The sequence below is a fragment of the Monodelphis domestica genome, chromosome 5, assembly GCF_027887165.1.
Source record: "Monodelphis domestica isolate mMonDom1 chromosome 5, mMonDom1.pri, whole genome shotgun sequence".
NCBI lineage: Eukaryota > Metazoa > Chordata > Mammalia > Didelphimorphia > Didelphidae > Monodelphis > Monodelphis domestica.
The window spans coordinates 304,056,362-304,200,540 of NC_077231.1; the positions used below are offsets into that span (position 1 = coordinate 304,056,362).

The following is a 144,179-nucleotide window of genomic DNA, read 5'->3' on the forward strand; positions in this document are numbered from 1 at the left end:
TATTCTGGTCCCTTAGAAGAGTGGGGATTTGACCAATATGAGCATCCCCTTCCATTATGTATATCTCAAATCATCCATGTCTGTTCTTATTGGGATTCTTGTCTCTAAGTCTTCTCAGAAAACAATAGCTAAGCTGACCTTTATATAGTACCCACGATGTGCCAGGAACTGCCCTAAACTTGTTGCTATTATCTCATTTGACCCTCACAACAATCTTGGGAGGTAGATTCTATTATTACCCCCATTTTATAGTTGGGAAATTAAGATAAATAGAGGTTATGTGACTTGCGCAGGTTCACAGTTAGGTCTAAGTGTCTAATGCTGGACTTGAACTCTCATCTTCCTGACTTCATTCCTAGCACTCTAACTACTATGGCACCACCTAGCTGGCCCCTGATCACCACAAGAAGCTCACCTAATATGCTGGAGGCCTCTCTTTTTCCAGACATCTCAAGGATCCTAGTGGAGCACATGGGTAGACTATCCATGAATAGCCTCACCAAGGGAAAAATAATCAGTAAAACAATACCTAACAACAACAATTATCCAAAAATCTAATGGACTCCCTTGGGAGACAGTGGGTTCCCCAAGACTGAATGTTTTCAAGCAAAGGCTGGACAACCAACAGGCCTCCTGCTGGATAGGATTCATTGTGTATGGAGTTTTTGTTTGGATACAGGTTAGATGAGATTTAGGGTTTCCTAGGTTCCTTCCAAATCTGAAAGTCTATGAAGTATTTTTCATAATAATAATAATTATTATTATTATTCAGATGGTATTTTAAGGTTTTCATGGGCATATGACCCTATGAGAAAGGCACTGTAGTTATTATTCCCATTTTTACAGATGGGAAAAGTGAGGATTAGGTAAAGATTAATTGAATTACCTGTGTTTATGTAGCTTGGAATCTACTATGTCTCTCAACTCTGAGTTCAATGGAGTCTCATAGAAATAAGGCTTACACACATAAATTGATCAAGCTAACAGCCTTAGGACTGGGGAGGTTATCAAGAATTGGTACAGTGAGGGGGCAGCTGGGTAGCACAGTGGATTGAGAACCAGTCCTAGAGACGGGAGGTCCTAGGTTCAAATCTGGCCTCAGCCACTTCCCAGCTGTGTGACCCTGGGCAAGTCACTTGACCCCCATTGCCTAGCCCTTACCACTCTTCTGCCTTGGAGCCAATACACAGTATTGACTCCAAGACAGAAGGTAAGGGTTAATAAAAAAAAAAAGAATTGGTACAGTGAATCTGCCTCATAGCCATATCCTTGAAAGGGGCAAGGAGAGCCACCTTACACACACACACACACACACACACACACACACAAAAGTGCATTCTTAGAGAAGAAGGTCAAATCAGACAGTCTACTTACTCTCTTTGGAATATGACTTCAAATCCTGCCTTGGACATTTTCTAGCTCTGTAACTGAGCACCTCTTCTTTAGTTTATCTGTAAAAATGTGAACATAATACATTTTTATATTTCTGAATTTCTCTAAATTTTGAAATTTTAAAATAGTGCATCTTTTATATTTTGGCAACCCTGGGAAGTTCACAGGTTACCCTCCCTTAGTTATTGTTCTGAGATAAAGCACATTGCTTCAGAAGAAGTGTTCATTTCTACTCTGACCAGCACTGCTGACCAAGGGACTTGTTTCCAGGCAACTCAGACTCAGCATTTGACGCTTCCTAAATCTTCTATGCCAACTCTCTAGCAAACCCAGGCAAAAAAAAAATGTTAACATTAGACTGGAAAAATATCTTAGAGATCATAAAAGGGACAGAAACATGATCTAGTTTAAGTTCCTCATTTTACAAAAAAGGAAACCAAGGCACCAAAAGAGGAAATGACTTGTTCAGGGTCACAATTAAGTTTATGCAAAAGAGTGAACCCTCAAAACATCAATTCCCAGGCATGAGGGTAAAAGTAGTTAAATTAGAAAAGCCCAGCCCTCCTCCAGACCTGAACAGAACTCAAGTAGACTAGCAGGCAAGAGATTCTGCTTGCCTCAAGATATTAGGAGCATTCTGAGGCAGCAGATCAAATCTAATCTGGGGCCAGAACTCCACCATGGAAACCAGACCCACAATTCCTGCTTTGTAGTGGCACCAAAGACACATTCACGAGAAGCTGATGCAACATTTGAGCCGCATACACCCCCAACTCAGGCTCAGGGAATAAAATAGAAATGTGTAGGATGGATGAAAAAAAACCAAGGAAGATGCTTAGAAGGCAAATACACACCAAAATGTTTTTTGGCCCTGGGTGTTTGACCCCCTGTTTTACAAATAAATACATTGAAAGAGACAAAAAGTCTATCTATAGGAGAATACAGACATTAAGAGAGATGGGTGAAGAGAGGAGGAGGAAGAAAAGAAGAAGAAAAGAAGAAGAAGAAGAAGAAGAAGAAGAAGAAGAAGAAGAAGAAGAAGAAGAAGAAGAAGAAGAAGAAGAAGAAGAAGAAGAAGAAGAAGAAGAAGAAGAAGAAGAAGAAGAAGAAGAAGAAGAAGAAGAAGAAGAAGAAGAAGAAGAAGAAGAAGAAGAAGAAGAAGAAGAAGAAGAAGAAGAAGAAGAAGAAGAAGAAGAAGAAGAAGAAGAAGAAGAAGAAGAAGAAGAAAGAAGAAGAAGAAGAAGAAGAAGAAGAAGAAGAAAGAAGAAGAAGAAGAAAGAAGAAGAAGAAAGAAGAAAGAAGAAAGAAGAAAGAAGAAGAAGAAGAAGAAGAAGAAGAAGAAGAAGAAGAAGAAGAAGAAGAAGAAGAAGAAGAGGAGGAGGAGGAAGAGGAGGAGGAGGAGGAGGAGGAGGAGGAGGAAAAAGAAAAGGAAGAAGGAAGAGGGTGACAACAATGTAGAAAAATCAGGAGCGAGAGGACAAAGAGAAAGGAGGAAACACAACATAGTGACTAGACAGACATGGAGTTTAGGAAGAATCTAGGAATCAGTTCCTGCCCCTCTTGGCTGAGTAACCCTGAGTAAGCTTTAACTCCTCATTACCCCAGGACTATAAGGTATGGTCCAGTTGCCTGATGGCATCACTGAAGGAAACTTTCTACACTGAGAGCTCCCAACACTGATAATGTCAGAAATCTGAAGCAAAAAAATAAATGCAATATAAAATCTGAGGTGGAATGGAAGGGATAAGCGAGATGGAGATATAATTCCCATCAATAAAGTAACACAGGGCAAAGATCTCAGAGAGAAGATACCCCAAATTAAAAGGCAACAAGGTTAGGGAGCAGCTAGGTGGCTCAGTAGATAGAGAATCAGAACTGGAGATAGGTCTTGGGTTCAAATCCAGACTCAGACACTTCCTAGCTATGATCCTGGGCAAGTCATTTAACCTCCATTGCCTAGCCCTTTACTGCTTTTCCACATTGGATTTAATATCAATTCTGACAGAAATTAAGGTTTATTGTATCTGTATTACATAGATGTACATTTATGCACACAATTTGAAGCTTCCGTAGCTAAAACTAAGTTTAAGAGTTTAAAGTAATTTGAGCTTTAATGGCTTAAGATTGCCCTAAGACTTTTGGTACACTCCACATACATACATACACACATACATACATGTATGTATGTGTGTATGTATAGAAAAGATAAGACAATTTTGTCCAGAAATAGAATCTATAAAGTGAGAGTAGCTGTATTCGTGCTTTCTATCTCTCTGGGTTGCCACGAGCTTCACAAACCAGAAAGTTACACAAATGTGAATTATTCGGATCATCTTCATTTCAGAGAAGAGAACTCTGAGGTTCTGAGATGTCGTTTGCCCAAGGGCACGCAGCTGACTAGGAGCAGGGGCTGGACTTGTATTCAAGTTTGTGTCTCTACATCCACCTTCTCTCTCCTCCAACCTGTTCCTCATTCTACCCACCCCCACCCAAACCCTTTTTCAAAAATGAGGCCAGGACTTGTCAGGACTTTGCAGAGGAAGAAGCCAGCCAACATATGCATACAACACACACATATGTATAACAACATGCATATACACATATACTATGACCATACAACAAACATGTTATAGACATATGTATACTGTATATATGTGTGTATATATATTCCTTCTCATTGTGTGACTAATATAGATATAGAAAACATATTTACAGCTATATCTAGGTACACAGAAAGACAGAAAGGGAGAGAGAGAGACAGAGAGGGAGGGAGGAGATGGATAGACAGACAGACAGTCAAGTAGGTGGGTAGACAGATGAATGCACAGATGGACAGGTAGATAGATGGACAGATGGATGGACAGGCAGATAGATAGATAGATAGATAGATAGATAGATAGATAGATAGATAGACAGACGGATGGACGGATGGATGGATGGATAGATGGATGGATGGATGGACACACAGCTACATAGATGGATGGACGGATGGATGGACAGACAGACAGACAGACAGAGAGACATAGGTAGATAGACAGATGGATGGATGGCTAGATGGATGGATGGATGGACAGATGGATAGACAGAGATAGATAGAGAGATAGAGGTATATATAGAAGGATAGATGGATGGATGGGTAGATGGACAGATAATTCCAAAGTAACACAGAAAATAGTAACAGAATTTGTTTCTGGATATTGGATTCCAGTACTACATCAGCAGCTCTCAAACATTCAACAAGTATTTATTAAGCACCTACTCTATGCCAGGTCCAACCCCAGGTTCTAGGGCTCATGAGACCCTGACATCATGACTGTTATTATCGCCATTTTAGATGAGGAAGTTGGGCCTTAAAGCAGTTAAGCAACCTTGTCCCAGGTTATACTACTACAAAGTACCCAAGGCAGGATTTGAACTTGTGTCTTTACTTTTACTTCTTCCTTATCTAAAAAATTACATTTTTTCATAAGAAGTACGACTCTAAAGATTAGCTTTTAGCAGGATAATCCTACTCCTGTGGCAAAGGGTGATTTCCTGGGCTTGTGATGCCCTTCGTCTCCTCGAAGGTGTGCCTGCAGAATCCTCAGGGTAGAAAGGGCTTTCCCTGAGTTCTTTCCTAGAAGCAGGCGGGGACTTAATGAATACAGCTCTACTCAGTGTTTAGTGTCCCTCTTAAGGACAGCATGATTAGAAACTGGACTTCAGAGAGATTTCTCTCAAAGTGCCTACTTCAGCTGATCTGACTTTTTCAGTATTCCCGATGGCCTGGTGGCTTAGTAAGCAAACAGAGGTGGTTCAGCCTAATCAAAAAGAGAAGCTCACTTTGATATGATGCCTTGTAGTTTGCAAAGCTCTTTCTTCACAGCCACCCTGACAAGTAGATGATGAAAGAATGCTTTTCCCTATATCACAAGTGAGGAAACTGAGTCTCAGAGACATTTAAACAACCAGTCAACCCGCTGGTAAGTGGCAAATACAAGAATCCTGAATCCAAGTCAAATCAAGACAATGCACAATTATACAGTATCTATTATGTGCCAAGCACTGTGATAAATGTACAAAAATACAGAGGAAGGCAAAGACGGTCCCTGACCTCAAGAAGCTCTCAGTTTACAGGGGAGACAACATGTGAACAGCTGAGTACAAATAAGGTACACACAGGCTAAAAAGTCCAGTGGTCTATCTATTGCCTGAAATGTATCTGTTGATACGCTCCAGGATGGCTACTTTTGTCCAGGCTACAAGAGGGGACAGAATATGCCCAAGGCATGGTCCTTCCTTCTGAAGAGCTCATAGTCTGATTGATGAGGAGATCATCTTTATCCATAACAAGCAATGGAATATAACAGGCACCCTACTGAACTCGGGAGTCATTTATAGCGATGGTATGATGTATGGGAGCAAAAAGACTGTGTCCAGTTCTTTTTCTATTCATAGAACAGAAATCAGATAGCAAAGCATTTAATTAAGACAGAATAGTAAAGTAAATAGCAAAGCAAAGATCATGGGACAGGACTATTCTCTGACCCCCATACACAAATAAACAGAATGTCCCACAGACCCATAGGACGGAGGAGAAGAGGGAAAATCCCCACTAAATTCATGCTCTGAAATGAAGTAGAATTTTGAATCCAGTGCTGGATGCTTCAAATCACAGAGAAAGCTTCCGTTCCTGCCCAGATTCTCAGGGCTCTGCCTTCTTAGCAACCAGCTGAGCCTTACTGCTATTGGCTCAGCCCCACCTACACATACAGAAGATAGAGAGTTGCCTAGAGCTGGCATTAGGTTGCCAGGAAAGCGCAGGTTGGAGCACTTGAGATTTTGTCTATTGGACATTCTCCAGCTTAAAGAGCCCAAAATAGAACTCGTGATCTTCTACCCCAACCCTGCCCTCTTCTCAAGTTCTCATTTCTCCCTTTTCCCACTGAGAGAGCCACTCTCCTTCAGGTCTCCAGGCTCACAGCCCCGATGTTGTCCTTGTCCTCTTATGCACGCTCATGTCACACATCCAAATAATTGTGAAATCTTGCAGTTTCTGCCTCACAATTCTTGCAACCGACCCTTCTCACACACAGCTGCCACCTTGGTTCGGGGGTTTGGCCCCTCTTGCTCAGACTATAGCTACAACCTCAGAATAGAGCCCTTGCTTCCAATCTCTCCCTACACCAGTCCAACTTCCGCACAGCTACCAGTGAGATTTTCCTTAAGTGTGGGTTTGACTGTGTCATTTCCCTATCCAGTAAACTCCAGCATCTCCGATTGTCTCTAGGATCCAATAGAAACTCTTCTGTTTGGCTTTTAATGGCCACTTTAATGGCCACCTGGCTACTTCCTACATTTCCAGGCTCATTCAATTTCATTCTCCTTGTCCCCGATTGGCCAAGCTTAACTGACCTTCCCGCTCTCACTCACACACCAGATTCCATCTCCCACCTTGGGACTTTGCACTAGCTGTCCCTCATGGCAGGAAGGCATTCCCTCCTTGCCTCTTCCATGCAGAATGGCCCACTGACTGGGGCTCCTCCCTGCATTGGAGGAGCAGCTAGAGATGGCAGTGGGGATAGAGTACCAGATTTGGGGTCAACGAAGATGTGAGTGGGAATCCAGCCTCAGAAGTCTTGGGCAAATCACTTCACAAATCACATGTGAAGTGGGGATAACAGCATCTACTTCCCCCACCCCAATGTTATGAGCACTACATGAGATTGATTTATATATGTATTATATATAATACTTCTCTAAAATTGTCCTATCAATGCTTAGTGATCATTATTGTTTTTATGAACATGTATGTATTCTCTCCCCAAAAATGAATTCCTTAAGAGTAGGGACAGTTAGGCAGCTAGATGGCTCAGTAGACAGAGTGCCAGGTCTGGAGTCAAGAGGATCTAGGTTCAAATCTAGCTTCAGACACTTCCAAGCTTTGTGACCCTGGGCAAGTCACGTAATCTCAATTGCCCAATTCTTACCACTCTTCTGCCTTGGAACAGATACTTGTATCAGTTCTAATATAGAAGGTAAGGGTTGTTTGTTTGTTTGATGAAGAACATCAATGAAAACATTTGGAGGCAGCAAGGTGACTCAGTGGATTGAGAGCCAGACCTAGACAGGGAGGTCCTGGGTTCAAATTTAACCTCAGACAATTCCTAGCTGTGTGACTCTGGGCAAGTCACTTAACCTCAAATTCCTAACCCTTGTCATTCTTCTGCCTTGGAATCAAAACACAGCCTTGATTCTAAGATGGCAGGTAAGGATTTAGGGGGGAAAAAAGAATAGGGGCAGTTTTATTCTCATCTTTGGGTCAATGCCTGGCACATAGTAGGTTTTTAATGAATGTTTGTCGATTGAATTTAAATGTTGATGGAGTGATTGACAGTTTTATTCTTATCTTTGGGCCATTGCCTGGCACATAGTAGGTTTTTAATGAATGTTTTTTGAATGAATTTAAATGTTGATGGAGGGATTGATAAGGTGCTGGCAAGAATTCTCTGTGAAAAGCCCTTGTCGAATCAGTTTGTATGGGGCCACCATGGAGAGAGCACTGTGGGTGGAAGCGGAAGAATAGAAGTAGTGATGTGATGACTTCTGGGCCTCCAGTCAAGCAGCAATGATTCCTGCCTTCTCATGATTAGCAGCTTCGAAAGCGAACACAAAGGGAAGTCTCGCTTTGGGGTGATCTTGGAACAGCCCCTAGCTAGACATTTCACAGAAATCTGGGTTATGAAAGAACACCTGAATTATGCCCTTGAGGAAACCGCTGAAGTCTGCCACTCTGGCTAGAGAACAGGCCATCTCCAATGGGGTGTGATGTCACTTTAATAAATTACCAAGGACATGGAACTAAATGGAGCTCCCAGCATATCGAGAAAAATGTGCAGTTCGTGTTGGCTAATAAAATTGTCTCTATCAGCCTAAGAGATCTGATGCCACGGCCCCACAAGGGCTCAGTAAGAGACACCGAACCAGCAGGGCTCTGGGCAGCGGCTCTCAGAAAAAGGTTCTCAGTTGGGCTCGTTGCCAATTCTCCTTTAGATGGAGCCCAGTCGTCAGACAGGCAGTATTAGCAGCCCCAACAGAGGTAAAAATGTGGGCTTCTAGAGGACAGAGACTGTCTGCATCCCAGCATCCCCTGCATCCTCTTGCCTTGTCAACCGATACTTAATGATCCAGCCAGGTCATTTTGTAGGATTCATAGCTCCCTTCAAGGCTCAGCTTGGGCATCATTTCCTACCTGACACCTTCCCTGATTCCTTCCACTTGCTGGTGCCTCACCTGCCCCAAGCCTTGTTACTTTGTTCTGACTTAATCTGCGTGATTGGGCCCCAAAGAACATAAGCTCATTCAGGGCAGGGGCTGCTTTATGTTGGATCTTTGTATTCCCAGTTCAGGACACCTAGTTGGTGCTTCTCAGGTGCTTTGAGATCTCTTATCTTAAATGTACTTTCCTTCTGATTTTCATGTTTTCTCCCTCTGTAGACAGTGAACTCCTTGAGAAAAGGGAGAGTATGTTGGCCTTTCTCGGTATCCCCAGTATATAACCCAATACCTGGCACATAATAGGTACTTAGTAAATATTTATTGACTGACTATACAGTGCTTACCTAGCATATTGTAGGAATTGAACAAGTGCTCCTTGAATTAAAATTAACACAACCAAACTGAATTGAACTGAGTTGGGGGGAGAGTCACAAAAACATTGGCCTTGGAGACAGAAGACCAGATTTCTTCTATTCCTGGTTCTGCCATTAACTATATGCATGACCTTGGACAAGTGCTTTGGTCTCTTTATGGTTCAATTTCCTCATCTCTAAAATCAGGATACTGAACTATATATATGGCTGCTGTGAGCCGCAACCACTTTCCCTGCCTGGCATCATCACCCACTCTTCTAGGAATCTATCAATTTCCAATCATTCCTCCACTTCATTCCATCTTTCTTTTCTCATCAGGGTACAATAGCTTTAAAGCAACATCTAATGCAAAGGAGATTTGGGTGTGAGGAGTCGGGGGTAGAATATCACCCATTTAAAATAACTGTAGACAGAATAAAATGCCTAGGAATATGATTGCCCAAACAACCTCAGAAACTAATATAAACATAATTACAAAACACTTTTTATACAAATAAAGTCACATTTAAATAATTGGAGGAATATTCATTGTTCATGGTTGGACAGAGCTAATATAATTAAAATGATAATCCTATCTGCACTAATTTAATAACGCTAGCCCAGTTAAAATACCCCCCCCAAAATTTTTTTTCTTGAACTAGAAAAACAAATAACAAAATTGAACTATTTTCCAAAATTCAAAATTCATCTGGAAAGCAAAAAGTCAAGACTGTCAGAAGACCACATCACAGATCTTGAGCTAGAAGGTACCAGCAGCATCACGTCTGGCTCTGAACCAGATAGCTTCTCTTAGTCCAAACAAATTCATGTGTTTACAGCTGAGATGATCTGCTGCTCACATCTGGCCTGGCCACTTTGAACAGAGTCAGAGCAGAGCTGAACTGGGCTTCTGACCTTTGAGTTCAGGTAGAATCTCCAAGGGACCCAGCAGAAAGAGGAGAGGGCTTTCGGGAAAGAAGAAGATTCAGTGATGGATTAAACAGTTGCCACGTGCCAAGAACAAATGGTGGTAAGAGATGGATTAAATGCCTACTATGTGCCAGGCACTCACTTGACACTGCTTTGATTAAGCTCCTACTGTGTGCCAGGCATGCTATTGGTTGCTGGGGATACAGAGATAAAAATGAAACCTTTTTGGAGCTGCTGTTTTGTGGGGAGGAAGAAACAACAAATGTTACAGCTATACAAGGTAATTTGAGGGGGGAGAGATTACTCACAACTGGTCAAAATTAGGGGAGGCTTTCCTGAGGAAGCAAATATGAGCCAGAGATCCAGCCCTCATTTATCACCGCTTGGCAGGCTCGCAGTCCCATAACCTCCATCTTGTTTCAGTGCTTTGGACAAAAGAAAGCCTATGAATTCCAGCAAAGCCTTCTCAGTACCAGATTGCTTTGACATGGTCAATTCCAGCATCCCCCTGGAGGATTTCTATTGCATTTATTTCATGGAAAAATGGTTCCATCCAGCGTATGTGGGTTTCCAGTATTTCCCCCAAGTCAGGGCGTCCCTGCTGATCAGTTGGGGATGGGGAGAGAGCTGCCCCTCAATGGAGCTCAGGCTTAGTTTAAAGCAAATCCCCAAAGCCCCAGTGGCCACTCAAGGCTCAGGAAGCTGTGAGCAGGCAGCCCAGCAGATTCCCCTTTGAAGCCTGTGCTTGGCCACTGTCAGTTGACCATATATTTCCCCATATCTGGGAAGAACCGCTGAATCAATAAGCTACCCAAAGGTTGCTGACAAATCAGACACTATTCTATAAAAAGCCGGGCACCATTGCCAGGAGGTGACATATGACCTAAAGAAATATTTGAAAGGAAAAGGCCATCTCTACCCGGGGAGCCGATCTATAATCTGTCATCAGCTGCTACCCAGCTCAGCCTGGAGGAGAAGCAGCTCAGCTCTGGAGACTGCAGCCCTGGTTCTGGGAAAAGAGTCCTGGCTTTGCAGTCAAAGGATCTGGGTGCCAATTCTGCCTCTCTCACTTTTCGCCATACAACTTGGGGCAATCCACTTTATTTCCTGCGGACTCACTTTCTTCATCTCTAAAATGAAGGCCCTCTGAGGTCCCTTCTAGGATTCGATGAAAATATCTGAATCTGGATGGAAGCCATGGATTTCAGGGGCTCCCTGCATTTAGATGGGAAAAAGAATTCTACCTTTATTTTCTTTAACCTCTAAGTAAAATTTAGTATATCTTTAAACCCTTCCTTTCTCTTTTAGTAACAACTGTAAGACAGAAGGTGAAGGGCAAGGCAAACAGGGTTAAGTGACTTGCCCAGGGTCACACAGCCAGGAAGTGTCTAAGGCTAGATTTTCATCCAGGTCCTCAGGACTCCTAGAACTCTATCTCCTGTGCTGTCTAGTTGTCCCAAAGTGTCTTTCAATTATGATTTTTTAAAAAAACCAAGAGCATGATTTTAAGGAGAGGTCCATAACTTTCACCAACCTGCCAAAGGGTCCATGGCACAAGAGACATTAAGGGCACCCACTTTAAAATGAAGCCCTCATACTTCCCCTCCTCATCGCTGCCTCCTGATGCCCTTCAAGACTGCATTGAAATTCCCCCTTCTGTTGGAGGTATATCTCTACCCACCCCATCCCCAGCTCCATTCCTTCTACCTGAGATCACCTCCCACTTACACTGTCTGTATCTTGGTTTTTCTTCGCATATTAGAAGGTGAACTTTCAGAGAAGGACAGATAACCTGTTTGCCTTTCATTGTATCCCCAGTCCTTAGCATGGGGCCTGGCCATGTAGTCGTAAGGACTTGGTAAATATTTCTGGACAATTGACTGACTGACTGACTGACTGACTGACTGACTCATTCCCCGGTCATTGCTGTTCATCCTCTGTTCTCGAAGAGGACCAAGATAGCACAGGCTAACACCTCGACTTGTGCATGCGTTGGATTTAAGTAAAGCAGAGTTGAGCGATCAGCCTCAGTCTCTTCTCTGGAGTCATTGGAGTCCAGTGGCAAGACAAAAGTCTGGATGGCTGGTGATGGCCTGGGGTGCAGGGGATGACGTGGGTGTCCTCAATGTCTCACCAAGCTCAGGGTGCTCCCCAGTCCCTGCTTCAGCTGCCTTCAGGGCCTTTGGAACAGGTTGTTCTCATCCTCCCATTCTGCCCGGGGATGCCTCAGTAGATGCCTCCTTAATGTACCTATGGGCTACCCTCCACCTGGTCCAATCCTTCTGCCTGAGATACTTTCCTGGGACGTGGCTGCTACCTACGCCACAGCTTCTTGGAACCACAGGTGAGAGTTGAGTGCCTTGTAGACCCTAAGGACCTTCAAAAAGGGCTTGGAAAGCCCCCACACCAGAAGTATTAATCCTCCTTGAACACCTCATCCAGGGTAATAATAATAATATTATAAATAGCACTTACTAGACACTAGGCGCTGAGCTAAGCCATTCACAACAAATATCTCATTTCATCTTCATAAACATCCTGGAAGGTAGGTGCTACTATCACTCCCATTTTATAGATGAGGAAACTGAGGCAGACAGACAGACAGAAGTTAAGTGACTTGCCCAGGATCACATAGTAAGTGTCTGAGGCTTGATTGGTACTCAGCTCTTCCTGACTCCAGATCTAGCCCTCCAACCACTGCGCTACTTAGCCATCTTAGGATCTCAAAGTTTCCTTCTCACTCTAACTCTAGAAGCCTATGATTTCCTCTGCTCAGGGTGTGGAAAATGTGCAAGTGGGCCAAGTGGTTGGTGGGCCTCCATTCAGTTCAGTTCTACTTGATGTGAATTGTTCTAGGAATACAGAGACCAAAACCAAAGACCCAAATCCAGTCCTGGCTTCAAGGAGCTGCCATTTCTTCCCAAGGAAGAAAATCTCATTTCCACTTGCAAGAATACATTTCAAGTGCCAAGAATGAGGCGATCAGCAAAGGGCCTGTTCAGGAAGTGGCCCCTTAAGCCAAGCCTTGAATGGAGTCATGGATTCTATGAGACAAGAAGGAGGAATGTTGCAGGTTCAGGTCTGGGCAAAGGCATGGCTGGGGGAGATGAAATCTCCTGTGTAGGAAGCAATTGAAATGGTTAGTTTGACTGCAACTTAGAATGGGGCATGGGAGAGCATAATTAATCTGAAAAGAAGACTGGAGTCAGACTGTGAAGGACTTTTAAATGCTCGGCAGCAGATTTCTTTATTCTTAGAGGAATAAAGAATAAAGAAAATAAATTAGGGAGCCACTGGGGATTCTTGAGCAGGTGAGTAACATGAACAGACGTATAGGTACAGAGGCTAAATTGGAGAGAGGAGGGACTCTTCCTCACACACTTTCTGATTAGGTTTTCAAATTCTCTCCTGAACCTGCCAAGGACTAAGCTGCCCTTCCCCAGCCTTCCAAGATGCTCAGTGGTACTTTGCAGCAGTTATGAAGCGGTTCACATAATCTGCTCCAGGGATCAGCTCTTTGGCCCTCTTCAGCAGTCAGACTAATGAGATTATGGTGGTAGCTGGCAGGGGATCTGACACTCAGGGGTTCTGGGGGAAAGTCACTAATTAAGTCTATAAGGCTGTCTGCTCTCCCTTGTAAAGTGATGGGAAGTTAACTTACCTACCACACGTGCGTGGCAAGCCATCTGGGCATCTCCAAACCTTCGCCATTCTATTGCTGCCCTGCAATTGGCCATTGACTTCCCGCTGACAGCTCTCTTAATGCTGGCTCCAACAATTATTAAACCCTTTAGCTTTTAAAGAAATTCACATGTGTGCATTTTAATTTCTCCACTTCAAAGGTCAGGGACTATCCCTTCTGGCTTAGTAAAATGCCCTATTAGGAAAAAGAACCCTTCTTAGAATTAGGAGACAAGCTTCAGGTCTCATCCCTGCTGCGTCTGACCCGCGTGACCTTAGACAAGTCACTCCTCACCCTTCATAAATTGCAGGATTCTCTTCTAGAAAGGGACAGGCTGGGCATAGGAAAGAATGTTCCAGATCACAAGTAAATAAGAGAAATGGACATCAAAACAACTCTGAGGTTTCATCTCGAATCTAGAAAATTGGCAGAGATACAAAAGATGGGAAGTCAGCGTCCAAGGACTGGGGAAAAGAGGCCATTAATGCCTTATGGGTGGTGCTCTGAATTGGGAAGAAACCATTCTGGGAAGCAATTTGGAATGATGGCAAATAAAGTGACTGAAATGTTTGTGAGCAGCTAGGTGGCATAGTGGATAGAGTACCTCACCTGAAAACACCAAGACTTCTCTTCTGGAGGTCAATTCTGGTCTCAGGCACTTACTAGCTATGTGATCCTGGGCAAGTCACTTAACACTGTTGGCCTCAGTTTCCTCATCTGTAAAATGAGCTGGAGAAGGAAATGGCAAATAATTCCTCATCTTTGCCAAAAAAACCCTTCAAGGGGTCATGAAGAACTGGAAACAACAGATAAACAAAGCTCAGTTGATGAAACTCACCTATGTGGGAAAGGGGTAGGGAGGATAGAAAAAGGAATAAGCATTTATTAAGCACCTACTATGTACCATATTCTTTTAAAAAAATCCTTACCTTTTGTCTTAGAATCAATACTGTGTGTTGGTTCCAAGGCAGAAGAGTAATAAGGGCTAGGCAATGAGGGTTAAGTGACTTGCCTAGAGTCTCACAGCTAGGAAATATCTAAGGCCAGATTTGAATACAGGACCTCCCGTCTCTCGGTCTGGCTCTCAATCCACTGTGCCAATTAGCTTCCTCTTCCCATATCCTTTTGACCCAGAGATTCCTCTGCTGAGCATGTATTTCAAAGAATTCATAAACAAAGAGAACCCAAAATATTTTTAGCAGCACTTTTTGTGGTAGCAAAGAAGTGGGCATAAAGTAAATACCTGTCGATTAGGGGATGGCTAAGAAAATTGTAGCACCCTAGTGTGAAAGAGTATTAGAAAGACAAATGTGGGGAACAGAGAAGTATGGAAAGATTTGTATGAACTGATGGAAAGTGAAGTGAGTAGAACCAGGAACACAATATACAGAATGATTGCAACAAAGTAAGCAGAAAGAAGGCCCACCACCACAGCAAAACAATGAAAATGAATACTGCAAAAATGATAATGACCAAACTTGGACTCCAAGAAGAGATATGAGAAGACCCACCCCCCAACTTCTTTCCAAAGGTGGAGCACTGTATATTACAGCAGGCATTGTTGATGTTAGCTTTGCTGACCCCTTTTCTTCTTCTTTTCAATTATAGTATAAAAGATGGATCTCTGGGAAGAGCTAGAAAGAGGAAGATAGAAAAAAGTGTGCATGGTATCAAAAAAAAGAGGGAGCAACAAAAGTTTATTTTTTTAATTATTTTTTAAACCTTTATCTTTTGTCTTGGAGTCAATACAGCATATTGATTCCAAGGCAGAAGAGAGGTAAGAGCTAAGCAACAGTGGTCAAATGACTTGCCCAGGGTCACACAGCTGAGGAATATCTGAGGACAAATTTGAACCCAGGACCTCCTGTCTCTAGGCCTGACTCTCAATACACTGACCCACCCAGCTGCCCCCCAAGTTTATTTTTAAAAGAACAAGAAGGTTCAAGAGGTGAACTCCAAGGCCCTTTCCAACTTTCAACCTTTTTACCTTTGCTAGACTTACTTGACTTACTTGCTCCATCCTCAAAAAGTTATCTCCCTTCTTTGAATCAGTTTCCTCATCAATGAAATGAGGAGGTTGTCCTAGATGACATCAACAGTCTCCATTCTAAATCCTATGAGAAACTTCTAGTTGCTATTCCTTGGGCAAATCCCTTAACCTAAGCCTTGGTTTTCTCGTTTATAAAATGAGGATAATGATTCTCGTACCTCCTACCTCATGAACCTTCTATTTTAAAAATTGAGAGGAGTGATCTGTAAGGCTTAATCTCTGCTACATCACTGGCACGAGAAGTCTCTCCATCTGGACAGACCACAATTCCTCCAGGGACTTCCCATCCTCCCTGTCTTCCCTCATCGTTCCTCCATATTGGGTCTGCTCAATGCTTACTCTGTCCTGGAGGTCAGTGGAGTTCTTTTCTCTTCCTTTCACTCCATGGCCAGCCATCTTCTCTTCCAGTCTCCCAACTGCCTCCTGGTTACTTTTGGTCACTGTTGGGAGATTGGCATAGAAGCATGTTCAGGGGCTTCTCCATGGGCTTACTGTGCTCATCACAAAAGCTCGGTATGGACGGATTCAGTAAGTCCAGGCACCACCTTTGGGATAAGGAGAAGAGTGGTTTGGTTACAGAAAACTGGAGAAATCCAGGGTCAGGAAGTCAAAAAACGGGGCAATAGAAGCATCTGCCCTTGTGATCTAGCACAGGGATGAAAAAGTATGGAGTACTAGACAGAATGCAAGACTGGAAAGTCTTGGATTCAAATCCTACCTCTGATATTTACTGGCTGTGTGGCCTTGGATAAGTCATTTAAACTCTTTGTGCCTCAGATACTTCGTCTATAAAAGGGGAAAATATTATGTGTGTCTTATGAGGCTCAAATGGGATAGTGTAGGTAAAGAGAATGATATGCAAACTTTAAAGCATCAAACAAATGGCTGCCATTATTATGAGAACTAGACTTCTTTCTTATTGACTTTAGTCCCAGGAAAATGGCAAGAAGTGGAAGTGAATGAGGACGTTTCCTGTAGAAGAGAAAAATCAAAAGCATCATAGGGGTAATATCTGACCCCCAAACAATGATTCACTAAGTATAACAGCATGCAGAGAGCAATAGATTTGAAGCTGGACATCAGTTCAGATCCCACCTTTGATGCTAGTTATGTGACAACAGGCAAGGGACTTCCTCTCCCTAAGCCTCAGCCTGCTCATCTGCAAAAAGGAAACATAGAGCATGGACTAGAGGGCACTGGACTAGAAGTCAGGAAGACCTGGGTTCAAAACTTGCCTCTAACATGTACTAGCTTTGTGGCATTGAGCATATCCTTTCACACATAACAGCCTCAATTATCTCATTTAGAAATGTCAGGGGGCAGCTGGATGGTTCAGTAGACTGAAAGCCAGGCCCAGAGATGGGAGGTCCTGGGTTCAAATCTGGCCTCAGACACTTCCCAGCTGTATGACCCTGGGCAAGTCACTTAACCCCCATTGCCTAGCCCTTACCACTCTTCTGCCTTGGAACCAATACACAGTATTGGGTTTAAAATTTTAAAAAAAGAAATGTCTGAGATAGGATTTTTTTAAACCCTTATCTTCCATCTTGCACTCAATATGGTGCCACCATCTCCAGACCCCCTTATAACTTCTACCCGTCACCCACTGTTTATAATGAAAACCATCAATCTCATTCACTCTAAAATGTTTAAGACTTACGGTAGGCACCGTGTGTTTGTTCCTGGGATGAATTGCTTTTGGGAGGACCTTATTAATCCAAAGGAATAAATCTCTAATGGCAGGTCCTCAAAATATACCGACAGGCTCGTGATGGTGGGAATGGTAGAGGCAGTAGGAGATGGTGATAAAATAAAAGTCATTAATTATTTTTAAATACTCTTTAAAGTTGGAAAAGCATACCTTTATGGCATTCCTATGAGGTGGATGATGTAAATATTATCACTAACAGCCACTATATGATAGATGAATAAACTGAGGTTCAGAGAGGGAAATGAGTTGCCCAAAGTGACTTACTTAACCAGTAAATGTCAGAGGTGAGATTTGAACCCTTCCTAGTTCTAATGGAAAGGATGTAGGATTGGAAACATTAGACTCTAAGCTCTTTAAGAGTTAAGACTGTTTGGGCATTTCTCTGTCCCCTCAGAATAGCGCAGTGTTTGACGCAAAGTAGGCACTTAGTCAATTATTGTTGTTATTGTTGATGAGGGCAATTAACTGGTGTAGTGCATAGAGTGCCAGGCCTGGAATCAGGAAGACTCATCTCCCTGAGTTCAATCAAGCCTCAAACACTAGTTGTGTGACTCTGGGCAAGCCACTAAATCCTGTTTGCCTCAGTTTCCCCATCTATAAAACAAGTTAGAGAAGGAAATGGCAAACCACTCCAGTATCTTAGCCAAGAAAACCTCTAAAAAGGGGTGCAGTTGGACACCACTGAAAAACAGCTGAACAATGACATTGTTGATGATGATGATGATAATGGAGACAATGGACTCAGAGATCTTGGATTCGGATGCTGGCACTTCTTGCGTGACCTTGGGCAAGTCACTTAAAATCCAAGACCTTTGGTTTCCTGGTCTGCAAAGCAAGAAGAAAGACCTCTTCTAGCTCTCCATCTACTGCCTCTCCTGTGTATTGTTCCCAGATCCTTTCAGTAAAGCCACCAACATGTCTTTCTACTCCAAGGGCCAAGACCGACCTCACACACGTAGCCCCCTGCTGGCCCCCACAAGGACCCCTAAGAAGTCTCACCAGGCATCCCTTCATGGGGTGTGCCTAATGGAAATTGGTTAATGTTGCCAAAATGCTTTTAAGAGTCAAATTGCTACATAACAGCACTAGTAACCATCCTAATGATACTCTGTACTTAATAACATGCTCGAGTCAGCGACAATAACAATTATGCCATGTTGTACTTGGCCCACAAAGGGCTTTGCTCTGATCCTGCCACATAACCACTGCTTTGGGGGACTCCTGGGTTTTCTTTGTCTGTCTGAGGGAATCTCCAAAAGGATTTTCCCAAGGACTGTTTTCCAGGCACGAGATAGTCAGGAGGGCCACAAAGGGATTTGGGTTCAAATTGGCCTCTTGTTTGCATGTTGCAGCAATCTCTCTGCCAGATTCCAAACTAAAATGTCATGCAGGTTCTCCTGAGAGGCCAGTGAGGTACAGGGACAGGAAGGCAGGGAATCGACCTCCACCAGAATCTCTCCAATCATTCCTCCCATTTATATACCTTACACAGACCTAGAGAGACCTTAGTGCCTGCCAATTCTCAGAGCCCCTCATAAATACTGACCATCAGGATTGTGTCAGAGATGGTATCTTCAGCACATCTGCAAACCTGAAAGATGGAGTGGTGTAGGGACCACCAAGCCAAGAAGTCCTGTGTTCCAGTCCAGCTGTGTGAACCTGGCCAAATCAGCTAACCTGTCAATTAACGCCATGAGACAATGCCACACGTGATTTCCTCATATGGAGCTCCTTAAATTGTTAGTAACAGTGGTAATAATAATAACAACTAATAGTATATAACTAATAATAGTATAACTAATAGTACTAGTAGCAGTAGCAACAGTAATAGTAGTAGTAGAAGAAGAAATAGCAGTAGAAGTAGTAATAGTAGTAGTAATGGTGGTAGTAGCAACAATAATAGTAATAATAGTAGTAGTAGTGGTAGTACTAGTAGAAATAGTAGCAGAAGTAGTAATAATAGTAGTAGAAGTAACAGCAGTAGTAACAATAATAGTACTTAAAGTAGTAGTAACAGTAATAGTAGAAGCATTAGCAGTAATAATAATAATAGTAGTAGTAGTAGAAATGGTAATAGAAGTAGTAATAGTAGTAGTTGCAGTAGTAGTAATAATAGTAGTGATAGTTTAGTAAAAATAATAGCAGAAGTAGTAATAATAGTAGTAGAAGTAGCAGCAGTAGTAACAATAATAGTACTAGTAGTAGTAGTAGCAGTAGTAAAAATAATAGTAATAGTAGTAGCATTAGTAGCAATAGGAGTAGGAGTAGGAGTAATAATAATAGTAATAGTAGTAGAGAACTGAGTAGTAGTAGCAGTAGTAACAATAATAGTACTAATAGTAGCAGTAATAGTAGTAGTAATATTAGCAGTAATAATAATAGTAGTAGTAGAAATGATAATAGAAATAGTAATAGTAGTAGTAGTGATAGTAGTAGTTGCAGTAATAGTAGTAGTAATAGTAGTTGCAGTAGTAGTAATAATAGTAGTAGAAGTAGCAGTTAGTAAAAATAATAGTAATAGTAGTAGCAGTAATAGTAGTAGTAGCATTAGCAATAGGAGTGGGAGTAGGAGTAACAATAATAATTATCATAGTAGAGAACTGAGTAGTAGTAGCAGTAGTAACAATAATAGTAGTAGTAGTGGTAGTGGTAATAGTGGTAGTGGTAATGGTAGTAGTAGCAGCAGCAGCTAGTGCTTTAAGAGTTATGAAATATACAATATTAATATACAAATATTATCTCATTTCATCCTCACCATAGTCCTGGGAGACAAATACTATTATATTATATTATGTCCTCATTTTACAGATGAGAAAACTGAGGCACGTGGAGGTAAAGTGACTTGCCCAGGATGACACAACTTGTTAGGTGTCTGAGGCAGGATCAGAGCTCAAATCTACCCAAGCTCTAGCCACTGAGCCACCTAGCAGCCAATGGAACAAGAGTTCCAGCATCCAGCCTTGCCTTTGGTTTTTGTTTTTTCTTTGTTTGTTTTTTTACCACCATAAGGCAGCCTGCTCAGACTGCAGGAGGGAGGTTTTTCACAGGCTCATCTCCTCCAGCCGCTTGCTCCATCTCTCCTCAGCTCATTGCTCCCCATTATCCAGGGTGGTAAGAGCTACTGAGCTCCAGTTCGATTTTTATTTAGACAATTCATTTTGCCAATACTTTCTCTAACCATTGAATTTTTGCTTAAAGTGTCTCTTCATCCTCTGGAGTGGGTCAGATGACAGGAATAAAAGATTTCTGGAAAGGATTCTGCAGTGAGCACAGACTAGCCTAGGATCATGGGAGTTAGAGCTGGAAGGAACCTTAGATATTATTTAGTAATGACTCCCTCCACCTTATCTTACAGTTGAGAGAACTGAGGCATAGAGAGGGAAAGGGGTTTGCTCTTAGAGGCAGATTCAGGATTCAAATTCATCTTCTGGACCTCCAGATCCTCTGATCTCACAATCCCATCAGCTCCCAAGCCAGGGACTGTGGGGAGAGAGTGACATTTGTACATACAACCTGTCTCAATGCCCCAAATCATCCAATCCCATCCCCAGTTAGCTGATCTGGCAAGAATCTTAGCCAGGAGGAATTGCTCCCCCTAGAAAGCTCATCATTTTACAGTTGAAGAAACTGTAAGAAGAGAAGATCAGTGACTTGCCCAAAGTCACAAAGGTAGTAAAGAGCAAAGCTGAGATTCAAACTCAAATCCTGTGATTCCAAGTTCAATCCTTTGTCCCTGCTCCACCCATATCACACTTGCAGCTCTAACATCCATGATCTTCCAAAGTGGGGCCGACTCTTGGACTAAACTATCTATCTAAAACCATAGTAAGCCAGAGGAACCTCCTTTCCATCACACTCAACAAAATGGTCCTCCAGATCTTGCTGGAAGATCTCTAATAAGTGGGGAACCCACTATGGCTGGAAATCATCCTACTTTTGTCAAGAAAATCTTCCATTTTTTGCCCTTTGTTTTGCATTTTGGTTTAGGCAATACAATTCTGACGTACTGATTATCCCAGTTTCTCCATAGAATCCTAAGGAGCACAGGTTTGGAGCTGGAAGGGATCTCAGAAGTCATTGCATCAATTCTCATTTTACAGATGAGGGAAGAGGGCCAGAGCAATTCAATGACTTACCAAAGGTCACACAGCTTGTAAGCATTTGAAAGAGGGACTCAAACCTGGGTCTTCCTGCCTGTGTCCAATACTCCATCTCCTGCATTAACTGAGTTGATTTAAAGAATCTCATTAATAATGGCCTTTTAGTCATTCGACACATGGCTGTTGGAGAACTCTGGGTCTCCTGTATATACTCTATTATACCGCTCTTCTCACAGAGGTGATTATGGCTAATTCTCATTATAATTAATATTGATCATAATGATGATAAATTATTGCTTCCTTTGTAGGTACATTTAAAAGGAATCCCCTGGAACGTAAATAGAAGATGGATTTGGCCCAAGGGTAATTAGTATTTAAATAGCTCTTCATCCTCAGAACTTGTCCTGTGTTAGCTCTCTCAGCCTTACACCAGAACTAAAATGGGCCTTGGGGAAAATGAGGTGAATACAGTCTGTCCCATACCCTCCTTTCCAGTTCCTGGCATCTGTTGGCCCTGAACCAGAGGCCTGGGTCTGAACTGGGACAGATTCCAAAGAGGAGACAGAGATTCATTTCAAGGGATCAGAGGAGGCCGGCAGAAGCAGAGAGGCCAATTTCACATTTGGACCATTCTAGGATTTTGTTCATACTATCATTCCTGAGGACCAGCTTTGTATACTGTGTGTGCTCATGTTGTTTTTGCTGTTGTTGTTTAGTCATTTTAGTCATGTCTAACTCTTTGTGACCCCATTTGGGGTTTTCTTGGCAAAGATACTGGAGTGGTTGGCCATTTCCTTCTCCAACTTATTTTATAGATGAGGAAACTGAGGCAAACAGGGTTAGAAGGCTTACCCGGGATCACCCAGCTAGTAAGTGTCTGAGGTCAGATTTGAACTCAAGATGAGTCCTCCTGACTCCAGCCCTGGCACTCTCTCCACTGTATCTTCTAGCTGCCAAGTATTCAATATCTACACATAAAACCAATGTACCAAGAATGATGAAGGTGAGCATGTGTCCTGACCAGAGGAGAGAAATCTCATCCATACCCTTGTCGAAAACATGATGAAGATCTGATCTGGATGAATCCTAAAAGAGATCAATCCACCAAGAGGCAGGGAATGTCTCCCCTCACTCATTAGAGCCCACAAATCGAGAGGCTGTTGCTGACCCAGTGGGCAAATCACTCCAATATGGTACCCAATCAAAAGGATATGTGATGGTCAATTTCGAACATTATTCCCTGGTTACAAAAATCATTTTCTTTTCCTCCTGATAGTGACCAAATAAAAAAAAAAATAATAAATAAATATGGAATAAAAAGGATAAGTGATGGTCAATTTCAAACATTATTCCCTGGTTATAAAAATCATTTTCTATTCCTCCCGAAATTGACCAAATAAAAAAATAATAAATAAATAGAGGGGGGGAAAGGATACGTGATGGTCAACAATAACAAAACATGTCTTCTCTCCAGGGACCAGGGCAGAAGGCCAACCAGAAGGGGCCCAAATGTGGTATTATTCTCATTGCCTCGATCCCATTTGTTACTAACAGAAACTGGGGAGATTGGTTGATAGTGAGGGAAGAGGAAAAAGAAGGAATGGAGGAAAAGAGTGAACGGAAAGAGCATTGAATCTGGAGTCAAAGACCTTGGTGGAGCAAATCTGGTCTCTGTGGCTCTGATCTAACCTATTTGGATCCCTGTAAGGAAGCTGGGCTAGACAGTCTTTGGTATCCTTTACAGATCTCAATGTAGCAGCTAGATCTAGAGCTCAGGTTTTGTGGGCAACACTTTGGAGATCCCAGAGTACCAAGAAGACAGTTAGGAGAGGAAGGAAGAAGGGAAAGGAAGAGAGAGGGGGCCCCGAGAAAGAGAAGAGAACCTGGGAACTCGGAGGAAGAGCTCACATTTAGGTATCTCTTTAGAGTTGGCCAAGTGCTTTACATCAATGCTTGCTTTTGATCTTCACAAGTCTGTGAAGTGAATGCTAGCAGCATGATTATTCCCATTTCCCAAAGAGGTGACAGAGGCTTAGAAAGGATCAGAGATTCATCACTGGAAGGGATCTCTCAAGTCCAATCAATGCAGCCCTTTCAATTTGAAGGCTCGAGAATTAAGTGACCTGCTTCAGATATAACGGCTAGTACGTGTGAGAGGCAAAATGGAAGCCCAGGCTTCCTGACTCAAGTGCAGCACTGAATCTGTTGCTCCACACACTAAAGACTATTTGGGATTACGCACAATTTTACCTGGTGCTAAACCTGCTGAGGTCCTAAAAGCAATGAGACAAGTGTAGAGGCTAAATATGGAGCTCCCAATCCTGCTCTCAGAGGGGCTTCCATTCTAAAGGGGAAACAAGTGACTCCTGAACCTTCTTCAGTGGCAGGAAGACAGGGAGGTGAACAGTTCATCCAGCAATCTCCCTTTGATCCATTTTCCCAACTTTGGATAATCTGAACATCTCTGGATTTGAGCAGATGGGGCGCGGGCATCAGAATCCATTGTCCTGTTGGAACTCAAGAGGGAAAGAGGGGAACAAATGACGAGGGCAGGCACATGGTGGAGGGGCATTACTCTTCATTCTGCAACATGACATAATGATGTAAAATATGTCTGTCTGGGGCAGGATATTGAATGAATTCAGTTGTAAGGATAAGGCCTAGAGAGCTCGCTTCCTAGGACATCAGCTCCAAGAAACAGAGTCCCCAGGACCCGAGAAAAATGCCAAAGCTAGAAGGAGCCAGGCAGGGTAAGATGGGGAAGAGCTGATCCACAGTGTTACCACACGGTGAAGGAGACATGAGGCAACTTGTCATTTGCTAGTTTCTTGTTTTAACAAGTTATCCTTGCTAACTAGGACCCAAATTTAGTTGGTTTTCCACTGCTAGAAGAACACTAGGACTATCAATGCTCTCTTAATGCTGAGACTCTGGGACAAAGCCCAGGTTGCTCTGCCCTAATTCCAAATCCGTGCCCATCGGTTGATGTGACAGAACTCTAAAATAAAGAAGTCAACGGCCAGCAATGCCTGGGGTCCTGCAGGGCAGATATTACCAAGAGGGGAAAGGCCAGGATTTGGGCTTCAATCCTAGTGTTGCTACCTGTGTGACCTTTTGGCCAATCATTTTCTCACTTTGGACATCAATTTTCTCCTCAATAAAATGAGGACATTGAACTAGTTGGCCTCTAAAATCCCTTCCAGCTCTAGAGCCATAATCTTCTTTGTGACCTTGTATATATGTCTTAAACTTTCTAGGCCTCAGTTTCCTCATCTGCCAAAATGAGGGGGTAGACCTAGAGGAGCCTTGAGGCCCCTTCCCACTCTAAATCCTGTGCGTTTGATCAACCATAACCGACTGCCTCATCCCTCTCCCTCTTGTAGGCTCCTATGTTAGCACCTATCCTCCTGTGGCTTCTCAGGCAGGGGCCATCTCACTGTTGGGCCACCCATTGTTCTGTAGTTTTGCTTTCAGCAGTTTGGAAGGCAGAGGGACAAAGGCAGGGCATGGGCAGGGAGGCTGGACCAGGCTGATCCACTAGTATGGTCTCCCTGCCCTTATTTGTTGGGGCGGACCATGCCTCCCACCCCTCTGGTTCACCCACTAGAGAAACTGACCTAAATCCGACACGATCCTCAGTGACTCTGCGAATGGGCTTCTCCTTGACCTGGAGCTGGCTTCCTTTTGTCAGCTGCCTGGGAATCCACGTGGAGTGGAGCCGGAGCTAAAATCCACTTTGGTCTGGCTCAGGAGCTGGTGCTCCACCTTCCTCCAGCTTGCCCACGTTCACATTTCCATAGTGACCAGAGCTAGCCTTGGAATTTGCGCTTTCCAAGACCTTGGCAGGGTTCCCAGGGCACAGGTTTCCATTGCTCTCTGGTGACTTTCTTGGCTCTGCATTAATAGTAAGACTGAAAAAACCCCATTTGGCACCCTTTCCCCAAAGGTTCAGCCTGGCCCCTCACCTCATTCTTCCCTCCCACCCCCATAGAGGCACATGTTACTCCCTTCTAATAGAATGGGGTATAGTTGAAGGCAGAGATTCCTTCATTTTATCTTTTTAAGTCATGTTTTGCTTGTAGTTGACACTAGGTAACCCAGTGGATAGAGTGCTGGATCTGGAGTCAGGAAGACCTGAGTTCAAATTCATCCTCAGATGCACACTAGCTGTATGACTAGGGACAAATCACTTAATGTCTGCCTATTTTCATTTTCATTTTTAAGTTCACTTTAATTTCCTCCCCTGTAAAATGAGGATAATAATAGCCCTTAATTCTTGGGAGTCTTGTAAGGCAAAAAAGAGAAAACCTTAGAGAAGTCCTGTCTAAATCTTAAAAGACTGTGCGAATGTGAGTCTTGTTCCAGTAGTTACTTCGGAGATATTTGTTTAGCTGAACTGAATGGAACGAAACGGGCACCATCCCAAATCCTGCCACTCCTGCCATAGACATCATCAGGCCCTCTCATTTGACTGAGACATAATAGATTTTAGTGCCCCATTAGGAGTGAAGAATGGGATGAAATTCAGAGGGATAGGAAGAGATCTGTGCGAAGCAACAACACCGAGTGAAGAGAACAGAATCAGGGGGAAACTAAGAGACGAACGTGGCGATAATGGGAGTAGAAACGACTCAGAAAGAACTTAGCACTCGGTTCTAAGCAGTGACAAACATGCTCAAAAATAATAATCATAACTGGGGATGGTAAGAGTTCTCTTGGCAGAGAGATGATGGGAGAAGGGAACCTGCATTTATTAAGCACCTACTACAACCCGGCCCCATGCTAAGCACTTTGCAAATACCATCTCACTTGATTCTAGCTGATAAAGTCAGCCAGGGGTTCTGGGTCATTTTTTGACTCATGGGTCCCTTTGGCAATCAGATGAACCCTTGGGCTCCTTCTCAGAAGAATGTTTCTATGCGAATAAAAGAAAGATGCATGTGATTTCAAAGGAAACCAATTAAATTGAAATGCAGGAATCTGTTTTTTTTTTCTTTGTGAATTAAAAAAGTGCACAGACTCTGAAGTAGGAACCCCTGATCTAGAGGTACAGAGCCATAAATATACGTAAAAATATTTTTAAATTATCTTCCATCTTAGAATTAATACAGTTTATTGATTCTAAGGCAGAAGAGTGGTAAGGACTAGGCAATGGGGGTTCAGTAGCTTGCCCAGTCATACAACTAGGAAATGTCTGGGGTCATATTCAAACCCAGGACCTCCTGTCTCTGGGCTTGGCTCCCACTGAGCCTCCTAGGTAGCTGCCCCAAAAAGGTATTCTTGGACTTGGTGAATGTGTTGCTTTATTTTGCTTGAGTGTAAGAGTGTGTGTGTGTGTGTGTGTGTGTGTGTGTGTAAGACATCTATCTACCTTTCAAAACTATGAACTTCTTAAATAAGATAGAAAACCATTTGGGCTCTCGCCACAAAACTTGCAAGAATGAGGGCTATAATGGGCTCATTTCCTTTTTTGACAGGAATTCCAGTCTAGCAGATCAAAAAATTACCTGAATTTCAGCAAAGGATTTGATCAAACCTCCTGTAATTTACTTGTGAAGGAGATGGAGAAATGCAGACTGGCTGATAATAGTTAAATGGATTCCAAATTGATTCAGTGGCCACACCTATAGCGAGACAATGGCTTGGGAAATAGAGATGTTGGGAGAAGAGTTGATAAAGAGAAACACTGGGGTCAAAAGATCAGAGATTTGTAACTGAAAGGGACCTTTGGGGCTACCTAGTCCAACTCATCCTAAGCATGAGGAACCTGAGTTAGCCGTACAGGGTCAGAGAGCTAGTAAGCCTAAGAGACCAAGTTTGAACTTAGATCTTCCTGGCTCCAAGTCCAATAGGCTCCCCCAAAATGCCACGTGGCCTCTAATTAAAGGATTGGATTTCTGATTGTGGAATACATTTAATTTGATTCTGTTTATGTTAGAACTTGGCAAGAATGTGCCAAAAGACAATTGAAGGCAGTCAAGTACATAGTATAGCCATTAAATGTTTTGCCTGGAGCACCCAACGATTGAGCCTTCCTGGCAGAAATGCAGCGGTCAAACAGCAGTGAGTCACAAAGGAAAAAGAAAAAGACTGAAGAGCTCCCTCCAAACAAAAATGGAGGAGAAAAAGAAGTCTACCAGGAGCAGGAAAAGACGGCTTCTATTTCTATCTCAGCTGGATGGGGACCCAAAGTGGCTGGAGGAGCACGTCTATGTTGCCTGGGTCATGCAGAATGAAACATCCCTTGAAAGAATGGAGGATTTCAAGAGGCAGTAAGAGATTCTTAGCAGTGTGAAGCAGTTAAAAGGCACAAAAATCCACCAACTTCTGGAGAAGTCTCTCCCACCATTTCCATTGCAGAAAGGTAAAACCTTGGCATCCATTTTCCCTTCATCAACTGCCAGCTGTGGAAGAACTTTGAAGGTTTGTGCTGGCGCATAGGAAGTATTCAGTAAGAATTGCTAAATTAAATTGAATTATTGAGCACCATATGTGAAGAATACCCAATTCTCACTGACCAGATGTTATTTCCCAGAAGTTCAATTTGATTCAATCAAATCCAATCCAAGGAAGATTTATTATGTACCTACTGTGTGCCAAGTTTCAGGTTTTCAGTCATGTCTGACTCTTCCTGATCCCATTTGAAGTTTTCTTGGCAAAGATACCAGAGTGGTTTGCCATTTCCTTCTCCAGCTCATTTTACAGATGATAAAACTGAGGCAACAAGGTGAAGTGACTTGGTCAGGGTCACACAGCTGATAAGCATCTGAGGCCAGATTTGAACTCAGGAAGATGAGTCTTGCTGACTCCAGGCCCAGAACTCTATCCACTGCACCATCTATGTGCCTGTGTATGCCAGATACGGGGGGTACAAACACAAGCATTTCTATATGTGAAAGACAGGAAAAGATGCCTGCATTTAAAAGCATGAGTTGGCCATGTGTATAGCTTGCGTGTTTTTAAGTAAACAGAAATCTTAAGTAGCTGTGACCAAATGGTTCTTCTCAGTCCTTTTATAGGAAGAAAAGGTCTACAAAGCTATCCAGAGTATTAGCAGTTCTTTAGTCAACTAGACACCATTTGGAGAACATCAGAATGAACTCTTTGCCTCTTCTCCCCTCCAGGGAGCTTCTGAAACTAGTAGACACCCCCATGGATGTTTAGTGTGACAGCACCAAGGCTGGCTTGTGGGACGCCAAGCACATCTGCTCCTATTCTTCTGAATGCTTGTCTATTCCCAGTCTGGGTTGGCATGCAGTCTCTCACCTTCCAGTGGCTCATAGCTAATTTGGGCAGTAAACAGGATGGCTGCAGTAACACAATTTCATAATAGTTCACCAAGGGGTCATTGCCAATTAGCCAAATGAGTCAGAAACACATTCTTTGTGTGTCATCTGCTGGTGCCATCCAGCTCTGCTCTGTGATGTCATTAATCCAAGGCCGGAACCCGGAGCGTTGATTACTCTTTCTAGTTCACTCCAGCTCAGTGCTCCATTTTCAACTGAATCCTGCCATGCTTCACCAGAGGAACTGGAAGGGATTTCAGTGCCTGAAACACAACAGGCCAAAGGGAGAAGCCAGAGCTGACAGTTGGCAGTCAATCAGAGGGTGGCGCAGCTCTCTTCTGCTGGAATAGGAATGGAGTTTTGCAAGTTGAAGCCAGGCAGCTGTTGAGGGACCAAACACCTGGGAACTCTTGGTGGGCTTGGACATGGAATTGGCATGAGTGGACAGGTTTTTTCACTACCAGATGGTTACTTCTAGGGCTACTCTGGTGTAGGAAAGCACTGACATCTTGCGGACAACTGGGCGAGAAACATATCACTTGTGACCCTAGGAGTAGGTGTGAATAATGTCCAAATCAATGGCGTCTAATAGTAGAGCTCTCATCAAGTAACATTGCCTCTAGCATTCAATAAAACAGGAACCCGTGATTGTGTGGGTGTGTGGATCCTCCCTCCAAGAAGCAACTCCTACAGAATTTAGTGGACCATCTTTAAGAGTGAGAGTGACTGTGGCTGAAAAGTTGGTCTTCCTGTAGTCAATCTGGGACTTGGATAAGCCATTCTTCTAACACCAGTAATTGATTGACTCAAACACCAGGCCTGATGCCCAATGTTTTCCAATTCGGTAAGACTCAACTCTATCACCAATGAAACATTAGAAGACTCAGTGAAAGATTTTAATGTAAAATTAATGAGTAAAGAAAGTTTTATATAATTAAAATTAAATAACTAAATTTGCATTTAATTAAATTAACATTATGCTTTGGCTCTCCTACCTATCTCACATATCCAGTAGGTTGCCAAGCCCATCTCTAATATGTGCTAAATATGTCATCTCAAGTATTTTGATTAAGTTCTCTGGAACTTGGATTTTTCATCTATAAATGAAAGAATTAGACTAGATGGCCAGTTCCTACACATATGATTCTAACTCCAAGATACCACTTGCGTTCATTCCCTTTTCTCTATCCCCATTCCCACCATCCTTTTTATCGCTTCTAGACTATTGAGGTTCCTACCTCTAATGTCTCCTTTTTCTGATCCATCTTTCATGCTGCTACCTAAAATCATCTTCCTTCTTTTAGAGTTATAGTTAGGTCACTTCTCTATTCCAAAATGAGTAAGGAGATGGATAGATAAGTGATGGATAAATGATTGATAGATGAATAGATGATAAATGGGTAGAAGGATGGATGGGTAAAGAATTGGATGATGGATGAATGGATAGATAGACAGACAGACAGACAGACAGACAGATAGATAGATAGATAGATGATGGATGGATGGATAAATAGAGAGATAGATAGAGAGAGAGAGAGAGAGAGAGATAGATAGATAGATGGAAGGACGGATGGACAGACAGACAGACAGACAGATAGATAGATAGATAGATAGATAGATAGATAGATAGATAGATAGAACACTTAATATGCAGTTACTGTGTCCAAGACATTGTACTATGTACTGTATGTATCAATACAGACAAAGAAAGACTTTCTCTTCCCCCTCAAAGTGCTTATAGACTAATGGGGGAAGACATAACATAAAAGAAAGCTAGAAAACAAAGAAGAGTCGAGGGGAGATACCTTCATGGGTCCAAAGGGAGAGTGGAACTAGAAGGGAAGAGAAGTGATTTTGCATAGCATGCGTTCTTTTTTTAATAATGTGGGGTGCCAAGAAAGAACTCAATAACCAGAGAAGGGACAGCAGGGAAGGAATCATCTTCAGGTTGAAATGGTAATTGGCACAGAGGTAGAAAGGTCTCATGAGTCAGGAATAAAGCTGAATTAAATTCAAATGTATTCATGCCTTCCACAGGTTGGCATCACCCTCTCTTTTCATCCTTATCTCATTCATGTTATTCTCCTCCCGTGAAATGCATTCAACACTCTAACCAGACTGGACTATTCTCTGCCTCCCAAGCATGACTTGTCACTTTCTCACTTCCTTCTCTTTGATATGTTCCCTATGCTTAGATTGTCATCTTTCCTCAATTTTGTCTGTTGAATTACTATCTACCCTTTAATGTTTGACTCAAATATCACCTCCTCACTGAAGATTACCCCAATCCTAGAAGTCAAAAACGACCTTTTCCTTTATTGACTTCACATAGAAGTCAACAGACTCTAATAGATTCTCTAGTATATTTATGTAATATTTTTACTCTGGTGATTACTGTATGTGTCACATCCTCTAGGGAGACTCCAAGTTCTATAATGGCAGAGACCAAATACTTTTCCAAGATTTGAATCTCCCATAGCTCTTGATGATCTCAACTTTCCATCTTGATGCAGTGCCTAGCACTATGCTTTGAACTACATAGTCATCTAATACAAGTTGACTAAATTCAATCAACATTTTCCAATGGCTCACTAAAGAGAGTTAGTTCAAAGTAGCAATTTCCTCTGATAAATTGACAAATAATAGTTCATAGTTAGATAATGGTGATGCCAACCAGAGAGCTGGTTTTGCAAGATAATAATAAAAACATATATTGCATAGTACTTGGGGAGAAGGGAAGTGCAGACCTATGATTTCATTGGTCTGTCATTTTATTCCCCATTCTAGTAAGGAAATTACCTCATTAATATAGATCTGTACCTGATCTACAATTTTTTTTTTAAACCCTTACCTTCCATCTTGGAGTCAATACTGCTTCAAGGCAGAAGAGTGGTAAGGGCTAGGCAATGGGTGTTAAGTGACTTGCCCAGGGTCACACAGTTGGGAAGTGTCTGATGCCAGATTTGAACCTAGGACCTCCCATCTCTAGGCCTGGCTCTCAATCCATGAAGCTACCCAGCTGCCCCCCGAGCTACAATTTTTTATCTCATTTCCTGGGGCACTGAGGACTAAAGCCAAAATGTATCAGAAGCTGTATTTGAGCCTTCTTGACCAAGCCAGCTCACTAACTACTCCCCCATCCTGCCTATCGATAGTCCTTCAAGAATCTCAAAGCATTCACCTCATAGATTCCATAGAGGGGACTGAAGAAAAACATCTGTACATGGTAAGGAATGGAATCAATGAAAAAAATCTTCATCTTCATATCCCCAAATGAATGCCCTCTTCATTTCCTTTACCATGGTGGTTCCCAACACTTTCTGCTATGAGGACCCCTTTTGAAAGTTAAAAAATGCTGGCACCCCCGTATGACAATAGTATCTGTTGATTAAGAAAATGCGCAATGATAAAAAGCTCCTGTAAACTCAATACCATCTTTACGTAGAAGTATTACAATATGATTGAAGGGGTTTTAGAGAAGAAACATAGAAGGAACATATAAATATTTTGATTTTATTAAACAAGGAAGGGGAAGGTAAAAAGGGGAAGAAGGGAAAGGGAGAGATCTTAATTTATTTTACCCTCTAAATTATAAGCTATCTCACTACAACTATCTTATTTCTAAGTACATTAAAGTCAAAGTCTTTAGGGATTAGTAATCTTACAACAGTCTTTTGGTGGGCAAAGTCCAAAAATCCCAAGAGAAATATCCAAAGGTGGTCTATTCTATCTGTCCAGCAGAAGAATGAAGACTGCCTTCTTTTCCACAGCCAAAGGCATCCCCAGGCTTGTAATCTGAATGACGGTTTCTCAAGCTGCTCCAGGAAAATACTCCTCCTCCTTCATCCAGGTCCAAAGAGATTGTCAGTTGCTTAACTGTTTCTCTGGGATTCTATTCCACCAGCTCCAGGGAAAATTCTAATCCCATGCCCTGTCAATCACTCATGTCCTCAGTCTTATTTCCTATTTTAACAACTTAAACTGGAATTTTATTCATTACAATCTATCTACACGTTAGAACAGTTAATACGTTACCTGCATATTCTAGGTGGGCTGTGCATCTATTTAGGTTCTTTATACTGGGCTCTGTGGTTGCTGTGCAGTTTTCTTGGAAAGGAGATCTGGTTGAGGTACCCAGAGTCTAGAACTGTCCCCGTCTCAGTCTGAGTTTCTACACACCAAATACAAAGAATCTACTTTCACAAACCTTTGCTCTATGGGGCCCCCTTATGGGTTCTTAGCTCATGTGGGTTCTGCTCCAGTGATTTCCAGTGTTTATCCCACCCCCTTTTTTCTACTAGTAGGTTTTTCCTACTGAATGTGGACTGAATACTAAATGGATCACGGCTTTGCTCCAACTTTGGGCCAGCACTATTTTATCTAATGAGAAAGTCAGATATAATGAATGAGAGTCCTCACTGATATATGTCAAATGGCTCCTTCTTCCCATGGGGATGGCTCTCTGACCACCCTCCCTCATAGAATAGTCAGGAGAAATAGGTTTTCTTTGTATGTAAAGAAATATGTGAATCTTCAAATTCTACAGAAATGTGAGTTAACAATAATAATAATATCTTCTTCTTACAAAGCTAATTCTCCGCTTGGCATCTCAGTATTATTCTAAGAACTACTATTTTGCAACATAATGGGAGCAATTGTTGCTATGAACTCTTCTTAGTAGAAAATGGGAAAATGTCAGTTCAATCCAACAACATGTATTGAATGCCTACAGGGTACACATTACAGATGAAGAATTGCATAGGAGAAGCTGAATAAAAGATGTCATTAGAGAAATGGATGGCAGAAGAGATAGATGGATAGATAAGATAAATAGATAGATAGACAACAGACAGAACACTTATTAAGTACTTACTATGTGCCAGTGAATGTGCAAAGTTCTGGAGATACAAATACATGCAAACAATAAGCTCCCTGATCTCACCGAACTTTGACTCTAGTGGAGAAGCTAACTCCTTAGAGAGAACTGGAAGAAGGAGAACTGGCATGTGCACAATAGGCATTATGTGACGGTGGCCAAGAAACGGTGTGGAGGGAGTCCTGATTCTGGGCAAGATAAGGTGAAAGTTCACCAGTCATCTTGGGAGTTCATGGATGGAGTCCAATTGGGAAGGAGAGGGAAAGAGAGGGAGGGGCGGAAAGGGAATGAAAGAGGCAGAAATGATGACCGAAGTGCCATCAGTACGGTAAAGAATGGCTGAGGAGGGACAAGACAAAACAAAAAAGTTAGCCTGATCACAAACCAAAAAGAAGAGATAAAGGATAGCCAGGTGATACGAGTCACTGGAAGTCACATAACAAGGAGAGATCTGAAGGAAGTCTCCAAGGATTTGTTGAGGTCCTTAAGAAAGATGTAGGACAGAGGCTGGGCAGGCATGGATGAGCTACAATCTGCATCACCAGAAGGATGGACTGCCTTCAATATGGTTACAAGCTGTCAAATCATTAAAATAATCATGAGAACCAAACATTGTCAAGAGAACTAAAAGAGGGTTCCTGAGAGGAAAAGAGTCACATAGAATAGGAAGGCATTGAGGGGATAGAACCCATCCTATTGAAGAGGAGTACCTACATCAAGGGACCTTGAATCTATTCTCCCACTGCCAAATTGACATTTGAATATTTCTATATTTTAGACAAATAAAGACAATACATTTACGTATTTGTATATGTGTATGTGATCACATGTATACATGCATTATATATGTATGTATGTATGTATGTAGGGATGCATAGCCTAGACTTCTGATTTCATTGGTTTCAGGAACTCCTTGATGAGGAACCTCCCTCTACCAATGGAGATTGCCACTTTCTCTGCAAATTTTCATCTTTGAGCATTTCCAGAGGGCATTGGGAGCTTCAGTCATTTCCCAAGTCATTCAGTTAGTAGAACCTCGGTCTTATGTGTGCCTTCACCTATCTTAGCATTAAATATACTACACTACATCTCTATTAGGTTTATGCAAATGATATAGCATGAGAGAGATAGAGAGACAGACAGAGACAGAGGGAGAGATAGTATAGAGTATAATCCAGTTGAGAATACACAAGCATATACATAATTCCAAATTTAAATAAAATTACTTGAATTAAAAAAACAGTGTGACACTTAACTCAATTGTTTTTATGATTAAATTTGCTAAAACTTCAGATGTCCCTGACATGCATAATTCATGAGATAAATATCAAGTTTTATCCCTTGATGTCATAGATGAGAGAGTTCCTTGAGATTAAGTACTTGCCTAAGGTTGCACATATCACCTCGGAGATAGAATTTGAATCTAGGTTTTCCTGAATTAAAGAAGCCCAATATGCAACCTTTTGGTGGTATCAAACTCAAGCCAAGTCTATCAAACTCTGAAGTGGGACAGAACCAGATTAAAATGTAATTGGGAGATATTTAACAAAATAAATAAAAATACAACATAGATGTTCATATGTGTTTGTCTAAGCTATTAAGTGTCCCATAGGGATCCATTTCTATCTGAGTTTGAAACCACTACTCTACACACACATACACACACATGTGTATATATATATAGAGAGAGAGAGAGAGCTATACACTTCATTTACATAGATATGTTGATAAAGCATGGTGTCATGGATAGTATTATGGGCTAGTAGTAGTAGTCTCTCAGTAACCGAGGATGACAATTGTCTTTGTGCGTTTTCATCTATGATAGATGAGTGTGCACAAAGATACTTGTGCGTGAAAGAGATTTAAGTGGAAAAGCCGATGCACAGACAGTCCCACTCTCTCGACGTTGGAAGCCTGGGTCCAGTGGCACAAAAAATTATTACGTCTGGAGACTTCCTCAGCTGCATTGGATGGCCGTGTTGTCCTTTGTGCTCCAACACGCCCTGAGCACTCCACAGTGCTTTGCTGCGTCGCCAGCTCAGCCGTTGAACCTTCTTATTGGTTTCTTCCACCTGTTCTGCTGAAGCAGTCTTCACATGCTGGGTGAGCAAAGCTCTGGTTCACTGGGGGCTGATGACCCAATGGCTACTCTCACAAGGTTTAGCCGGCCTGTCGAAGCCGTTGCCTGGGGTGTGGCCGCTGCCGCATGCCAGCAGCTACTGGGAGCCACAAGTGAGAGCTGGGTGTCAGGTGGGGGTCAGAGGCTGGAGAGCTGCCCTAGGAGGGCACGACAAGCCCTCCATACCAGAGATATTACTCCTCCCTGAGCACCCCATATACCCATTACATTATGGGCTAAAGGTAAGGCAATTCCCTAGCATTCATCTGCAGTCATGATTTCATACATTTGTTTTTAATTACGTGTGTGTATATATATATATATATATATATATATATATATTTATTTAGATATACTTATAGCTATAGACATACCTGTACCTGTGTACATATATGATACAATATAGTAATAAGTATCACAAGTAATAAAACTTCAAATTTAGCTCATGTTCCCAAAGGCATTGCAGACATTATTCATTTTTATGTGGGAGGGTAAAGGTGTAAGAAAATAGATCACTTCTCCCATTCTATACATTAGGCAATGAGGCACGGGGAGTGTAATATAGGGAGAGAGAGAATGGAGTCTCCCCATACTGAGTCAGGACCAGAGTGAGATGAAGATGAAATGAAGTCAAAGGTAGAGAGAAAGGGCATAGATTGGTTTGCCCTCTTCCCTCTCCCTGGCAAACCCCACTCTGGTTGCCTTCAGGATCACACACTTCCATTCCCTCATAAACTTGTTGAAACAAAGTATAATACAGACAGCTTCTCCCTCTCTGAGGAGGAAAGAAATGTCACTTCCCTCCCCCTAAGTTCAAGTCTCCCCACTTGGATACTATGAAGCAGGCACTTGATCTTATGAACAGCTGTTTATTCTAAGGGAACAAATGAAGGGTAGGGCAACTGAATTGAGGACTGAGGTATCTGGAAAGAGGGAGTGGGAGGTCCCTAGAAATAACTGAACCCCTTATCCCCAAGTCTGGCAGGGTCAAGCTTTGCTTGCCTGGGTCAGTTGTGAAGATGTCCTGACTTTCTAGCTGCTCTAGCTATTATAACAAGTTCAAGGACCTTTGGGGGATTTAGAGGAGATCTTCTTATGGTGAGTGGCTTTGGGCAAAGTCCTATTCACTCTGCTTGTCTTCAGGAGATACTGGATCAGAAGTCACAGGAGGATGGCGCCGGCTCAGAGATCTACTCAGGTCAGCCTTTCTGGTGAGCTTCCCACAGAGAAGTCCTCTCCAACTGTCCAGATTCTCTCACTTCCCCTGTTCTTCCTTCAGAACTCTTCTCTCCTTCCTGCCTATCCCCTGCTTGAATTGGTCGCCAGTATAATGGATCTGTTTGTCTTCTTCCTCTAGCATATTCCTCTCTTACAGGAGGCTAAGAGAACCATCCAAGAAACAGACAGTGAAATTAATGATAAAGAATTCAGAACCACATGGCTTTTTCAAATGCTGCAGGGAAAGCCTTTGACAAAATACAGCATTCATTTATGCTCAGAATTAAATATCTACAAGGTTTAGGCATAAACAATATGCCATGGAGGAATCTTTTTTTTTTTAACATGATGAACAGGGGGCAGCTGGGTAGTTCAGTGGATTGAGAGCCAGACCTAGAGATGGGAGGTCCTAGGTTCAAATCTGGCCTCAGACACTTCCCAGCTGTGTGACCCTGAGTAAGTCACTTAACCCCCATTGCCTAGTCCTAACCACTCTTTTGCCCTGGAACCAATACACAGTATTGATTCTAAGACGGAAGGTAAAGGTTTTAAAAAAATATGGTGAGCAAGACTATAAAAAACCAAAATGAAGCATTATATGCAATGGGGGGAAACAAGTTATTTTGTTCATAAATACATGTATAGAGCAAGGATGTCCCCTTTCCCAAGTATTATTTGATAAATTTCTGGAACTTCTAGAAACAGCAATTAAATAAGAAGAAAAAAAAGCATAAGGATAGGCAAGAAAGAGACAAAATTATGCCTATTTTCTGATGACAAGATGGCTTACTTTGAAAATTCAATAAAATTGGCAAAAAAAAACCTAATCAAAACAATTAATAGCTTTAGCAAGTTGCAGGCTAAAACTGATAAAAGTACCATTTTTGTGTAATAAAAATACAATTCAACAGATCATGGTCCAAAGGATGTCTCATTCAAGGGAACTATAAAATTGTAAGGAATTATTGCTACAGAAAAACTTGCAAAGCAGATACAATGAATGGAAGTTTGAAGATCTATCCATCAAGGAAATTTCCAGAGAAGAATGTGGCCTAGGAGAGGCAGTTTGAATAAGTTGGCTCCGAAACTGTTTGAGTCACTTCTTCTTCTTTTCTTGGATCTGAGGAAGAAAGTACCAGAGAGAATTTTCTCTACCTGTTTGGTCATTGGCTTTTCCTTGGAAGATTTAAGTTACAGCTCTGAAGATTTCAAGATACTATCAATATCCCTTAAAGACTATTCAATCATACTTACTTAGCATTGAATATATAATAGATTAGGGAAATCCTAAACTCCCTCTCTCCCATCTAAATTCCCTTACCCTTCTTTCCTTTAAACTAAATCCCTGTTTCCAGTATTATAGAGAGTGATTTGTCTGTTAAAAGCTTCAGTCTACTTACAAATTCTGAATCCCTGCTTGAATCCAACTGAAAAGATAACAGAATTTGGTGGGGGGAGGAGAGGAAAGACTTCTGTCTTTCCTATTACCTTAGTTCTCAGTGTGTTTGCCCAGCACTTCCAGTTACCTTAAACAACCCAGTAAAAGAGCCTCCAGTACAAAAATACACAATGGTTACAAGTCCACCTAAGAACGCCCACTCAATATTTGTGCAGAATTAACTACAGAGTCCCATAGTTTAAACAAATAGCTTAAATAGCTTAAGTAATATTCCATGCTCATGCCTAGGTCATGCCAGTATCATAAAAATCTCAAAGCTAATAAAATTAACTTACAAGGTTAGTGCAATCCCAATGAAACTGTCAAAGGGATATTTTACAGAACTATACAAAATAATAATAAAATCCCTTTGGAAGAAGAAAAGATCTAAAATTTCCAGAGAAACATTGGGTCAAAGAAGGGTAAGAATGAAAGGGAAATAGCATTTCTATACCTTCCACTACATTGTGAAGCTGCAACCATTAAAACCACTTGGGATTGATTTTTAAAAATAGAAAAGCAGAATGAGCTCCAGGAATTGATGCAGAGTGAAAGGAGCAGAACCAGGAGAACATTGTACACAGAGACGGATACATTGTAGCATAATCGAATGTAATGAGCTTTTCCATTGGTGGCAATGCAATGACCCAGGACAATTCAGAGGGACTTATGAGAAAGAATATCCACATCCAAAGAAAGAACTGTGGGAGTAAAAACACAGAAGAAAAACAACTGCTTAATCACATGTGTCAATGGGGATATGATTGGGGATGGAGACTCCAAACAATCACCCTAGTGCAAATATCAATAATATGTAGGTATTGACTAAAGACACATGTAAAACCCAGTGGAATTCTGTGTTGGATATGGAGGAGGTTGGGGGGAGGGGAGGGAAAGAACATGATTTTTGTAATCCTGGAAAAATGCTTTAAATTAATCAATTAAATAAAATTTTAAAAAATGAAAAAAATAGAAAAGTAGATCATCATCATCATCATCATCATAGCTCATATAACACCTACTATGTACCAGAACTGTGCTAAGCATGTTACAATTATTATTTCATTTGATCCTCACAACAATCCTGGGAATTAGGTGTTATTTTCTCCATTTTATAGATGAGGAAATAAAGGCACATAAAGTTCACCCAGCTAGTAAGTGTCTGAAGCCAGATTTGACCTCAGGTTTTCCTAGATCCAGGTATGGTCCTCTATCCATTGTACTATCTAACTTCCCAGATTAATGAAATAGACTAGAAAAGGAAGAATTCAGAATAATTGAACTCAAAAACTCAATGTTTGGCCAGTAAATTGCTGGGGAAATTTGATGAAATCTGGGGGTAAAGCAGTTGGACATAAAGTAGGCTTAGGCCAACATCTTAGACTATATTCTGCAATAAAATCAAAAGGGATATGTCCTCTGAATATTACAGATAATACTATTAAAACTTAGAAAAAGAAGTAGATCACATCTTTCACAGCTATAGGGAAAGAGTACTTTCTTAAGAAAATAAGGGATACAGGTAAATAGGAAAGTTAAAACAGTCATTTGATTATATGAAATTGAAAATTCTTTATACAAACAAAATAAATGAATAAGAAGGGAAGTGGTTAACTGGAAAATGTTTTCTATCAAGCAGCTGATAAGGGTTTGATATTGAGGATATATAAACAACTAACAAATATATATATATATATGCATATGTGCGTGTGTCTAGACATATATATGTTATTGTCCCAATAGATAAAATGAAGGAAAATGAGCATTTCTCAAAAGAATTGAAAATTGTTAATAACCATATAAAAATTTAAAAAATACAATTATAATAAGAGGAAATAAATCCAAACAATCCTGAAGTTTTACCTAATGCCCAGAAAATTGACAGAGATGGTGATAGTCAATACTGGAGAGCGTGTGGGAAAACAGGCATGCTAGTGAATTTTTGGTGGACCTGTGAACTGGTACAGCCATTCTGGAAAGTCACGTGGAATGTATGCAAAGTAAGGGGCTAAAATGCCCATACCCTTGGACCCAGAAATTGACTACTAGGCATACACCCCAAAGAAGTCACTGACAAAAAAAAGAAAGTCAACAAGCATTTATTAATAGTAGCACTTTTATGGTAGCACTCAAGAAGTGGAAACGAAATAGATGTTCTTCCATAGGGCAATGGCTAAACACATTGTGGCACATAAATATAACAGAATATTATTATGCTGTAAAAAGAAGATGAGCATGATGAATGCATTGAGGTAGGGCAAGACTTATATGAATTCCGGCAAAGTCATGTCAGCAAAGCCAAGAAAACAATACACACAATGACCAATGACTAACAATTTAAGTGGAAAACAGACTACTCTGATAGTTGAAGAATTAGAATGCCCAAGTTGGGCCCCCAAGGAGAGTCATGTGAAGACTTCCCTTACCCCCTCTTTTCAGAATTGGGTTTCACAGGTGTAAAATACTGTATAAATTTCAGAATTTGTTGATATGTTGGTTTGTTTTGCTATTTTTCCTCTCTTTAAAAAAAAAGAAAAGATAATTTGGAAACCCGTAGCACATGCCTTGCACTCTAGGGGTGATCAATAAATGTCTGGTGTTGATGATAAGAGTCCTATTTCCTCTGGCACACATCTTCTTCCATTATTGTCCTGTCTTCCTAAAAGAAGAGATAATTTGTCTCACTCTTTTATTAGCTCCATTTCTGCATGATGAAATGTAGATATTTAGAGATATACAAAATAATCTCATTTAAGTCACTTGGCTGGCTTTATGGAAAAAATCTTTACAAGTCTTCTCTTTTCTTTTTGAATAAACGTTAAATACATTAGTGGCCTTGAAATGCACGCCTTCATGCTTTGCTAACTTTGTTCCAGAAAAGTACTGTGTTATGAAATTATGCTCCTATGCCTCTTGAAGGAAGGAGGATCGCCAATTTGATGGGAAAAGTAAGCCGGTCCATTACCCGACTGTAGTCCATATGGATTTAATAATTGATAAGGACAGCCCTTATATATTCATGCATACATACTAAATACATATATGTATACAAATATGAGGGGCACAAGACAAATTGGATGCAGGTCCTCACAAGAGTCAGAAACAATTAGATCCAAGTCTTGCTTGGCTATGTGATTCCTGCCAAGTCCCCAAGCAGCTCTATGAACCGGTCAACAAGTATTCATCAAGAATTGGGTACTGTGCACCAATAAAAACATCTGCTGCCTTTAGGAAGCTTATATGCTATTGGTATAGACAGAGAGATAGAAATAGAGATAGAGATTGTGAACAAGGAAATGGCCAAGAGCAAGGGAAACCTGAAATTTGAAGAAGATGGAGGGGCAAATGGAACACTCAGGACCAACCTGCCGGGGAGAGGAGAGTTCCATGAAGATTCAAAAAAGCTGTTGGAGCCAGAAAGATTTCTGGTCTTCTTATCTGGGTCTCTATGTATAGAATAAATATAAAGATAATAAATACAAGCAAATGTCTAATATTCAGGGCAAGAAGGAACTGACTAGACGTTGAGGAGATCAGGAAGGAAGTGAGGCATGAAGGAAGTGAGGGAATCCATGAGGCAGAGATAAAGAAGTAGTGTGTTCCAGCTATAGGGGATGATTACAGCAAAGGCCCAGAGTCTGGAGATGAGGTGCAATATGTGAGGAATAAAGAAGAAGTCAATGTGGTGTGCAGGGAGAGAAAAAATGTGGAAACAGATGAAGGCTAAGCTTGAAAGTTCTTTAAGAGACCAACAGAGGGGTTTCTATTTATCCTAGAGACAGCTTTGGGTTGGAGAGAGTTTCCCATATCGTAGAATTCCAACAGTGATGAAATCATAATTTCAGACAAAATATTAACAAAGCAAAACAAAACAAGAAACAATGAGGACAACCTTTTTCTCCCTGTTTCACCTTTATCATCTTTATCCTCCGGCCATATTGTCTGACCCCCTCCAATTCCCTTTATAGTTCTCCTATAACTCTGGGCTGTGGAAAGGGAGGAACATTTACAAGGAGAGAAAATAAATCTTCCAGCTCCCCAGCCCTGTCCTGTTGGTCTTCCCCATAAATCATGACCATCTGCAGAGCATTTTAAGTCTCTAAGAGGAAAGACTTCATGCAAATTCCAGGCACTGCCCTGGTAACAATAGACATACAAAGCATACTTTGGGTTTCTTTGTTTAAAGCCCTCAATACCCTACAAGGAAAAGTGGTGCTTGGAACTATAAACAATCTTCCTGAGATAAAAGCAGAATGAAGACTCAAATATTATAATATAGAGGTTATATGAAACATGTGAGCACAATTTTATTTCACTAAACCTCAGTTTCCTCATCTATGAAATGGGTATCATAACATCAGCATTACTTGCCTTCTGGTGCTCTGGTAAAGGAAGTGCTTTGTAAATGATATTGCATTAAATAAATCTGAGTAAATGTCACTTTTATTATTATATTCAACTCTATTCTCTTTTTAATGCAAGTGGACTCTAGGAGATATGGGAGAGACAGCTGCCTACTCCAATCCTCACACTTACGAATCTTCCTTTACACCCAGGCCTCCTTTAATATCAGGATGGAAAGGAGTCAGTTAAAAGTAGCAAAATTCACCTCTCAGAAATAACCAACAAATGGTTCAAAACAAACGGAGAATATACATAATTAAAGACTCAGTACTGGTCCTCAGGGTTAAACTCCACTTCGGAATGGATGGATGGATAGATGAATGGATGGATGGATGGACAGATGGACGGACAGACAGACGGATGGACGGATGGACAGATGGATGGATGGATGGATGGATGAATTAAAAGGTATTTATTAAATGTTTACTATATGCCAGTGCTGGAAAAACAAAAGGAAAAACCAGCCCCACAAAGAACTTACATTCTAATAGATGTAAGATGATGAAGACAATGCTATTGACAAAAATAGCAATAGAGTCTTTGACACTGAAATAATGATCCTCTTTTGTGTCTGTCCTCCTCTTCCCTAGACAGCAGCATCATAGGATTTAGTGTTGGGCAGGAACTTTAGAGATGACTTAACCCAATGCCCCTCATTTTGGAGCAGAAGAAGCTGAACCCAGAGAAGTTGGACAATGTGCTCTTGAGTCACATCTGTGGCAGCAGTCAGGATCCAAATTAAGATGTTCTGACTTGATTTAGTTATGTGTCTGCTACATCATGTCACCTCCCTAAAGTTGGTTAGAAAGAATTACCAGAAGGCTTTTTAAGCATTTCTCATAACATAACTAGGAGAAGGGACTCAAGCACCAATATCCATAAGCCTAATCCCCAGACCAAACTCCCTGTCCCTGCAATCCTAGGTCTCTAGTATTTCTACAAGCATGTCATAAATACTGGATCTGTTTCACCTTCTCAGTAATCACAGGACCCAGGAAAGTATTGGGCCTAGGTAATTATTTTTTTCCCCTCCAAGAGCTGACAAACTTCTACCTCTTACTCCCTTTGACTCTGATTCAGAGTTTGTTGAAGCCAAAATCCATTCCCCTCCTACCCTTTCTCATATTCTGACTCTATTTCCACCAGAGTTCCTATCTTTATCTGTCCCTCTTTGCCCAATTATGCCACCAGTCACAACCACCCCCTTTATCCTGGATCCTTTATCCTCATATTATTTTCATCTTGGGGTGGCACAGTGCAATTGGAAGAATGCTATATTTGAAATCAAAGGATGAGGATTCAAATCCTATCTCAGGCTCTTACTACCTTATGACCTCTATGGTCCTTAACTTCCTCATCTGTAAAACTAGAGTATTGGGCCAGATAACCTATAAGGTCCCTTTCAATTCTAACTCTCTGTCTTAATGTTGCTTACAGTAATCTGCTTTTCTCTAGAAGGCACTGTATCCCTCTGTATGGTCTACTTAGACCTGGTACTTTTTCCTCTAGGAGAACACACTAAGCCAGGATGAGGAGTTGGCCTGCTCCTTTCTCCTGGCTGCCCTTTCCAGACCCTCCTTCTACCATTACCCTCCACTCTCTCTTCCTTTGAATTCCTTTTCATCTTTCTTGTACCACCTGGTCCCAAATGTTGCCTCGATCACCTACTAGCATTCTCTTTCCTTCATCACAGAGTTAAGGAGCCCATTCAGTTTTTTTTCTCCACTCCAGTCTCTACTCTCAGAGATTTCAATGTACCCAATGATGTATCTTCAAATGCTCTGGCCTCCCCATTCATCAACCTTCTGTACTGTTATCGTCTATCTTTCAATCTACCTCAGCTACCCTCAGCAACAGTCACATCTTGGAACTCACTTTTATGGATGACCTCACAATCTTGAACTCAAAGAGTCATCACTTTGATCATGGACAGATAGACAGATAGGTGGGTAGATGGATGGATGGATGACAGAGTGGTAGATAGATGATTAATACAGAGAGGGAGAGACAGAGGGAGAGATGGGTAGATGGATGGATCAATGGATAGACAGAACATTTATTAAAAATTTACTATATGCCAGGCACTGTGTTAACCACAGGGAATTACAAATACAAGCAAACAAAATAGCTCCTATCCACAATAGTTTTCTGACTCTCTCCCTTCTGAACTTACCTCGTATCAATTTTATACTCCCATTCCTACTTCAATAGAACCTTGAGGGAAGAGATGTCAGTTTCTGTCTTTGTGTCCCCAGCACTTCACACAGGGTCTGACACATAGCAGATACTTAATGCTTACTGAATTTAACTGTTGTTGAATTGTTGAACTATTGAATAAAACTTCATTTCCAAACTCCCAGACCCTACTGGTCATCTTCCTCCAAAAGCCTGCTAAGTCGTCAACATTCCATGTTAAATGTAGTTTACGTAACTGGACATAGTACTTGACCTGCTCATAATATAAGGAAGCAATTCTTTTTGTGATCTAGACACTCACCCATATGAAAATGGCTTGGCATTATTCTTTTGAACCCATGTTCTCTTAGTGATCATTGGATACTTTTCTAAATATTTAAAACCCACTCCCCCCCATTGAAAGAATTTATCTATCAACAAGGACTTTGAGGTTATACCTCCAAGGTTATCTTCAGCTCCAGAAAAATAATTCAATTGTGTCTAGATACTTAAACTCATTAAAAATAGCTAGATATTTTCTTACTACTTCTTAAAAAAAAAAAAACAACCCTTAACTTCCATCTTGGAATCAGTACTGTGAATTGATTCCAAAGCAGAAGAACAGTAAGAACTAGGTAATGGGAAGCAAGTGACTAGATTTGAATCCATAACCTCACATCTCTAGGTGTGGCTCTCAATGACCTGGCTACCCCCCTTACTATCTCTTTATTAGCTAATATATTTTAAAGGGGACTTTATAAAACAATTCAACAATATGGAACAATGGAAAATAACATGAAAACAATTTATGTTATCAGGAAAATGTGTTGCTGATAGAACCAACATTCAGTGGAATACATTAAAAAGGGACTTATGGCATAAAACGGAAAAAAACTAGATTGGAAATCCTAAGACCAATGATCTAGGCAGGCCCAGTTCTTTTACTAGTTGTATAACCTTGAATGAGTCAATTCATAGGGAATTGGGGGAAGACAAAAAGTAAACTGGGCCTTTCCTAACAGGTGCCTTCTATGGTTATCTCCCATATATTATTGAGAATCAGAAATTTGATACTTTAAAGTACACGTCGCCTTCATTAAGATCATCATCCTTTCTGGCCCTGGATATTTAGGGGGGAGGCAGGAAGAGTCCTGCCACTGTTGATTAATTAATTGCACTCTCAATCTTGCCACAGTGAAGACATGACAAAGCTCCTAGGAGGACGGAAGATGACCAAGTTCCCATGTGTTAACAGTACAAGCAAAACCATTAGTGGCTGGCAATTGTCCCAAAGCAGGTTGGAAGATGAGAGAGATTTTAACAGAATGTAAAGCATTCATCAAAAGAGGCACAATAGATTTCTCAGTGTCTCTGTCCAATGCCTTCTCTTCACAAAAGTGGTGACACTGTCCTAGACTTCCCGAGACAGTCTTAGTTTAAAGAAAAAAAATGAACTTAAAGAGGTCTTCCAGAATGAATCGTTCTGATCAAAGCATCCACCTCAAACGCACAAATACTTGTTCAATATGGCCAACATGAAAGGACTTGCAGAGCTTTCTAGGCGAGATCCAGAATCACTTAGAAGGGTTCGTGCTCCCCATCCTTACTGGAAAACCAAACGGATGGAGAATATGAAAAACGCCCATCATCTAGGGCACCAAATGCAGTTGGATGGACAATACATATACCTCAGACAGTCAATGTTAGTGGTTGATTAACTGGACCTAGATGAGATTAGAAGGAGGTGAGATGGTTGTTGTTTGGTTATTTTTACTCATGTCCAACTCTCCATGACCCCATTTGGAGTTTTCTCATCAAAGATATTGGAGTAGTTTGCTATTTCCTTCTCCAGCTCATTTCACAGATAAAAAGGGGGTGGAGGGGTAAGTGACTTGCCTATGGTCACATCGTTGGTAAGTGTCTTGAGGCTGGATTTGAACTCCTGAAGATGAGTGACCCCTGAGCTTCTCCCTGAAACAATGAATTATCTTTTAAAATATAAGTGGTCATCTGGTGGTGCTGTATGTTGATGAAAGCATATAATAGCACAGTTGAAGTTGAGGGTCACCAAAAAGGCAATAGAGAGACTCAGAATGGACATGAGAAGGTGGTAGCACTCTCCCAACCACGTGGCAGTTAGATGATGTAGAGGACAAAGGGCTGAACTTGGGATCAGGAACTGGAGTCCAAATCCTATCCAAAGTCACAGGTCTCATACTCTCTGGCACCAAAAATTATCGATGGTTCTCTTTTGCTTCTAGGATAGAATACAAACTCCTGAGGCTGGCATTTAAGACCAGACAAAACCCATTTTCAACCAACCTTCTTGATATACTTCATATCACTATCCTTCATTCACTCAATCTTCTAATTAAATCAGACTATTCCTCCCTAAACTTGGAGAAATAATCTATCATTTCCTTTCATTTGCATGACACCTACTAGTTTTGTGACCTTGGGCAAGTCAATTAACCTCCATCTACCTTAGTTTCTTCAACTGTAAAATAGGGATAAGAATAGCACCTATTTTTCAGGGTTGTGGCAATGATCTCATAAGATGTTATTTATGAAATTGTTTAGTATACTGTCTAATACATAGTTGTTGCTGCTGTTTATCCTTCCTTTTGACTTGAATATGAATTGGATTTGAGGAAAGCAGAATTACCCAAAGTCATTGGCCTCACTCTCTCATCCAGTGGCATTGAAGTTTTGTGGCAAGGCAAAAGTTAGGATGACTGGTGATGGCCTTGAGTGTGTAAATTAAATATCTAGAAGACTACCAGATGCTGGAAGTCCTAAGTAATAGGGGTCACAAAGTTGGGTGTTCTAATTTGCCCGCATGACAGATGAGACTCCTGACCAGCACAAGTCAAGGAATGTGATATATGTTTGAATCCCTGGTCAACTGGAGGCTCTTAGGGAAAGGTTTAGACAGGGCTTAAAAAGCTAGCACATGAAGTGGCCTCTCTCACTCTGCCATTTTGGGGGCTTGGGAAAGGAATCTTCCTAGCACTTACCTATATAAGTCATCTCTGGCAAGAACCTGGGAATCTGGGACTTTGGTCCCTTTCTGGACTCAAGCCTACTCCTTGGCTGACCTTAACTTGTCTGGCCCATCCGTGTGGTTAGCTGGACCCACTGACAATCTAGGACCTGATGAAGCAGAAGTATCTGGGCAGGAGACATTTGGAAATTAGGTTGGTATGATTTTCTTCTTTCTTTTTACTAATAAATATTTATAATTTTAGTATAAAGCCTCTAAGATGAATTTTTATTCATAACAAATGTGATGGATGACTTTGGGTTCTTCAATATCTGACCATACTCTAAGTGTTCCACAGCACCTGCTTCAGCTGCCTCCATAGCCATTGGAACAAATCGGTCTTACCTGCTCACTCCATTGGGAGGTAAAGAGGTGAGTCTTCACATTCTTCAGCTTAGCTCCTACCTCTTCTGTGAGGCCTACCCAGAAGCCCCGAGACAGCAAGGATTCTCTCCCATCCTAAATTCTCTTGGAACATACTGTTGAGATCTTTCCCTTGCTGCCCATGTTCAGTCGGTATCCAATCTCTCCAGTAGAATATAAATAAAGCACCCTGAGGGCAGGCTCTGTGTGGCGTCATTGATTGATTGTGCCCCAACTGCCTAATCCAGTGAAGGGAAATTAGCATTTAATCAGTATCATTCTTCTAGTTTCTTCCTCTGGTTAGATTTAGATGAATTTGAAATTTTAATCTCTGAATGTGTACTCCAGAGGCTCTGATTTAATCAACAAACATGGATCAAGGATTTGTGAGGAAGTGAGAGGAACCTGGGTTGATCATTTGCCAATCAGCCAATAATCAGTTACTAAGTGCCTACTATGAGAAGGGCACTGTGTTAAGAGCTGGAGATACAAAGAAAGGAAAAAGACAAAACTTGCTCTTGAGAAGCTCATGGTCTGGTAGCAAAGGGGATTCTTGTTAAAGGTTTCAAATGTAGGATGTAAAAATTAAATTTAATATACAATAATTTCAAATATTATTTTTATAAGATTTATTAATAATCACTAGAAGAAACAAAATAAAACCATGTTCCCATGGCTAATTTACCTGCTCAAACAGCCCACTCCACCAATGTCTGGACCCAGAAAGCAAAGAGAGGGAGACCAGGAACCCCACCCAATTTATCTCCTATCTAAGTCAACATATAAGAAAAGGAAGTCAGAGGACTTCTGGGAATTGTAGTTTTTAGGGTAACAGATTTCTAATTATACAATGACCAAATGCAGCCCACAACACTCAGAGTCCAGTTGAGCCAAATTCAAAAATGTAATTGGGAAATGTTCAACAGCATAAATAAAAATTCAATAAAACTTAGATAATGGTAACAAGTGGTTTTCTAAGTCAATCTGCTTCCAGCAAGAATCCTTACATACAGTTTAGTGATCCCAGTTCCCATTCAAGTTTGACACCATTATTCTAGATGGTTTGTTAGATGACTCCCACCTCTGAGATTCTGGGATCTTGGGACTCGGTGACTAGGCTGATCCCAAACTAGTCAGATCTGAAGAGTTAAGCACCAGAACATACTGCCCCAGTGCATCAACCACATTTCCTGATGAGTCACTCATAGCTTCCATATGGAGGGAGTCCCATGGGTACATGAATTAATTTGCAAATCACTGAATAAATTAAAATGGAATAGGGAAGAGTTTCTCTACTAATTCCAGATTTAGCAACAGAGAGTCCAGGAAAAAAACAGATTTTGAATGTTCTCATGATAATGTTTGTAAGAGAAACTGAAAGAATCTGACCTCTATGAGAGGAAATGAAGACAGTGGCCAAGAATGGGTTAGATTTCTCCAAAGGCAGCCAAGCCCAAGATGTTCAAGGCCAGTACTGGGTTCTAAAGAAGACAATAAATCAGAAGGCCCGGGAGACCCCATTCAGTTGTTTTTTTTTTTGTTTGGTTAGTTTTTTAACTCTTACCTTCTGCCTACCACTATTGGTTCTAAGGCAGAAGATCGACAAAAGCTAGGCAATGAGGGTTAAGTGACTTGCCCAGGATCACCCAGCTGGGAAGTGTTTGAGGTCAAATTTGAACCCAGGACCTCCCATCTCTGGGTCTGGCTCTCAGTCCACTGAGTCACCCAGCTGCCCCCTTCAAGGATCCTTATATATATGAAAGATGGGACTTGTACTGGTTGGCTCCAAAGGACAGAACTAGGAGGAATAGAGAAAAGTTGGAAAGAAAGAAATGTATACTCTCTGTTCATAACTTGGAGAGACCACTGATTTTTCCCTCTCGGAGGTCTCTAAGTAAAAGCTATATGGCCAACTCTTTGTAGGCTGTTATAGCAGATATTCTTGGCCAACAAGAGTTAGATAGATGGGTCATAGAATTAGAATTAGAATTAGAATTAGAATTAGAATTAGAATTAGAATTAGAATGAGAATGAGAATGAGAATGAGAATGAGAATGAGAATGAGAATGAGAATAAGAATGAGAATGAGAATGAGAATGGCCCATACAGCCAATGGCATGGTATATAGAGTATTAGACTTGTTGTCAGGAAGGCCTGAGTTCAAATCCTACTATAGACATGCACTCCAACAGGTTCTGTGACCCTGGGGAAGTTATTTAATCTTCCTCGCTCATAAAATATTGGCGATGGACTCAAAGCTCCTCTGAGGTCCCTTCCATCTCCGAAATGCTGTCATTCTGGGTGATTCAATATCCACTCAGATAAATGGATGTTGCCAGAATGTCCAGTGGAGGGCCAGACTCACAGATGTCTTTGAAACCAGGAGACAGCTGTGTTCTCCTCTTCTGGAGAGAGTAGGCAATTCTCTCATTATGCCTGGTCACTTCCAGGCCTGCTTCCTTTCAGTTTGCTCCAAATGAACCATCCCCACTTAAACCATGCAAGGTACAGAGATACAGCCAAAAGGGGCTGATGTCCGCTTCAGTATCCTCAGCATGCTCAATGATCCCTCCATGTAAGCTCCAGCTAAGGGATCTCCCAGGAACCAAGGCTGTCACTTGGAAGTGCCCAAGATCTCAGTCAATTAGTCGGTCAAAAAGTATTTCTCTCTCTTTTTTAAAACCCTTACCTTTCACCTAGAATCAGTACTGTGTCAAGATTATTTTTAAAATAAAACCCTCACCTTCCATTTTAGAATCAATACTGTGTACTGGTTCCAAGGCAGAAGAGTGGTAAGGACTAGGCAATGGGGGTTAAGTGACTTGCCCAGGGTCACACAGCTAGGAAGTATCTGAGGTCAGATTTGAACCCAGGACCTTCCATTTCCAGGGGACTCTCAATCCACTGAGCCACCCAGCTATTCCCCACCCCAAAGTATTTCTTAAGCCTTGACTTTGTGCCAGGCACTGTGCACATTGAGAATCCAAAGAAAGGCAAAAAACTCTTTGCCTGTTCTCGAGACACTCACTTCTAATAGGAGAGAAGATGTAATAAAACAGGTACATATGTATACAGAGTAAAAACAAGGTAATCTCACAGGAAAGCACCAGCAGTTTGAGGATGGTGCAGCAGGGGGAGACCCAGAAAGGCCTCTCCTGGAAGATGGAATTAGAGCTGCCACTAAAAGGAAGCCAGGGAAAAGAAGAAGCAAATCGAGAAGGGAAGACACTGTAGACATGGCGGCAGCCAGCCAAAAGTACCATGCCCAGAGATGGGGCGTTTTGTGTTACAAAGAGCAAGCTGGCCAATAGCATGAGAAGATCTTGTAAGATAACTCCAGTGCCTGGGCTTCTGTCCTGATACAAGGTGTCTTGGACAGCCCATTGCACTGGTGCATGTGTGCATTGCACATGAACCAACTGGGCTCTCAGGCAACGAGCTCGGTCCCCAATCAATAACAGGAAAATGAACTGCTAGATTACGTTTGGGAAATTGTGCCGCACTTTTAATAATCCCCCCCCCCCCCCCAAGCCTCTCTCTGAGTCAAAACCCAACTGAGTCCTGGCATGCCACAGTCTCCAAATAATTAAAGTTGTGGGTCACTCAGAGGGTGAGGCCACACTTATACCCTAATGCTGAAAGCAGGGGCCTTGGGCTTCTTAGACTATCCAACAGGAGAGATACTGTCTCTCACTTCCCTGCCTCATCATTTCTCTGCCTCATCCTGTCTCTTTCCTTGCTGTCTCTAAAAAAGAGATTAAGGGGCAGCTAGGTGGCTCAGTGGATTGATAGCCAGGTTTATAGACAGGAGGTCCTGGGTTCAAATCCAACCTCAGACACTTACTAACTGTGTGATCCTGGGCAAGTCACTTACCCCCATTGCCTAGCCCTTACCACTCTTTGTGATATGGAAATCACATTAAAATACTTATATATATTAATTTAAGGTCGCCAAGGAATTCAGCTATGTAATTCCTAAATGAAAACTCAAGTCAGCAGTCAACATTTTATGGAGTTTTTAATTACTAACAGGAGGAAGAAAGGTGAGAGAGAGAGAGAGAGAGAAGGGAAAGAGAAAGGGGAGAGAAGGGAATAGGGCTTAAATACGCCCTCTGCTTAGGCTGGGCTAAAGGCCTAAGGCCTTAGATAGCTGAGGCAAAGAAAAGAGATCAGTCCCTATCACTCATGTGACCAAAATGGAGAAACAGTCTCAGGGCCTCCACCTCAGGCACCAGGCTCCAACAACCTCCTTTCCTCCACACAGGAAGTCCCCAGACTCCTCAGCTGTCCTCTACCTCACTTCCTGTGTCTCCCCTGTGCCAATGGTGGCTCTAGCTTAACCCAGGACCACCCAGAGGTCTGTCCCCTTTGCACATGTCTGTTGAAGGTCATATTCTCAAATAATTAAATCTTGAGCTAAATCCTGTTACCTTGAGTAGGGTGGAGATTGTAGTTTCCAAGACCTGATTCTGTCATTCCAAGTATCTCTATTGTTATTGATCAGGAAATAGCCAAATCCCATCCTCTAAAGAATGGTTTGAACAGGGTTGAGTAGTTTTGAAATTCACATCTTCTGCCTTAGAGCCAATACACAGTATCCATTCTAAGATACAAGGTAAGGATTGGGTTTGTGTTTTATTTTAAGGAGATTCATTCATTCATTCATTCAATTGACTAATTAGTCTATTAAGGAACATTTATTAAGCCCCTACTAAGTGCTAAACAATAAGTAGAGATACAGTGATAAATCTTGTCTTCAAAGAGCCTTTGTTCTTTTGGGAGGCAACAACATCTGAAATAGATAGACAGTAATTGGGAGCAGGGCAGGCACTAACAATCAAAGGGGTCAGGAAAGGCTCCCGCAAGGAAAGGGAACTTAAGCTGAATTTCAAGCATTTTGGGGGGTTTTAGATGCCAAGATAAGAAGGGGCACTCCAGGCATGCTGGACAGTAACTCATAAATGTTATAAATTTATAACACTGTTATAAATCATGTTACTATCTGGTATGCAGTTTACTGTTTAATAATAAAAGCAAACAGCTCTATAATTTTTTCCTTAAAATTGCATTTATTGTAAAATTCTATGCCATAGTTTGGGGATGCCAAGCATGTTTATGGCATGGATTTTCCAGATCACACCCCTCTCCTACAATGTGGAAGGATACCTGTATTTCTTTGAATATTGCCTCCCCATTAGATTGTAAGCTTCTTGAGGGAGGGCAAGAACTGTCTTTTGCCTCTTTCTATATCCTCAGAGCTTAGCACATTCTCTAGTACACAGTAGACACTTAATAAATGCTTTTTGAATGATTGAAGTCCAGAGCAAGTAAAGCAAAGTCAATGGTAACAAAAGTTAACTTGGAGCATCTTGTAAAAGGCCTTAAAATCCAGCAAAGGAATTTGTATTTTAATCTAAAGCAAAGTTGGGTTCACCAATCTTGCAAGAGTCTCTGGATACATTTTAGGAGGTCTGTGAACTAGGATAAGAAAAAAAGTAAATCTTTATGTTCGCTTATCTCTAACTGAAATTAAGTATTTCCTCCAATTATTTAGAAACATTTTTCTGAAGTGTCCATAGGCTTCAGCAGATTTCCAAAGAGGTCTGAAAAAGGCTAAAGAACTACTGGCCTGAGGGCTGGAGGGAATCATTGGATATCTTGAAGAGGAGAATAACTCCTTCAGACATTCCCACTCCTCGCCAAGATCAACCTCCATGAACCCTTGTTCTCCTCCAGGGTCTGGGACCATTCTCCTCCCCATTGTGTCCTCTCTAATTCATCATCTGTTCCTCTCCAGTGACTTCTTCTTAACTCCCTAAGAACAATCCCAAAAGAAACAAAGAGTCTCCTTTTGGCCCTTGCATCCCATCTTGCCCTATTGAGTTCCCATCTCCCATTTCTCCCATCCCCTTCACAATCAAATTTCACCTGATGTCTCCTCTCCCCACAACCCCTTCTTCTCAGCTTTAGAGCTGGAAGGGAACTTAGAAGCCATCAAGTCCAGCTTCCTTACTTCATAGCTGAAGAAGCTGAGGCCCAGAGGGTTTAAGTGATTCAGCTAGGGCCACACAGGTAGTAAGAGGCAGCAAGGAGATATACATTTGCATCCTGTAAAATCAGGTTCAGTGCTTTGCCATGCTCTGCGAGCCCTTGCAATCTAACTACCTCCATCACTATGGGAAGGGCTCCTTATGGTCCCTTGACCCCTCTATAGCATTTGATGCTGTTGCATAATCTTTCCATTGGCTTACCCTCTCCACTGTGGGCTCTAGAGCCACTACAGTCTCCTTATACTTCTCTAACTGCTCCCTCTCTACCTCATTCATTGGCATTTCCTCCTCTACCAGCTCCTAAAGCTTTGATCCTCAGCCGTTCCTCTTCTTCCTTTCTACTTTTTCCTGAGACAAACTCATTGATGGTTTCAAATATTACTTCTATATTGAAAATGTTCAAGTCTCTATCTCCAACTTTGATCTCTCTTCAGTTTCAGTTCCATATTTCCAACTACCCGTAAACATCTCCTCTTGGATGCTTCATTGGCTCCTCATACTTAATATGAGGCACCATGGATAGTTGAAAAGGATACTAACTGCAGAGTCATCTGGAGGCAGAGGACCTGGTTTCAAATCCCACCTTTATAAATTTCTACCTATTGAACTTGATTAAGTCTTTTATCCTCCTGGGGTCTCTGTTTCTTCATCTATAAAATGGGAAGGGGGGTTGGACTAGATGATTTCTAAGATCCCTTCCTGCCCTTGATAGATATTCTAGATAGACCTGATTATCTTTCCTTCAGAACCCATTCATTTCCTCTTCTGGTCACTGCTTCTTCTTCAGGACCACAGCCTGTCTACTTTTGCAAACTTTAACTTGACCTCATCTCCCATATTTAAACCTCATGGTCATGTGATGCTTTCCTTTCCTCTGATTCTCATAGTCAATGAATTACTGAGAACTGCCCATTTGCCTTCCTGCATCTGTCTCACATCCATCCTCTCTACACTGTTCCCACTGTCACCAACCACCCTGCTGTGGGCTCTTAGTACCAGTCCACTACACTTTTACAAAAATTTCCTACCAGTTCTTCCCCTTCTCTTCTCTCCTCAGCTCCTTCCTGCCCTTGTCTGCCCAACTAATCTCCTTTCTGCATGTATCTGAGTATGTCTCCCTTCTGCTTAAAAAAAAAAGTTAAAACAAAAATTCCTTCCATGATACCTGATTGCCTTCTGGGTAATGTAAAGATTAAAATGTAGGGAATATGGGGAGACTGAGGCATCTGAGGCAGGTAGAAATTAGTTTCTCTCTGCAAAAAGTATTATATTTTTTAGAGGTTTATTAAAGGTTAAAGATTAAAGAATATACAAGTAAGAAACATGTGCCTAGGCCAGAGGCCTAGACAAAATAATCTCACATCACGCAAGAGACGCGCCTGCTCCAAAACGGAAGTCCAAAAAGAGACCAGAGAGAGAGAGCCTTTGAATCAGCTTAAATACCTTCTTGATCTCGGCCCAGGTGAGATTACAAGGCATTCTGGGGAAGTGGAGCAAAGGCTCGTGGGGATTGTAGTCCTGTATTCAAGTCTATTTTTTACAGTAATGAATGGGATCCTTTGGGATTTGCACATGTGGAGTTTTCAAAGGCCTCAGGCTAATAAGCACGTGTAACAGAGATGGCTTTTTCCTGCTCTTTGGAAAGCTGCCCAAATGGAAAGCAGGTTCATTAGGGGAACCTCCACCAGGTCTCAGCGTTAGTAGTTGGGGTTTCAAACAATAGCCCATGCTGTGCTATGCCCAGTAAGGCACTGTCCCATTTGTGACGATTGCATTCAACACATACCTGGGGAGAGGTCATTATTGAAAGGCAGAGTGTCTGCACCCTTGTCACTATTTTAGAAACCTGCCTGACTGCCGTGAGTCTCTCCAGGGCAGGTACTGGGGCCATTGTCCATGTGGAAGGCAAATTTCAGAAGATTAGGACCAGAAGCTTCTTCTGAGAGGTAATATGGAGTATTGGGAAGGACGTTAGACTTAGGAAGATCTGTGCAATCATGGACATTGTCCCTCGGTTTCTTCATCAATAAAATGTCACTTTAAAAAATCCCACTGCATGTTGCCTGACAGGGATGTTGGGATAAACAGATGAAATGATTTATGAAAAGAGCTCCAAGAGGCACTAAAGTTCAGGGAGGAAAGGGCTGGATTTGGCATCAGAGGCCCCAAGTTCGAATCCCAGCTTTGTCACTCCCTAGGTAGCTTTGGGCAATTCCCTTATTATTCTAGGCATCAGTGGTTTATCAATAAAATAAAAGGTTCTGAGGAGATGACTCCTGAGAGTCCTTTCAGCTTGAAGGCTCAGATGCTTCTAAGCCACTTCTGAATGTCACTTATGATGACTTCCACTACTACTATTTTGTCATAGGGTCATTTAGAATTGTAATCCTCTTTTTTCTCTCCAGAATTGAACTGAAGAGATCACCCCCCTTAAATCACAGCCATAGAGAAACCTTTGAGGGGAAGTAGGACCTAGCCTTTGTCTTTATACTTGTATAGATTTAGAAAGGAACCTTAAGGATCACCTGGTCCAGTCCCTCATTTTACAGATAAGGACGATGAGGCCAAGAGAAGGGACTTGACTTGCCCAAAGAGTCACAATTATTAAGCAGCAGAGCCTGGATTTGAACTTGGGTCTTGGGTAGCTAGGTTCTATAGTTGTTAGAGCTCTGAGCCTAGAGTTAGGAAGATCTGAACTCAAATTCAGCCTTAATCACTTTCTATCTGTGTGACCCTGGATAAGTCATTGAACCCTGTTTGCTTCAATTTCCTCATCTGTCAAATAAGCTGGAGAAGGAAATGGCCAACCACTCCAGTGTCTCTGCCAAGAAAGAAGGGTGGTAAAGGCTAGGCAATGGGGGGTAAAATGACAGGGTCACACAGTTAGGAAGTGCCTGAGGCCAGATTTGAACCTAGGACCTCCCATATCTAGTCCTGACTCTCAATCCACTGAGCCATTCAGCTGTCCCCCTTAAGTAAGATTTGAATCCAGGACTTCCCTGACTCTCAAGACATTGAGTTGCCTCCCCCCCCAAAATTCAAAGGTTGTCTCAGATATTTACTAGTTATGTGACCTTGGGCAAGTCACTTAATCCTTTTTGCCTCAGTTCCTTATCTGTAAAATGAGCAAGAGAAGGACATGGCAAACCACCCTGGTATCTTTGCCAGGAAAACCCCAAATGGGATCATGAAGAGTCAGAAATGACTGAGATGACTAAACAACAGCAATGTTATTAAAGGTTGACTTGGGTCATATTGTGGACACCTTGAATGGAAAACCAGGAGTTAGGGAGTTTGAATTACAGGTAATAGGGAGACATTGCAGATATCTCAGCAGGGAAACCATATGATAGAAGCTCTTTGCAAAGACTAATCTGGCAGTGGTGAGTAGGATGGATTGAAGGTGGGAAAGACTGGCCCTCGGGGGGTGACCAGCTAATGGGCTGCTGCAATAATCCAGGCATAAGGTGATGCGAGCCTGGCAGCAGAAAGCATCAGTGGGAAGCTTCAAGCAAAGCCAGCTAATATGTGTTGGAGATTTTCCTATCCCTCTAGAGAAAATTATAAGGATTAAGCATTCAGCTCTGCGATTAACCTCCCATGAATCTGATCTGCATATTACTTACAGAAAATGGGTTTAATATACTCTTAATGGCACCCACCATGAATAATATTTTTCATAATTATTTGGAATGCGCACTGTCCCTTCTCTCCATTTATCTAAATGTTCCCACATACACTGGAAGTGTGGAGTGGTGGATTCACCCTAGAACAAGCCCCTTGATTACTCTGCCAAGCCATGACCATCCCTTCACACTTCCTCATTAAGATGGCTAACATATGCAAAAGATTCTTGGCTGGCAAATCATTCATTAATATTTAGTCCTTCTGAACATCGCAGTCAGATGATGCCTGGCAGCTCAGCTCACAGAGAAGGCACCTGGAGGGCATCGTCCATTCTTTGGCATGACTCCCCAAAGACTCACCGTTTCCCCGTTGACTATGGGTCATCCCCCTCCCCCTAGCAAGGGACAAGCTTCAGAAGGGTCTGTTGACCCAGCCATGTTACTCATGAAACTGGCAAACAATATCCCAGATAACCAGCTGTTCTCACTGGGAGAGGCCCCAGAAAGGAGGTCAGAAAGAGAGAAAGCCCATTGGACCCACTCTTGTCACGCATTTAAATGCCAAGTGTAAGGAAGAAGAAAGAGAGAGAGATGCAGAATGGGGAGCTGTCAGCCCATGAGTGGGGCTCGGCCTTTCAGACACGGTATGCTTAAACTCGGATGCTAATGCTTTCAGGCCCACGTGAGAGGTTCTAGGTGACGGAGCTGACTTGTACGTGAGATCTTTCATCCCTTCTTGTTTTGTTCACTGGCAATAAGAAGCTTTCATTGTTTTCTTTTTTTTCCTGCTCTCTCTCTCTTTTCAGAAATCCCTTTTCATACCTGACAAGTTAATGGAGATTCTTTTGCTTCCTTTCCTTATTCACATCCAGGTCCACATATACTCTCCTGCCAGACTGGAGAGTATCATTGTTCCACTGTATCACAGGAGGAGAGATTCTGGACTGGAAGGGACCCCATAGGCCATATGATTCAACCCCTTTGTTTTATTTGTTTTTAATCCTTACTTTCTGTCTTAGAATCAATACTGGGTATTGGTTCTAAGGCAGAAGAGTGGTAAGGGCTAGGCAGTGGGGGTTAAGTGACTTGCCCAGGGTCACACAGCTAGGAAGTGTCTGAGGCCAGATTTGAACCCAGGATCCCCCATCTCTGGGCTTGACTCTTAATTCACTGAGCCACCCAGCTGCCCCCAACTTTTTATTATAAAACAGGACCAGCCCATCAATTAGAATTCAGAGTGCAAGTGCTAGTAACCAACTCAGTGGTGTATCAAGGAAAAGAAAACCACAGGGTTTTTTTTTAGTTTTTTTTTTATTTTATAGTTAAGGAAATTGAAGTACAAGGAAGTAAGTGATTAATCCAAGATCCAACAACTGTGAAATTTGAACCCAAGTCATATGACTCCAGAGCCATTGTTCTTCCCACTAAACAACTTTGCCTCGCCCAGGAACCTTATCCCTTTTCCAAAAGGTACCAGACTAAAAATACAGATGAATCTCAAGGCAGTCAATCTAAAAAGCTCAAGCCATTATAATATATATGTACATATATGTTATATATAATATGTACAAAAAAGCCTCAATTAAAACCAACAAACAATGATTCAACATCAATCTTATGCAAGTTCCTAGGCTGGGGATTTTACCTGCCTTCAAAGAGCTTACATTCAGCTGGGAGGAAACAACACGTGCTCAGCTCAAGAAACACAACTTGGGGTCGCTGATGGAGAGCTCGAAGGCATTTTCAAAGCCATCTAGAGTCCAATCCCTCCATTTTACAGATAAATAAACTGAGCTCCAGAGGGACGCAAGAGATTTTCCCAGGTTCTATAGGTTGTATCAGAGTTAGAATTCCCCGTGTGCCCTGACACCAGTCTAGATTACCCAATAATTTCACGAGGGGAAAAATACTCACATGGAGGGGAGCTCAGGAAAGACTAGATTAAGACCACGGGCTAAGAGATCTTCCACACATGGGCTGCAGCTCCAGTCCTAAAGCCTTGACTGAGTTCTGTGCTTCCCAGAATAGAGCTAAAGTTGGCCTCAGGGAAGCAATGAGACAGAATCTGATACCTTGGGCTCTGAGCCCCAGGGCCAGGCAAGAACAAATCACTGGCTGCATTCTCATTTTATAAAACCGATTGGAACCTCATCCAGCTTCCTAACTTCTTTGAGGGGGTGTGAAAGGTGGGAGGAATCAGGAGAGGAGAGAAGGGAGGGAAGGAGGGATGAAGGGGGGAGAGGAGAGGAGAGCAGAGGAGAGAGAAGAGGAGAGGAAAGGAGAAGAGGGGAGGGGAGAGGGGAGCAGAGGGAGAAAGGGAGGGAAGGAAGGAGGGAGACAGAAGCTAACAGGTAAATGAGGTTCCCTTCCACACCTAGATGAGATTTAGCTTCATTTTCACACAGCCTTCATCATGGAGATGGGCAGTTCTCTTCTTTTTAGCACCTGATGGAACCTTGGGAAGTTTTTTTTCTTAATTTGCCATAAGATGGTGCTGACTGCCTGGCCTCTTTCATCCCAGGCATTAAACCTAAAAGCCATTTCATTACTCATCACCACAAGGCAGTTTGAAAACCCAGGAATGAAACTTTATTCTAATAACTGAATTTCCCCAGCCTTTCTTTCCCTCGATACACCACTGAGTTGGTTACTAGCACTTGCACACTGAATTCTAATTGATGGGCTGGTCCTGTTTTATAAGAAAAAGTATTCTATGTAGTTGAAGAGAGGAAGGGAGGGAGGGAGGGGGAAGGGAAGGGGAAGAAAGGAAGGGGAGGAAGGAGGGAAGAAAAAAGAACAAGGACTCCACCTATTTTTAAAATAAACACCTACTGGGAGAGGCTCTGTATCAGGTCACATGGGCTTGAAGAGCAGGTTAAGCTTGCATGACTTCACTGCTTCCACACTCACTGGTCCCTAGATAAATGGGCTCTGAGTCCAGCCAGGATTCAGCACTGATGCATGAAAACAGAACTGGCTTTGGAGCTGTAGGACCTGGGTTCGACTTCTTCTGCCACCTGTATGGAGTAAAGCAAGTTATTTAATCTCCTAGCCTCACCTTCCTCATTTGTAAAATGAATTTGCTTGACCCTGAATCTTCAAAAGTCCTTCCATCTCAACATTGTTCAGTCTCTACTCAGTGATTCTATTAAATCCAATGAATATTATTAATCCCTACTATGTGCCAAGTACTGAACAAGGTCCTAAGGAATAAATAAATTAAATTAAAAAACAAATGATGCTTAACTTCAAGAAATTCATATTCCCTGCTGGTTCTCCTCCATGTGGACATTCCCTCCACAGAGGCAGACCACAACCATTCTAGAACTGGAGATATAGTCTTTGAGATTTGCTGTGGCCATCAAAACTCCTCCCCCACAGCCAAGTGGGTGAAGAGTCTCTCTGACCTTAGCTAGACTAGCTCTTAGACAATAGATCTGGGCTCTCACTTGTCCCCCAGATTGATAGGACCTGCCAGGACTCTGCTAGGTTTGGGACCCCAGGATTACTTCCACACCACAAGGGATCCACCGAAGAAGACTTCCTCAAGGGTCTCTAATAGGCCTGCTATAATGATTTCATTGACATATTTGGAGTAATTTAGCAAAATCCTCTTAGAAAGTGTCTCCAAGACTTCCGGTCAAGATGGCAGCTTAGAGAAAGCTAAAGGTCGGAGCTCCAGGAACCCTTCCTTACCGATCTCAAACTGAATGCTCTTAGGGCACCGAAATTCAAAACAAACAACAGAATAGACCCCGGGAACACTCCTCCTGGACCTGAATCAAAAGGTATGGTCCCCCAAAAGTCAGAACCCGAGATCACTTGGATCTAAGGGGTAGGCAAAAGGAAGGTCCTAGGACCCATCCCCCCCAACCCAGAGCGCTGAATCCGAGGCAGCAGCAGGAACCTCAGTGCAGGCAAAAGGGCCTCGGGAGCCGGCTGTTCTGAGGGCCGCCCCCTGAAAACAACCTGACCCAGTCGAGGGGGCACCCAGACAGCAGGGAAACAGAGAGACGTGGGGGGGGGAGCTTGTAACCCCCTGGCTGGATCCCTCCATCTGAGTCTCAGGTCCGTGCCTCAGGGCACACTCAATTCAACCCAGGGAAAGCTAATCTTCTTATCAAGAGCCCAGAGAGATGCAAATCAAAACAACTCTGAGTTATTACCTCACACCTAGCAGATTGGCCAACATGACAGCTATGGAAAGTAATGAATGCTGGAGGGGATGTGGCAAAGTAGGGATATTAATTCATTGCTGGTATAGTTGTGAACTGAGCCAACCATTCTGGAGGGCAATTTGGAACTATGCCCAAAGGGTGATAAAAGACTGTCTGCCCTTTGATCCAGCCATAGCACTGCTGGGCTTGTACCCCAAAGAGATAATAAGGAAAAAGACTTGTACAAGAATATTCATAGCTGTGCTCTTTGTGGTGGCCAAAAATTGGAAAATGAAGGGATGCCCTTCAATTGGGGAATGGCTGAACAAATTGTGGTATATGTTGGTGATGGAATACTATTGTGCTAAAAGGAATAATAAAGTGGAGGAATTCCATGGAGACTGGAACAACCTCCAGGAAGTGATGCAGAGCGAGAGGAGCAGAACCAGAAAAACATCGTACACAGAGACTGATACATTGTGGTACAATCGAAGGTGATGGACGTCTCCATTAGGGTCAATGCAATGTTCCTGAACAATCTGCAGGGATGTAAAAAACACTATCCACAAGCAGAGGACAAACTGTGGGAGTAAAAACACTGATGAAAAGCAACTGCTTGACTACAGGGGCTGAGAGGAAATGACTGAGGAGAGACTCTAAATGAACACTCTAATGCAAATACCAACAACATGGAAATGGGTTTGAATCAAGAACACATGTGAAACCCAGTGGAATTGTGAGCCAACTATGGGAAAAGTGGTGGGAGGGGGGCTGGGAGAGGAAAAGATAATGATCATTATTTCCAATGAATAATGTTTGTAAATAACCAAATAAAATAATGTTTAAAAAGTCAAAAAAAAGTGTCTCCAAAGACACCAATAATGATACAAAAGTGAATCTTCCTCATGTGTTTCCCAAGATGGTTTATATTCCACTGAAAGGAAACTATTAAAAAAAAAAGCACCACAAAGTAAAGGCTACAAACACGCCAGTCAAAACATTTCATTGAAATGCCTGGACCGCCACTGACAAGGCCTCTGGAAATGGAAGCCCTGTGGAAAGCTAATAGTTATTGAGTCAATAAAAGCTACTATGTGGCCTTCATTGCAAGGGGATAATTTTCTTCTCTTCCTTTTTGTTTTTTATTTTTCCTAGACTCATGTTTCCTCAAAAGGCAAAAATGATCATTTCAGCAGTGAAATCATCCCATGAGTGCCAGAGTTGCTCAATTTACCCTCAGCCAGTCTTCTTCAAGTGTACAGAAATGCCATTCTGTTTCCATCAGAGGGACTCTCTCCTGAACCTTGATTCTTTCTCAGCTCCCAGGGAACAGAGGTAACAAGCCAAGTCCCTTGACTGTGACCAAAGACTAGGGCTGCCTTCATGTCTGGAATGGTGGCCCTCAGCCTAGAGAGAACTAGTCAAGCAGACAGAAGTGTGGCCATTTCACCTTCATGGTGTGCCTCATATTAACGTCATCAGCCCATCTTATGGAATGAGGAATCAGAAGAAAAAAAATGAGTTGACTCATGTCTCTTTTCCTATCCACCTCTCTCCATTTTAACAGGCTTTGATTCATTTGGCTTACTCTTCTGGGTCCTCCTGGGCACAGGGAGGAGAGATGGGCAGGAGTTTCCAAGAGAGAGATTCTGGATGTGAAGAAAAACTCTTGATTGTTATTAGAGGCAGCAGAAAATGGAAACAGCTGCCCAAGAAGGTAGGAAATTTCTTTCTTCCTTGAGGTCTTCAAGTGAAAACTAAAAGACACAAGACTGAGAGCAAGAGTGGATCTTACAAAGCATTTAGTCCAACAGGCTCATTGAGAGGAGCCCCAAAGGTTGGAAGGCTTAAGATCAGAAATGGAAGAAACCTTGGAAACTTCTCCCTTATCATCTATGACTCCTGAGTTGCTTGGCTTCCTTGAAGTCCCAACTTTGCCCAACCCCCTTTCTCAATTCTAGTGTCTTTGCTTCATTGATGATTTCTTATTTATCCTGGCTAGAGCTTCTTTATACATAGTGGTTTACATAGTGTTCCCCCATTAGACTGTGAGCTCTGTGAGGGAAAGGGGCTTGTTTTTGCATTTCTTGGTACCCCTAGCACTTATCATAGTGCCTGGCATATAGGATACACAATAAAAATGCATTGAGTCATTGAAATCATCTGGTTCAACTCATTTATTTTAGAGTTCATAATAGCTAGGTTGGATTTTTATGATATTTTTAATGTTTTTAAAAAGCTTCACAAATATTATCTCATTTGATCATCACAACTCTGTGAAGCAAGGGCTATTATCCCATTTTACAGATGAAACAGGTAAATAGAGGTTAAATGACTTACCCAAGATCACACAGCTAGTAAGGATCTAGAGTTGGATTTAAATTTGAGTCTTTGTGATTCTCTCCTCTATACCATCTAGGAAAATGCTTGAGGAAGCTGAAGTTTAGGGTGGTACTTTCCCAGCTGGTAAGTAGTAGTACTGGGGTCCTCCACTGGCCAGCTCCATTGACCCTAAATCAAGTGTTCTTTCTAATATGTCACAATGTTTTTCCAGCCACCTGGAGATATATTTTAGAGGGAATTCCTATTTGGGTTTGATTGGGTATACATCATTTGTGACTACCTAAGATTCCACTATCAAATTCACAGCTAGTAACAGGATCTTACAGATAACCTAATACAATTGCCTCATTTTATAGATAAAAATGCTGAAGCCCAGATTGGTTAGTGACTTGCCTAAAGTCACACACATGACAGAGCTGGGTTTCCAACCCAGGTACTCTGATTCCAAATCTCAAACACTTTGCCTCTCATCATGCTGTTTTCTTTCTCTACATAGGAGGAGTCTCCTACAAGTCTGAGATTCTATGAAATTCTCCCTAGTACTACTGAAACCATGTTGGACAAGTAAGCTAGGTCTCAATTTCCTCATCTTAAAATGAGCAGATTGAGCAGAAATATTAAATACATTCTTTTCAGACCATAATGTAATAAAAATAACACTCAACAAAAGGCAGCAGAAAAAAGACTAAAAATTAATTGGAAAGCAAACAATGTTATCCTAAAGAGCAAATGGATCAAAGAACAAATCACAAAAACAATCAATTTCATTAAAGAAAGTGAAAATGAAGAGACAACATATCAAAATTTATGGGATGCAGACAAAGCAGTTATTAGAGGGGAAATTCCCATCTTTTATCAGTATCAGTATCAGTATCAGTATCAGTAAATTAGAGAAAGAATAGATCAATGAATTGGGCATGCAACCAAAAAAAATAGAAAAGGAATGAATTTTAGCTCATGGGTTGACAGAGCTAATATAATAAAAAAGGACACTTCTACAATTCATTTACTTATTCAATGCCACACCAATCAAAATACCAAAAATTATTTTATATAACTAGAATAAATAATAACAACATTCATCTTGAAGAACAAAAGATCAAAAATATTGGGAATTAATCAAAAAAATGTGAAGGAAGAAGGCCTAGCAGAATAGCAAGGAAATTAATGGAAAAAAATAGAGTAGTAGACGCCTGGTCATAACAGATATCAAATTCTACTATAAACCAGTAATCATCAAAGCAATCTGGTACTATCTAAAAAATACAGTGGTAAGTCAATGGAATAGATTAGGCAATCAACACATAGCTGTCAATGTCCATAGTACCTTAATGTTAGATAAACCCAAAGATCCAGGCTTTTTGGAAAGGAAGTCACTATTTGACAAAAACTACTGGGGAAACTAGAAAGAATTATAGCAGAGATTAGATATGGACCAACATTTCACACCATATACCAAGATAAAATCAAAATGGATACTTGATCTAGAAATAAAGAAATGAGACCATAAACAAATTAGGGTAACATGGAAAAGTTTACTTGTCAGACCTACAGATAAGGAAAGAATTTATGACCATACAAGACATATTTAATTCTGAAAAATAAAATAGATAATTTTGATCTCTTTAAATTAAAAAGTTTTGTACCAAAAAAAAATCAATGTAACCAATATTAGAAGGGAAACAAAAATTTGAGGAAAAAAATCTCATAGCAAATATCTCTTACAAAAGACTTATCTCTCAAATATGTAGAGAACTAAATCAAATTTATAAGAATACAAAGTATTCCCCCAATCAAAAATACTCAAGGAATAGGAATAGGCAATTCCTAGATGAATAAATTAAAATTATATTTAATCATATGAAAAAAATGCTCTAAATCACTATGGATTAGAGAAATGCAAATTCAAACAACTCTGAGATACCATATCACTTCCACCAGATTAACTAACAAATCACAAAGAGAAATTATAAATGCTAGAGGGAAAATTTGGACACTAATATACTGTTGCTGGAATTGTGAACTAGTACTAATACAACCATTCTGGAGAGTAATATTCCAGAACTAGGCTCAAAGGGTCACAAAACTATGTTTAGCCTTTGATCCACTGCTGACTGAATCCTGGAGACATCAGAGATCAATTAAAAGGACCTATCCATACCAAAATATTTTTAGCAGCATTTTTTGTGATGGCAAAGAATTGGAAACTGAGGGGGTGTCCATCACTTGGGAAATGGATGAATTAGTTGTGATAAAAAGTTGTAATGGAAGACTATAAGAAATGATGAACAGGATGTATTCAGAAAGCCTGTAAAGGCTTATATGAACTGATGGAAAGAGAAGTAAGCAGAACCAGGAGAAAAATGTAAACAGAAACAGAAATATTATTCAATGATCAAATGTGAAGGACAAACCATTATCAGCAAAGCAAGTCTCCAAGATAACCACAAGGAAGTCATGATGAAAATGCCATCCACAGCCAAAGAAGGAATTTTTGGAGTCTGAGAGAGGATCAAAGCATGCCACATTCCACTATATTTCCTTTACAAGATTTCTATTGTAAGTGTGATGTGTGACTTGTGTCATGACATGAGCAATACAGAAATCTGCATCACAGGAAAGTTTAGATACAATCTATATCAGTCTATTCCGTTGCCTTAGGGATAGAGGAAGGATTAGGAAGATAGAGGGAGAAAACTTGAATTATAAAGTGTCAAAAAATTGTCAAAAAATTCTTTCCACCTGAAACTAACCAAAAAATTTTTTTAAATTTTAATTTAAAATAAAACAAGCTGATTAGATGAGATAACCTCCAAGTTTCCTCTAAGCTCTCAATTGAGTGATCTTGTAACTGTCCTGTGGCTTTTGGTTAGTTGACTGATTTAGTTTTCTAAAGAAAAACATGTTTCCCTTTTTTCTCCTACCATCCTAAAATGAATGGGAATAAATTAGATGTGCATCTTGTCAATAGATCTACCAAATAAGAGGGTTAAGAGAATATATTGACCTCAATGTGTTTGTGTAAGTATTTTATTAAACCCTTAAGCAATGTAGCGGAACATATAAGAAAGTCTGTCAACACAATGACTTGGTAATTTCTTCAGACCTGGATTGTTCTTCCTGATCTGGAAGGATTAATGCCTAAATTGGAGATAAAGGACTAACAAAGTGACAGGGAGATTGTGAAGAATAGAACCCTTGGTGTATAGACTAATGTGATGCATATTTAGGGGACCTAAGCAAAGCAGAATTTGCTGTACCCCCAATCTAGGCACCAGATTCATTCTTAGAACCTCTAACCTTGCTCTGAATCAATTCATTCTGATTTAGGGGGTTTTCTGGGCCACTTTCCATCTTTCTCTACCAGATGGAGTCTACTATGGGTGATGACTCTCACCATCCAAGACACTGTGCAAATGATACATTTGAATACACCTATGCAGTGGTAGTGCCAAGCCTGATTCTACAGAGGATGCCAAGTGGGAGAAATTGATAGCCCTGTGCCAAGCAGAGCTAAGAATCCACACAATTGGGAGGAAGTGGAGGAAAGGGCTTAAATTATAGGGGATGAAATTCAGGAAGGACAAATGCAAAATAGGGCACTAGGAGTCACAATAAAATGTCCTGCCAGGGCCAAGCAGAAAAGAAGCAGGCAGGAGAGCAGATTGCCCATTGTGGAAACGCAGCTACGTACAGATCATTCCTGTGGTGTGAGGAGGTCGGTACGGTCAATTGCTGCTTATTCAATGTAAAGAGTCATAGGGCCATGGGCGTAGAACTGGATGGAACCTTAGAAGCCACTTAGTCCAATCCCTTCATTTTACAGATGAGGAAACTGAGGCAAACAGAGGTTAAGTTATTTCCCCAGGGTCATACAATCTGAGGTTCAATTTGAACTCAGATCTTCCCAACTCCAAATCCAATGCTCTATTCATTATGTCACCCTGCCTTCTCCTGTAAGGTTACAAAATTAGGCACCATTTTCTATAAGAGCCCTTTGCTAATCCCTCCCTCCTAACATTCTGTTTATAGTAATTCTTTATTTACTTATACAAGTACATGTCTCCCTCAACAAATGGAAGCTTCTTGAAAGTAAGCACAATTTCATTCCCTATAACTTGGAATCCAATGTCTGACACACAGTAAATGACTTGTGGTTTTGTTGACTGATTCTACCTTCATGGGACAATATCACAATTAGAGCCTTGAGCCCATTATTGGGTCCACAGTCCATTAAGGATGAGGCATATCAGAAGGAATGCAGCTTGTATTCTGAAAACTTGCCATCAGAAATTCAAGATGCTGGAGGAGTGAGGGAGGAAATGGTGCACTGTAAGAGCTTCAAGGTGATGAGCAGTACAGCCTGAAGAACTGGTTAAGAAGCAGCAGGAAGTATAGCCTGGAGTGGGTGGTGTTCCTGGAAGAAAGAAGAAAGAAGAAAGAAGAAAGAAGAAAGAAGAAAGAAGAAAGAAGAAAGAAGAAAGAAGAAAGAAGAAAGAAGAAGAAGAAGAAGAAGAAGAAGAAGAAGAAGAAGAAGAAGAAGAAGAAGAAGAAGAAGAAGAAGAAGAAGAAGAAGAAGAAGAAGAAGAAGAGGAAGAGGAGAAAAAAGGAAGGAAATAGGGAACTTAGGAGACAAAACTGGTTAACTGTTGCAATATAGAAGCTAGACCCAACTCTGTATGCACAGGGCATATGGTAGATGGGGACTGGGAGAAGGATACTGATGATTTCAAAGAGTTCTGTCAACTCTAACTCTTATGATCAAATGACTCCTTAAGCAACTAGCTAACCAAGTAGATTGAGTGGTAGATTTGGAACCAGAAAGTCCTGAGTTCAAATCTAGCCTCACTTATTAGTTGTGTGTCCTTTGGCAAGTCATAGACTTGGACCATCAGTTTCCTTATCTATAAAATTGGCAGGCTGTTTGGTTAAAATCTGTTATCCTCTGTTACCCACTAGATGTGAAAGCATGGCCCCAGATCCTTCAGGCTCATAGTGACCTTCCCAAGATTAAGTCAGCCTCAGAGGGAGGACTTGCGCTCAGGTACTCTGACTCCAGGACCAATACACTTTTAAATGTGCATCTTGTTTCAATTGCTAGAAAGCAAGCTCTTTGAAGGTAGGGGATTTTTTCTATTGTCTTTATAAAAAATTCTGATTCATTCATTGAGTTTTCTAGTCTAACTAGCTGCCTCCCTTAACAATCTATGATTTCATTGATGTGAGTACTACTCTGCCAACACACATTGCATCCTTTCTATCACTTAACAAATAGGCTTAATAGTTAGACTTAATTAATTAATTGACTTAATAGATGTGGCTAAAAATGTTCTCTTCCTGTGGCCATCTTGGCAATGAGGCTCTCTGACTGCAGGAAATCCAGCCTCCAGATATGGTCATTATATCCATCATTCATCCTTCCCAGCATGGTGGACCTGCCAGAAGTTGGGCTCCAGTCAAGCTGACTCAAGTCAACGAGACTTTATGATGCACTGATGAGGTGCCAGCACCGTCCTAGGCTCTGAGAACCCAAGATGACCCCCTTCCCTACAGGACAAAGCATAAGGACTTTAGTGAAGCTGGATGCATTACATGGAAAATATTTAGCTTTAATTTTTTCCTTGCTGACTACATATGGTTGCCCCTTCTCAGATGTATGTTTTGCATTTACTCGTTAGTCCAAGGCAAATGTCATCTGCTTCAGAATTCAAAGTCTTGGAAGGGCCGGATTGCATCTTGCCTGCTTTATACAATGTCTCGTGTATCTTCCACATGCACGTGCTTAATAACGATGAAAAATACAATCGAGAAAAGGTCACTAACAGCCTGTAATTGTCATTATTTGGCCACAGAGGGAAATGCCATGAATATAAACTGCAACATGTGAGGTTTAAATTAAACCCTGCGGGGTGGCAGGAGGAGAGTGTAGATGTGGAAATGAGGACAGGATAATGAATCAGTGGAATGAGTTACCTGGGAAAGGAGGTGGGGTGAACACGCGCACACACATACACACACACACACACACACACACACACACACACACACCCTCAATGGACCGGGAAACTCTGGTAGGCACTGATGGGGATTGGCAGTGCTTGGCAAATCAAGAACCAAAGAGGCATTCCCAGGAGGCTGGAAAGACTGTGGTTATTGTGGATGCAGCCTTCTTCCTTCCTGATTTCTTCCTGGAATGAAAGCTTGAACAAGCTTGTGTATCCCTTTTAAGAAGGAAGAGATCTGAATGTGGAATCTACAATGCCAAGTTCAAGTCCTGGCTCCACCACTTTTCAGCTTCCTTCTTCATGTTTCCCCTTTAGAATATAAGCTTCTTGAGAGCAGGAACTGTCTTTCTTTACCTGGCACGTAGTAAGTAAACGTTTCATAAATGTTGTTCTCTTGACCTGATTTGTAAGTTATGGGCAAGTCCTTTAAAAACCTGAACCTTAGTTCACTCCTCTGCAAAATGGGAACAAAAATGCATGCAATACCACCACCCCAGGGTCCTTTGTGAAGGTCGAGTGTTTCAAGCTGTCCATTATCATAAAGTATTACAGAAATATGACCTATTGTAGATAGGCAATGGAGAGGCTCGTGGTGCGTAGAGTAGGTTGTGACAGATTACTAACAAAGAACTTTTCTTAGTAAATTGGGGATATGCAGTCTATATGCCAAAGAGATCAAAGAAAGAGGGAAAGAACAAGCATATTTATAGCAGTGTTTTTCAGAGTAGTAAAGAATTGGAAACTGGGGGGTGCCTATTAATTGGGGGATACTTGAACAAGTTACGGTCTATATGGTAGAAAAGTGCTGTGCTATGATAAATGATGAAGGAGATGGTTTCAAGAAACTTAGGAAGAGGGGGTAGCTGGGTGGCTTAATGAATTGAAAGTCAAACCTAGAGATGGGAGGTCCTGGATTCAAATATGGCCCCAGACATTTCTCAACTGTGTGATCCTGGGCCAGTCACTTAACCCCCACTCTCAATCCCTAATACACAGTAATGATTCTAAGACAGAAGGTAAGGGTTTAAAAAAGAAGAAGAAAAAAGAAACTTAGGAAGACTTCTATGAACTGATGCAAAGTGAAGTGAGCTAGAACCAGAAAAACAATTTATACAATAATACCAATATTGTAAATACAAATAACTCTGAAAGGCTTAGGAATTCTGATCACCATAATGACCAATCTCAACTCCACAGGACTCATGAGAAACATACTTCCTGCCTTCTCATAGAGAAGGAAGGGCTCAGAGAGCGGAATGAGAATTTTTTTGGACATGACAATGCAGGAATTTGTCTTATTTGACTATATATATATATATATATATATATATACATTATATACATATATATATATATATATATATAAAACAGGGTTTTGTTTTTCTTGTTTTCTCAGTGGGATATAGGCAGCTAAGTGGCACAGTAGATAGAGCACTGGCCTTGGAATCAGGAAGACTCATCTTCCTAAATTCAAATCTAGTCTCAAGCACTTAATACCTGTGTGACTCTGGGCAAGTCACTTAACCCTATGTGCTTCTGTTTCCTTATCTGTAAAATGAGCTAGAAAAGGAAATGACAAACCACTCCAGTAGCTATGCCAAGCAAACCCCAAATGAGATCATAAAGAGACACACACAACTAAAAAAACTGAACAACAGTTGGTTAGAGAGGAAGGTCATAAGGAGAGAACATAGATTTGAAAACAAAACAAAACTGATTTTTTAAAAATAAGTAATCGTGGAGGTAGTATGGTAAAATCATCAGAGCATTGATCTTAGATTCAGGAAGATCTGCCTTAAATACTGTGTGACTAGGCAAATAAGTCATTTAGTCTCTCTAGGTCTCCTTTTTCTTATTTGTAAAACAGAGACTATGAACTAAGTGGCCCCTAAGGTCACTTCCAGCCCTAAATCTTTGACTTTGATATCATTATAAATTATATCATCCAAGATCCACGTAACTAGAAAAGGAAGGGGCCCTCTGTAAAAATTAAATTAGTCTCTAATGATAAAAATATTATATTTTATGAGGTTTATTAAGGATTATTAGAAATCAAGGAATAAAGAAGCCATGCCCATGGCTGATTAGACAATTCAGAATCCCGGTGCTTAGCTTACCATTAACTTCCTACATCACTGCAATGGCAGAGAAGAGAGGGAGGCATTACTGCCAGTTAAATACCAATTGTGATCTCACCAACCTAGGGACTCAGGTGAGATTATAGGGAATTCTGGGAAACACCAAGGACTTCTGGGGATTGAAGTCTGGGGTTCAAAATCTCCATTTTTACACCTCCAGAGATCTAGGAACAGGCCACCATAACAGAGTTGGCCAACAGAACAGCTACATTCAGTTAAAAGCAAACTCTGGGAAACCACATTCTTGGTTCAGCCCAGCAACCCTGTCCCTCAAGCAAGGGAACAACTTGGAAGAGACCTGGGTAAGGGAAATGCTTTATAATAACCCCTTCTTTGGGAACCTACTTTGTGGAGAGGAAGTGATGAGGTGTGTAGAGGAAAGGACATGCCCTGGTCGGAGAATGTTTTCTCAGTAAATATCCCTGTCGTTAATAATTAATTAATACTAAATAATTTATTTTATTGGTTCCTTGATATTGAGGAGAAACCAAAGGACCAAATTGAATTGAGATGGTACCCACTGGCAATCGATATTGGTGGGATGCCCCAGATGGGGGCTTGTGAGTGATATTAATAGAAAGAAAATCTCTCAGCCCTTCCTAGAACTCATCTCTAGGGGACCAGAGCTGCCACTGGGAATGAGAGTTATGAAAATTATCCCAGAGCATGTGCTATATGAATGTTAGCTATCGTTATTATTATTATTATTATTCTGCATAAAGCTTGCTTTGCAAAGCTTAAAGCAAGCCCTACAAAAATGCAGGCTATTATTCCTTTCTTCCCAAGAAGGGCCAGAAAAGGAAGGGTCCTTCTCAGATGGAAAGGAAAACTCAGTTGGGCGTCAAGCCAAGTTGGGAGGGGAAATAAATCAACCCAATGCTAATGTTGTCCAGACCCCAGTGATTTGGCAAATTACAGGCTCCAGCAAAACGAAAGCTCTTTTTCTTCCCTTGGCATTACTCAGCTTGGACGCTCCATATTTCTTTGTCCCCACCACCCACCTGCCCAGGGGAATTACCAAATGACTCTACACTCCATAAGAGCAGGGCTTTAGAAAAAGCAAAGGAATCATGCTAATGACAATGACAAGAAGAAGAAGAACAGACACTTCCTGGCTCACTATTTCTTCTGGGATATTTTTTTTCTATCACTGTTAGTGCTCAAAAGACAAGAGGAAATGAGAAATAAACTGCCATCAACTTGCCCCAGGGCTGCAGGCCTCTGTCTTGGTGAGCAATGCCTGCTCATGAGTCATTCCTCTGCCACTTCCAAGGACCCTTCTTCCAGATCAGAAATATGACTGAAGTCCTACCCAGGATCATCTCCTTTGGGGTCAGTGTTTGTCTCTCTTGCTGCTACTGGAGGAAGGTTCAGTTCTAGGGGCCTCTTCTCTAGTCTGCCATTCATAGAAATGGGGAGATTCATCTTGTCTTATTGACCCCAAATGTAAATCTTGAAATTTCTCAGACTTGTGAATGTTAAAAATTTCCCCATTGGGGAATTCTCCATTGGAACAATTCCCTACTGGGACCATTCCCCATTTTGACAGTGAGAACTCTACTTGGATCAGAAATGGGAGGACCTCTACTCCACCCCTACTTGGGACTGCTTTGGGGGAGAGAACTCCTTGCTAAACAATGAAAGTACTTAAACCCATACTTATAATGAGGCAAAAAGTTCTTTAAGCCATGGCTATTTTTAGAATTAATACAAAGGGATGCTAAGTACCTATTAAAGGTCAGGCAACTTGTAAACTTGCCAGGAGCAAAGAGGTGAAAACTTATTCAGAAGTTTTCTCTGGTACAAACTTACTAAAGGGATTAGTCGACCCAGCAGTGAATTCAGAATGGGCAGTCCTTTGGAAAACGTCTACTGTGATTGGTAGATGGAAGAACTTAGGGGAGGTGACATAGGAGAAAACCCCCTATATAAGAAAAAGCAGAATCTCTTGAAAGACAATCCTTTTGAGGAAGATCTCTTATGAGGATCACTTGAGAAAATCCTTCTGAAAATCTCTTGAGAGAGGCTCTGGAGAAGGGAAGCTCTTGGAGGACAATCTCTAAGGAGGTCTCACTGGAGGTCTCCTCTGAGGGGACTCTGTCCCTCTGGAGGCTCTGGAGAGAGGCCCTTTGGAACAGTCTCTGGCTAGAAGGCTCTTTGAGGAGGACTCTGGCTGGAACTCTCTCTGAGGAGACTGTCACTAGAATCCTTGCTTAGACAAACCTTGTGGTGAGTGACAAAAGACTGACTGACTGATCTCTCTCTCTTAAGACTCAGGTCTAGGCCATGTTAGCTTAAGGCCCTTCATAATTATTCCTTTCTTACTCTTTCTCTCTTTCTTTAATTCCTCATTTGTATTAATTAAAATCTCTATAAAACCCAGTTGACTTGGGTATATTCATAATTGGGAATATTTCCCTGGCGACCACCTTATATTTGATTTAAAACCAAGACACTGTAGTGAAACATATTTTCTGTGGTCACAATTTACTCACCCACTCTTATATCTATCTTCCACTATTTTACTCACTACAGTTTTTAACCTCAACCATTTTAACTCTTACAGTTTATGGCAGACAACTATTTTAATTATAACAGTTTATGGTTTCACTATTTTAAATATAACACAAATACTATAAAGCTATGGGAATAAAGTTTGGGTAGCATTTTCAGAGACCTGGGTTCAAATTCCACCTGTCATATTTACTTCCTCCAGGACTTTGGGAAAGTCACACAACTTCATTGGGCCTCAGTTTCTTCATCTGTAAAAGTAAGGCTTTAATTAGACAATTAAGGCCTTTTCATGCTTCAATTTTGTGATCCTTTTTAAAAACAGCTCAATCTCTACCTTCAAGAAGCTTACTTTGTATTGGGGAATATAGCAAATATACATGTAAGTATAATTAAAAAGGGGAGATGACAAGGGTACAAAAGGATCCCTAGAAGTGGTCTAGGAGTAGCTGAAGAGGGAGAAAACACTAAGTGGGGGGAATGGGGAAAACTGCCTGGAGAAGGAAGCACTGGAGCTGAATTGTGAATGAGGAAAATGATTCTGTGAGACCTAGCTGAGGAGGGAGAACATGTCTGGCAGAGGATAGCTTGGGCAAATACCTGGAAGCAGAAGATCAGATGCTCATAGATCTAGATCTACGATTCAAAGGACTTCAGTCATAGAATTCAAATCCTTAATTTTACAGATGAGGATTTGGAGACCCAAGAGAACTAAGAAGCAAGATCTCAGAGATAAAAGTATTAGGGGTGGGAATTTGAACCCAGATCCCTTGACTCTACTGTACCATTCTGGGATCAAAGATTCAGAGGCAGAAGAAATTTAAAAGTCACCTGATCTAGCACACACTTATATATTCACTCAATTTACTATAGAGCATATGGAGTTTAGGAAATAGGCCATTCCCTAGGGTTGGATGGAAAATAATGTGTGAGAAGGAAACCACGTGAAATCAGTGTAGAATATTGGGTTGATAACAGATTGTGGATGGCCTTGAAGGGCAGCACATTGTGTTAATAAGGATTTGTTTAATTGATTTTCCTAATGGGGTACAAAGAGAAGACCAATCTCGGAGTGACCTTATAATCTCCTGAAAATTCAATTCAGTTCAGTCCAACAAGGGTTTATTCAGCAGCTCTTCTTGAGCTAGGCAGGCACTGTCCAGAGCACTGGAGACAGGGAGAACAAAACATAAAACGTCAGACCCAGGCTCCAGAAGTTGGAATTCTGATGCCTTTTTGAATAAATCCCTAACGTCGGATTGTTTAAAACATTTATCCATTTCTCATAAGAGGGAGGGAGGGCCAGGATTTCACTTATGTGAATGCTGTAGCAATTTGAATTTCCAGAAAACAAGAGACCACAGATTTATACCTAGAAGGAAACTTAGAGGATACTGAATCCAGTTTTGAAGAGGAGGAAAAAACTGAGGCACGGGAAAGATGAATGACTTGTTCAAAGTCTTGAATTCAAGTCTTTCTAATTCCAATCTAGGACTCTCTTCCACTAATATAATAGCTTTGTGATTAGGTCACTCTCCTTCTCCTACAACTCAAGGTCTCTATAAATATAAAGAGTTCAACTCAGCCTGGAATCAAGAGGAGTCAGGTTCAGATCTAGCCACAGACACTTCCTCTCTGTGTGACCCTGGGGAAGTCACCGACTCCAGTTTCCTAGTCTTTTCTCCTCTTCTGCCTTGGAACTAATACTTGTATCCATTCTAAGGCAGAAGGTAAAGGCTTTAAAAAAAATGAGTTCCTGGGATCTCTGGTGTGCCAGGACTGGGTGTATGTGTGTACATGAGTGAGTGAGGTCAGGGGAGGCTGGCTGACACTCCTTGATCTGGATTTCCATGGATGGTAATCCCTCTGGGTCCTTCGCTCGCCATGATGTGACTTTATACTTCAGGGTTGACTGCCAACATTGGAAACCATGCTCAATATGAAAGGCAAGAGCATCTCTCTCAATGTCTGTGCAGAATGTCAGACCAGCCTTGTTCGGTCTGGTGTGTGCGCATGTGTCTCAGGGTCCTTCCTCCTTTAGTGCCACAATCTTTCGACTACTCTTTTGGATGCTCTCATCTAATTTCTAGGTGGCATTCCGGGTACCGCTGTCCTGATGGGAAGGCTGGGGACAACAACGAGTGGAGACAACTTGGTGCCAAATTTAGAAGTCACTGAAATGAGTCCTGAAGTGGAACCAAATGGCTCAGAGGATTAGGGGACAGGGCCAGCCTTCCACAGGGACTTGTTCCTCTCCCCTGGAGACTCAGAAGGTTTGCTGACCAGCCAGAGAAGTGTTGGCCATTTCAGTCTAGCTTCTAATGGACCATGTGCCCAAGAGAGAATTCACCTTCCTATCACATGCTCCTTAACAAAGTTAGGAGGGTTAAAATCTAGGAGAGGGCCCAGGAGGAGGGTTATGTAAATTGGTAATTTAATTGTCTTTCCTCCGTGATGGGTTCCATAGGATAGGACTATAGGATCATTGACTGAGCTAAAAGAAAGCTTGGAGGTCATTGAGTCCAACCACCCCATGTTACAGATGAGAAAACTGAGGCCCAGAGAGTGTAAGACCCAGGATGACACCACTACTAAGTGTATCTGAGGCTGGATTCAAACCCTGGTCTCGATCCCCAACTCCAGCATTCTATCCAGGATACAGTACTATATCTTAAATACTGGTTGGAAAGGGATGGCAATGGTCGTCCAGGCCAACCTGCCTCATCTCAAAGTTGAGGAAACTGAGCCCTGGAGAGGTCAAACAATTGGCGCCAGGCCATTCGGGTAGTAAACAGAAGAGCTTAATCTTGACCAAGGCCACCCACATAGGAAATACCAAGATCTCCAACCGCAAATCCATAATAGTAATAACAAAACAACAGCAACAGACATTTCTGTGGCCATGAAGGCTATGTAAACTAGAGGCAGTAACCTTTTTTTAAAAATAGATTGCTAATATTCCACTGTAATTGTTTCCTTTGTAATCCAATGCATGTTGTTTTGTGCATTTATAAGCTTTTTTCTGGGGCAGTGAGGTGGCACAGGGAATAGATACTGGGTCAAGAGTCTGGCCCCAGACACTTAGTAGCTGTGGGGCCCTGGGAAAGCCATTTAACCCTGCCTGCCTCAGTTTCTTCACCTGTAAATTTATCTGGAGATGGAAATGGCAAACCACTCTAGTAACTTTGCCAAAAAAAAAATGGGGTCATGAAGAGTCAGACATGAGTGAAACAGCCAAACAAGAAGCATTTTCTGAGAGGGCAGCTATCAGGCTTCCCCAGACTGACTGCCAAAGTGGGTCAGGCCCAGACAAAGGGAAAGAGTTCTGCTCTTTGCAGAGTTCTTTATCTATACAAACTCATTTGTTCGTCCCAGCAATCTTGGGAATAGTGTTCTTTTGGGCCCCACGTTATAGATGAGAAAATCAAGACCCACAGAGCCTAAGTTACCTACACAATGCCACACAAGTAGTCTATAGAAAAGCAACAATGCCATCCTTTCCTCTCCTCTCTACCTTCCCCTTTGGAAAAATCTAGTTATTCTGGGCCCAGGACAGTGCAGTGGGAGATTCCAGTGAGAGATTCCAGTGAGGGGGGTGGGGGGGAGAAGGAGAGGGAGAGGGAGAGGAAGAGAGACAGAGACAGAGACAGAGAGACAGAGAGAGAGAGAGAGACAGAGAAACAGGGAGACAGGGAGAGACAGAGACAGAGAGAGAGACAGAGAGAGAGAGACAGAGAGAGAGACAGAGAGACAGGGAGAGGGGGAGAAAGAGAGAGAGAGAGAGAGAGACAGAGAGAGACAGAGACAGAGACAGAGAGACAGAGAGACAGAGAGAGAGAGAGGGAGGGAGGGAGGGAGAGAGAAGGAGAGAGAGAGACACACATACACAGGGAGCGGGGGAGAGAGAGAGGGAGAAATGGGGACAGACAGAAAGAGAGAGAGACAGAGAGGGAGGGAGGGAGGGAGGGAGGGAGGGAGGGAGGGACAGAGAGAATAATGACTGCCTCGCCATCTTTCCTGGGGTTGAATTCCATTTTCCCCAGTGTGGTGGAGGAAATCTGTCTAACAGTGATGGAATGTTTGCCAAGGTAAATCGGGAGCCAGCTCAATCGACTTGCACCTTAATTGGTAACTCCTGAATGGGGGAACATTCAAGGTTATTAAGATTATCAAAGTCGGGATTGAGTTGTTTAAAGCAACCATTCTGTCCCTTGGGCTTAGAATCTTAAACAGGAGAACGTATATCCCTGCCTGACCTGTCTGTGTGCTTAATAGCATGCTGATGTCAGGTTCAGAATAGCAAAGCATGTTTGATAAATGGGGCCGTGGGATTTCTCTGTCACCAAGGAAGTACAGCTTTCCAACCCATTGGGAATACGGTGACATGCTCACGTACCCGCGACCTTTGGCGACTGAGGAAAAAAAAATAATCCCTGACTCATTTCTGTCCTAATTTTCTAAACAAAAAGAAATCAATGGGAAAATATTTTGCAGCCTCTTCCCCGTGGAGTCCCCCTCTAAGCTGGAAAATGAAATGGCTCTGGGTTCCCTTCTCAATAGCTACCCTGGGCTAGGTAAACAGAAGCCCATTACCTTTGCCTGGGACATTCTCTGCCTTGTGATTAAAAAAATAATAAAAAAGTTCTTGGAAACTAGAAGATTTGAAGAGCCAAGCAGTAAAACAAAAGGATGGTATCTTATCTCAGCTTCAGGTCCCATGTGTCCAAATATTGTTTCAATAAGCAAAAGGAATCTATTTTCTAGAGAGGAAGGTCAGGTCTATGGCAGTGTCCAGCATCCTTGGTCTTCCCAAATCCACAATGGCCATGGCTGGCTTTCACACCTCCCTCCATTCATCAGGCCAATTCTCTGGGCCATGAATATCACTTTCTCTTCACTTCTCAGGTGATAAACAAGTATTTATTAAACAACTCTGATTAGCCCTGGTCTCTTACCCAGAAGGCTATCCCACAGACAACTGGGGTGGGGGGGGAACTAATGAATCTGTGGGTCAAACTGCTGAGCACCAAGGGTACACTTAGGGGTTAGAGTGCTGGGTCTGGACTCGAGAAGACCCAAGTTCAAATCTGGCCTCTGATACTTACTAGCTGTGTGACCCTAGGCAAGTCACTTAGCCTGCTTGTTTCAGTTTCTTCATCTGTAAAATGAGCTAAAGAAGAAAATGGCCAACCACTTTGGGATCTTTGCCAAGAAAACCCAAATGGGGTCATGAAGAATCAGACATAACTGAAAAATAACTGAACAACAACCAAGGGAACTATCCCACCAGCCTCATTTAGTTTACTCATGACTAGATTATGCATAAGACTATAAAGATAGATTTAGAAGAGACCTTAGGAACCATCTAGGTCAGGGGTTCTCAGCTGAGGAGTTGTGAACTTGTGATATATATAAATATATATATATATGTATATATATATATATATAGAGAGAGAGAGAGAGAGTTGCTTTCCTTTCCTTTGTAATTCTATGTCTTATTTAAAAACCTTTTTCTAAAACAATTGCTTGATCACTTGGATCGATGGGGATATGATTGGGGATGTAGACTAAGCGATCACCCTACTGCAAATATCAATTAATACAGAAAGAGGTCTTGATCAATGACACATGTAAAACCCAGTGGAATTGCGTGTTGGCCACAGGATGGGGGGAGGGAAAGAACATGAATCATGTAACCATAGAAAAATATTCTAAATTAATTAAATAAATTTTTCAAAAATTTAAAAAAATGAATAAATAATAAAAAACAGTTTTCTGAGGAGGAGTACACAGACTTCAGCTTCACCAGAGGGCCTATTCTACATTTTAAAAAAAGGTTATGGCCCTCTGATATTAGAGCAAGCTCCTTATTTTACAGTTAAGGCAAGTGGGGCCTGAGAAGGTTAAGTTGATTTGACTGAGCTCACACAGGTACTAAAATAACAAAGGCAGAATTTGAACCCAGGTCCTTTGATTTCAGGGCCAGAGTTCTTGGCACTGTTATGGAGATGGAATAGGGGAGTCTTACTCTAGGTACCACATTGGTGAGGGTCATGAGCTCCCTTTATTTGCCTCTTGATAGAAAGCAAGGTAAGCCTCGGTGGTTAGGAGCCACCTAGATCATTTTTCAGTCCTGGAAGAACTGACCAGCTACTGGTTGGTCCTTCCTTTTGCGCTAGACTGGCCTGTTTTGGGATAAATCCGTCCTCCTCGCCACCCATGGCTCTGGTATAGACTGACCCAAATCCTTTCTGAATCCTTTGTGTTCGTTTTTGGTCCAAATCTGGGACTTCTCTCATGTCAAGAATTCCCATTTAGATCATCACCACCCCCCAATGCAGGGCACTACCTTCTCTGCAAATTAGCCTTTTTAGAGAATTCCTTGGGGCAATATTAATTCAAACAATGTGTCCAAGGCCATGTCGACAATATGTGCCAGGGATGGCACCTGACCTTAGGTTTTCTGATTCAGAGGTGAGCATATGATTCACTGCACCAGAGCTAAATTACAATGCAGTAAATGCCACGTGAGGGGCAGTTGGGTCATGCAGTGGATAGAGTTCCAGGCCTGGAGTCAAGACTCTTCTTTGTGAATTCAAATCTGACCTCAAATATTTATTAGCCATGTAATCCTGGGAGAGTCATTTAACCCTGTCTGCCTCAGTTCCTTATCTGCAAAATGATCTAGAGAAGGAAATGGCAACCCAGTTCAGTACCTTTGGCAAGACAGCCCCAAATGAGGTCACAAAGAGCAGGAGGTGACTGAAAATCGACTCAACAACAAGACATCCCCTGTGAGCATCAGCCATGTGCCTCTTCCTTAAGTTCCAAAGAGCTTCATCCACTCTGTAATAATACGATATAAAGGTGTGTTAGGCATGGTCTCTACCTTTAAAAAGCTCTGTTGAGTTGGGGAGACAATTAGCACATGCTACAAATCAGGACCTTGTTAACTGCTAAATTAATAAAGTGCTAAAGATCTAATTAAATGCTGCTGGGACTTAGAAAAAGAGGAGATCAATGGAGGCTGAAGGAGTTACTTCCCAGCTGTGTCATGGCGGGCAAATCTTTTCCCTTCTATGGGATTCAGTTTCCTTGGTTGTAGAATGAAGGATTTGCTTTAGACCATCAGATGATGGGTTCTTAGATCCTATGATCCTAGTCCTAAAAGGCATCATGGCAGAAGACACAGGCATGAGGTGGGAGCTATGAATGGGATCTAGGGACAAAGAGAGCAGGAGAGGACTTTTTAGATATGTGGAACAATTCAAAACTAGAGACAGAAATGGAGAGAACCATGATGTTAGAAAACCACTAGTGATCATAACCAAGAGCTTTAGCCTCGCGGAGTGTTGCCCCCATCAGCGCTGAGTTCCTCCTCCCCCAAAGTCTTCAAGGGAAGGCTAGATGTCAAGAAGATGTTCACTGATGAATGGAATACTTCATCAAGTAAGAGGTGGGTGGAATAGTCTCTGGTGTCCCTTCCAACCCCAAAATTCTATTATTATCCTAATAAAGACCCAGACACAACATAAGCACCCAACATGCCTTCTGAATCACTGGGAAAGGATTTTGTTCTTGGGGGCAGAGATTTCATTCTCTGCATTTTAGAATTTTTTTCTTGATTCTAAGAAAATTGGTCAACTATGCTATACTACACAATATTACATGTAGTCTCCTCTATAATATTGTAACTCTCAGCTAACTGGAGCACTTCCCTAACCCAGATGCCCCATTTCTTGACCATTTTGGATAAATAATAAAGAAAAAATGATTTAATTTTTTTCATGTGTAAACATTTTGGCTGGCATTTTAAATGCACTTGAAAACTCCACATTTGTTTATTTGATAACTGCTGAATGATTATGTTCCAGTATCATTCCAAAAGCTGTACAATAAAAGATTATCTATTTAGATGTTTTGTTGTTCAGGCATTTTTCAGTCCTTTGCAACCCCTTTTGGAGTTTCCTTAGCAAAGATACTAGAGTGCTTTGGCATTCCTTCTCCAGCTCATTTGACAGATAAGGAACTGAGAAAAACAGGGTTAAGTGACTTGTTTAGGGTCACACAGCTAGTAAGTCTGAGACCAAATTTGAACTTGGAAAGACAATTTTTCCTGACCAGGCAGATTGCTTTAGCCACTAGGCTAGGGCCACCTAGTTGCCCATATATTTAGAGGTAGAGAATATCTAAAAGATCTACCCACCCCCATTTTGCAGAAGAGGAAACATTGTCCGTGGTGATAAAAGTGTTCAGTGGCAGAGACAAGAGAAGGGCTACACCTACAGGAGGTTACACTTTCTTTTAAGGTTTTGGGTTTTTTTTTTCAGTTATCAAAGATTTATTCTCTCTCTCTCTCCCACCTCTCCCTAATGGAAAAGAAAAAAAAAACAACAATCTTGTAACAGATATGCATAGTCAAGCAAAGCAACTTCTCCCTTTGGTCATGTGCAAAAAAATATGTCTCACTCTTCATCATGAGTCCATTACCAAAGAGGCTACATTTTCAAATACATCAAGCCAGCCTTCATATATTTAGGTGACATGGCTACAAAGTGAACACTCTCACCACTCTCGATCTCTTCCTGAGCTACTGAACCATTTAATTAGATCTTTATCACTTTATTAATTTACCATCTTCCTTTCTATAGGCACTGGCTTGGCTGGGGGCAACCTTAATTATATACAACTCGCAAAGGTGGTAGCTGATTCCAATTCCAAAAAAGGCTGAGGAGGGCTGAGGTCTTTCCCCAGACCCTACCAAAACAAGGGGATTTTCAGGAAGAACCAAGATTGGACATGGACTTTGACGAAGAAACCAGAGAAAGCTCCTGGAACTTCTCTCCAACAACCCTTTCTAGGGATGGAGAAAATGCCTCTGAACTTTTCTGACAATGCCTTAGTTTTATGGAAGCCATTAACAAGAGAAACCAGGCAGTGAAGGGAGTTTTTTATGACACGTCTCGCAAATTGTCTTATTTTAGCGACGTGGTGCTATCTCTTTTTTGATGCCATGTACGGTAATGATTCCAGGGAAGTGGCTGTTGCAGCCAGGGCCATTGTAAACCAGGTTTCTTTTATTTTAGTCGGCATTGAAGTCAGTCTCCAAAGATATTGTCATCATTAACTGCCTGGCACTTCTGGCTGGGGAGAAAATTAGAGATGTGTGGGCATATCACGCTGGCACATTGCTAGAATTATTTATGAAAGTGTTAGCGGGCTCAGAAGAAAATGCATTGGACAAATGAACTGCCTAATCTGGAAAGGTTTTCCTGACAATGGCTACAATTTCTGGGGATGATTTAGGAATGAGACTTTCCTGAGTACAATTGATTAACTCAGAATCTCAGTGCCAACACACACACATACACACACACACGCACACGCACACACACACGTGCATGCACATTTCACCTCTACAAAATTGGGAAATTAAATGTGGCTAACAACCACCCCTCTGAAAGCCCAATTATGAGAAAAGTCCAGGGATCTGTGTGATGGTTTTTGTGCTCGTGTGTGTGTGTGTGTGTGTGTGTGTGTGTGTGTTTACTTCATAAGAAACCCTACTGCCTGCTGAGATGAGTTATTCTGGAATGTAGCTGAGCTTCAAGTAGACTGAAATATTTTCACATTGTTGACATCTATTTTCTCTAACTAAGTACACTGGCTTTCTGAACAGGTGTTTGACAAAATTAAGCTTGTATCGAGATGGAAATTTCATTTTGGAATGAGGAGTTAACCCAGGTGGCTGAGATGACTTGAAAATATTGCTTCATTGTGAACCTGGAATATTACCTTACAAAAACAGAAATCGGCCGAGCGAGCTTGGAGGCTGCGGCCGAGTTCATTGGCCAACAAAGCTGTCTGTAACTCCTGGCCAGGTACATGAAGGTCAGCCGAAGGGAGCTTACGGAATGTGGCTGACAGTGATAAAGGTCTTAAGAGGCTCAACCTGCAGCATCCTGGGGTTTCCAGGACACAATAAGAAAACGAAAGATGACTTAGCACAGGAGAAGCCTATGACACACGACATCTCAAATAGGAACACTCGGTGGGAAGCCGGGAGCACAGGAAGCTGATAAACTGTCCTATTATTTGGGGGAATGTGGAAACGGTGAAACATTAGAAAGTCTCAACCTGGTTTCCAATACAATGTCTATTTCACAAAACCGCCATGTGACCTGAAACTGACGCACTGCTGGGCTGTTCAATTACACAGGCCAGAGCAGATTTCCTAGGGGGCAGCTCTCCCAGGGGAAGTGTTCATCAGTGACATGATGGGAGTGATTAGGTCTGTGGTGCTGCTAGTTATTCTATATATTTGAGCTTATTCAATCTCACATCGGCATCCTAAATAGAATTAAAGAGAAAACCAGGCTTTTTTCACTCAATTTTTTTCCTATGATTTTTCCTAATAAAACTAGAATTAGGGGGCAGCTGGGTAGCTCAGTGGGTTGAGAGCCAGTCCTAGAGACGGGAGATCCTAGGTTCAAATCTGGCCTCAGACACTTCCCAGCTGTGTGACCCTGGGCAAGTCACTTGACCCCCATTGCCCCAATACATAGTATTGACTCCAAGATGGAAGGTAAGGGTTTAAAAAAAAAACTAGAATTAAGGGGTCAACGAGGTAGCTCAGAGGATTGAGAGCCGGGCCTAGAGATGGGAGATCCTAGGTTCAAATCTGGCCTCAGACACTTCCCAGCTGTGTGACCCTGGGCAAGTCCCTTGACCCCCATTGCCTAGCCCTTACCACTCTTCTGCCTCCAAGGCAGAAGGGAAGGGTTTAAAAAATTTTTTAATAAAATAAAACTAGAATTAAATAGCTGATCAAAATATTAGCTACTACTAACAAACATGATAATTAAATAAGAGATACAATTAGAGTAGGACTTTAGTATATATCAACATCTAAGTATAATTGTCTGGGCAGGCAGATGATAATATGGATAAGCACCAACCCTAGAGTCAAAAAGACCTGAGTTCAAAACCAGCCTCAAACATTTACTAATTGGGTGACCCTAAAGAAGTCTCTTAATCCTGTTGGCCTCAGTTTCCTGGAGAAGGAAATGGCAAACCACTTCAGTATCTTTGCCAAGAAAACACCAGATCCAAAGAATCTGACATGACCAAAACAACAAAACAAATACAATTCTGTCCTTTAGTGTTATCAACAATTAATTCACCCAAATCAGGCATTTTCCTCTGGTTTAAATATAAGAAACACCCTGAATCTCCCAACTTGAATGTAAGAACTTTTGGGAATTTTTCCAAGATTAAAGATTTTTAGTAGCACTTCACGAGGAGTCTATTCATTCCAAGAATTATTTTTAATTAAATAAATAAATTATTAAAAATAATTAATTAAATAACTAAAATTAATTAATTGATTGATTGATTTTTTATTAATTAAGAGGAGGCCGATCATTCCCAAAATGGAGAATAAACCTGAAAATATAAGGGGGAAACAAAAGGAAGGCAGACCAACAAGCAGAAGGGATTGTCATGGCAGGGAACGGTATGGAGAATCAAGGTGTGAGCAGACTGGACAGAGACGCAGACATGGGATGAGTGGTGTCAATGGAGCTCGTAGTTGGGCAGAAGCTGGCTACTGCTGGTGTCTGTGATATTCCCCAGGCCAGGCCATAGGCAGGGGTCTAGGCAGGTGGTCAGCATGAGGGGCTTCTAGAGCGAAGCAGGAGCACCGAGGTTCAGAGCAGAACTCTCCAGGCTCAGGAGATGCAACCTCTATTCTGCATAGGACAGGGAAATGGGCACGAAGCTGAGATGAGGGCTTAGGTGAGGCAGAACAAGAAAGGTGCCTAGACTTGGCGTTTGTTCGCTTTAATCCAACCCTCATTAAGCTTCTGTCACATACAAGCCTAGGAGAATCTCTGGTGAATCAAAATGGCAAGTGACCCGCAGGTCAATGAAGAGACACGCGGTATGAATAAGAAGATGTCGCCCATTACCAATGGTGATTTGCATGCAAGAGATAGCCAAGAAATGTGAAACTGAAAATGAGATGGGCCACTCCTGGGACAACGTTGCAGGCGATAGGGGTGGTCTGTTCAAATACTGCCGCGGTGTGTGACCTGGGATCTTGTCAGTGTGGACATTCTCTTCACAGATGCAGCTCCCAACCCATCCGTGCCTTTATCGAATGACTCATGGCATCACCGTAGCCCAAAGCACAGAGAAGTTGTGTTCTGTCCACAGTCACACAGCAAGAATCCAAGGCCTGATACTCTTTCCATTATACCATGAGGCCCCCTTGCTGCCTCATGAACATATCCAGAATATGTAACAGTGAGCAGTTATAGGAAGCTTTCAGCTCTGCAAAGCACTTTACAAATATTATCCCATTCAGTCCTCACAGTGCTATGATTACCCCCATTTTACAGAGGTTGAGAGTGTCCAGGGCTATGGAGCTAGTGTTGGAGGCAGGACTTGAACTCGTGTCTTCCTGATTCTAATTCTAGCCTCTTAGAGTAGGCTCTTGAGCCTGCTGGTTAGAATTGCTAAAGATTTGGCAATAATGTGAAGCCAGGGTGGAAGGGGGAAGCAGAAATCACACAGAATGAAAAGGCAAAAGTGAGTTAATCCATACCAGTAGAGGAGAAGAGCCAACCCAAGGAAGTATGGCAGCCAGCAGCAGGCATTGGTCTCTGTCCACTCGGCCCACATGCTTTTGCAGTTGGAAAAATTCTTTTTTAGTCAAGAAGTCCAGTTCAGTCATTTTCAGTAAAGTCTGACTCTTCATGACCCCACTTGGGGTTTCCTTGGCATAGATACTAGAAGGGTTTGCCATTCCTTCTCCAGCTCATATTCCATATGAGGGAAATGTGGCAAATAGGGCTAAGAGACTTGCCCAGGGTCACCCAGCTAGGAAATGTCTGAGGCCAAATTTGATGATTCTTCCTGACTCCACAGCTGGTATTCTACATGCCTGGCTTCCCTTTAGCCAAATCAATGAAACTGAAAAGGTTCTTTTGTTTTTAAGGCACAAGGAAGGGTTAGCTTCAATCAAGCTCTTGGCAAACTCTCTTTTTTTTTACCTTGGCTGTCATTGATGGGTTTTTTAATTGAGTTTCAGTCAGTTTTAGTTTCTTAGCTATCACAATCACCTCCCAACTGATGTCTATGCCTCAAGTCTCTGCCCCCTCCACACTGTCCTCTGCATAGCTGTCAAGGTTGATTTTCCTAGGGCTCTACTCTGATGGTTACTCCCTTTCTCAACAAACTCCAGCAGCTCCCCATTGCCTCTAAAATCAAACACAAAGTCCTCTGACATTTACACCCCATCACAACCCAGCCCCTTCCTGCCTTTGTGGCCACCTCATCAGTAGCAAACACCTCTAGCAAGATATATCTTTCCGTCTTAGGCCACTAGATGATACAAAGGACAGATTGCTGGGTCTGGACTTGAGTTCAAATTTGACCTTAGATTCTTACTAGCTGGGTGACCCTGGACAAGTCACTTAATCTCTGTTTGCCTCAGTTTTCTCAACTATAAATTGAAAATAACAATAGCACCGACCTCAAAGAGTTGTTGTCAGGATCAAATGAGATAACCTTTTTAAAGCACCTAGCATAGAACCTGACACATAGTTGATATTATCTAAGTGATTATTCTATTCACTTTCCCTTTATAGCTCTCACTTGAGATTAATGATCAGATAATATAATACAATAATCAAACAAGATTATCTTGGTGTTCCATTTGTCAATGAGTGATATTGGCGTGTATTGGAGACATCTTAGAACGGAGAGACATACATTGGCAGTGGAAAATCGGACAGCAGTTCTGTCATTGGGGGATAATTAGAAAAGATCAGTCAGTTGGTGATCAGTTACCAGTGGAGAGGAATAACCAATGGGCAAGCCATGTCTCCAACAGAATCCATGGAATGTCAAGAGGACTAAAGGAAAGCACCCAGCAGGTTGGGTGATGTTCCTTCAGGGGTTTTCTAGGAAGAAATGGATAAATCCCAGCAGATAAGAGGGAATGAAGGAGGTTCCATCTGAGTTTTTGGAAAAGGGATTTCAGTGAGATAATAGATCCAAGAGAAACCTGGAGTTGGACTAAATCTGAAGTCAGGAGTTGAGCCACCTATCTAGCAGTGTAGACTGAGGACTGGAGGCAAGAGGACTTTTAACAGCCAAGCCAGGCATCACAAGGTGAAAATCTCTTCAGTCTTCAATTCCCTTAACAAGAGTCTTTTGAGTAGGTTTTCTTAATCAGTGAGCCACATTCAGCACTTTCTACTGAATTACTCAGTTTCTCTGTCATCTGACTCAAGGAAGAAATTGTCTTTCTGATTCACAAAACAGTCATGAAAGGAAGATCCTAGACATGCAGCATATTCCCTCACCAACTACAGGAATAATCCACACAACTCTTTTCTTCTACAGAAAGAGGCTCAATTTTCACCCAAGCACCTTCTCTGTCTTTGGCTCTTTTCCCTCTGCAGCAAGAGCTGGTGTTACTCAGAGTTGTATTGAATAGTCCCTTGGCAGCCATCATTCACACTGGATTGGACACAACTACGATCTTGGAGTTAAAAAAAAAAAAAGCCCAAGCTACACCAGAATATAACTTTCGAGCCAGATTTTGAAAAGATGCGACAAAGGTTTGAAGGGGCTTCTCTTGCCTCCTGCTAATCAAAGCTGATGGTTCTGGTGGGGAGGCAGGAAATGCCTTTGGCAAGACCAAGGAGGAAGCTCAATTTCATCAGCTGAAGATTAAAAGCTCTTTTTGAGAAGTAGAGGAATATTTTAATTTTTTTAAATCAGATGCCTGCGTCTATCACTAAACCATGCCAGCACTTGCCCAAGGCAGATATATGATGGGCTCCAATTCTTGGCACAGCCCAGTGCCTGGCCCACGGCACTTAATAAATGTTTTTTGACTTGATGCTTTGACCTCCACCTATTATAAAAACAACCCTTGGCTGAAATAACAATGGGAGCCTCCTATTTCTGAAATTTTTACTTAGCTCTATAGCTGGTTTCTTTGCACAAGGCAATAGTTTAACAACAATGCATTGCTGACCTGGGAGAAGTAAAGGCAGCATACAAAGACACAGGCTAGTCCAAGTGGAGAAAAGTGGAAGACTGCCTTCAGAAAATCCTCTTACTGGGGCAGCAGCAGTCTAAGGGAAAGCATGCTGGACCTAACATCAGAAACTCCTCAAATACAACTCTATTGCTATCTCCCTATGTGACCTCAAGCATTTCACTTACTGTCTGGGTTATAAATACTGGGTTCAGTGACTAGGGGGAAAAGTCGGAAATTCCCCTCATGTGTCCATCTGCTTGTTTTGAAATGGAATCAAGAAGGCCTAAAGTTCAAGTCCTGCCTCTGATACAAACTAACTGTGATCCTGGGAAAGTCCTTTAACTTCTCAGCATCCCCAAGAAACTCTCTAAGACCACAATGGATATAATGCAATAAATCTGCAGCAATAGGGAGTTCCCTCCTATTCATTTCTGGATGAAATCCCAGGCTCGACCTTAAAATAAAAATAAATAAACCAAGAAGCTTTAGACTTGAATATTCAAAGTTTCTATGTTGAAATGAAATAGTTAAACATGCACGTCCAAGCAGGAGATACAGTCCATGGGACAGACTGGAACATCAGTTGCTGCCCCTGTATCATCTCACTGGTGGGAGTGTCGGTCAGCAAAGGAAACAAAAGTAAATCAAAAACCAACCGTGAGAGCCCATCTCATTTCCCTCTTATTGACTCCCCATACTGAGCAAGATCCAGCACAACTTGGGAAATGGCCAAGAAAACCATGCCTGGGAAACTCCACTCCAAAAACCAATTACTTGGGGGAACATCCTTTAAAAGCCTAGAACTTCTGATTAACAAATAAAATTAGTCTGCTCCCTCCCTCTCTCTCTCTCTCTCTCTCTCTCTCTCTCTCTCTCTCTCTCTCTCTCTCTCTCTCTCTCTCTCTCTCTCTCTCTCTCTTTCTCTCTCTCTCCCTCTCTCTCTCTCTCTCTCTCCCTCCCTCCCTCCCTCCTTCCTTCTCTCTCTATGTCTCTCTCTCTCTCTTTTTTTTCTCTCTCTCTTTCTTCCCCCCCCCACTTTCTCTCTGTGTGTGCCCCGTCTCCTACTTTATTACTTTATAAGCATTGCCCTCAGTCTTATTTTTTTTGTTAAATCCTTCTGTAGGGTTTTCAGAACAAAAGGGAGCAGGAGGAGGTAAGAAGCATCTCAGCTATGCAACAGCCCTGTCCAATAAATAAGGCATGACTTGAAAGAGACAGCCAGAATGGTTATCACACAAATATTTATCTTTGGACCAGCCCTTGGCTCTGAACACCCTTGCTAGAAGAGAAATTTTCTATTCTGCCTGGGATACAAAGGTCATAATCAGAAAATCACACTGCAGTCTCCTGGAAGATGGGCAGCCACAGCAAATGGAGTGGGAGGCTATGGGGGGGAGAGGGGGAGGGAATGGGAACACTGAGTAGAGATTGAGAAATTGGCTTCTGGCAAAACCAAAGGAACTCACTGTTTCTGTCTGCTTCAAGGAGATCCCAGCCTTAGACCTGAAACTCCTGATCTTGGTAAACCAAAAGTCAGTTGATCTATGTATAATGTTCAATGAAAAGAATGTTTAGTCGCCATCAAAATAGGAGAGATTTCTCACATTGTTGAATCAGATCTTATCCATCAAGGAGATTCCCCCAAATTCAAGCACTGGCATCTCCTTGGATGAGATCCCATTAGATGTCATGAACCTGTAAAGTCAAACACAGATGTACAATGACATTGGCCTATGAATACTGGTGTGCTGGTCAAAGGGTTGGCCTTGGAATGAAGTCAAGGAGGCCTGAAGCCTAAGTCCTGCCTCAGACACAAACTAAGTATGATCCTGGGAAAGTCATTTAACTTCTCAGCAACCCTAAAAAATGCTAAGACCATAATAGAAGAAATCTGAGGCAAAAGGAAGACCCCTGAATAAAAATAAAACAAATTAAAAAAAGCAAGGAACTTTAGATTTGAATATTCAATGTTTCCATTTTGAAATGGAATAGTTAAAAAGAGAAAGGAGTTCTTCAAAATCCCCTTTATATTATTATCTCATTTGGTCCTCTCAACACTGTGAGGTGAATACTACTATTATGCCCCTTTTACAGATGAAAAAACTGAGGTTCAGAGAAGCTACATGAGTTGTCATTGTTCTATAAACTAATGTCAGAGTTAGGATTCAGATTCTCACCTTTACTACTACAAATGGGTCCTGACTAGCATAAATAGAGGACTCTCAAATAATTTCAGGGTTGTGACTTTGAATCTAGATTTAAATGGTTACCAAATAAAATTCCCAAGTCAGTATTGAAATTTATGGTAATTTAATTAATTATAGAGGGAAGAAATTTAAGGAGAAGGAGGAAAGAGGATATAGGATTTCTCCTACCTGGCCTATGCCAGGGGGAGTTTTAAACTCCTCACCTCTAGGTCTCTGAAGAAGATTAGAGGCTTCTGAGAAGAAAAAGTTAAAAAGTAAAGGAGGAAATTTCAACCAGAAACTCACCACTGAACTGGACAATAGCTTGTAGCCATGCTAAGATGCCGAAAGGCTCAGCATACAGGTCTCAGCTAATTCTCCAGCGCCAATCAGGGAAAGAGAGAGATAAAGTCCTTGAGGGACGAAAAATCTCAAATATATAGACCTTTCATCCTTGTGTCTCCTCTAAATTTTCACAACTACCAATCACATTAAAGGCTTTTTCTCCAGGACTGCCCATACTTTTAGTTCTCACCTTCTTTAATTTGATTATATCTTTAGATTTACTGAACACTTCTTTGTTAAGTTCACCTTTTGTGAGTTACTTGACCTTTTTGTGATTAATTAACCTTTATAGTTACTTAACACCTTTTTTGTATTAGATCTAAAAATAGATTTAGCTTAAAGTTCTAGCTTCACTACAAGGTGAGAACTAAGAACCTTCACTGTTCAATCAGGAGATTACAACTTTATCTTCCCCTAAAGTACAGTCTAAGTAGGGTGGAGTAATTTAAAGTTTACAGAACCTCTTGAAGTGGTTGCATATATTTGATCTCACACAATTTTAAATTAAAATTATGACAGAAAAAGTCATTGGACCAAGCCCAGTGGAAATATGCAGTGCAAACATGAATAATGAGACTGTTTCAGGGGATTCCTTATTTGCACTAGTTGGGACATGGCTCTACATCTCATGGCATCTCTGAAGAAAGCACATCTCAATAGATCCAATTATATCAATATGGATGCTCCTTCCCACCAAAGAGATCTGTGTACTCCTTTCCATCCTCAAAAAGTACTTACCAATGCCACGAAAAATGACCCATGCAGAGGCTGAATCATAGAGTCAATGAGTCTGAGAGCTGGAAAGGGCCTTAACATCCATCTACCTTAACTTATACTTCTTTCTTGGGAAGAGATTTTAACACACTGGGGTCAAAGGATATGGGTTCCAATTCTGCCTCCTACACTTGCTTAACCTTGGGCAAATCATTGCTGACCTCTCCAGGCCTCAGTTTATTCACCTGTAAAATGAAAGGGTTGAAGTAGGTGACCTCCAGGTCTATTTCCAGGTCTAGGTCTATGATGTATAATCTGAAAAAGAACTCTTACTGCAATACACCCAATAAGTGCTCAGATCTAGTGAGGGAGAACACCTATTTCCTGAGGCAGGCATTCTTCTTTTGCACAACTCTAATTGTTAGGAATGTTTCGCTCAGTTTTCTTCTCTGCAAAATGAGGATAACAATAACATTGGCCTCAGAGGATTGTTGTGAAGATTCAATGAGATAATGTGAAAAGTATTTTATTTTATTTTACTTTAGTACTATTTAAATGTTAACTATTATTAGTATTATTAGCAATTTCTATCCCAGGGCTTTGCTCTCTGGGATCCATGAGAACATATCTAATTCCTTACCCATTTGACATAACTTCCAAATATTTGAAGATAGTTTTCACATCTCCATTTTCTAGAATCTTTTGTTCTTCAGGCTAAATGGCTGTGCTTCCTCCACAAATCCTCATACATAATGGACTCAAGACGTTACTCATCCTAACTGCCCTCTCCCAGACACTTTCTAGGTTACCAACGTCCTTCCTAAATCACGGGGTCCAGAACTGAACCTAGTACTGGGGTCCAACAAAGCAGAGCAGAGTGGGACCTCCTTCTTTCTGAAAGACTAGCCTCTCTGGATGTAGCTGAGGCTTGCATTAAGGCTATTGACTCATGCTAAACTTGCAGTCTACTCAACTCCCCAGATCCTTTTCTTACAAACTTCTACCTAGCTATGCATCCCCCAACCTGAACAAGTCAATTGTCTGTATCCAAGGCTAAGACTTTAACACTTATCTCTATTCAGCTTTATCTTATTAGATTTGGTGTAATGCTCCAGCCTGACAAGGCCTTTTGGGATCCTGACTCAGTCATCCAATGTATTTGCTTTCCCTCCCAGCTTTGTGCCATCTGCAAATTTGATAAGCACACAGTTTATGCCTTTTGCAAGTCATCATTAAAAATATGATACAATACAGCATGGCACTATTTAAGCTCCCTTAGGCGCTCCACTGGAAAGGGAGCACATATATGACAAGAGTAGCTTATGTTTATTTAGTGCTTCATATAGATTAATACACTTAATTGATCATAAGCATTAGTAATCCTATCCTACAGTAACCCTGTTATATGTTCCTTATGTCTTCCTGGATAAAAAGTGAGATCTTTGAGGTAAGGGATTGTTTCAGTGCTGTCTTTGTATCCACAATATCTAGCAAAGTGCCTGGTGCATAATTATCATCATCATCATCATCATCATTTATCACCCTCATCATCATCACTATCACCATCATCACCATCACCACCATCATCATCACCACCATCATCATCACCACCATCATCATCACCATCACCATCACCACCACCATCACCATCACCACCATCATCATCACCACCATCATCATCACCATCACCATCATCACCACCACCACCATCATCATCACCATCACCATCACTATCATCATCATCATCTCTATCATCAACAGAAGGCATTTGTATAACAGCTTGGGTAGGCATTGTTAATAAGGGCTTACTATGTGCCAGGCCCTGTGCTACATGCTGGGGATATGATTGCAAAGGTGAAACCACCTCAGCCTCAAGGAGCTTAGATTCTGTCTGGGGAAACAAGCTGCTCCCTGAACAAAAGTTGGTCTTTGGACCAAAAATGTTCTACTGGATATATGGCTGTGAATCATGGAACTGCACAAATGCCCCCAAATCACAGTTTCAGATAAACTAAATGCCAATGGAGTTCAGTAAGGTGAGCACAAACAGGTTGCCACAAACCTGAATGTTGATTCAATAATAATTGACATTCACAAAGTGTCAGAAGAGTTATCAACCAGGCAATGTGTGCTTGGATAAAGGAAAAGGACTTGTCACATAGCAAAAATGAAGGATTACAAATGGACAGCTCCCATGCTGCCACTCAAGAAATACCAAAATACCCAAAGAAAAGCCTCTAGGATATTGGGTAGAGTCTCTGTAGAGCATTTGTTGACATGGACCAGAATCCCACAGGATAATGATGTCATCTACATCACTGAAGGGAGTTTTCACACTAATGAATTCACAGGTCAATTAATCCCTCAACAAACAGTAATTACATGTTTACCATATAGCAGACATCATGCTAGACATCAGAAATAATCTGGGGAAAAAACATAGACATGTACAAGGGTACACATTGGCGTCATTGATGGATCAAAGTAAGTATTTGTCAGTCAAACATTTCTAAGCATTTAACTGTATCTTGGGCACTGTGCTTAATGATGGAGATTCAAAAAAGGCAAATACATGTTTTCTGTCCTCTGGGTTCTCACATTTGGCCAATGTTAAACCAAATTATAATTGGACTTTTATTCTATAATTTATATTGCCCCTACCTCCCCATCCAACATTCATTCATCCAAATTAAAGAGGCTTTGCCATAGTGTGATTTATTTCTAGGATACGACCAATTGGTTGTCTTTATAGACAATTGGAACTTAAATAACTTCACCTGATGGCTTATGGGTTTTAAATGAGGCTAGCTAGAAGCAAAGCTTGATCTCTTTCCACTTGGTTTGAGACAATGGCTACCAAAGCACAGGCTTTCAATACACATCTCAACTTCTGATTTCTAACAGGGTCCATCTTGGGTATCCAAAATCATCAACACCTCAAGATGATCTTTCAAGACTGTCCTCCATCCATGGGCCAACTGGGCAAATATATGTACAGTTGGAAACAACAACAACAAAAAAGCATCTCAGCCTCTGTTCATGTTTTCTGTTATAGGCTTTGGGGAAGGGCAAGAGTATAGAGCCAGAATTCCCAGTGCCAAGCTGACATGCTGTTTGTGGGTTGTTTTTGGACTTCACCCTGTGTAATATCGCGGTCTGCCACTCTAATGTGACATTGTGTTATCAAGTAATAGCTGGCAAGGGACAGAGGCTGAATCGAGATCTGTATGGCTTTGATAGCAGCCCAAAACAAAGACATCATGTCATCTGCTATGACTGGTTATAAATGGTTTAGAGAAATTTATCTGAAAAACAGAGCCAACACCAGTGCCACCCAAGGCAGAACAGAGAGATGGAAATGTTGACACCGAGTTCAGGATTAAGTAAATCAGAGTTCATTGTTATAAGTCAGGCAACTGCCAAATTAGCTGTGTGGTGGAATCAATTTTAAGAGATGCTGAAAGGGACAGGATGAGCCACTAGCTACTTCACCAGGCCAGGACATATTAGGAACATTTCCTCAGCAAAGAGAGTACCTCTGAGTGGAAGAGGTCCTCAGGTTCTAAGCCATGGAGAACAGCTGATGGATAGAAGAGTTAAAAGGACTAATTATTCCAGATGTCAAGGAAACACCATCACATATTCACATCCCCAGAAGAAGATTAATAATGAAAGCTCCTGTTTTTTTAATGATATGAGGTCCACAAAGCCTCCCCATAGCAGTGTCATGAGAGATGAGGAAAATAAGGATCAGTAATTTGTCCCAAGTGTTAAAGCCAATACTGGAACCTAATTCTCGTCACAAGGGAAGAAAGGAAGCCAGAGAATCATAGATCTAGAGCTGGCAGGGACCCCAAAGACCACTGAGATCAATTACCTTATTATGAGGGAAGCTTGGGAAGGGAGAGGGAAGCAATTCAGTGATTTAAACTGAGGTCCTCTGCCTCTCAAACTAGTGGTCTTTCTTCTGTATCAAATAGCCTCATCAGAGACCCCCAAAAATCTTCTGTGGCCAACTGGAGCCCTTACTAGCCAGGACTCCTTGCATAATTTTTCATATCCCCGGTCCCATTTTGGAAAGTGGGATAGGGAAAGTGTACCTCTCTGACATGCCAGTGCACTTTTACTGACATCCCAGAACCAGGACTGGAGTGGGAAGGAGAAGAAAATCTACAGTAGAGCTCCCATGGTCCTATGTTTACTCTTCCAAAAGCATGTCATACATTGGCCAGCAAATAGGAATAAATTCTTAAAATCTAGGCCATACCACCATTTTATGAGTGGCCCCAGCCACACTCACTTCACTCTTCCACCTTCTGGTCAGCCCTTTTATTCTCATCTCTCCTCTCCTCCCCTCTCCCTCTATGGTAGGTTGTCTTCTCCGTTACTATATAATCTCCTCAAGGGCAGGGTTGTCTTGTTTACTTTCATTTGTATTCCCAGTATTTAGTAAGTGTTTAAATGTTCTATCTATCTATCTAGTACATGCTAAACTGGCTCCATATTCCCTTTACCTTTAAAACAAAAGATTCAGGATACAGATTCAAATCAGGAATCCTTGTTATTACAGAACTATTGTTTTTATTTTAATCCTTACTTCCATCTCAGAATCAATACTATGAATTGGTTCTAAGGCAAAAAATCACTAAGGGCTAGGCAAAGGGAGTTAAATGACTTGCCTAGAGTCACACAGCTAAGAAATGTCTGAGTTCAAATTTGAATTCAAGACCTTCCATCTCTAGCCTGGCTTCAATTCACTGATCCATCTACCTGCTTCCTAAACTTTTGTTTTAACCTCATTGTCACTCCAGGGAGTAATTTATTCATTCTCACTGTTGGTCATTTTCTCCAGCCTTGGCTTTAAGATCTCCATAGTAAGTAAGCCAACTCCGTTGATTTCTTTTTCTTTTTATTTTTTGGCTTTTAATTTTTTAATTTTAATAAATTCCCACATAAGTTTTACAAAGTTATATGATCCATATTTTCTCCCTTCTTTCTTCCTTCCCCCTTACTGGAGTTGACGAACAATTCAATTTGTGTTATACATATATTATCAAGAAATCTCCATATTATTCATTTTTGTAAGTGAATAATCTTATAGAACCAAAACCTCAAAATATATACCCAAATAAACAAGTGATAAATCATGTTTTCATCTGCATTTCAACTCCAACAGTTCTTTCTCTGGAGGAGGCTATCATTCTTTTCCATAAGTCCTCAGAATTGTCCTGCATCATTGTATTGCTGTTAGCAGCAAAGTCTATCACATTTGATTGTCCCACAATATTGCAGTTACTGTGTACCATGTTCTCCTGGTTCTGCTTATTTCACTGTGCATCAGTTCATGGAGGTGAAATCAAGCAGTCAATAGTATTCCATCACCATCGTATACTACAATTTGTTCAGCCATTCCCCAAATGAGGGACATTCCTTTTTTAGTTTCCAATTCTTTGCCACCACAAAAGAACAGCTATAAATATTTTTGTACAAACAGGTCCTTTCCCATTTTTTAAATCTCTTTGGAATACTGATCCAGTAATAGCATTACTAGATGTAAAGGTATGCATTCTTTTATAGCCCTTTGGGAATAATTCCAAATGGCCCTACAGAATAGTTGGATCAGTTCACAACTCCTCCAGCATTGCATTAGGGTCCTAATTTTGTCACATCCCCTCCAACATTTATCATTTTCCTTTACTGTCATATTGGCCAATGTGATAGGTGTGAGGTGGTACCTCAGAGTTGTTTTAATTTTCATTTCTCCAATCAAGAGGGAGTTAGAACATTTGTTTTCATATGACTATAGTAGCTTTGATTTCTTCATCTGAAAACTGCCTGTTCATATCCTTTGACCATTTGTCAATTGGGGAATGACTTGGGTTCTTCTAAATTTCACTTTGTTCTTTATATATTTGAGAAATGAGACCTTTATCAGAGAAATTTCTTATAAAAAATTTTCCCACTTTGTTGTTTCCCTTCTAATCTTGGTCACATTGGTTTTGTTTGTACAAAAAACTTTTTAATATAATCAAAATTATTCATTTTACATCTTGTAATGTTCTCTATCTCTTGTTTGGTCATAAATTCCTCTTTCTCCTTAGATCTGAAAGCTAACTATTCTATGCTCCCCTAATTTACTAATAACATCACTCTTTATGTTTAGATCATATGCCCATTTTGACTTTATCTTGGTATAGGGTTTGAGATGTTGATCTAAACCTAATTTTTGCCTCACTGTTTTCCAATTTTCCCAGCAGTTTTTGTCTAATAGTGAGTTCTTATGCCAAAAGCTGGAATTATTGGGTTTATTAAATACTAGCTTGCTGAGGTCATTTACCTCTAGTCTTTTCCATTGATTCACCCATCTGTCTCTTAGCCAATACCAGATTATTCTGATGATTATTGATTTATAATACAGTTTGAGAACTGGTACTGCTAGGTCCCCATCCTTCACATTTTTTCATTAATTCCCTTGATATTCTTCACTTTTTTTTCTTCCAGATGAATTTCATTATTATTTTTTCTAGATCTATAAAATAGTTTTTTAGTAGTTTGGTATGTCACTGAATAAGTAATTAATTTGTGTAGGATTGTCATTTTTATCATATTAGCTCAGCCTACCCATGAGCAATTAATAGTTTTCCAATTGGCTAGATCTAACTTTGTGTGGAAAATGTTTTGCAATTATGTTCATATAATACCTACATTTCTCTTGGCAAATAGATTTCCAATTATTTTCAATTGTTGAGTGGTTTGAAATGGAGTTTCTCTTTCTAACTTGCTGCTGAATTTTATTAGAGATATATGGAAATGCTAATGATTTATGTGGAATTATTTTGTATCCTGCAACTTTGCTAACATTATTATTTCAACTATTTTTTAAATTGACTGTCTAGGATTCCCTAAGTACACCATCATATCATCTGCAAAGAGGGATAGTTGTTTCCCCATTGTCTACTTTATTTTTTTGAATTTCTTTTTCTTCTCTTATTGCTAGAGCTAGCTTTTCTAGTACAATATTAACTAATAGAGGTGATGATGGGCTTCCTTGCTTCACTCCTGATCTTATTGGGAAGGCTTCTAACTTACCCCATTGCAGATACTTGCTGATCAACTCCAATGACTTCTAAAGGAAAACTTTTCTAAACTCTAAACTCAGTGCCCTCATAGAGACTAACGAAGAGAAGTCCTGGTCAAAGGCCAAAGTGGGAGGATCTGGTCCATCAAGAGAAAAGCCTGTTGTGGTCCTAGATAGTAAGACTTCTTTTTTCCTATTTTTTTCACTACTCCTAATGAAATGTGCTTACAACTGGCTTCTATTTCTTTGGGGCAAAGAAACAGGATAGCCTTGAACTTTCAAATCACAGAGTGGTCTTGTTATCCCATAATTGCTCAGATAATTAGTTATGTCACTCTGAACCTAAATGTCTTTACAAACTATTACTCTCATCACAGAAAAGCCATCCAGTCCTCTACCCTGGTATTTTGTGCCTTCGATATGGGAGTCATTTCAATCCCTATATTTTAGAAGATGTAGACCTGAAAAGGAACACAGAGACCATGTAGTCTAACCCTCTCATTTTACAGTCAAAGAAACTGAGAACAAGGAAGGTGAAGTGACTTGTCTGAGACCATGAAGATAGTCATTGCCAAAGACAGGATTTGAACCCAGGTTCTCTCACAGCTGAGTCAGGAACCATGTGGCCGGTTTGTGCTATTCATTGGTGTTCTAGATACAGAACACCTAGAGATGGACTCCACTCCTTTTCATTTTCTCTTTATAATGTAACTTTGAGTCAACCTGAAATGGTGGATAGAATATTTGTTGGACTTGGGATCAAAAAGGTTTGAGCTCAAATCATGTCTCTGACATTTGCTAACTGTGTGATAATTATTAAGAAATTTACTTTCTCTGAATCTCCAGCAACTCTTTAAGGTTATCAGTGACATCCAACTTGCATTCTTCAAGGATAGAGAAAGTTCCCACATGGAAATCTTGGCCCTGGATGTCCTCCTTAAACTGAAGGTTCTTGGAGGAAACAGCCAATTAGAAGTGAGGCCACAGGGGTGCAGGGTACTTCCAATGGGGAAGAGATCTGCTTTGGTTTCATTGTACCAGCCTCCCAAACAGATGAAGACAAATATCATGTTACGTCTATTCAAGAAGTCTTCATGAAGAGCCCATTAAGTGTGAAAGACATCAGGCTGGCTGCTGGTGGCCCAGACCCCAAAATTAAGCCGTCCCTCGCCTCAAGCAGATGATGTCCTGATGGGGATGGGAGAACAGGGTGGTTCTGAAGCTGGCAAGTGAATACAAAGTTACTTGAGGAGAAAGAAAGTACTAAGAGCTGGCGAACACAACAATGCCTTTCCTATTAGGCTGAGTAGAACTTAAGCAAAGTCTTGAAGGAAACTTAAGGATGTTGGGAAGCCAAAGGAATTCCAGGCAGGGAGGACAGCAGAGAGATGGAAGATGCAATGCCAAGTCCAGGGAATGAACAGACTGTGTGAGCCTGTCTGACTGAGTCATAAGGCATGTGAAGGGGAACAATATCAAATCAATTTAGAAAGGTGTATGGATATTAAATTTCAAAGGATTTTAAATAGCAGATTAACAGAGTTTATGGTTAACTGGTGCAGTGGCTAGAGCCATTTGGAGTCTAGGACACAAGTTCAAATACTGCCTCAGATACATTCTTGCTGTGTGACCTTGGGAAAGTCACTTTACTTTTGTCTGCCTCAGTTTCCCCATGTGAAAATGGGAGTAATAATAACCCCTACCTCCCAGGGTTGCTGTGAGCATAAAATGAGATGATATCTGTAAAGTGCTAGATAAATGCTGCTGGTGTTGTTGTCCAGGGAGGGTACTGTAACTTCAGTTCCAGCTGTCCCTTTCACTTTAACTCCTTCACTCCTTCCGATTCAGCTTCCTTCCTCTACCATCCCTCCTCAGTTTCCTGAGATCTTACTGAATGCAATTCAGAACTTTTGGGGAGCTTGGGGCTGCTGAGGTAATATTAAGAAGGGAGAAGATGAAAGGCCAACCTCCCCCTTTTCCATTTATTCCAAAGGACTCACAAATCCTAATATCAGAGAATGCTTTAATCCCCCTGCACCCCTCCCCCAGAAAAGCTCTGATTTCTGCCCCTGGTCCTAAGGCACAAGCCTGGTGGAGAGCCCATATCAAGGTCACAGTGTCCCTTTCTTCCTGGAGGATCTTCATTGTTTTTCTGCAATTTGGTTTTTTCTGCTTCCAGCTCCAGCAGAATCATTTGTGCAGTTAGAGATGAAGGACAATAGGATATTGAAATCTCCAGCTGTCTTTTCCTTTCCTAACCCAGTCAGAGGGTGATGTTCTCTAGCAGAAAAAAAAAAAACCACCCCAGACTTCTTGCTCTATTGTTCAGACTTTGATCTTCAGCTCATTCTCTAAGGGCATAAATGCCTTATTTATATAACTTGCAAGGAGCTGAATATAGCTGTCTATGTTTGATGACGCCAATCTCAGCACAAAGGATTTTACTACCCAACTGCACTCTAAACCAATATACTCCATAGAACGGCGGCTTAGATTCATTTGGTTTAGGCCCCTTCTGTGTAATGGTCACATCGTTTCAGATACAAGATCAAACATGGGCAGATTACCCAGTTCTCTTTCTCATAGATGGGCTGACCAAGACAGGGGCGGCTGCCCCAATCTTTCTTTCCAAGTAGGCATCAAGTGTTTGGGAATCACGGATGAAAAGAACTGTGCAAACGGTGGTATTTGTGGATATTATTGTTGAAGGCTCCCAGGGGACTTAGCCTTCTGGAGGGCTTCAAATAAAGACAGTGCCTGCTCCATTACTGTCAACTAGAAACAAAGCTTTGGGAAGGAAGTGAGGAGAGAGAAGGATCTAGAAGGATCTAGAGACCCTCCCTGGGGTCCACCTGGGAGCTGGCACCTCAAGTCAATGTGTTTCCCCCCTCAAGAGCCAATGGGAAGGATTGTCACCTGATAGCAATGGTTCCTCCATCTCAGAAATCTGGATGTGCAGAGGAAGAAGGTTGTATGAGTGAATTCCAAGAGAGAATAAATCTCAGCTGCCAGCAATCTATTTCCTCTCCCCTGGGTACCCAGAGAAGAGAGATTGTGGTGGTAAAAGGGACTAGGTGTGGTGGAAGGAGAGAAGGATTAGGGCAAGACTGCAGTGCTAGGACCCCTCGGCAACATGGATGGCATTTCCAAGTAAATCAGAAGGGAAAGAAAACACACACACACACACACACAATTTCATATATAACCCATGACCCAATCCCATCCATCATCTGCAATAAGCCAGAGCATCTGGGTCCAGACCCAGGCTCTATTGCTTGTGTGATTTCTTTGTATTATCTTCAAGACACTTAAGTCTTCCTGGTCCCATTTTCCTCATCTACAAAATAATAACTCACACATATAGAATTCTTCATTTTGCTTAGAGATTTATTTATATTATTTCATGACAGTCCCATGAGTCATGTATGAATTGTCCTTATTTTATAGATAAGGAGATGGCTACAGTTCTTTCCATTTCTAGATTTGTGACCAGGTCAAAATTTTAATACATTTTTGCCATTTTTTCATCAAATCAATTGACTTCAGCAAACCCAACAGAGGCAATGTGGCATCATGGTTAGAGAAGGAGGCATCCAGGTCAGCTAGGTCTGGGTTCAGGTTCTATGTCTGGCACATCAGTGAATCAACAAATGTTAATTATGTTCCAGGAACTGGGCTTGTACTTCGTTGGTCATGTCCGACTCTTCTTGACTCCATGGACCATGGCACCCCAAGCTCTTCTATCCTCCACTTTCTCTCAAAGTCTGTCCAAGCTCATGTTCATTGTTTCCATGGCACCATCCATTTAGCTTATCCTTTGCCATCCCCTTCTCCTTTTGTCACAATCTTTCCCACCATCAGCATCTTTCCCAATGAGTCCTGTCTTTTCATTATGTATCTAAGCTTCAGCTTCAATATTTGACCTTCCAATGAACAGTCTCAATTCAGTTCTTTAAGTATTGACTAATTTGATCTCCTTTCTGTCAAAAGGACTCTCAAAGGCATTCTCGAGCCCTACAATTCAAAAGCATCAATTCTGCAGCATGCAGCGTTCTTCATAGTCCAACTTCCACAGCCATCCATTGCTACTAGAAAACCACAGCTTTGACCAGATGGAACTGGGCAAGTGGCAAAGAATGATACAGCCCCAGATTTCATAGAGAACTTACATTCTATCACACACTGGCTTTGTGGCTCTGCCCAAGTGACTTGACTTCTCTTACACTCCAAGCTGCACAGTGGGTACCAAGAAGACCTGCTTTTAACAAAGTATACAACGCATTGCGCTAGATGCCAAGGATACAAAGGAGATGGGGAAAGGGAGTTCTTGTCCTCCAGGAGGTCACTTTCTACTGGACTCACCATCTACTAAAAATCTTTCTTTCTTTCTCCATCCTCCACAGGAATGAGACATGAGCCAGGAGGTGAGTTTGGAAGTTTTGGGGAAGGATTTCCGGAGAGCGTGTGAGAGAGAACTGCTAAAGATTTAATCATTAGAATACTCATGGAAGAATTTTAAAATGGGAAATGGAGTTAAAGTCAACACATACAGGGTCTCTGCTCTTAAGGAGTTTACATTCCATTAGGGGAAAAGAGCATGCACATGGGAAATGAAAAAAAAAAAACATAAGGTATACCACATCAGTACAAAGTAAGCAGGACGTATTTCCCTGTTTGCTTTGTATGCCCATCACCTAGCATAGTGTCTAGCACATGGTATGTGCCCATTAAATACTTATTGACTGACTGAATATTTCCAGGGAGAAAGAACCATTAACTGGGGCAATCAGGATAGGCTTCTTGTAGAAGGTAGCATGTCAGATATTTTGAAGAAGTGAGGGATTCTCTTACACAAGCCAACATTGGTACTATATGATCAAAGAATGGTGCCATTTCCAGGGAGAAAGAACCATTAGTTGGAGCAATCAGGATGGGTTCCTGATCCTCAAGGCAGCAAACTAGTGAGGAAGATAGCATAGTCATTGCTGTCCCCATTAGGTTAGTCCAACACTCTCAATTTACAAGTGAAGAAATCAAGGCGCAGGGAGTTACATGTCCAGGGTAATAGTTAATAAGCATCAGAAATAGGATTTGTAGCAGCTCCTCTGATGCTTGGACCAATGTTCTTTGAGGAAGGAGTACATTCTAGACACAGGGAATGGCCAGAACCAGATCCCAAAAGGTCACATACCAGCAAATGGGCCACCCTGGCAGAAATGTAGATTACATGAAGGAGAATCAGATGTAATAAGCTTGGAAAAGTGGCTTCATTCCCATTCTCTGTCCCTGGGACAAGGATAAGGCATTCAAGTGTCCCACCTACTTCCCATCCTCAAACAGCCCCACTTTTCTTCTCCTGTATATTATCAAAGACCAATTAGGCAACTTGGTAGAAAACACGGTCAACGCTGGAGGAAATATTGAGTCCATTTCCTCACTAGCTGGGTGGAACATCTAGACAGTGATGTCTAGCAATGCAGTCCCAGAATAAGATCCCAGTTGAAGTGAATCAGTGACAACAATTTCTACTTCCTTCTCAGATAGCTGAGATAGACATGATAAAGTTTGTTTTAAAGTTTCCCCAACTCCACCTCCTCCTCTTGTGTTAAATTTAATTTTAGAGGTAAGAAGTTGGGGGGTGGGGAGGTAAGGAAGTGCCATTTTCTGACAATCGAGTGAACACCAAACCCTAACACATAATTAGCTTGGTAGGATACTGTAAGCGCCCCATGATACGGAAGGAGTGAGACTGGTATCTGAGCTGTAAATTCAGAAATAGTGACTTTATGGGCCAAGAGAAGAGAAAAATCTATACATAAATAGTATAGCTCCTGGCCTGTGATATGTAGGTGGGCAGGGAGAAAATACAGTCAGCAATATTTTCACGATGTGGCAAGTAGGTTTAGATCAGCTCAAGGAATTTATATCTGGGAAGGAAGTTCCTAACTTTGGGCCATGTGGGCCCACTTCAGTTCCTCTTGGGTTTGGGGACTCCAGTGACTGAAATTGGAATAGAATGTTTAGCTGGAAGAGGCAGAGAAAAGCAACTCGCTCCACCCTACTGGCCCCTACCTAAGACCTCTGCCATGGCAGCCCTGAGAAGTTAATTTATCAGTGTAGGCAGGGCTCTGAGGGATGAGGCAAAATGCCATCAAAGATACTGGAAATAGAAGATGACGGATTACAAAAATAAGACTACAGAAATCAAAGAAGGAACAAATAAGAGTCAGCAAGGAAAGACTATGGAGGAAAATGCAGGGAGCTCTCCTTGGTGGGGGTTCAGTTTAATTTAATAATCATTTATTAAGCACCTACTCTATGCCAGGCTCTCTGCTGTAGGAGCTGGAGATACCAAGACACAAATGAGAGTCTCTGCCCTCAAGGAGTTGTGTTCTACTGGGGGAAACAAAACATCCCCAAATAACTAACTGTAAAATGTATGACAATGAATAGAAATATGTCCACCTACTTTTCTGGGTTGTTGTGAAAATTAAATGAGAAGATATTTGGAAAGCACTTAGCATAGGACCAAGCATATAGAAGGTGCTTAATAAATGCTGATTTCCTTCCTTTCTTCCATTGTTAAATATAGCTAAATAATCATTGCTTGTGACAGCAGAATAGAATGAAGTAGATAGAGTCTTGGGTGTCCTGAAATCAAGGAGATGTGAAAGTAAGAAATTGATAATGGTTTGCAGTGGAGCTGGAATAGCTGGGACTGCTGACCTGTCATTCAAAGGAGAACATTCTGTTTGGAATGTGACCAGAAGGGACTGTTGGAGGGAGAATCTGACTAACTAAAGCCTGAGAGGTCTCTTGGCTTTTGAGACAGAAAGGAAGAAGGAAAAAGTCCAGCTCTCTCTGATTTCTCTGCAATGATAGTGACTGAACTTCCAGACCTATCAGCCCATTTTCCCAAACTGAACTACATTCCACCATCCTCCAACCTAAGATTTATTCTAGTATTAGGGAAACCCAAACCCTCTTTCGTTCCATTTTCCTATCTTTCCCTTCTTCCCCAATAAACCCCTTATTTAATCATAGAGAAAAGAAAGAGTATTTATTTGAGACATCATAAACTCACCCTGAGTTGATTTAGAAAGAAGAATCCATTAAAAGAGGAGGGAGGAAAGGAGGAGGAAGGGAGGAAAGGGGGGAGGGAAAGGGAGAAAGAGAGGAAGGGGGAAAGAAGATTAATAGCCCTAATCTTTAGTTATCATTTATCATTCAAATAATCCCTTATTACAATTTGGCACCCTGAACTGACTGAATTCACAATCCTGAATAGACTATATAAGAGGAAACCAGAAAAAGACAAATATGTTTAAGCAAGTGATCTGTAGGGTGGTAATACTGGCAGCTGTTGCAGGATATTAGATATACAACATCCTGTATAGTACAATGACAAATATGATTGTGGATTCTATGGGATCTATAACTAACACCATGATGTTCACACTATATATACCATTTCAAAAAGATATAATAGTCTGGCAAATAATGACACAGATCTACATTATTGTTATGGCTGCAATACAAACTATCACCTACATAAAACATTTATAAATATGTAATTCCTAAAACTACAGCACAGACCATGGTAGTGGATACTAATTTGGAAACACTGGTTAAGAACATGTTTGAGGAATTCTTGAAGGCAAAAGGGCTATATCAGATAAAGAATAAGGGAAATGGTCAGGCAGACAATGCACCTAAGGATAAAGAAAGAAAGGCCAAGAAAACAAAGTCAGTTGCACAGGGCATTGACAATGACAAGGACATCAACGCAAATAAAGAGGTTGAAAAAATCTTTCCACTTAAAGACATTGCCAAGATATCTGATACAGCTGGAGTGTTATATTCCAAGGTTCATAAACAGTTTACTACTCAGGAATTAGATTCCATGAAGAAAAGGATTCCAAAGTTTACCAACAAGCCCCATAGAACACATAAGGAACTGAAACATGCTTTTCATATTTTTGAACCCAGTTTTGAGGATGTGGAATTTCTCCTGGCAGAACTTTTTAGCCCCCATGAGCATCGCTAATTTATTGATAAAACTACATCAGAAAGCAACCTGACAAGCTGGCCAACAGAGGATCAAACAGAGTATTTTGACTCCTCTAATTCCATTAGTATGACCTATCTAAGGAAATGCAGGGAGGACTTGCTCCAAGCCATTAAAATGTGTTGCTCAAAACCAAATGCTTGGGGAAATTTTGATAGGATGGTATAAGACAAGGGAGAACATAAAGCTTTATTTGTTGATAGTCTTTCTGAAACAGCTGAAGCTATAATGGGCATAGAAACAAATACAGAGGAATCTGTGGCCCACATTAGGAGACAATTTCTGAAAGGCTGCACACCACACCTTGGGAATTTCTTCAAACATTATTTTCCAAGATATAATACAGTAAATTTGACAGAATTTAGAGACGCTGCATCACACATATATGACAGTCACACAGAGCAAACTAGACAGGTGACAGATTTGTAGCAGAAATTGAAAGAATCACAGAAAAATTTAAAAGACAAGGAAATTGAAGAAATTAAGAATTTAAATACTGTTAGAACATACCCAAAACCTATTTATCTACCTAGAAAATTAGAGAGAGAGAGACCAGGCAACGTTTTTATGTCATAAAACTGGACACTTAATCAGAGACTGTTTTCTCAAGAAGTATGAGGTTAATACCAACAAAAACACACAAGTAAAATATAATAAGCAAAAACCTAAATGTTGTAACCACTACTTGCTAAAATCAAGTCAACAAGCAGCAAGTCTTAGGAAATGAGAGAAGCTATAAATGCAGGGACTAAGCCCAAATATGAAGACATGGTTAGGAGAGAATTATGAAGTCAGGACTATAATGTATTTAGTTTGGTTCATGGAGAGAGAGAATTACAAATTAGTAATAAACAGGCTGTTAAACTAAAGAGAAAACCTAAGAAGGACAATGAAAAGGTGATGCAAGAAACTGAATCTGTGAGTGCTGAGAAATGCAAACTAAGTGACAGGCAGAGATAAGTGAAGTAGCTTGATGAAGAAGTTAAAAACATCACTTCTCAAATAAAAACTGAGTTGAAGACTTAGAGAGAAACTGTATAGTAACCACTCATGAAAAAAGTAGAAATCAAGTCAAAACATACTTGGAAAACTTTTTTCAGTGCAGATTGGGCAAAAGGATTGAATTTTGTACAAGAAAAAGTCAGAAAAATTCACATAAACTCAAGTAGGAGTTAGTGAAACACTCAAAGAAACAAAAGTTCAATTCCTTGCAGCAAAATGACTGTAGCACAAAATCAAAGCACAAGTTTACTGTTACCAGTGAGGTTACTATTAATGGAGCTGTAAATGATTTGGAGACACTCATAGATTTGCACAAAAACCCACAAAACACAATTAATTCTTCAAATAGCTATATGGCACAGATCTCCTTAGAAAAGGCATATAGTTTGAATCCAGAAGCTAAAAGTTTTCATCCTACAATGACTAATTTAGAAAATATAAAATTTAATGAAAATGAAGCTGAAATTACATTTGAAAATAATAATCATATTCAAAGTAATGGAGGTGGAGTAGCAGTTGAATTTGAAAATATGAATAGAATGCAAAACTTAGCAACTGATAGAACAGCCAAGGATTCAAATGGCAGACTTGAAACCAATGTTACAAATGGAGGGGAGAGGTCTGGCCAAGTAAAACTATATGAGATTAACCCAAGCTATGATTTAAATTCATTTTCCAATGAAGTAGAGGACATAATACAATCAAATTTAGATGAAGATCTCATAGGAAATGAATTAAATCTAGAAGAAATCTAGAAGAACTAGATCAACCATACAGCTGGCAGAAGGTAGAAAAGAAGTGCAGAGTGATTCAATAACAATAAATACCATAGCTATACAAAAGCCAGAAACATATGTATGGAGTAATGTGGGGAAGAATGAATGAACACATCCTAATGATACAGGGGAAGATACAACTTCTTTAGATTCAATGAATCTAAATTCATTCCCAGAAAATAGCATCATAGAGGGAATGGTTTCTAAATCTACACAGTCAAAAGAGAGTGAAGATGAGCAAAAACTTCAGACTGATGATAGGATAGAACCTATGAATTTTAGTAACAGCATTGCATATATGCAAGAAGCAGTTAACCCCATAATATCAAGTTTAGAACCTCAAAAATCTAAAGCATATTAATGAGAAACAACTAGAAACAGATTTGGGAAACATAAAAGCCAGTGACATAGGGTTAGATCAACACAGAAAACCATAATTGACAACATCTGACATAAGTTTACATGGTACTGAACAAAATTCAATGAAAAACATAAGGATTACAGAATTCAGTGACCCAGACCAGATGGTATAATAATAATAGACCAAAACAGTGATCAAGAACAAGAACCCTATGAATTTTGCAAGCTTTATGAAGAAGTGGACGGAAATTGGGATGTGTGGAGCACAAATGAGGAAAGTGAATACCTGGAACCAGAACAGTCAAAATCTTATGAATATGATGATGATGATGAGATCTTTAGGCACAGAACAAGTTATCTATCATTGGAGGAAATCTTTACTAGATTAGGAGTTGATAATCAAGAAGACTTAATACAGAAATTGAACTACCTAGCTTATGCAGATAGTGATTGTGAATGTGAAGAAACATATTAAAGAACAAACTGGAGGGGAGATAGATATACAATTTCACATCTATTCTTTAACTTCAAAAACATGACAGGTACCATCTGTGAAGAAAGATTGAAACCAAGATTAGTCTAAGTTCCATAGGGTAACATACAACACAAAACCTTATGAGAATAAAGACTAGTCTTAGGTATAAAATAAAAAAGAAAAAAAAAGAAAAAAATTCTGGCAAAAGAACAACTAAGGAATTTAATCACAACAAGAAAACTTCTAAGCTTTTAGTAGCAAACTTCAACTTCATAACTATGACAAATACAAACATCTAGGATGCGATTCAAGCATCTACTCACATTGGAGGAGTGGTTATCAAACACTTTAACACCAACTTATAGATAAGAACTGAAACAAGTTGCCCATATCTCTCAACCTTCATCCTAAAATAATCTCTACCAGGGGGAAGAAGATAGTATACCATGTATACTCTGAAGTGTACCATGAAGATATTACCTCATAGTTTCAGATATCTCACAAGAAACAACAATGTGGTCATGTAATCAATGAAGATACATAAATATGACATCTGAAACAAATAGCCCTAGTCATAAGCAATATCACAAATAGCCCTAGAAATAATCACCAACAGTCCCTATGAATGGAAACCTATGGATGGAAAGCTATGAAAGGAAACAATAAGGAAAGCACACGAGAATACAAATGAAAACAGAAATGCTCTGCTAAAGCAAATGAAACAGCTCCAGATAGGAACATAGACAGTAAAACAGACAGAAAGAAAAATATGCATTTAAAAAAAAATTAGCTCCAAAGAAAAGTCTACATAGCTTATACATCATCTTTGCCAACAATAGTAACAGCAAGGAAAGTAATAAAGTTATATATCATTTATATATACAATGAAGCATAACTCCATGACCAAACGAAATACATTATATCAAAATTCTTTCCCCAAGATATATTTAAAAGACAGCAAACAATAAATCCCCTTGTGAAAACTCAAACATCAAAAGATAAGAACACTTCAAATTCATAAGCATAACACAAATCTAAGAACATAAATCACAACATACTACATACACCCATTCATGAAGGTGATCATATGAAAAGCTTACTTCCACACATGAAGAATAACTCATGACGATTGATAAGCACTCATGAAGAATTTATATCTTACTTCCATGAATAATGAAAAATTTAAATCTTATATACACGCACATGTAAAAACCTTACATGCATGCATGTTCATGATTGTTCCTGTATGTTCCTGAATATTAAAGGACACAGGACTTCAATCAAGAGTTTTATGACAGACAAAGCCTGGCACACAGCATAGATGAAAGAACCAAGACACATAGGTTTCTACAATCAACATTAAAAGACATAGAAGGACTTTGAAATTTTGGACTTGTGATCATGAGGTTATCTAAGAATACAGCATACATGTCAAAATCATATAAATACATACACATGCTATACATAAATACAATGTGGAAAAAATCTCATGGACTGGGTAAGTATATAACATATGCATATTTGCAAAACACAAAATTCACATTGATGTATAAATTTCTGTGGAAAATTCAAACAAAGAAATTTCTTATCTGCATGATTTTGCACAGAAATCAAAACAATGTATTATATTTGTACATATGTAAATCTATATAGATATAACATATCTATACATATGTACATATGTAAATGCTTATGCACTAACACACTATTTAATCCATTTTCCTATACCCAAACTTAGCGTAGAATTAGGTAAACAGAGTACTTAAGGTAGATTAGGATTTGTTGTTTTGGGAGGGTAAAGGAATATTTAACATAGTACAGGGTTAAGAATTAGATAGTTAGAAATGTAACAATATATATCTAAAAGGTAAATAACATTAATACAAGATGCTGGTTGCATCTTTTCCAAGGATAAAAGGGAGGATTTGTAGAAGTGAGAAATTGGGAATGATTTGCAGTGGAGCTAGAATAGCTGGGACTGCTGACCTGTCATTCAAACAAGAACATTCTGTTTGGAATGTGACCAGGAGAGACTGTTGGAGGGAGGATCTGACCAACTGAAGTCTGAGAGGTGTCTTGGCTTTTGAGACAGAAAGGAAGCAGGTCTCTTTGCTCTGGAGACAGAAAGGAGAGGAGTCTCTTTGAGCTTTGGAGACAGAAGGAAAGAAGGACAAAGTCCAGCTCTCTCTGATTTCTCTGCAGTGATATAGTGGCTGAACTTCCAGACCTATCAGCCCATTTTCTCAAACTGAACTATATTCCACCATCCTCCAACATAAGACTTATTCCAGTATTAGGGAAACCCAAACCCTCTTTCCTTCCATTTCCCTATCTTTCCTTTCTTCCCCAATAAACCCCTATTTAATCGTAGAGAAGAGAAAGAGAATCTATTTGAGACATAAGCTCACCTTGAGTTGATTTAGAAAGACCAACAGAAGAAGCCATTAAAAGGGAAGGGAGGAAAGGAGGATGAAGGGAAGAAAGGGAGGGTAAAGGAAGGAAGGGAGGAAGGGGGGAAGAAGATTAATAACCCTGATCTTTAGTTATCATTTATGTTTCAAATAATCCCTTATTACAGAGACCCACCTGGGAAGACCTCCAAACAGTTGTTAGCTGTGTGACCTTGGGCAAGTCACTTCATTCCTTCTCTCTGAGACTCATTTTCCTCATATGTAAAATGGGTATAGTGACTCCTGTAATATCTTTATCACAGGCTTATTGCTGTGAAGATAAAAAGACATAAAGTCTAAAGGTCTCTGCCTACCTGCACATATACTATAAATGTCAATTATTAGCATTTCAATGGAGTGTTCAGACCTTTTTTTCTCTCAGCCACAATTTTATAGGTAGTGTACAATTAGCCCCAATTTATGGATGAGGAAACTGAGGCTCAAAGAGACTTTTACATAGTACCAAGAAGAGTCAGAGGTCAGATTAAAACTCAAGTGTTCCTGACCTCCAGTCTAGTATGTTCCCCACCGTTCCATGTTCCTTATCTGTGTGATATGTTATTATCTAGCATGATTAAGCCATAGAACAATTGACAATCATTTGGAATCATTATTCCTTTCCTTTCTGAAGCCTCCCTGCCTTGTCAGTGCCACTCGGTTCCAATAATGGGCTAAAGAAAGGAGAACCTGTCACTATGTCTGACTCTGTTATCAAAAGTCAGAGTGCTTCAACAAAGGAGCTCATGTGTAACAAGGACCACCATGTTTGAAAATGAACTTTTGCTTCCATGAAAAAGAAACACAGGGCGATTTCTCTGCCTACTCCTCATCTTGCAATAGAGAAAAGTCACATGCATCATCAGATAATAGGGATAGTTACATATATGCATATATCCAGACACACACTCCCTCTCTTAGAGAATCCCTTAAAAAGATGTCTGCCACTGGTGACCCACAGTGCTGTAATTGGCTTGCCATTGATAGGTCTGCTCCTGAAATTCCAAATCTCCCAGAAAGCGAGGGGGCTAAGGAGACATTTCAGACTTCTGACCCTCCTTAGCAGCCCTCACCAGAGGAGAATCATGCTATACATGCCACACAGGGCAGCGGAGACCGTGGTGGCCATCTGCTAGGCTCCGTTAATGAAGGACTTGAAAGAGCCCTTTTCTTGGAGGTGTTCAGGTAGGTGGTGGATGATCACTTCTTGCGTGTATCTGTTTTCATGGACATAGGTCAGATTAGGCGTCTGCTGAGGACCCTTCAATGATTCTGGAGCTCTGATCAGACTGCCCATTTTTGTCCTCTTCTCTACTCCCTCACTCCTCCTGCCCATTCCCGTGCCCATCATCACTAGCATCCTGAACGACAGCACAATTCCTTGAGGCAAACTGAGTGAAGGATCAGAAGATTCCCTCTTCATCCATGGATACTGGGAGAGGAGGTAAAAATGGATGACGAGAACTACATCGAATACCCTATGAGAACTCAAATATTCAGGAAGGTGAACCATCAATAGGGAGGAGTTCTGGTAGCTCAGCATGGAAATGCACCCTTTCCCCAGCCCTTTACCCATGATGGCAGCATCCTGGAGCTCAAAAAACTATACAGAAGGATCTCAGCAGGCTGCATGTTGACTTAGAAAACCACACATCAAAATCACCTCTGTTTTATTATATTTTTATTTATTCTCTGAAACATTTGCCCATGACATTTTAATTTGGCTTAAGCAGTACTCCAGCTATACTCCCAGTAGAGTCTTGCAAATGTCTTGGGGGTCCATGGGCCACGAGTTCAACATCTCTGATGAATGGAATAGAGTGAAAACCTGGCCCTAAATCTCGGTTCTCAAACTCATTATCTGAGTGGCTATGTGCAAGTAAGCTGTCTGAACACTAATCTCCTTCTCTGTGAGTAAGTGGTAGTCTCTCGGTGACCGAGAATGATGATTGTCTTTGTGCATTATCATCTATTGATGTACCCTCATGTGGCTTTGCAGTCCAAAGGCTGAGGCGCACAGTTTGTGGCACATGGGGCCTGGGACGCCAGTTGTTACGGGAGGTGCGGTTGTGGCCTGGTGTCGGCGTTCACGCGCAGCGGCAAGACGTCGGTGTCATTCATCTTCAAAGGTGGCGGCGTGGTGAATGTAAAATGGGTATAATACCACCAAGAATACAGAATGACTGATCTCTACATTCCTTCTTGTGAGGAGAAGCTTGAACTTTTTTACAGATGGGGAAAGAGAGTCCCAGAGAGCTTCAATAGGATTTTCTAGGAGGGGAGGGGAGATTGTCTCCCAATCCCCAGCCTAGACACACAATTTTCTTCTTGGTGTGGAGGGGATGTCTTCCTCCCACCATACTCCCCCCTCACTCAGCACCAGAGAAACAAGACAATTGCTGTGGAAGTCCTGTCCAGGGCTTGTATGTTTCAATAGTTCACAAGAATGCAGCAGGCAGGAGAAAGTGTCACCAACACAAAGGGAGCCAGACCCCTTGGTTTCTGGCTGGCAGGTTGCCCAGCAGAGAAAATAGGATGCTATTGAATTCACAGTCCTCTCAGTAGGTGACTGGGGGGAGGGAAGGAGCAGATGTTGTGAAAGGATGGAGGGGGGTGCCGGGCAGACTCAGGAGGGGGCAAATTAGCTTTTATGAACAGAAGGCCAATTTAAAGGGGAAAACAAACAGAAATTTAAGATAGCATTTCGGCAGCAGAGGGAAAGAGATGGATATAGGACTCTCGTTTGGCAATATCCCTTGCAAATACACCCCAAAATAAATGAGCAGCCTGAGCTCTCCAGATCACTGAGGACCAGATAACGGAACACACGAGCCCAGTGTGAGGAGAATCCCCTCTTCGCCAGCAGCCACATCCCAGGGCTGGTCCCAGATTGGTGTAAGCAGAGCCAGCACAGAGATCCAGAGCTTGCTCAACTCCTTGGCCTGAGTGAGGGAGAAGATGGGACAATGATTTCCTGGAGGCTTTTTTAATTGCCTCGTATTTGTTTTCTTTCTCTTGTCATTTTTCTGCTGTTGATGCTGATTGTATTTTGTAACCATTATCTACCACCGCTGTACAGCCATAATTAAATATGGCATAATAGATGAAGGTTAAAGCTGGCAATAGGGAAGCAGAGAAGGGAGAGGTTTGTCTGTGTGTGTGTGTGTGTGTGTGTGTGTGTGCCTTGTACATGAAACTTTAGAATCATTAGCTCATCTGCAGGAGACTTCCAGAAGGCAGGGTGATATGATCAGCCTGGTACTACTGCAGAGGTAAATTCAGTCTAAAGATGTTGGTTTCTACTGACCATAGCCAGTATGGGATGAGAACTGGACTCGAACTCAATAAAATTTGAAAACACAGGTCCTGAGTTCAGATCCTTGCCCTATTACTACTGCAAGCTAGAGACAATGGTAACATCTAATTGGGATTTTTCAAGGCTGGGGAGTGGGGGGAATTGTATGTATTGAAAGATAGAAGAGAAGGAACCAGTAAGGAGGGCGAAATTGAATATCAGAGAGAGGAGAGATGATAGTGGAGGGGATCTATCAGATAGAATGGGAACTGGGGAGCACGTAGAGAACTTTAATGGGGTAAAAGAGAAGAATGTAGGGAATGGTGTCCGGAGGATGAAGGGTGCTTAAAAGAGGAAAGGAGGGCACTTTCGGCAAAGAGTTTTTGATCTGTGCAGTGAAGATTAAGAAAAAATCCCCTGGCAGAGTGGCAGAAGGAAAGAGTATGATAAGAAGGGAGAAGTGGGTAGTGGATATAATCCGTGTTTGGGAAGCTAACAAAGAAGGGTCAAAACCATGAACATGACAGTGAGACACTTATGAGTGATAGCAAGATCAAGAATAGGACCATCTCTGATGAAGCTGAGGTAGCATGAATAAAGCATGAGATTTGAGTAGATTGAGAAACTGAAAAGTTAGAGTATTTAATGAAACATCAATGTTTGTATTGAAGTCTTTTTTTATGAATGCAAAATTTTGGGATGGAGAAGGAAACTGCTCAAGGTCCTGGACTCATTGAAAAAGAAGAATGTCTTGAGGTCAAAATTTAATGGAAAAATCCCCAACTGATAAATGGCCAAGGGTCATAAATAGGCAATTTTCAGATAAAGAAATCAAATCAATAAGCACATGAAAAAGTTCTCTAAATCTCTTATAATCAGAGAGATACAAATCAAAACAACTCTGAGGTATCACCTCACACCTAGCAGATTGGCTAACATGACAGCAAAGGAAAGTAATGAATGCTGGAGGGGATGTGGCAAAGTCAGGACACTAATGCATTGCTGGTGGAGTTGTGAATTGATCCAACCATTCTGGAGGGCAAATTGGAACTATGCCCAAAGGGTGCTAAAAGACTGTCTGCCCTTTGATACAGCCATAGCACTGCTGAGCAAAGAGATCATGCGCTCCTTGTGGTAGCAAAAAATTGGAAAATGAAGGGCTGCCCTTCAATTGGAGAATGGTTGAATAAATTGTGGTATCTGATGGTGATGGAATACTATTGTGCTCAGGAATAATGAACTGGAAGAATTCCATGTGAACTGGAATGACCTCCAGTAATTGATGCAGAGTGAAAGGAGCAGAACCAGGAGAACATCATATAGAGACTGATACACTGTGGTACAATCGAATGCAATGGACTTTTCTACTTGCAGCAATCAATGATCCAGGACAATTGTGAGGGGCTTATGAGAAAGATACTATCCACATCCAGAGAAAGAACTGTGGGAGCAGAAACACCGAAGAAAAACAACTGCTTGATCACATGAGTCAATGGGGATATGATTGGGGATGTAAACTCTAAACGATCTCCCTGGTGCAAATATCAATAATATGGAAGTAGGTCTTAATCAATGATGCATGTAAAACCCAGTGGAATTGTGTGTTGACTACAGGAATGGGGGGGGGGAGTGAGGGAAAGAACATGAATCATGTAACCATGGAAAAATATTCTAAATTAATTAATTAATAACATTTTTCAATTAAAAAAATATAATGGTGACCAGGATATGGACTAGATAATCTATTCATATTGCATGAACATCAAAGGAAGAGAAGATACTTAAGTGATGGTAGTAAGAGGAGAATCTGGGAATGGCATTTCAGAGCAAGGGATATTACAACAGGAACAGTATATATAAACAGTGTATCCGGAAGGAGCCAGATTTCAACAAGTACTAAGAGGTCTAGAAGGAAAGAAAATGGATGCATTATAAAGTGGAATTTCTAGTGGGCACAGTGGAAGGGGAAGACAGATCAAAAGTGGGACATTAGGGAGAGGATAGATTGATATGGATGTGAATGAGACAATGGACAACAGGGATTGGAGAAGGAGGGGATTTATTCTTCTGTAATTATAGATTCAGTATCACTGAGATGGAGAGAAGAAGAAAGGTTGAGAGGATGCTAACCTTTGGGAAATGAGTCTAGAGAAAGTGTCAGTGGGTGGGAGCTCTACTAATAAAGGTAGGTGATTAGAAGGTTCTAAGTCTTTATGAAGTTCCAGACCTCAATGTCAACACTATTGCTAGGGAGATGGGTGAGTAGATGCAGGGACAGGGGAGGATGTTCTGGAAGCCAAGCCAGGAGATAGGAGTTATTGCTCTATTCCAAGGGCATATGGAAACCCAGTCCCATAGCAAGTTCAAGGAGGCCTTAGTGTTTTGAGCTCCCGTGAATGGATGGATCTCTTTATGCCAGACCAAGCTAAATGATACATCAATTCAAAGCAAAGACATTTAATTAAAACAGAATGATAAAGTAATAACAAGGCATCAGCCAAATGGCTTCCATCCCTTTAGGAGTTCGAGGAAGGTTAGTTGACTCCCAGGTAACCTTTCTATCTCCCTAACAAAGCAGGAGAGCAACATATCAGTTCACTCACAGGAAAGTACTATATCATAACAACAGCATTCTTTCAAGCACTTGTTTCTTAGGACAATAACTGGAGAGCAGATCACTGCCAACTTCTCTTAACCTAGTGTCTGTGGTCTAGAGTGTATTGACACTGTAATCTGGGGTACACTGACTTTTATAGCACTGAAGTTACTTCTGCCACCTTTTCAAACAGGATCTAAATGTGCCTGACATTCTTCTTCAATTCCTTTCATTCAAGATTAGGTGGAGAAAGGTGCCAATAAAAGACAAAATCTCCTGGAAAAGCTGGGGAGGTCAAGGGTGGAATTGGCTTTGGTAAGGAGAAAGGCCATGTCTTTATCAGAGGTTGGAGACAAGAAAGAGAGAATGGAATGCTGAGAACATTTGAAGTATAAGATCATAGATATAGAGCTGAAATAGACTTTGGAAGCCATCAAGTTCAATCCCCTCATTTTATTAATGAGCAAATTATAGAAAAACTTGAAGTCCTATTTATAAGAATATAAGCCATTCCCCAAATGACAAATGGTCAAAGGATATGAACAAGCAATTTTCAGATGAAGAAATCAAAGTCATCAATAATCATATGAAAAAAATGTTCCAAATCACTCCTGATTAGAAAAAATGCAAATTAAAACAACACTGAGATACCATCTCATACCTATCAGATTGGGCAATATGACAGTAAAGAAAAGTAGTAAATTTTGGAAGGAATGCAGAAAAATTTGTACACTGATGCATTATTGGTGGACTGTTGTAAACTGTTGTGAACTGATCCAACCATTCTGGAGGACAGTTTGGAACTATGCCCAAAGAGCTATAAAACTTTGCATACCCTTTGATCCAGTAATACTTGGGTCTGTATCCCAAAAAGAAAAAAAGGGGAAAGGATCTGCTTGTACAAAAAAAATATTTATAGCAGCTCTTTTTGTGGTGACAAAGATTTGGAAAATTGAGGGGATCTCTATCCATTGGGGAATGGTTGAACAAATTGTGGTACACATTGGTGATGGAATTCTATTGTGATATAAGAAAGGATGAACAAGATGATTTCAGAGAAAGCTGGAAAGATTTACAGGAACCGATGCAGAGTGAAATAAATAGAACTGGGAGAACATTGTACACAGTAAGCAATATTGTACTATGTTCATCTGTGAAAAAGGCTACTCTTAGCAATGCACTGATCTGGGACAATCCTGAAAGACTGATGAGGGGGAATGCTCTCCACCTCCAGAGAAAGAACTGTTGGAGTTGTCTTTCACTTCAATGTTTCAATGTATTTATGGTTTTATTCTGGGGTTTTGGTGATATATGAGTGTACTCTTACAACAATGACTAATATGGAAATGTGTTTTGCATGACAATAAAAATAAAGTTAAAAAAAAAAGAACTTGAACTCGATTTTTTTTCTCTATTTCTCTTTCTCTGTCTATGTGTCTGTCTCTCTATCCCCTATTTATCAGGTGCTTAATAAATGTTTGCTGGATTGGACTGGATATTCTGTCCTGGTTAATAGTGTATACCTTTAACAACTTAACCAATATTAAAATAAAAAAACAACTTTTACTTTCTGTCTTAGAACCAATATTAAGCAGAAGAGTGGTAAGGGCTAGACAATTAAATGACTTGTCCAAGGTCACACAGTTAGGAGGTGTCTGAGAACAGGCCTGGCTCTCTGTCCACTGAGTCACTTAGATGCCCCTTATTTCATGATAAGGCTACTTCCTAGAAAAGAATTTCCTTAGAGTAAATGGAAAGAATGTATTCCATGGCCCAGAGTAGTATCTTAAGTAATGGTGGGAAGTTCCTTTTAAGTGGTCCAGTGACAAAGGACTCCTCTCTTGCTGTTGTGCCAGCAAACTGACTTAATGAGTACATGTAACTCCTGCAGAAAGAGGCATTAAAATGTTTAAAGAATATCTAGCCCCAACAGGAACAGAAATTGTGCCTGACCAACTGCAAATGGAATGCATAATTCTATGTTCCTTAATTTAGTCCTCAAGATATCAAGAAGTTTTAGTCCAGATGTCAATGTGTGCCATGAAATCCTCCACGGGACTGGGAAGGTGCCACATTTTTTAAAATAGTCTGAATTCCAAACTCTAAAGTTCAGATTTCCAATGCCAATAGGCCATGGCTTCCTATCAGTTCCTCCAACACACAGATGGCATCACTGAGCACCTGTTGGTCAATTGGACCCTAAGGGAGTTCTATGGGAAACTCTCAGGCGATGGGTTAGTGAGACAAACAGGTTTTTTAATCACTGGCATCTTAATGATATAAAAGAATGCCACAAGTAGAATGTCTGCTCGAAAAATGGGAATTGGGATCATGGCGAGATATGAAACGCAGCAAGTCATCGGAGGCAGATGAGGAGCCAGAAGCATCTGCTCTTTGCCAGAGGCTAGGCATGGCTTTCTGAGATGACTGTGCCCAAGTGTGTGACATTTTGAGAGTCTATCACCGACCTGCTGACAGCAACAGAAAAGTTTTCAATCAATCCCAAACCCAGCAAGGATTCAAAGTGTGGAGTATCCTGAGGTGCTCCACTACCGGGGGCCCCAAAACACACTGACATGAGACCAAAGCAACCACCCTATGTACCGGCGTAAGCAATCCCAGGTCCAACCTGAAAACAACAAGAATCAGGTTAAGGACAAGAAAATGGAAAGCAAAATACTGCAGCGTGTAGTCTAAGGGGAAAGGGTATTCTCTGGTCCAATCTTGCCAATTCTGCCTTTCTGAGATCTCTGGCGCCTTTCTCTACTTCCACCCCAACAGACCTAGATGCCCTTGGCACCCACCTTCAATGGAGGTTCTCTTTTGTTGTTGTTTTTTGGTTTTTGTTTTTTTTTTGTTTTTTTTTTAACCCTTACCTTCCACCTTGGAGTCAATACTGTGTATTGGCTCCAAGACAGAAGAGTGGAAAGGGCTAGGCAATGGGGGTCAAGTGCCCCCCAGGGTCACACAGCTGGGAAGTGTCTGAGGCCAGATTTGAACCTAAGACCTCCCATCTCTAGGTTTGGCTCTCAATCCACTGAGCTACCCAGTTGCCCCCTCAATGGAGGTTCTAAGAGAGGTTTCCACTCTCCAACCAGAGGGAAGGAAGAGATCCCCAAGGGTAACTGGTGCTGCCTAGGTGTGAGTCCTAAGCTGCTTTGATCTTTTGGGATGATGAGCCTCCTAAGGCATGATGGAAAGGTACAGAGGAGAGCAGTAGAGGATCATGAATTAAGATCTTACAGACTCCATGTCAAACTGAGTAAAATGAGTAATCCCAACAAAAAGGACACATGTTGCATATCATTTTTTTCTCAAGACATAAGAAATTAGGTTTCTTATAATGTCAATAAATATAATTATTTTATTTTGTCCAAAAGCATTCACACACTACTGTATTTATATAAATGGCACTTCCTTTCAATACAACCCAAACTCTTAAACAAAAGGACCATTGGGTTGGTTTTTTGTTTTGTTTTGTTTTAAATTCTTGCCTTCTGTCTTAGAGTATCAGTTCCAAGGCAAAAGAGCAATAAGGACTTGGCAATTGGGGTTCAATGGCCCAAGTGCCCTAACCATTAGCTTTTGTAGCCCCAGTACTCAGCCCAGTACTTGGCACATAGGAGTGCCAAATCGATGCTTGTTGAATGAATTGGTTAATAATTTTTAAAGCATGAATGAACTGTTTCTTGAGGAGATGGTATTTGAGTTACACTTTAAAGGAGGGTGTTGGGGGGGGGAGTTAAACAGCTCAGTAGACCAAGAGCCAGGCCTGGGATGCAGCAGATGACGTTGGCATCTTTGCTCTCTAACCAGGCTCTAAGTGCTCCATGGCTCCTGCTTCTGCCACCTTCAAGGCTATTGGAACAAATTGTTCTCATCCAGACATTTCCCTGGGAGAAGTCTTCACATGCTTAGGGTAGACATCTCCTAGAATGCCAACAGGTTGAAAACCTACTGGCTACACTCAACCTGGTTTAGCCCATATGCTAAGGTTTTACCACACATGGCCACTGTTCATGCTACAGTTTCTTGAAGCCACAGAAGAGAGTTGAGTACAGGTGGACGTCAAAGATGGATGAACAACACTGGAAAGGGCTTGGGAAGCTCTCAGACCAGAAGGTGGCACAGAGCATTGACCCTCCCACCAGAGGCACTGGTCTTCCCTGAACATCCATACTCATGTCACATAGTAGATGCTTAACAAATGCTTATTCCCTTCATCTATTCTAGTTCCTTCACTTTACAGATGTGGAAACTGAGGCCCAGAGAGATTACATGAGTTATCTAAAGTCATAAAAATGGTGACAGAGCTGTGATTTGAATACAGGACTTCTGATTCCAAATCCAGTACCTTTTCATTTTTTATCATTATTTCCTTATTTTGAATATTCTTTTCTTTTTAAATGTTGAGTTCCAGATGCTTTCCCTCTCTCCCATATCTCCCCCTGCCACTGAGAAGGCAAACGATATGACATGAATTCTATATTTGAAATCATGCAAAGCACATTTCCACGTTAGCCATATCACAAAACAAAGTTTTAAAAAATGAAGTAAGAAAATTATACTTCAATTTGTACTCAAGAGTTCATCAGCTGTCTCTCTGGAGGTGGAGAGCATTTTTTCATCATGAGTCCATTGGAATTGTCCTGGATTATTGTCAACTCTTTCACAATTAATCATCATTTCAACATTGCTACTAATATATACAATAATCTCTGAGTTCTTCTCACTTCACTTTGTATCAGTTCAAATAAATCTTGCTATGTTTTTCTGAAACCACTCCCCACCCCTTGTCACTTCTTTTAGTACGATAGTATTCCATCACAATCATAAGGCACAATTTGTTCAGTCATTCCCTAAATCAATGAGTATCCACTCAATTTCTAATACTACCACAAAAGAGCTGCTACAATTATCTTTGTACACATAGGTCATTTTCATTTTTCTTTGATGCCTTTGGGGTACAGACCTAGCAATGGTATTACTGGATCAGAGTATGCAGTTTTATAGTCCTTTGGAATAGTTCCAGATTGTTCTCCAGGATGATTAGACCAGTTCACTACTCCACCAATAGTTCATTAATGTATATACTTTTCCTCATGCCCTCCAGCATTCATCATTTCTGTTTTAATTTGCATTTCTCTAATCAATAGTGATTTCAAGCATTTTTTCATATAACTGTAGATAGTTTTGATTTCTTCCTTTGAAAATTGCCTATTTATATCCATTGACCACTTAACTGGGAAATGACTTATTTTTCTAAATTTGATTCATTTCCCTATGCATTTGAGAAATGAAACCTTCATCAGAGAATCTTATTTTTAAACTTTTTGATATTACTTCTTTTTCTAAAATACCTTTTTATCAAAATGTAGTTTCCCTGATTATCTCCTTTAATCAGTTCTATTTTTCTTCTGCTTTGTCTGAAAACATGATTGTTACCACTGCCTTTTTTACTTCAGCTGAAACATAATAGATTCCATTCCAGACCTTTATTTTAACACCACGTGTGTCTTTCTGATTCAAGTATGTCCCTTATACACAACGTATTGTTGGTTTCTGTTTTATAGATGAGCTCATCCCATTCACATTCATAGTTATAATTACTGTGTGTTTCCTTCCATCCTATCTTTTTCTGTTTATCTTTCTCTCTTTTTCTCTTGTCAAATGAATAGGTCACACAAATTTTTTTAAAAATGAGAAAAAGAACAAATGAAAAATCCCCAATTAAAGACTAAATTGGAAATCTCTAACTGAAAGTAAGAGAACCATTGAACTAATAAATGAGACTAGGAGTTGATTTTATGGGGGGTGGGGACAAATAAAATAGACACAGCATTGGTTAATTTGATTTAAAAAAGGAAAGAAGAAAACCAAATAATATCAAAAACGAAAAGGTTGATCTCATCACCAATGAAGAGGAAATTAAAGCAATTAATAGCTATTTTGTTCAATTACATGGCAATAAATCTGATAATCTGAGTAAAATAGAGGAATACTTACAAAAATATAAATTACTTAGATTAACAAAAAAGGAAATAGAATATTTAAATAATCCCACCACAGAAAAATAATTAATGATTAATAATTCACAAAGAAAAAAAAATCCCCAGGGCCAGATGATTCACAAGTGAATTCTATCAAATATCTAAAGTACAATTAATCCCAAAGTTATATAAACTATTTGAGAAAATAGACAGAGAAGGAATTCTACCACACAAATATGGTACTGTTGCCTAAGCCAGGAAGAGCAAATACAGTGAAAGAAAATTACAGGCCAATTTCATTAATAAATATAGATGCCAAAAATTTAAATAAAATACTAGGAAAGAGACTACAGCAATATATCACAAGGATCATTCACTATGACCAGGTGGGATTTACATCAAGAATGTAAATATTTATATAATATTATTATTATTAATAATATTATTTACATAATAGGTTTAATATTAGGCAAACAATCAGCATAATTGACCATGCCAATTACCAAACTAACAGAAATTAAATGATTATCTTAACAGATGGAGAAGAAGCCTTCAATAAAATACAGTACCCATTCCTATTAAAAACACTAGAAAGCATAGGAATAAATGGGTCATTCTTTATAATTGATAAATAGTATCTGCCTAAAACCATCAGTAAGTATCATCTGCAATGGTGACAAGTTGGAAGCCTTCCCAATAATTTCAGGATTAAAGCAAGGATGTCCATTATCACCACTATTGTTTAATATTACATTAGAAATGCTAGCTTTAACAATAAGAAAAGGAAAAAAATGTAAGGAATTACAGTAGGCAATGAGGAAACTAAACTATACCTCTCTTTGCAGATGACATAATAATATACTTAGAGAATCATAGAGGATCAACTAAAAACTTAAACCTAATAAAAAATCAAACTAAAAACCTAGTTGAAATAATTAATAACTTTAGTAAAATTGCAGGCTACAAAATAAATCCACATAAATCTTTAACATTTCTAAATATTACCAACAAAGTTCAGCACAAGAAAGAGAGAGAAACTCGATTTAAAATAACTCTAAGCAATATAAAATATCTGGGAATCTATTTGCCAGGACAAACTTAGGAATTATATGAGCACAATTACAAAACATTTTTCACAAAAATAAAGTCAGATCTAAACAATTGGAAAAATATTAATTCCTCATGAGAAGGCTGAGCTAATATAATAAAAATAACAATTCTACCACAATTAATTTACTTATTCAGTGCCATGCCAATCAAGCTACCATAATTATTTTATAGAACTAGAAAACTAATAATAAAATCACCGGGAAGAACAAAAGGTCAAGAATATCAAGGAAATTATTAAAAATGTGAAGGAAGGCTGGTCTAGAAGTACCAGATCTCAAACTATACTATAAAGCAGTAAATCATCAAAACAATCTGGTACTGGCTAAGAGACAGAACAGTAGATTGATGGAAAAGATTACATATACACTATGCAGGGGGAAAGGACCTTAGCAACTTAGTGTTTGATAAACCCAAAGACCCCAGCTTTGGGAATAAGAATTCATTGTTTAACAAAAAACTGCTGGGAAAACTGGAAAACAGTACAGTAGAAACTGGGTATAGACCAATATCTAAAGATATCAATATCAAGATAAAATCAAAATGGGCATATGATTTAGATATAAAAGAGTGATAACATAACTAAATTGGGGAACATAGAATGGTTTACTTGGCAGGTCTTTGGAGAAGGGAAGAATTTAAGATCAAAGAACAGATAGAGAGCATTATAAGATATAAAATGAATAATTTTATTATATTAAATTTTTTAATGTACAAACAAAACCAATGTAGCCAACATTAGAACAACAACCTAGGCAGGAAATTTTATAACAAATATCTTAAGAACTCAGTCAAATTTACAAGATTACAAACCATTTCTCAATTGACAAATGGCCAAAGTACATGAATAAGCAGTTTTCAGATGAAGAAATCAAAGCCATCAATAATCATATGAAAAAATGTTCTAAATCACTCTTGATTAGAGAAACACAAATTAAAATAATGCTTACATAGCAGCTCACACATATCAGATTGGCCAATATGGCAGTAAAGTGATGAATTCTGGAGATGTGGCAAAATTGTTGGTGGAGTTAAGAATTGATCCAATCATTCTGGGGGACAATTTGGAACTATGCCCAAAGGGCTACAAAACAATACAAACTCTAATCCTGTAATACCATTATTTGGTCTGTTTCCCAGAGATTTTTTTTCAAAAGGGAGAAAGAGCCTATTTGCACAAAAATATTTATAGCTGCCCTTTTTGTGGTGGCAAAGAATTAGAAATTGAAGCCATGTCTATCCACTGGGGAATGGCTGAACAAATTGCGGTACATGTTAATGATGAAATATTATAGTGCTATAAAAATGATAAGCAGGATGACTTCAGAATAAGCTGTAAAGACCCACATGAACTGATGCAGAAGGAAATAAGCAGAACCAGGAGAACATTGTACAATATTGTGGAATGATCAACTGTGAAAAACTTGGCTACTCTCAGCAATACAATGATCTGGAGAAATCCTGAAAGATTTATAATTGGGGAGTGCTCTCCACCTCCAGAGAAACAACTGTTGGAGTTCTCTTTCACATCAATGTATTTATGGTTTTATTTGAGGGATTGGGTTTTGTATGAGTGTATTCTTACAACAATGATCGACATGGAAGTGTGTTTTACGTGACAATAAAAAAAAAGGACTATGATGTGATTACAAAAGACAATAATAAAACTTGATTTTCAAAATCTATTCATCTCCTGATCCTCCACAAAGGCAGATGGTCCCAGAAGGCAGTGGGGTGTCAGAAGACAAAAGTAAACATGATGCTGGGGTAAGTAGAGCTGAGTGATCTGTCAAGTTGGCAGAGAAGCAAGTGTAGCACAGACCATCAGAGAACAACCAGCTGCTGAACATTGTTTAAACTCCCCAGTTCTCAGGTTGAGCACAGAATTCGTAGCATCCTTCCTCAATGGGAAAGGCCTGGTCAGCTTTTGCAGAGAACCCAATGAAGGGGTCTTCTCAATGCCCCACAGAGTTATAAGTGATGCAAAGCAGCCACCAGGGGAGGAAAGTACTAACCAAATCCTCCATAGGCAGCCTCCAGCTTGAGGCTCCCCCTCCTAACTTAGGGATAACTTCTGGAGATAGGATAAGTCCAAAAAAGAAACACACATTGCAAAGGATTTTTGTTAGAGCAGAAAAGGTAATTACAGACCAAGTGGAGAGAGGAATTGTGAGATTTGAAAGAAGTCACAAAATGAATAGAAGAAATTTCAACCTAGAACATTAAAAGGATATTGTAAAGCTCTTCCTAGCCCCTATAAACTGAAATCTCCTTTACCATTGGTTTATAGAATCCACTGCCATAGGCTACCAGGACCTCCCAGGTTCAAAAACACATTCTACTGTCTGAATAACAGCAGTAGCTACAGTTACTGTAGCCAGGATAAGAATTACCAAAAAGAAGGAAAAAAAAAGCAGCAGCCTTGATGCTTTAAGAGGTATTAGATTTCCAGAAGGACCTCAACTTAGTGATGGGCTCCTTCTTCCCTTGACTTAATTGCCCTAGTGTCAGTTTCCTCATCTGTAAAATGGACTAGATGAAGTCTCTTCAAGCTCTACCTCCATGATACTATGTACTGTGATTTATCTGGTAATAATCATCAGTAAGAATTCAAATGTGGGTCTCCAGACTCCAAATCTAGCATTCTGGTCATCATACCACACCAAAAGGAGAATAAGACAAGTTCATTTCTTACTAAATACCAATGAACCAGATAGCCAGTCCTTGTCACAAATAAAGCCTCCTGGGTAGGAGTGGGGGGACTCTGAAGAGAGGGCATCACTGCGTTTGGACTCTCAGCCATGGGGACTGGAGATTCACCTTGAGGTCAGCCCCTTTTCAGGAGCATCTTATTAATATCCGTGTCCTTCTTGACAGCCATGGGCAGGGAGACGTAGCTCATCAGGGTGATGGATTCTGCTGCTGTTAGATGATGACAATTGATGTCATTAATTAGACCTTAAGCATTCGGGCTCTTGTCCTCTTGATCTGTTACTCTTAATGCAATTTCCAACAATGGACTCCCATCCCCATCCTTCCTGAGCTGACAGCCTGCTTTTGCAAGAGGAAACATACTCATCTGCCAGTCTTTCAGTGGTTCTTTCTATCACTTTATCCCAATTTCAATGGTGAAGGGAGGAGGGGATTGGGGTACAAAGATGCCTAAGCTTTCCAAAGTGCTGTCAGACTTTTCCATAACTACCAATTAATGAATCCCCACAATATTCTGGAAAAGTGGGTCATTATTATTATCATCCCTGTTTTATAGATGAGAAAACAAACCTAGCAAAGCAACATGGCCCCAGGCAATGTGGCAAGTCAGAAGTGAGGAGACAAAAGAAATAAGGATCTCTGACTCCAGATATTCCCCCAAAGCTGAATTTGACACAAAATAGGGGTTCAAGAAATATGGTGGACTACTGGACCCATGCCCTGTCTTCCCTTTATCCCCTCAACCATCCTTAACTCACGCTGTGTAATTACTACTTAACCTGAAAATCAAAACTCAAACATCCCCTTGTAACCTGCTTAAGGAAACCTTCCTTGATGTTCCATGTTTGTAATTATCTTTCCCATCATACATGCATGAGACAATTTCATGTAGTGAGAAGAGTCTGAGATTTGTAGTTAGAGGAACTGAGTTCCAACTGAGTTCTGCAAGATAATATAATGGAAAGAACCGCGGCTGTGGAGCCAGAGAACCTAAGTTCAAATCCTACCTTTAATGCTGACTACCAATGCGACTAGGCAATCTACTTCGTTTTCTTGGGTCTCCAGTTCCTCATCTGCAAAATGAAGCGATTGGATCCAAGTCCTTTCCAGCTCCAGATCTATGATCCTTGGGTGACCTTGGGCCTCAGTTTCTTCATCTCTAAAATGAGTGTTAGACTAGATGAGCTCTAAGATACTTTGTTGCTCTTGAATCTGTGATCCTAATCATCTCTCAAAACTTTTTTTTTAATATCTTACTGACTTTGAATGAGGACATGAGCATGTTCTTTGATGGTACAAATGTTAACTCTGGACACCATCTTTGCCCCTCCTATTACAGTCTTTCTGGAGCCTTCTAGAGCCTCAGAAAATTCAGCTACATTCCTGACAGCAAAACAAAGGCTGATTGAGTATTCTTTTGCATTGTCATTGTGTTTGTGTCTTATCCTCCAAGCAACTGTAAGCCCTCTAAGGGTAAGGATGTTATTATTTTTTATTGTTCTATTCCCACTCCCTAGCGTAAGTACCAGTGCTTAGTAGACATTTCATAAATTTGTTGAGTTGCATTGAATTAAATTGAATTAGAGACCCAGAGAATCTCAAATTTGGAGCAGACCTCAGAGGCCATATAGAACAGAATTCTTCCTTGAACATAAGCCCTCTCTATGCCATAGCCAACTAGGGAACACTCAAGTCTTGGTCTGAAGATAGTCAGTGGGGTCTAATTCACTATCTGTTGTGGTCAGCCATTCCACTTTTGAACAGTTCTCATATTAAAAATGTTTCTTATATTTAGCCAAAATTTGCCTCTCTGAAGACTTTCTTAAATGCTTCGAGCTCTCTCTGTCTTCTAAGGACAAGTAGGGAAAGAAAGTATTGGAATAGCTGCATCTCTGTTCAGATTAAGTGCTCTATACGATTCTTTACAACTGAAAAAATCTCAGAAGAAAAAAGAACCTACTCCCAAAACAAGTCCAAACTCAGGAAGTAAGGATGGAGGAATGAAACCAATACCAAACTAAAGATGCCCAACATGTAAACAGAGAAGAACAGAATGATTCCAAAAGGACTGACAAGCAAATTTCAAAGAAAAACAGTTTGGCCAGAAAACCAATTAGAATTCCCTGGAAGAAATGAAATAAGAGGTTTGGGTTTATTTAAAATAAAATTATAAATGAATGAAAAAGTTTCCCAGCTAAAACCGTACCTTCAATAGAAAATATTCCTGATTTAATTCTAATTCCTTCTCTATGTTTATATCATCAATTTATGCTGTATATAATTTTCTTGTATGTAATTATTTGTATGTTGTCTCCTCCATTAGACTAAGCTACTTTCTTTGTATCTCTAGCACTTATCACAGTGCCTGGTAAATAGAAGGTGTTTAGTACATGTTTACTAGATGGTTAACTAAAAGATAGAATTGTAAAAGAAATTATATTTTAGGAGGAACAATTTGGAAAGAAAATAAGCACTTTAGTATAAGAAGTACAAAAAATACTATGCAAATAAGAAACTCACTAAAAATTAGAATGGTCTCAAAAAAACTAAAACTAAAATCAAAAGACTGAAAAAATGGAGGAAAAGGTAAGGTATCTTATAACAAAAATGATTGACTTGGAAAATATATCAATGGGATATAATTTTTAAATCATTTTACTATTTGAAAGTCACACACACACACAAAGAGTCTAGACATAGCATTTCAAAGAATCATAAGAAAACTGATCAGATCTCTTAGAGCCACAGGGCAAAATAAAAATAGAAAGAACCCACTGATCATGTCCTAAATATCCCCACCCCCTAAAAAAATCCTGATCTTAGAACATTACTTTAGTGACAGGCAAGACCAAAATACACACTCGGGAGAAGACAAAGATGCCAAAAAGGAAACATGTGAAGCCTCAAAGGAAAGAGTAAAAGGGTGTTGGGCCTCAAAAGAATCTGGGGAAGAATTTGAAAAGAAGAGAAAAAACAAATTTGAAAATGTCAAAAAGCAATTATCAAAAAGTGTTTTTACATGTAGCTGAAAAAATACATTTTAAAAAATAAAATAAAATAAAGTAATAAGTGCCTAAACATAAATAAAATGTTTACATTCTAATAGGGGGAAATAATACAAGTACCTCCATAAAACCCAATTATGATCAGGAGTCAAAGAAGGAATCAAATAAGAGAAAGGGACTGGGAGTAATTATGTTATTCAGAATGTCCCAAAATGGAATTAAATATGTTACTTTAATTACTTGTGTCTGATGTTGCTTAAGATCCACAGTCCCAGACAACTATATGACTTAGGGTTGGAAATTCCTTAATGCTCTGTTTAACTCCTTGTGTTGTTCCTTTGCTCCTAAGAAGCATTTCAGAGAATCTTTTAAGAACTTTAAAAAAATCAAAACATGACTTGTATGTGAAGGCAGGAACTAAGAAACCCACTTCAAAACCAAGATCATCTCCAATAGATGGGCAAATGAAACTGAAGAAAAGGTTTTTTATCTCTACTCTCATGACCCAGTTTCCTCACTTTATTGTCTACCATAAGCAATATCTTTGACTCTGAAGTGGTCTTCTGGCCATATAAGTGACAGATTAGTTCCTAATGCATATTGGTGGATGGAGTTTTTACACAAGGAGTTCTCCACACTGATTAAATCACAGGTACACACACACACACACACACACACACACACACACACACACACACACAAACCCAAAGCTATTAATAATTTTGCTGTTGTTGTTGTTACCATCTGCTTTGGGGGAGCTAAGCAAACTGGTTTAAAAGGAGCACAGGCTGCTATGGTGGGTTGTTTGACTTTTTTATTATTTTTTGTTTACTTATAAAATTCAGTTTTAGTTTTATCTTTGGGGAATTCTTTCACTGGAAAACAATAGAATCTGACCCAATCTATTGAAAAGAAAGAATAATTTTCTGAAAGCTGTATGCATGAGACTATTTCCATTGCAAAAGGAAACAAAGGTTAGTAGCATCCTTTGAATTGAAGGAACAAAAAACACCAGAAAATTAAAATGACATTTCAGAGTGGCACATATTAGTGATACTGAGCCTTCTCAATTAAATAATTCACTCTCTCCCCCACCCACCCTCTACCCCCACACATACACTAAAGATAGTCTCCTCAGAGATAATGGAAGCAACACAATTGGGGGTGAATTATTTGGAGGTGGCCTGTACTAGTAAATTATTTGTGCCATTAGAGGATGTCTGCTATGATTATGACACAAACACTGCCCAATATAGAGATTTTAGCTTTCTCAACTTATTGGTCTCAGGTTCACTGATCAAACTCAAGCCAAGGTCCCCCTAGATAAAAATGTACTTATTTATCCTCTAAGCCATCTACCAGAAAATCAATAATATTTCAAATTTAATGAGTTGTAAGACAAGTAAATTAGAGTTTGGAGTAAGCAATATTGATTAGATTATTCTGTCAACTGGAACACATCGCTTTCTTCTGTAATTAAGTATTCCATGTGGGGTACAATGCATCTGACGCCAGTCACTTTCATAAAAATACCAGCTTTCTGAACATTCCCCCAATGAAAGTCTCTTCCCCACATTAGCTGCTGGTACTCTTGTGGCATGGCATTATCTGCCCTTTTCATCAAGTTAGCAAGCCTCAAGGAAAAAGGACTTTTACTGAGCACTAATCACCACTTGTTCTGGTCCTGGGGATGCTGTGAATTTCAGCATTAAAATGAAAGACTAAAATTCAAAAAATGTTGTTGGAGGGATTGCCTTCTGAGCAAGAACAAACCTGGAAACGAGAGGTAATTTCTGGGTGTTGTCCTGAAGAGTTTCCTTTATAGAAGACATTTTATAATAACAAAGTAATTTCAAAGGCATATTCATCATTGCATCAACAGAAGCAACATCAAGGTGAGTCTAGAACTCATGTTGTCACCTGTCCCTCTAACTGTCCTCCCTCTTTCATCACTCAGGCATCTGGCTCATGTTAATTTTCTTCCATACTGTCTTGATTTCATAGTCTATATCTCTTTTTTCTGATGCCCCCTCATGGCACAGAGACAATTGTGGTTTCTAGAGAAGGGTTTAGCCAGGACTTAACCTTCTTTCTTTTTGATGGCAGAAACTGTCTGATACAAAAAAGTTTACCTCGAGCAAACTATTTGTTTTTCTTCCTAAATAATCTGGGAGAGAGAGAGAGAGAGAGAGAGAGAGAGAGAGAGAGAGAGAGAGAGAGAGAGAGAGAGAGAGAGAGAGAGAGAGAGAGAGAGAGAGAGATGGGGATAGATAGATGATAAACAGATGAATGATGGATAATAGATACTAAGTAGGTAGATAGATGACTAGATGGATAGATAAAAGATAGATGTATACATAGGAGTGTTTCAAATGTATAGTCATTTTAGTCACCTGCTCATGTTTTCCTAGATTTTCCGAAGTTTGCAGTGATATGTTGCAGAGTTTCTACTGTTTTCTTGCATAATCTTTTTTGGTCACTAAATACAAGCTCGGTAAGAATAGACATAAGTAACTTGAAGTGGCAATTATTTGGACCTGAATTCCCATCACAAACCCCTCTCTTGTGTTATTGTTATTGCATTTTATATGTTATATGCATTGATATGCATTTATGTAGGAGATACCTTGTGAGGGTAGCCATTGGGTCGTCATGAACCCCTGGTGAACTAGGGCTTTGCTCACCCAGCATGTGAAGACTGCTTCCACAGAACAGGCGGAAGAAACCAATAAGAAGGTTCAACGGCTGAGAGGGCGATGCAGCAAGGCACTGTGGAGTGCTTAGGGCGTGTTGAAGCACAAAAGACAACATGGCCATCCAATGCAGCTGAGGAAGTCTCCAGATGTAACAACTTTTCGTGCCACTGGACCCAGGCTTCCAACGCCGAGAGAGTAGGACTATCTCTGTGCATCGATTTTTCCACTTAAATCTTCATGCACAAGTGTCTTTGTGCACAAAAACGCACAAAGACAATAGTCATCCTCGGTTACCGAGAGACTACTACTAACTAACTATATAGGAAGATGATAGGTGGAGAAATAAATGATAGATGCATCAGTAAATGGATATAGATAAACACACAGATACATGATAGATATATGAAGGATGGATAAATGGATAGAGAGAGAGATAGAGAGAGAGAGAGAGAGAGAGAGAGAGAGAGAGAGATAGATAGATAGATAGATAGATAGATAGATAGATAGATAGATGGATGGATGGATGACAGAAAGTAGGTACTAAGTAGGTAGTAAATAAGTAGATAGTAAATAAATAATAAACTAGTAAGTAGGTATAGGTATATATGTCTAGATGGATAGATATGATGGACAGATAGATGGAGATGTATGGATAAACAAATAACAGACAATAGATGATTGATAGATGAACAGATAGATAGATGATAGATAGACAGAAATATAGATAAATAGTAGTTGGGTACTTCAGAGGTAGATAAGTAGATAGATAGTAGGTATGAAGTAGGTAGATGATTAAATAGATGGGATGATAAAGACAAACAGATAGATTAATAGAGAAACATGACAGATGGATGAGGAGAGAGAGAGAGCGAGAGACAGAGAGAGAGAGAGCAACTGAGCCTTTATAAAGCATTTCCTATGCTTCAGGCACTGAGATAACCATTTGGGATGCAAATAAAGGAAAACAATATTGATGTTACACTGTAAAAGTTCTCCTGGTTCTGCTTTCTTCACTTTGCACCATTTCTGAAATTCTGAAAAGTTTTCTGAAATTGTCTCATTTGTTCTTATGGCACCATGGCATTCCATTATATCATATACCACAACTTGTTCAGTCATTCCCCAATTGATGGATATCCCATTTCCAAGTCTTTGCATCAACAGAGTCCTTACAAATATTTTTGTACCAGTAAGTCTTTTTCTCCTATCTTTGATTAAATTTAACTCTCCCTTGATTGTAACAATGAAGGTACTTAGCCCTTCCCTGATTGTAAAGATTAAAAATTGTAACTCATGTCTATTTTTAGATTTTAATATCCATAAGTATAAACACCCTACTTAAAAGTTAAGTATGGAGACCTGCCCATTTAGATCTAATCACCAAAAGTGCTCTCACTTGTGGCTCCCAGTAGCTGCTAGCATGCGGCAGCGGCCACACCCCGGGCAACAGCTTTGACAGGCCAGCCAAACCTTGTGAGGGTAGCCATTGGGTGGTCAACCCCTGGTGAACCAGGGCTTTGCTCACCCAGCATGTGAAGACTGCTTTGGCGGAACAGGCGGAAGAAACCAATAAGAAGGTTCAACGGCTGAGAGGGCGACGCAGCAAGGCACTGTGGAGTGCTTAGGGCGTGTTGGAGCACAAAAGACAATACAGCCGTCCAATGCAGCTGAGGAAATCTCCTGGTGTAACAACTTTTTGTGCCACTGAACCCAGGCTTCCAACGCCAAGAGAGTGGGACTGTCTCTGTGTATCAACTTTTCCACTTAAATCTCTTTCATGCACAAGTGTCTTTGTGCACACTCATCTACATCACAGATGAAAGCGCACAAAGACAATTGTCATCCTCGGTTACTGAGAGACTACTACTACTACCAAAGGAAAACAAGACGGCTCCTTCTCTCAAGGAGCTTATATTCTAATGGGAAAATCAGACACACAAAAAAAGAGAGAGAGAGAGGCATTGACATTGGAGTAAGGAAACCTCCTCGTGACATAAAGTGAGCCAAGAGGGAAGTGAAGTAAGTATGACTGGAGCCTCTCATGAAATGGGCAGAAATTCACCATACAAGAAAGCAAGCCCCAGGATGGTGGCATCCCAAGGCAAGCAAGGTTGATGGTATGGAGATATAGCAGTTCTAGTCTTTGCTTGTGACGGAATTCACCAAAGATGGGACTCTATGTGAATTGTGTAATCAAGTTCACACAGGCCCTACCCCAAGTCAAGGCCCAATGAGAGAACTTCAGATTGTGAGTATGGTCCTAGTGTGTGCTGTACAAGGGCCATCTTACCTAGGCCTTGGATGATAGGAAAGACTCCCAGTGGATCATTACCATGTGGGCCATAGGATGAGATTAATTTTTTTGATCCGTTATAGCTCTTGAAGATGTCAGGAAGTTGTCATCTACATCAGAGGAAGAAATACCCAGACTCTCCGATGACTAATGATGAAACCAGAGAGGCTTCCCATATAAGCTTTAAAGATCACTTCCTCAAAGAATCGATATTGTTTTTTACTTTCCTGTATATTTGCAAGGATAAACAGATGGCTCCCTCTTTGCTCTTCAATGCTTACTAAGGTAGAAATATTGTGTCCAACTGACTCTGTGACCCCTTTTGGAGGGTTTTCTTGGCAGAGACACTAGAGTGGTTGGTCATTTCCTCTCCAGCTCATTTTACAGATGAGGAAACTGAGGCAAACAAGGTGAAATGATTTGTCCAGGGTCACATAGCTAGTATGTATATGAGGCCAGATTTGAGTTTGGGATGGTGGAGTCTTTCTGACTCCAGGTCTGACATTCTATCCACTGCACCACCCAGCTGTTCTGAAGATATAGGTAAAGGCAGCTATGTGGTACTTTACCTTCACAGTGCCTGCTCAGACAAATAGATATGAGTTCAAATCTTTCTAAAGTCAATCAGTGTCTGTGACTCTGAGAAAGTCACTTAAACTCAGTACTCAACCTCAAACTCAATTTCTTCGTCTGTAAAATGGGGACAATAAAAACATCTACCTCAGAGAAGTGTTATATATGTTATATATATGTATATATATATACATATGTCAAATATGATAACACATAAAACAAAACACTTTGCAAACCTTAAAGTGTTTTATATACATTTATATATATATATATATATATATACATATATACTAGCTATTATTATTATTATTCTAGGACAATGACCGAGTCTGGGGAAGCTTTGCTACTCCCAGAGGTGGCCGCTGAGAGCTGGGATGGCACAGGAGAGAGAGCATGCCTCTAGTGTGGAAAGGATTTTGAAAGGACTTGCTTTCTGCTTTATCACTTTTGATCTGGCTGCAGCTTCCCAAAGGAGCTGGGTAAAACCTAACAGATGTTGCCTGATCATGTGGAACTAGGGTAGTCATCACCACCTGACTAATAATTTGAACTGTGACATATGCTGATAACATGAGAAAAAAGCCACCCTACTGTCTCGGAAGGCAGCTAGGTGGCAAAGTAGGTAGAGCACCAGTCCTGGACTCAGAACACTCTTCTTCCTGAGTTCAAATCCAGCCTCAGACACCTACTAGCCATGTGACCCTGAGCAAGTCACTTAACCTGGTTGCCCTCAGTTTCCTCTTCGGTAAAATGATCTGGAGAAGGAAATGCCAATCCAATCCTGGACCTCTGCCAAAAATGAAATAAAAAGAAAAAATAAAAACCTAAATTGAGTCATGAAGTTGAAAATCACTGAAAATGACTCAACAACAACTGTGGCTCCCAGGTACCCCTGGAACTGGGAAGGAGAGGAGGAGATGTAGCCAGTCTTACTTCACGGTCTCACTCCACATATGGCTGCAGAATAACCTGGAAGAGGGGAGGGAGGGTCCTAACAATTAAAAAGATCAAGAACGTCCTGCTGGGAAAAATCTTCCCAAGCAGAAGACTAACAAGCATCGTTCGTGTGCCTCGACCCAGCCCTCAATAAAAATGGAACCTCACAGAACTCAAATGAAGTCAGTTACTGGCCAAGTAGAACTGCGAACAATGCCAGAATTTTTCCAAGATGGACCCCCCCAGAGGCACAGTCATGGTCTTGCTCAAAGGATGAAATACATTTGCTAACACCATCTATCTACATCTGGCAAAATTATTTCAAGTCCCCCTAGAAAGCCTTTCAAGCTGTAAAGGCCCCAAGAAAAGGAAGCCTTCATCTAATGAGGCTCTTTTGAACAACAAAAAAGTCCATTTGTCCTCTGAATTGTCCTTAATCCTTTTGCTATGGATTTAAAAGGTTCTCTTCTTTATCTTTTCTAGGTGAGTAATATAGTGAATAGAAAAACACACGCCGAAGATAATGGATGGCACAAAATCCCAAAGAATAAAAAGAATCTCTATTAATAAAAATTAGCCCTTCTGTTGCTTTCATCCTCTCTGGAGTGCTAACTCCACTAATTAGCTGCTTCTCCCAACACCTCTGTGAGGCCCTCCAGAATTGTTCCCGTGATAAAGGTAGGCAAAAAGAAGATCACAAAGGCAGCCCGAGCTGGTAATTTCTGGCTTCCAACCACTCAGTTTGGGGTGCTCCCTGCCAACTAGCCTGCTATCTCTTTTGTGTTTTGCCTTTTCATATCACTTAGCTGTATGGCTTCCCACAAACAGAGCAGGAAAAGGTTTGGACCAAATTACACGACATATTATGTTTTAGCATCCCAGAGGAGACAATGCAGCTGAGTCACGGGGATGAGAAGATAGCAGATGTGGCCATTGTGGCCAGAGAATATAAAGGCTGTTTCTACCCACTGTGTGCAGCCCCCTGGATTGAAGCATCAGGGACCATGTGATCAGCACTGCTGGAGGGGAGAATAGCCTACTCTAGTTCTGTGGCTCTAAATGACACATTTATAAATGTGGAGAAAGGGGGAAGGAAGCAGGAAAGACGCTGGCTGCTGAGAGGCAGTGGATGCCAAGGCGTTGGCCTTTCTAAGTATGCCCCACCATGCTCTGTCGGGCCGCTGACCCTCATGGAAAGCATCCAGGAGACAGGGCAGGGAAGGATGCCCTGCAGGTGACTCCTGTGTGTAGAAACACCTCATTATAGGGTCAGGTACTGGACTGGTAAGAGGACCACCTGTGGGCCATAGGTGATGGTCACCAGAAACTGCACGTCTGTTAGAATTGTTCCGTATTGGGTCTCCTTTTGGGGAGAAGTCACCTTGAGCCTCAGAATATGACACTCCAGACCTACTCGCTTCCCATCCCGGCTCAGACCATAGGCAGGTCCAAAAAGTACTGTGAGGCATCTAAGGCAGATCAGGAAATGGACTGAACTCAACAAAGTCTGGTATCTGGGAATCACTATAGTAATGCCCTAGGGAATCAGTGGTGGTAGTGGTGGTGGTTATGGTAATGGTGGTGGTGGTGGTGGTGGTAGTGATGATGGTGGTGGTGATGGTCATCATCATCTTTAGAGTTGGTAGTGATGATAGTGGAGGTGGTGGTGATGGTGGTGGTGGTGGTGGCAGTCATGAACCCTTTAAGGTTTGCAAAGCCCTTTCCATATATTCTCTTTCAGATGTTCCCAACAGCTCTGTGAGGGAGGTGCTATCATGATCCCCACTGTAGAGAGGGGAGCCCCCTGAAAGATGGAGCCTGACTCTCCAAGCCTGATTCAATGTTACCAATTCTTGGAGGAATTGGAGAGGGTGGTGGTGAGAACATGGAATGATAGGATCTCAAGGTGGAAGAGCCCTTAGAAGTCATCAAACAAAATCCTTTGTCTAAAGAGCTTAGCTCGGTCCCTAGGACATAGGAGGAACTACATAAATGTTATCATTTAATAGATGAGGAAACTGAGTCCCATGAACATGTAAGGGCTTGCCCAAGGTCATACAGGCAGGAAGAGCCAAAGGCAGAATTCAAATGTGGCTCCTCTGACTCCAAAGACATTGACTCTTTTCCTTAACTTTGAAAATAGTCAAAACAAAAATGAACTGTTTCTGATGAGTTTCTCATTGAATATTACGCCTTGCTGGGGGGTAGGGAAAGGGGAGTTAGCCTCATTGCCTGAAGGCCTAGGTCTGAGCCTTCTGTGATTGGCTCACCATATGATCTGGAGTAAGTCATCTCATGATCCAGAGTCTTAGCTTCCCCACCTGTAAAATCTGGATGGTACCACTTGCCTCGTGTGTATTCTAGTCATTTTACAAAGCTCACCAGTGACCACTATAAAAACCACTTTTCACATTTTAACTCTCAGTGGTACGTGGCAGTTACTATTGTTCTAAAAGTAGACTCCTGAGGGATAGAAAGGTTGCCTTTCTAGATAGGGGAGCTGATCTACGCCACTGATGGATTCGTGCCCAAGCCATCACTGGTGTCTGGTTAAAGCCATTTTAGTTAGTATAGCCTCTGAGTTATTTCTGCTAAGCTTTCTGTTAACAAAGAACTCAGACTGAGTGATCACCAAACCAGAAGGGTCAAACAGCTGCATTTTAAATTTCTTTCGGGCTTCTGGACAGCAAATAGAGAAAGTAGACGATGCCTGGGGTTACAGAGGGAATCTTCTTTTTAATTCCAGGGAGGAAGCAGAGCCATTCATCATCGCTGCATGAGACAGAAGTTCTTCACTTTATCTTGGATTTTTCCAAATACGCCTCTTAGCGAGCATGCCAAAGGGCACTATTGACTGCCAGAGCACTAGGCTGTCCAAGGAACCAGCTTAGAAGACTAACAATGCTGGAGAAGAAAGCTTGACAACCCCCTCAGTCACACCATAGTCAACTCTGGCCATGGTCAATAGCCCCATTCCCATTCCAATGGGGAACTGGAAATACAGAGTCTGGATTGCTTTTTGAACTAGATTTGTCGCAGTAAACTGTCCTGAATGATATTTAGAAGATGGTGATGAAGAAAGGAAAGTCGGGGAACCTGGATTCTAATTGCAGTTCTTCTGTCTCTTTGGGGCTCAGTTTAGGTTTTTGTTAAACAATAGGGAAGAGAGGCTGGATGGGGTAACATCTGAGGGCTCTTTCAGACACAGATCCACTATAAACACTCCTGGGAGGTCATGCTTTTGCCACATTTAACTCACACTCTGGGACCAGGGTCCCTTTATGCCTACTCCTTAGGCACACTCTTTTCTTGAGTGGGAGGCTCTGAAATGAGGTAGATACAGCACTGGAATGGAGTTTCTCATCATTACTTCAATAGACAGGTCTTCATTTCTCGGGAGAGGACAAGGACCCAAACTTCCAGTTTTTCAGGGCCCAAAGCCCTCTTCCTGGGCCAGGGACTCCATCCTCGTGTATTTGTCATTTCAAGGGTCACAAACAAATCACTCAGGAGCTAGCTAACTCGATTCGACTCAGCCCAATAAGGGCTGATTCAGTGAAAATCCAATGATGTGCAAGGGGAGATGGAACATTTTGGCCAGTCATTCCCACCTTATTTCTGCCATCCCTGGAAAATAAGATCACAAAAATCTAACCTCAGAACTAGAAAAAATCTTGGAGATCACCTAGTCCTACCTTCCATTTTGCAGTCAAGAAAACTAGATTAAGAGGCATGAACTGACATGTCCAGGTTTATATAGTAGTAAGTGAAGGAGCTGGAAATTGAACCCAGAGCTTTTGACTAAATCCAGCCTCCTTTTCATCACATCTGATTCAAGGTATCTTCTAGGTCACTGGAAACACTGTTTCTCACTAAAAGATAGATGATAAACAGAACTGACGAGAGAGAAGAAAGGATCAGAGAAAGAGAAAGACAGAGAGACAGAAAGTAGCAGAGAGAGAGAAAGGTGGAGAGACAGATGATAAAGATAGAGAGAAATAGATAAGATTGTTTCACTCCAGGGTTTAAATTACTTCAGGTTATCTTTCCTCGGAAGACTCAGAATCTCCTTTAAAGCTTAATTCCTCCCAGTTCATTTCTCTTCCACCACCACAAAGCAGTCTGAGCCAACATATATCCAGGGCATTTTCCAACAAAAAGGAAATTAGACGGATAATGATGTTCAGATGGCAGTGCCCACACAAAGCCCAATTTCTAGAACACGCCTTTGTGGCTGGATAAAACATAAGCCCAAGTTCAGCATGAGACAGGTGAACAAACTCCATCTGAAGCTTTCCGTGGGGTTGATCGACACTTCACTAAGTGGGCCTCCCCAGGGCTGTCAGCAAGAGAGCAGACTGAGGTGATTTATATAGTAGATATTGATTATTTCCAGGCAATTCACAAAGAAAGTTTTCAGGAAAACTGCCTGGGAATGGAGCAAGTCACTGTGATGGGTGCGTGAGGAGTAATGATTGCTCATTGTGTCAGCCTCTTCACCATTCTTCTGGCACTGCTGATGATTCCATGGAAGATGTGGGAGTGCCTCTCCCTGGAAGGATCCAGGGTGCACTCACAGGTTCATAGAATAGAAAAGAGCATGAAATTCAGTACTAGCAACTAGGGAGGAACAACTGTAAGGGGTAAAAAAATAAGGGTTATTGACTGAATGTATAATACTAGTGGTCACCAGGGATTAATTCAATCCCGATAAAATACTCAAGTCAGTTTGGGATTTTTATGGTGGTTTAATTACAATAGAGGGAAGAAATTAAGAAGGAGAGAGAGAGAAAAGAGAAATTGGACTGCTCTGGCAAGCCAGAAAGGAGTTTGGTGGTCAAGGAAAGGAGGAAAGGAGGAATCAGTCACCTCACCAAGGTGGCTCAGGGAAGACACCTCACCTCACCCACACTACAGAGCTTCTCCCAGTCACCTCACTGGCAAGCTGCAAATGTCAACCACCAAGACACCACGCACGCTGCAACGAGCCACATGAGTGAGAGAGCAATGTCTCCATAAGAGAGCATGAGAGAGGAAGTGATGTGACCATTCTTTACATCACTTCCTGCATTTCACACGTACCAATGGTAGCTTAAGCTTGTCTTAGGACAACCCAGGGGGTCTATCAGTTGTTTCTGATTTGTCACGTGCTAGAACATGTGGTCATAGGCCATCTTCCTCACAGTTAATCCTTAAGTGGGGTGAATACATTCCTTGGTTGCTAAATTTCTAAGACTAAG

The 144,179-nt window shown here is 40.8% G+C and overlaps 1 long non-coding RNA gene across 1 annotated transcript; it reads right to left on the reverse strand.

The window, feature by feature from the left end:
- Nucleotides 1–13,155: 13,155 nt before the first annotated feature.
- Nucleotides 13,156–60,614, reverse strand: LOC103100096 (uncharacterized). The gene is made up of 3 exons (XR_008912501.1): nt 59,988–60,614; nt 16,004–16,209; nt 13,156–15,248 (listed from the first exon to the last, which is right to left on the reverse strand). It is a non-coding gene; the product is annotated as an uncharacterized LOC103100096 (long non-coding RNA).
- Nucleotides 60,615–144,179: the final 83,565 nt, after the last annotated feature.